Raw genomic sequence first — 139,084 nt, forward strand, 5'->3', positions numbered from 1 at the left:
TGAACCTAATTATTTTATGCCAGACAGAAAGTGCCCATTGCTCTGGAAGGAGCTTTATCTCTATCTTCCAAGATTGCTCACCAGACAATCATTTATAAAAAACTGGAGCAAAAGCAGTGAGTGATTTCTTATAAGACACAGATATATGTGAGAAACTCCCGAAAAATTGTCTCCCAACAGATCCTAAATATAAAAAGCCTTAAAAAAATCTGATATTGCATGAAGAACAGAATTGTTAAATCAAACTCAAATGAATCAAAGATCTCATTCAATATGGGAATAACAATTTCAAGTATACAAGTAATTGTGAGGAATGGGAAGAGGTTTGAGAACACAACTATGGCTTTCCAAGTCCTTTCTTGTCACATCAGCTTCTAAGACTAGTGCATAGTCACATTACTTGCAAAGAAGAGAGTTGTTTCCATCATAAAACATCTCAATGTCATACTCAGATATTTATATAGCATAGGTGATATATTTCAGGGATCTGTTCCCCATAAATATGTTTTGTTTTCTATAATTCTAGGCAGACTGAGTATACCCTGCTAAACGCATTTCATAATAAAGACTTCCCTGCTGATAAACACCATAATTGGGTTTGCAATCAGTTATGGTATTAATATATTTACTAGAAGCTAGGTGAGGTAGGTGTTTTTATTATTCTCAATTTATTTAACTTCTTGGCACCTCAGTTTTCTTACCCACAAAATAAGAAAAATAAAAGCAGATACTTCACATTTATTTGGTAGAATAGGTGAGTCAACGCCTGAGTATGTAAAGCACTTAGAATAGTGTCTCGCATATTCTAAAACCTATTGTTAATGCTACAATTGTAGAATAATAAAGTCCTCCTAGGAAGATGTTTACAATTTTTGATATATTCATACCATAATATATAATACAATCTTTTTTGCTTTAGAAAAATATTTAATGCAATAAGAAAATGCTCATAATATGTGGGTAAATAAAACTAGTTTGACTCAAAACTATATTCCCATATTATACCTATTTTGCAAATATGCACACATGTATATACATCAACACACATTAAATATACAAAGGAAATCTCCAAATATTAATGTTAATTTTGGTTAGGAGTGGATTATTCTTCTTTACATATTTGAATATTTCTCATAATTTCCATAATAAATTTTTAAAGGATTAGATTCTGTAACACTTTTATAGAAAAAGTTAACACTGTTGAATGAGTTTTTTAAATAACTATTTAAATTCTATTTGTAATAGTATGTGAACCTGATAAACCCAGGTGGATTCAACTTCCCTTCAAAATGCTTTTCTACTAGTTCTTTCAAATTACACAAAGCACCTATTTAAGATGAAAAATATTTGCACTGTATTACTATAGTGTTTCCACTTTTTAATTGTTTTTGTACCCCCCAAACCAATGCCTTATCTATCCCATTTATAATGCTTTCAATATATGAGACCCATATTAACGTCTCCTACACATTAGAGAACGTTTCTTCATTCATTCAATAGAAGATGTTTTGATGTAGATTCTCTTTATCCTCCATCAGGAATTTTGAGAGCTATAATACAGGGGTTCCCAACCCCTGGGCCTTGAACCAGTACTGGTCTGTGGCCTGTTAGGAACAGGGCCACACAGCAGGAGGTGAGTAGCTGGCAAGGCAGCATTACTGCCTGAGCTCCGCACTCTATTAGACCAGCAGCAACATTAGATTCTCATAGGAGTGTGAACCCTATTGTAAGCTGTGCATGCAAGAGATCTAGGTTGCAGGCTCCTTGTGAGAATCTAATGCCTGATGACATGAGGTGGAACAGTTTTATCCTGAAACCATTTCCTCCATCCATGGAAAAATTGTCTTCCATGAAACCAGTCCCTGGTGTGAAAAATGTTGGGGACTGCTGCTATAAGGACAGATCTTTGAAGCTAGACATGTGTAAAAAACCAGAGACTCTATAATAACTATTGTATGAATATTATGAAAAGAAGCTTAATTATAAAGTTGGTCTGTTAAATCCAGAGACTATGTGAACTGGTTATTTGACTTCCTTTATGTTTTCTTGACAAAAGTAAGTGAATTATTTATTTACTTGGAACTGAAGGAAACCTCAGGAATGATCTAATCTAAACTAGTACAGATTAGGGCAATCCAGCCATCACACAATTAAATGTAGTTTATCTGACTAGGTAGCATTTCTTTTCTCTTTCATTGTATAATTCATTTCCTTTGTGAATCTGCCTGAAAGAATTAAGGAGGACAATCTTCTCAGATATAACGTGACCATGCTTTCATTCTTTGGCGGGTAGTAACTGAGTAGCTAAAGATCTCTGCTTCTTCCATACCGTCTGAATACTTACCCTTCTCATCTTACAGATGTGAAAACTGAAATCCAGGGTAGCTAGGTGGTTGCTTCAGACAAAAATCATTAATTAGAGATAAAGTTAGGTCAAAGACCATGTTTTTGACATCCAAGTCTATGATATTCTCAGTAAGTTCAACCAACTCTTTTAAAAACGCTATCAAATTAGCTATTTTAATCAATTATAATAGATATGCACACAAGGCATTTTTAAATTTTTTCTAGGAAAGTCATCTGGAATGAGATAGCCAGGTGTAAATATATAAACAAATAGACTAGTTTAATGAGAAATCTAATGCAATAGTCCATCTATAAGGTGAGTCAGTGTGGTGTGTGACCAGGGGTGGGAGATTTTGCATCTTCAATAGCTCAAATGTCCTGGAATTTCATTCACAACACACGGTATTCAGAATCTGCAAGAAGCATAAATTCCAGGTCTGAGTAAATGGTGAAAAAGGGGCAGTGCCTTAGCTAACTCGACCTCAGATTCTAGTAGAGTTTAGAGATGCAGGGTCACCCATGATGCCTAAACTGCAAGACTGGGAAAGGCAGATTATAACTATGCACCTTAAGAAGAAAAGGAAGAAAAAGAAGAAGAAAAATAATTTGTTGACCAAAAATGTACTTTGCATTCAAGGATTTTTTTCATAGATTCTGTTAATGAGTGAGGAATACTTAAATATTTAAATATAATTTTTTGGTAGTTCCTCAATAATACTGATCACTAGGACTTCTTCAGAATATTTCGATAGGCTACTCACATAGCCTGAATAGTGAAATGTATAAAATGTCATTGCCTATGGGCTTGCTTTATACAGAGGAAAATTGAAAACATAGCCAGCTGCCAGATGGAAGATGTGTTTGCAGAGCTCAGAAAACTGCGGCAGAGCAAACACTGCTTAACAATAGCAACTGGGGCCTGCCTTGGCACTTGTTATCTATTTGCAGTCATTCATAAAACTTTAATGTTTGGACATTAAACAAAGCACAGAAGTGATATTGCTATGGACTGCTAAGTGTTAGTGCAGGATGAAGACCTATCGTTAGAGTTATGAAAAACCACAACAGCACAAGCAGCTATAATGATATAAGAGAACATGACTGCTGCTTTTCTTTCATCTAAGAGGATAGAGCTAACTGCTAAATATACAACTTACTTCATACAACTTATTTATGATGTACATGGAATCATATAACAGCATCATGCTATCATGTTTTGCAATAATATATTCTGCCATTGGCTAAGTTTATGGGAGTAGTCTCAGAAGTTATCTTTCCTCAGAGTATCAATATGTAATAATATATGACCCTTGTTTGAGCCTAATTACCATGGATTACTCTATGTTAACACGGGTTATTTCTCAAGTCAATTTATGATGATGCCTTGTATGATATGGGATATATAAAAAGAATGTTTCCAAAACAAAATATGTAAAGAGAAAGACAGAACTGGGAATCAAACAAAGGAAAGTCTTTATTTGCCTCTCCATATCTCATTATTTTTTTCATCTATGAAAATTGATAATAGTTCCCACAGTTGTTGGATAATTTAATAAAACACTACAAATAATGCTCTGATCACAGTCTGATTTATAATGACAACTATATAAAGAATATTTGATTGTTGCTATCAGGTTCCTTCAGACCTGGAATTATAGACTGTAAGGAGGGACTGATGGTCTTTCCACCAGCATATTCTGGGAGGGACGCTGGCCACTGTTTTTCACTCTCTATCTTCTACCTTAGCTCCTCAAAACCTCTCAATATTAGTTATGGCTTATTTAACCCAATTCCAGAAATGATATATGCACACCTGCAGGCTAAACCTCAATCAGTATAGGAACTAGCCAAATACATATTAATAGTTATTTTCCTAGCAAGTGGAATTTGGAAGTAGTTCACAGCTGTCATGACTGATGAACGTGAATCTAAAGCTATTCAAACCCCAGATGCCTGGGACAGCATCCTGCTGAAACTTCTTGACCTACACTAATGCTGTGCAGTGTCTCTGCTAGGCTGTAGACTAAACTCCCTCTTATAGTCTGGGAACACTGAGTTTCTGGCCTCAGCTTTTGGTCATTACTCCTACTCCTTACTAATGTCCCCTCTGTTGCTCTCAAATTTATAATGCCACACAAAATGTCTACCCCATTTAACACAGAAATTTTTGGCAATAGATGTCCTTTTTATATTGGATTTGAGTTAGAACAGTGTCTCTAGGGCTTACTGTAGATTTGTGGACCAGATATATACTTTGCATTCAAGAATTTTTTTTCTCATGTATCCTGTTAATGAGTGAGAAGTATTTAAATATATACATATATATTCACTCTTCCCCAACTTGGGTTGCACCCTCTGTTCCCATTGCACTATGAAACCCACATAAACTGGTTGCACAGTTCACATCCATCTGGTTATTGGCTTTCCATTCTTGGAAGTGCTCCTAGGGTCAATAATACAGCCCAGGCCTACAGTTTAAGACACTCTTGGTTGCTTTATACAGGCTCATTTAGCATAAATTTCATGCATTGGGGGGAGTTAATTGTGGCATTGGCTTATTATGAAGTTGTTAGAGAAAGTTTGCTTACATTAACAAACTGGTGTTCTACTGAGATTAATCTCTTCATTTCTATCATATGCTCCACATAAGACAAATAAAACATTTTAAATGAAAATCACCATAGATTTCTCCATAGGTAGTAAAAGAACTCACCCCAGATTCTGCAGGAGGGAATAGTATACTCTACAATACAATAGTTTGGGAAGAATAAGAAAACACATTCTGAGTCAATGAAGAATGAATATCTGACTGTCCTATACAGAAATGAGATATTGGACTGCATTATGAATACTTACAACAAAAGCTAAATGCTTCTTTAGACAAATTTTATTTTCAAAGACGTCTATACATAAACATGTTATTTAGACTTCTTAACAAAACATTGGCCACACCCCCCTCACCTGCATAAATTTACTTGACAGAAACATCTGAATTATGAATGTTTAGGTAGATTACACTTTTAGAGTTTAATACATTTGAAAACGTTATGTAAGATCAGTAAGTTTTAAGATCACTCCATTATAGAGAAAGATACAGGAAGAACTAAAGAGATTTTTCTGAGTTTCTAAATTTCAGAATTTAGAATTTAGAATTTAGAAATATCTAAAAAGAAATTTCTGTAATGGTGATGTATATATCTCAGTAGTAGGAACCTAACAGATAAATATTTCATAATAAAACCAAAACTAAAAGAACCTCAAATTGGCTAAGAAGGGTCATAAAAATGACTCAATTAATTATCAAGATAACTGATAAATATTAATGACAGCCCATTTTGTGTCAGATTCTATGAGTCACAACTTTGTAAAATCTCAAGTATTGCTCAACAGATTTTGGGTGGGAGGAGCCATTTCTGCAAAGAGAGCACTCTGCTGAATAAGGAGTAAAGTGACTAGTCATACTTTGAATGTATCTTCTATATCTAATTATTCTCATTGTCTTCCTTCTCCTTGCCCATGTTTGTAGCTACTGACTGGGATCAACAAAGAGTTGCAGTAGATTCCCATGATTGAAAAAATGAGAAAGAAAAGGGTCAAATATATTTCTCTCTTTTGCTTATTCCTTTTTATTGCATATTTCCCATAGTATTTCTCTCTCTTTTTTTTTTGTCTCCTTTTGTCTTCTCTGCTTCCTCCTTCACCTACCACCTTCTCCTTTTCCTCATCTTTCTTCTGTCATCTTCATTATCACTTGTTTTTCTTCTTTTTCCTCTTTTTTCACCTCTTCCCAACTGCAAAAGTATATATCAATCATTAACAAACAAGTTTGGAACAAGTATTCAAGATCTTCAAAGGACTCATAGGTCAGGATATAAAAAGATCACCGTCAGGAATATTTTAAAGCCTTTATCACTGACATGATAAACAATGTCAGCTCCATGTAAAGACCACCAGAGAAACCTAGTAATTCAACAAAATTGAATTCATTAAACATTGAAGCAAAGAAGATCACCACCTCAGTAGTCTCAATAGTGTCTCAAAAGGAAGGAATTAAGGAAGGTTTGGGGCTTTGGGGTTTGGGATAAAGTGATTTGAAGATAGGTCTTTCAAGATAAGGAACTAATTAGGATTTGGGAAAGTTTGTCACATATCATTTAGAATTGTTTCTCCAGCAAGTAAAGGATCTTAAAATAAGCCTTAATAATCAAACTATTGCTCTAATAAACAAGCTGTCTGCCCAGGTGCATGAAATGTTGTCCATATCATTCACCTAGATAAATTAGTTTGCAAAAATTTCTTGAAGCAAAAAATAAAATGTATTGGTTTACAGGTTTATCTTCCTGATTAAAAATTTCCTGATCAAACAGTTACATTGTATTGACACAGTTAGTCTCACTTCTAGTCTCAATAGTTATGTGAAAGAAGTAGCCTTAGTTCTTACACAAGCGTGGATTTAGTTTAACACAAAGAAACTGCTTTTTTGGTCAAAATATTGGGTAAATTGCCCCACAACATACTCTAGAAAAACAGTAAAATATAGGCTTTATCAGTTCTCAACCACGGAAGGTCCTATATATCAGGGAGTATTTGGAAATATATCAGGCACACTGTCTGCATTTAGAGAATAGTTTCCAGAGATGCTGTTTTAATCCATTTGTTTTACTATATAGGAAATACCTGAGACTGGGTAATTTATAAAGAAAAGAGATCTAATTGGTTCATGGTTCTTCAGGGTGTACAAGAAATCTGGTGCTGGCACCTGCTTCTGGTGAGGGCCCCACGAAGCTCACAATAATGGTGGAAGGTGAAGCAGGAGCAGGCACATTACTTGACAAGACTACTGCCAGAAAGTGAGGCAGGGAAGGTCCCAGACTTTTAACCACCAGCTTTTACATGAACTAAGTGAGAACTCACTTTTCACTGAGGGGATGGTGCCAAACCATTCAGGAGGAACCTGCCCCCATGAGCAATCACCTCCCAACAGGCCCCACCTCCAACACTGGGAATCACATGTCAAACATGAGATTTGGAGGGTATTAACATCCACACCATATCATATGCTAAATGAATTGCAACATGCAAGGCAGACCCACACAACAAAGAATGTTTCTACCTAAAATGCCAACAGACCCTATTAAAAACAAGGACTGAATGATCATAATCTAAGATAGAGTTTCAGTTTAAAGACCACATTCTAAATACAGTATACAGATTAGCAGCTTGCTATTTTTAACTTTCATTAACATGCCAGGAATTTCTGTTCCATTAACATGCCAGGAAGTTCTGTATGTTCATTTTCAACTTTCCATAAAAAAAAAATGAATGAAGAACTAGGAAGACATAAAATAAAGCTGAAAGGGATAGCCAATATGTAGGATACACAATCAAAATTCAAACTTTTTCTCAAAAACTAAACTAGAATAAAATAAATGGGATATTTTATATCTAATGTATAGAATTTAGTGTACACTTACCCCAAAAAAATTTAAGTTGGCCTCCAAAAGACCATCCTTGGCAGTAGTTTGAGCATGGAACGTTTAGAAATTTTAGCAGTTCACAATTTCATATAGCCTAATAATTGGTGAAAATTGGACCAAATTATTGAAAGAACATTGGAGTTTCAATTTTGAAGCACATTACGTTAATCGTAGGACATTATGTGCATTATATTTTATAAGAGACATTAGCAAATCAAGATTAAGCAGGAGAAAGTAACCAAGATGATGAAGGGTATGAAGATCATAGCACGTCTATACTGATGAGAAATTACTCAAGTCAGTGAGGTCACTCAGCTTAGAGATATAGAGATATAGAAGTTAAGGAGAAATTGTCTTTGACAATATTTTAAGGAGCATCATCTTAAAAGAATTATTTGACATCATTCTAGAGTCTTGCTACTCAAAGTATGGTCCACAGACGTGTAGCTCTGGAAATCACCCAGGAGCTTACTAGAAACACAGAATTACAGGTCCCATCCCCAACCCATTAAGGTAGAATTTGTACTTTAATGAGATCTCCAGATGACTCAGTGCACATTTATGTCTGAGAAGTAGTTATAGATGTGTTTCTCAAACTTTTATAGAAGCAATAGTCACCTGCTGTATGTGATAAAATGAAGACCAGAACTCGCACTTTCTGGTTTAGAATTTCCAAGGGAAAAGATCAGCTAATCTGTAGGTTTAGCAAGTACACCAGGTGACACTAATCATGCAAGTTTAGGGAACTCTACTCCAATTCAAATAGCTAAATGTATACACGCTATTAAAATGAGCTAGATTTTGACAGGAGTTTCTAAAATTTTGTCCCGTTGGAAGAGGGAGCTTTGGGAGGTATTGAGTCCTGGTCATAGACCTATTATAAGTAGAGACTGACCATCTGTCAAAAATGACAAAGCAGGAAAGTTTGTTCTCTGTGGGAGGTAGAACTGGATGATTTTATATTTCCTCCCAAATATAAAAATGTAGATTCTCCTATATCCAGCTGTGGTTTCTCAAGCCAGTTTGTGGAGACACATGTAGCAATAAAAGCCAGAGGCAAATCAAGAATACAAACTTTGACCCCCATTTCTGTGGTCCATTTCCACTGCCGCCTTTCATGAGCATTTGCTGGTAATTGATCTAAACTGTGATCCCAATGGCACCAAGAACTGAAAATAAATCCATGGGTCCAGGAAGTAATTAAGGGTTTCTCTAGTGAGCTCAGCTTGAATTAACTTCAAGGAGTCTTGTAGCTGCCCAGATTTTTCACACCAAGTCCTGTCATGATGCATAATTTAATGCTGTAATTTATTCACAGTAATTCTTGTTAAATGAAGCCCAGTGGCAGTTTTACAATAATAAGAAAAGGAAGCATTGCTTGTTTTATTGCGAGAAACAATGTTCACTGAGGTAAAAAAAAATCCAGACTCACCTATGATCCGTTAATATATATGTAATTGTTATGTGGAGTTCTCAAATTGAGCAGCTACAAGAGTTCTCAAATTGAACTGCTATGAAATTTCACCCTTATTTCTCTTTTATTACTCTGGTTGTTTGAAGATAAGATTCAATTAAAGTTTTGCCATTCTGCCTCAAACTCTAGCACCAAGATACACCACTTACTGAGGAATTTTCAGCAGATACTGTAACAAAATCAGACAGCCATCATTTCATTCAGCCTTGTTCTCTCTCTTTTTCATGTAGTATTAAGCCTGTTATGAAGTAGAAAACAGTGGTTCTGAATAAGGAGGAAGAGGGAAGCAAAGCGGGGAGAATCTGACAGATACGGAAACTGGCTTTGCTAGTTGAAGTATGGGACCTAAAATGTATATACCCATTTCTTGATGACAGTATGTGTCACTTGTGTGAGTATGAGAGTTGCGTTGGTGGTGTTGCTTGACCTGAATAGGAGCATAAAGAACAGAGAGGAAGTATAGCAGACTCTGAGTTGCTGAAAGTCATTTACTAATAACAATTTTTAAAGAAACAGTATTTTCCTCCAAGTTTCAACTTAAGAAATAACACTAAACCTGTCTCTATGGGTGGCTTCCCCACCCACCAGCCATTTATGCTAGAAATCTCCAAGTCGTACTCAGTGCTCCTTATTTCCCAATCCCCACAACCAATTGTTTACCAAGTCCTCTTTATGATGCCTATGAAAATTTCCTTTATATGGCACCTCCACTGCAGCCTAATAAGTTCATAATTTTATAACACAGAAATTTAAATAGCACATCATCCTTTGAAAAGCTCATCCTCCAGCCTAATGAGTTCATAATTCATCCATTCATTTAACATATTTCTATCACTTTTCTACTGGACACTATCTCATGAAGGAATTAGAAAGTAAACCAACCAGTGTCTCTGCTAATCAGCTATCCCCCAAATTACAGAACAAATCTCCCTCTCCTCTCTCTCATTTAAATCTCTTCCCTTTCCTCAACCAATGAATGTGTACCAAGATAATCTTTAAAGCAAATCTTACTCTAATGAACTTTAAATGACTTCCAATGGGCTGAAAAAAAAAAGTTTTCCAATATGAGTACTAATGAAAATCATCTGAATTATTTGAGGAAAAAGAGAAAGAGAGAAAAAAATAGAGAAATAGTAGCATAAAGAAGAAAGGAAGGAAGGAAGGAAAGAGGGAAGAAGAAAGAAGGAAGAAAGGAGGGGAAGAAGGAAGGAAGAAGGGAAGAAAGGAAGGGATGGAGGAAGCAAGGAAGGAAAAGAAAGAGAAGTGGATAAGGAAGGAAGGAAAGAAGGAAGGGAGGAAGCAGGGGAGGGAGAGAAGAGGAAAAAAAGAAGATTAACTCCAGCCCTACCTCCCTATCAATTTGTGTTTTGTAGGTTTGGTGCAGGGCGAAGGAAGTTGGCTTTTTACCAGACTCTCTGGGTGACTCCTATGATCAGGTAAGTCTGGGAAATACCAGGCTAAAGAGCCCAAAGTATATTAATTGTCTTTCAAAATCCTCCACAATCTGCCCTGTATTTTGTATTTTGTCTTCTGCTTTGGTCATTTGCAAATCTTGCTGGCAAACCATAATTAACTGTCAGGCTTTGTAAACAATCCATATCTGTTGGCCTCAACCCTGGATCCTTGGAGATCACGAATCTATAGATCTAGGATATGTACTTTCAAGAGTCTAGTAGGTGATTCTGAGGTGCAATTGAAGTTTAAATCTGTTGCCCTAACCACATTACATTAGACCACTACTTTTCTCCAACAGCCAACCCCTTTCCTCTCACCATCAAATTGTTAATTATTTTTTTCTCTGTGGTATATCCTACTTTTCTTTCTTTTCTAAACCAGGAAAACATTTTTCAAAACCCTCTTTAAATATCACCTCCTCTGAATACTTCTGTTTCCCCCTCAGCCCACAGCCTTTGAGTTTCCATAATCCTCGGCTTACATTGCTAGCCTCTTATTGCCATCTTGTGCCTATTTGAATAAGTTTGCCTCTTCTGTTAGATTATGGTAGCCTGCTTTCCAGAGATGCTGGTTTTTTCCCCTTATATACCTTACATAATCCCAAAGCATTTTAAAAGGGGTGGGAGGTAGAAGGGAGGAAAGGGGTAATTATTGAGAGGGACACAATGGTGGGTATTTGGCATGCTGGTAATTCTATTTCTTAACCTACATGGCAGTTGGATATTACTTTGTTATAATTCATTAAATCGTACATTTATAATTGGTATATTTTGTTGACATATGTGTTATCTCAATAAAAAGAAAAAAGAAGAAATAAAATTATCTACCATAATAAAAGTACACTCATAGTCTAAACTCAGAAAATAGACTACTTGACTTCTTGTCTCTCTTCTACAATATCACTTTGCCCTGAGTCATCTCTTCCAGAGAAGATGAGATCTAAGCTTCTCTGTCATGTAGGCCTACAGGTTGGCCTTTTTATCAAATATAATTGTTGAATTTCTCAAATAGTTCCTGAACGTCTGCTGTGTCTTAAAATAAGGAGTCAGATTACTACTAAAAGATTGGAGAAAATCAAAAAATCTGGTTCAAATCAAATTTTGAGTCAAAAATGCTGATTTCTACTCTTTTATGCCTCCATATTAATTCAGCAGTTGTAGAATTCAAATATGTTATTCCATGATTTTGAGATCCAGGTTCCCACAGAATTGAATAAATTTTTAATTCATTAAATATACTGTATGGTAGACTAGGGGTTCAACACTGGAAATCAGACAGCTTGCTGTCATTAAAATGCTTACCGACTATTGGGAGAAAGGATGATTACAATATAGTGTAAGAAGGACTGTAAAAGGTCCCTGAGGAGAATGCATGTGTATCAGGAAAGATTACTACCTCCTATCCAATCAACCTCAGTCCTGTTACAAAGCTCCATTGAGATACATACTTATTGATCCAACCTGGATGGCAGAGGCAAATTATAAAACGCAAAACTCATCGAAAGAGTTAGCCTTGGCCGGGCGCGGTGGCTCACACCTGTAATCCCAGCACTTTGGGAGGCCAAGGCAGGCAGATCACGAGGTCAGGAGATCGAGACCATCCTGGTTAACACGGTGAAACCCCGTCTCTACTAAAAATAAAAAAAAATAAAAATAATTAAAAAAAGAATTAGCCGGGCGTGGTGGCGGGCGCCTGTAGTCCTAGCTACTCGAGAAGCTGAGGCAGGAGAATGGTGTGAACCCGGCAGGCGGAGCTTGCAGTGAGCCGAGATTGCGCCACTGCACTCCAGCCTGGGCGACAGAGCGAGACTCCGTCTCAAAAAAAAAAAAAAGAATTAAGCATTGGCTAAAGTATGATATTGCTCTTATAATGTTGACTCTTGGTTGACTTTTGACTGGCAGTTGCCTATTCCAGTAAGCATTCATTGATACAACTATTTACTGATTCCCAACAATATAGAAGGCAGTATATTAAAGACTAAAAATAAGGCCAAAAAAAAAAAAAAAAAAAAAAAAAGGCAGGGCATATCTCTGCCTTTGGAAAGTCACAGAAAGAACAAACAATCAGGAAATTAAAAAGATGTGACAAGCGTTGCAATGAGAAAGTAGAGATTATGTTTAGATATTTATGTCTCGGGGGGGGAGAAGTTGAAAACTGACCTTAACTTGGTAAGCTGGGGAAGTCTTTCTGGGCCTGAAAGGTCAGGAGGGAATAACCAACACAAGAGAGGAGTGAGAAGTCCTGGGACAGTGATTTGGCCAGAGGACACAGCACAGGAAAAGCTCCAGAGGAAAAACTGTAATCATGGAATTTCTCAAATAGAAATCCTCAGAGGAAAAGCAGATGACAGGTTCAGGGATCTGAGAAACCTTTATGATGAACATGAAGAAATAGTAAGTGCCGAGACTCAAGAAGTAGACAGAGACCAATGAGTGATAGACCCTCAGAAGCTAGGTAAATTGGGTTTCAGAGTTTCGGCTTATATTGTGGTGGTAAACAGAGAGATATCAGAACCTATTTAAGGTATTTTAAGCAGTGAAGTGTTAGAAGAGTTATATTCAAGGAAAAAAATCGCTGAAATTGCAATTTGAGAAATTCACTCTGGGGAGGACCAGATTAGGGAAGGGAGCTAAACCAGTCTTCTCAGGAGGGTTCACACACCACATGGGGTTGGTGTGCTGAGCCATAAGTGAAGGCTAGGGATATGCATGGTGTAGTTTTAAGAGGTGAACATTTTACTTATGATTTGGGATAAAATAAGTTTTACATTCTATATGCTTCAAAGGTTTCACCCCATACCTGTGCAAACAAAGCCAGCAGAACCTTGCTTTTCTTGGGCAGTGAAGGTCATGGTTTTATCATGAAAGCCAGAAAAGTAAAAATAATTTATTTGTAGCAACAGATTAGAAAATATTACACTTGTGTCTAGTCCCTGAGGCTTTGCACACAAAAAGTTAAAAGCAAAGATGATAGCCCTTCTCAGCCACAATTAGCAACTCAGTACTAAGTAGCAGTCATCAATATAAAAAAAAGTGATATACTTAGATGTTTATTTAAAGTATGGGCTTTTTTATTGGAGAGATGCAAATTAGTCTAAATTTCAGTATCTTTTGTGTGAAAAAAGAAACTGAACAATTACCACATGAAACTCTTTTTTTGACAACATTTAAAAGCCAATCATGCAAATTTTAAGTGAAAATCATCAGGAGTTCTGGAGCTAAAAAAGAAATGACTAAGAGCAAAACAATGAAAAGAACAATCAAACAAGCAAATGAAAAGTTCTTGGATTCTGCCTTCCAGATCTGTTTCAAAACCCTCTTCAAAGAAAATCTCATGTTTAGAAGTACATTTATAAAAGTGCTGTGCCATAGATGTGGCCAAATCTGTTTGAGTCAAGAAAGGGCAGCCAAATAGTTCCCTTAGACATCTCACCAGCCAACATATTTTAAAATACTCTAAACATAAAGACAATTTGTTAAGAGACTGAGGTAAACCTACTTATTTTTACAAGTGGTTGAAAGCATATATCATCATGATTTGACTACACTATTGGCCTGGAAGGCCAAATATATTAAAAGTCTTCAGAAAAAAAACAAAACCAATAAGCGATCTGGGGGAGAAGGAAGAGGGTTGGTATGGGTGTGTATATACAAATACATACACAATTTATAATAAGGAATTGACTCACACAATTGTGGAAGCTGTTAAGTCCCAAGATTACAGAGTGAGTTGACAAGGTAGAAACCCAAGAGAGCCAGCCTGAGTACAAAAGGAGGCTTAAGGAAGAAAGCACAAAAAAGCTCAGTGTTGGCATGGCTCTGAGAACCTCCCTACAGAGTTGAATAGACACATATTTTGAAACAGTTGGGACATGGCATTTCTATTAGTTTCTTTTATTCTCAGTATAGGCCTATTTTCTTCTTTTAAGCTGGTGTGTCAAGGGACTCTTGAACAATTGAATCTCGTTGGCCCGGGTGACTTTTGGTCATTTGTCACATGTCACTCCTTTCTCAACCGTAAAGCAACACTACAGAATTACAGCTAGAAGAATATGGTACCCAGGGATTTGGACAGTTGCATTCCAATAAATGATTTATATAATTAAAAACAATGAGAGGGAAGAGGGAACAAAGCAGTGACATACTGTACAGTTCTGGATCACAAAAGTTTTGAATACTTTCTACTGTGTAATATTTCTGTTAAAGACTAGTGGGAGCCTAACTTTCAGTGCTTCACCTGAGAAAAGAAAAAGCTGTAATTACCTTGCCCGCAGACAAACCCTTTTTTTTATTATATCCTGCTTTACCTAAAACAGAAATAAGTCTTCTTTGTTCACATGTAATATCTGATTATGAACTGCACTACGCTGTCTTTGTAAAGGTATCACTCACAAAAACGTACATTCCTAAATGGCAGAGAGCATTTCCAGCTGCTCAAAATAGATCTGGCACATAGTATAGACTCAAAAAAATATTTATTAATTTCATGTTAAATACTTTCTGTGAAAAGGAGTTTTAGTTCCAGAATTAGCTACATTTACAGGAATTGAAATAGTAGCAAACAGAAACAGAAATCAAGGTATATAGCTCTAATAAATGGCAATGTGGGGCAGATTTGCAGTGTCATTTGTGCTGAACATTCTGCTTGCACCCTTCCTGATCTACTCTCTATCCTAATATATCTTGATATATCTTCCAGGAGGTTGAGTGTCCCCTTTTCCTCTGTTTCTTGTTGGATTCTGCCAATGGGTAAACCAGATGAAGATTAGAAGGCAAAAACAAGAAGCTGACACTTTTGTTTTATTGGCTTTTTACTTTCCAGATTCAATCTCAGCCATTTAACTACCAAAATACTCATCTTCAAGGAGGCTGACTCTCCTACAGCTGAAGTTCTCACCCAATCCAAAGATAGAGCCTAGGACTTTGCCATCACTTGTGAATTTCCTTTTATCCTTCCCACACACATCTTTGTCAGTTGTTTAAAATTGGTCTTCACACTGCCAAGAGAGACTCCCCGCCTTTATGCTGCTCCGCTATCTTCTACTAGCAAAGATGGGAGAGAGACTCTCCTCTTGAACTTATGCATTAATTGCATGCTCGTATTAATGATTAGTGGAATAGTTCGGAATTATAAAATATACTTTGTGCTCTTCAACCCACCCTATTCCTAAAGTAGAAGAATACTCTATAGAGATAATAATGCAGTATTATTTTCTTTAAAATACAGTAGCCACATTTGGATTCAAGGGACCAAAAACAGTGAGTTATCAAGTTTTCTAAATTGAAAGTAGAAGTGCAGAACTTGTGAACTGTTGTATTTGGAAACATAATTGAAAAAGCTGCAAAATCATGAAGCCACTCAAAACACTATAAAGAGGAAGGATAAATGAATGTATTACTATCTTCTGGTTTATCTCTTTTAGTCACATCAGAGAATCTTAATTCTCATGTTCCAGGACTGCTGAGTATGTTTAATTTTGCCAAATTATTTCATAACACAGAAATGGTAACAATAAAACATATATGAATTAGCAGATTTAGAATATGTTAAGTAGGGTATTGAAGGAGTTATAGACTCGATGAACAGTACTAGGAGCACAAGACATGGGAGAAATGGTTATCAAATTCTAAATATTTAATATTTCATTTCTTCAGTGAAATAAACCATTCAGTAAATGAGTGAGAGCCTAATTATTGCTGGAGTTTAATTCTCAGATTTAAAACTCACAAGAGTGTAACACTCAGCAAGTTATTTATCCTTTCTCATTCTCTGTTCCCACATGTGTAGCGATGAAAACAAAAATCTGTTGTAAGACTCAACAGAGTTAATGTCCTTAAGCACTTAGAGGAAGAGTTCAATTGATGTTTGCTCTTTGTATTAGAGCCTGAAAATTACTGTTCCCAAAATTTGGCTTCAAGAGAGCATCTACTAACAACAGGCTAAGGGTTGTGATACTGTGGCTAAGATCAAAGCTGGAAACACTCTGAATAGCATTAATTCTTTCATGACTTTTCTACTAACAAGACTCCTTTACATACCTTCAAACTATGATAATATATTTTGTGTTTATATAACAATTACATGCTTCAAACGCAATTGTATTTATTTTTGCATTTGGTTTGACAACCAACATTTAGCTTCATGGATACTGCACTGTTTCTGTGGCCAGTCCTGCTACTACAATCTTAAGCTTTAAGTCCTTCCAGAAGAGACCAGGAGACCACCCACATTTACCCAAGGCATGAGATTGGAACATTAAGTTTGAATTTGGAGAACACGGTGACATCTGCTTTGTGCCCCTCAACACCTATATAAAATATTTGCAGGATTATGTGTAACTCCCAAGAGGTTCCTAATTGTGTATTTGAAATTAATATTCATATCATTATATAAATTGAAAATAAATTATAGTTATCCCTTGGTTCCTATAAGATATTGTCTCTAGGACTCTTATGAAAACAAAACTCCATGATACTCAAGTTCTTTCTATAAAATGGTGTAGTATTTTCATATAATCCACACACATCCTCCTGTATACTTTAAATCATCTCTAGATTACTTATAGTACCTAATACAATGTAAATGCTAAGTAAATATTTGTTATGTTGTATTTTTTATTTGTATCATATTTTATTGTTGTGTTGCTATTTTTTATTGGGTTTTCTTTTGGAATATTTTTGATCCATGGTTTAGTGAGGGTGTTACTGTGGAGGTTCAGCTTTTCAGTGTTTTAAATTTATATTGTCAACTTGTAGTTTATGTTTTGTGAACTTCCTCTTCACTTTCTTTGATCATTTTTTATGGGACTACTCAACATTTATTTGCCAATTGTGTAATATCTCATTATACAGTTGACTCTTGGACAACACAAGCAATAGAGGTAGGAACCCCTGATCAGTCAAAAATTTGTGTGTAACATTTGACTCCTTTACAACTTAATTACTAATAGCCTACTGTTTGACAGGAAGCCTTACTGATAAACAGGCAATTCACACATATTTTGTATGTTACGTGTATTATGTACTATATTCTTACAGCAAAATAAGCTAGACAAAAGAAAATGTTAAGAAAATCATAAGAAAGAGAAAATATACTTACTGCTTATTAAGTAAAAATGGATCATTATAAAGTGTTCATCTTCATACCTTCATGTTGAGTAGGAGGAGAAGGAAGAGCAAGGGCTGATCTTGCTGTTTCAGAGGTGGCAGAGGTAGAAAAAAATCAGGTGGACCTTTGCAGTTCAAACTCCTGTTGTTCTACTGTCTGTTAAGAATATTCACATAATACTAGTTTCTTAAATCACTTCTTTGTTGGAAATACCAACATAAGAATTATTACAATAAAGAACAAAAGAAAACACTAAAGCATAAAGCTCTTAAAAAATATAAGCCTTTTTATTACTTTTAAAAATTATCTCTAAGATGCTAAGTACAAACCAAATTTAGACTTATAAAACTCATGTGTATTAGTCTTTATATCTTACAGAATTTTTAGTCTATTTGTAAGTATTATCTCATTAGAGAAATGTAAAACTTCAGAGGCATCCATGAAAATTTATATGAAGAAGAGCTTTAAAATTGTAAAATTTTAAAGTTGTCACATTACTTTAAAATAGTCCGCTTTTGCAGTTAGAAGCTTGAGTGAGTTTTCACTGATAAGAGTTTAGAACGTCTTAAAAAATTTAATGAACCAAAACAGTTGTTCTAATATTAAACACCCTCAGTAAATCTTAAAGAAGTTTAGTATTGAACCAGAATATTTTTCTCTAAATTTAAATAGCCATTCATTTTAATACACGTTAAGAGGTTTTGAAACATTTTGGCAAAATAGGGTTCATTCTTTTTTTCCTCAGGGTTACCAACAAAACTCCAAAAACAGAAACAAACAAACAAAAGAAAACCTTAACTTATAAAGAGAACACTTGGCTTTTATATTTTAAAACAAACCACTTAGTAATTGTACTACTACTCTTGAAAGACTTATGTTAATGTACTTTTTGTAGCCTTTAGGTCAGTGCTATTAGTGACAGTCGTATACACCTTTCTTTCTCCATTACCAGAAACACCTGTGTTTATGTGTTTATTATCCCATGGAGTTCCTTAAAGCTTAGGAGAAGTATTCGTCTTTGTATCCCCAGAGCCAGCACAGTGCTTGGTCCATTATAGATGCTAAATAATATTTTATGGAACTAAGTAATGGTGAAAACACACACAAGATCCACAGCATAAATTTCCCACCTTCCCTCTGATTATGGGCAGAAAAAAAATCGAAAATGTTTAGCCTACATTTTACCAATTGGGATTCTGTAGAATAATATTGATGGAGATTTTTATGGATCTTCACACAAGGGAAAAAACCCACCTACTTGGAGAGCGTTGCTTCCTTTTGGAGATACATAATTAACACTATGAAGAGATATTAAGCATAATAAAAGATACTGTTTCATACATGCCTCTTCCAGTTTCTAAAATAAAGAGACAATAAGTTGCCTGCTTTGTTAATTTTAAAAACTGCAAGAAAATCTAGCCTTATGAAAAAGGAACAGAGTTACAAGCTGGAAGTCAATCAAGAGAAGTAGAGGCTGAAAAGCAAAATGAGCTCATTATAATAGTAAAAGTTGAAAATACAAGGAACCCCAAATTCAAGAATGAAATATCAATTTGTGACGGGGTGTAATCAGTAGAAAAATTGAACTGCAGAAAACAAAATCAGTAACATGGTGAGTAGACTTGAGAAACTCCAAGAACATAAAGTAAAAAGAGAGAGAAAAATGAAACAATTTGATAAATATTTTGATTCAATTTATAAATTAAATGTGCTACTCTTAAAACCACAATAAGTTTAATTATAAAAAGCAAATCCAAGATCTAGTACAAATATTTCTGGGAAAAAATGGATAAGAAACTGGAGACTATACATTAAATAACTTACCAACTTATGTAAAATTTACATGGAAAAAATACCACAGTTAGATTTATCCTGGGTTCGGGTATTTTTAACTTTTTATTTTGGAAATGTTCAAACATATAAAAGAAAAAAAGAAAGAATATAATGAACCTCTAAGTATGCATCACCCAGCTTCAGCAATTATAAACATCATGCTAGCACTTGTTTCATTATAGCTCTTTTTTTTTTTTTTTTTGGAGAGGGGGAGGAATTATTCTGTGCTTTATGTCCTTTAAGAATGCTGAGGACACAACTTTAACAAATAAGTACATATTTTTCATATAACCACCATAAAGCTAGCACACCTAACAACTTAATATTAATAGTAAACTCAGATGCAGCTGGAAACCGTCATTCTCAGCAAACTATCGCAAGAACAGAAAACCAAACACCGCATGTTCTCACTCATAGGTGGAAACTGAACAATGAGATCACTTGGGCTCGGGAAGGGGAACATTACACGCTGGGGCCTATTATGGGGGGAGGGGAGATGGTTGGCATTATACCTGATGTAAATGACGAGTTGATGGGTGCTGACGAGTTGATGGGTGCAGCACACCAACATGGCACAGGTATACATATGTAACAAACCTGCACGTTGTGCACATGTACCCTAGAACTTAAAGTATAATAATAATAATAATAATAGTAAACTCAACTTCCCTTTGGTAGGATCATAAAAACACAAAGAGGTTAAGGTTGAAAAAAGACAAGTCTAACTGACTATAGCTCAAATACCTTATCCTTGGAAAAGCAAACAAAACAAAACAAAACAAACAAAAACACACTCTTAAAGCCCATCTCAAAGTTTTGGAAGGGGCCCTGAAAGTGAGGGTCCCTGATTCCCATTTCGTTAGCTTCATGATAAATTCACCTCTGGCTGGAATGCGCCACTCTTAGCATCCTGTTAAGAGGTAACGAGATTCCACAGGCTATAAGACTTCATGACATACCAAGAGAGTCTGGAACCTAAGCAGAGACCACGAAATACATTTGTTTTGTTGCTACTTGTTCCTCAATATCTAGGATGGTGCTTGATATGGAAAGATACTTAATAAATATAAAATGAATGAACAAAGACGGTAGAATCTCCCTAGACTCAACAAAGATGTACATGCCTCAAACATATCAGAAGTACTGAACCTCAAGTATTAACACTAGAGGAAATAAGGGGCTTTTCAGCCAAAACCAATAGGGGCCAAGTCCTAAAAAGCAGGGGGGCTTGCTCCAATTCTTTGGCACAGCATAGGACCTAGAATAAAATCTTAATATAATGCTGGAAGGGTTGAGCCCAAATCATAAATCGGACTGAATTTCTGTGGCAAGACAAGATGAGGATTTAAATTGTAATTATTTAAGTGGAAATGAAATAAATATTTTCCTTGCGCAATTGAAGATTCATATGAAAACTTATAATTGCTACATTTATTTTGCATGTTTAGATATGTATGGCATTGGTTTCAGCATAATTCCAGTTAATCTTATAATGACCATTTGAGTCTGCAGTACATCGGCGTTAGAAGCTAAGATTTTGGTTTCAGACAGACGTAATTTCAAATACTAGCTCTTCCATTTGTTAACACATACCCCGAGCATTCATAACATTCATAACAGCTATAATCTTCAGTTTCCTCACCTGTAAAATATGAATATTGCTTCATAGGCTTATAAAGATAAAAGAAGATAGCACACAGCAAATTTCATTTATTAGCTAAGGTTATCTATATCTACCTAAATAAATATTTATCAGTATGATAGCAAAAGTAACTTACCAAAGAAACAGAGGTAATACATGTTGAGAAAAGAATTTAAGAATAGGTGTTTTTTAGCCTTACAGCTAGGTCTCTAGCCACTAGAAATGACTCAGTCTTAACGGTTGCCCTCTTAAGACATCTAAACACTTGCCATTATTTGATATTTCCACTTCTCTGATATTCTTTTAAGGTCCTATTATTATATAATTTTTTTCAAATACAACCACTGAGGTAAATTTTGTTGCAGTCCAAATTTCCAAAGACATGACTCTTTCTTTTTTTTTTTTTTTTTTTCCTCATCCAAATGTTGAGTATTTCGTCTCAGTTGTTTCTAATTGCTTTAGGAGATAAAATAACATCATTGTGAATAGATTTTCTGGAGATCAAGATTGGAGAATAGAGCTATTCAACCATATTTTTCATGTTCAATATACACTGTCTTGCTTGATTTTTCCATGAAGCAATCACCACATTGGCTTCTGGCTTACCTTATTCTTCTCAGATCAAGTTTCAAAAAAGATTAAACTGAAATGAACTCTTCTGAGTATTTTATTTCAGTACCTGAGGTAGCTTGGCATTTCTTAATAGATTAGGTACAAGTTTTAATGTATCTCCATAAAAGTGCTGCCTTCCAGTCAACTATACCTTCAGAAATACCCCCCAGGCCTTTTAGCAATCCTCATAGTTTATCTGGTAAAGCAACTGGCTGAGAGGACAAAACTATTTTCTAAGAAAATAATCAGACCCACTAAAGTATTTAATAGCAAGCAAATGGTTCCTATAAACCACATTCAAGCATCCTTTGGAGTTCTCAATAATATATTTAAAAGTGCATACTTTTCTGAACGAATTTGATGCCCCTTACACTGTGCCTACACCAAAGAACATATTTGGAAACCTATCAGGTAATACAGAATCAGAGGTCCCAAACGAAACCTAACATATCAGTATTTAAATAAATGAAGCCCAGGCTCTTTGTACTATTTTATGCATAAATTATTAAGTCTTTCTCTAAGCCACAGGGAAATTTTCAAATGTTAACTATACATTTTCTCTTCTATCTTATTTTGCCAATCATAGTGTCTGAGGTTTCTCTCTCATTCTTTACCATATAATCATTCTGGATTTCTTCACTCTCTTTTCACTTTCGTCATGTATCTTGGATCTATTTAATATTTTTCTTATTTTCTGCTTCCCCTTAACTGAAAATTAAGCTCCATGAAAGAGCAGGAATCTGTCTTGTTGCTGCTTTTTAATCTGTGTCTAAGACGTTAACTGATATTTATGTGATACTTAATAAACTTTAAATGAACAAGTAAACATAGGTCCTCTGACTCTAAATTACTGTGAATGAAGGTCAGGTTGTTTCAATAAGACCTTAATAGACAGTGATCATGACCATTTTAACACCAATTTATTTTCCTTTAACTTTTATTTTAGGTTTGGGGGTACATGTGAAGGTTTGTTACATAGGTAAACTGGTGTCATGGAGGTTTGTTGTACAGATTATTTCCTCACCCAGGTATTAAGCCCAGTACAGTAGTTATCTTTCCTGCTTCTCTCCCCTCTCCCATCCTCCATTCTTAAGCAGACACCAGTGTCTGCTGTTCCCTTCTTTGTGTTGATAAGTTCTTATCATTTAGCCCCCACAGACAAGTGAGAACATGCAGTATTTGGTTTTCTGTTCCTGTGTTAGTTTGCTGAGGATAATAGCCTCCAGCTCCATCCATGTTCCCACAAAAGACATGATCTCGTTCTTTTTCATGGACACATAGTATTCCATCATGCATATGTACCACATTTTGTTTTTCCATTCTGTCACTGATGGGCATTTAGGTTGACTCCATGTCTTTACTATTGTGAAAAGTGCTGCAATAAACATTTGTGTGAATATGTCTTCTATAATAGAACAATTTATATTCCTTTGGGTATATACCCAGTAATAGGATTGCTGGGTCGAATGGTAGTTCTGCTTTTCGCTCTTTGAGGAATTATCGTACTGCTTTCCACGTTGGTTGAATTAATTTACACTCCCACCAAGAGTTCATAAGTGTTCCCTTTTCTCTGCAGCCTGACCAGCATCTGTTGTTTTTTGACTTTTCAATAATAGTCATTCTGACTGATGTGACATGGTATCTCATTGTGGCTTTGATTTGCATTTCTCTAATGATCAGTGATATTGAACTTTTTTACATATGCTTGTTGGCCACATGTATGTCTTCTTTTGAAAAGTGTCTGTTCATGCCCTCTGCCCACTTTTTAATGGGGTTGGTTTTTTCTTGCAAATTTAAGTTCCTTATAGTTGCTGGGTATTAGATATTTGTTAGATGCATAGTTGGCAAATATTTTTCCCCATTCTGTAGGTTGTCTGTTTATTCTGTTGATAGTTTCTTTTGCTTTGCAGAAGTTCTTACATTTAGTTAGACCCCATTTATTAAATTTTGCTTTTGTTGTGATTGCTTTTCATGTCTTTTTCATGAAATCTTTGCCTGTTTCTATTTCCAGGATGGTATAGACTAGGTTGTTTCCTAGGGCTTTTATAGTTCAGAGTTTTAGACTTAAGTCTTTAATCTATGTTTAGTTGGTTTTTGTATATGGTGTAAGGGAAGGGTCCAGCTTTAACCTTCTGCATATGGCTAGCCAGTTATCCCAGCATCACTTGTTGAATAGGGAATCTTTTCCTCATTGTTTGTTTTTGTCAACTTTGTCAAATATCAGGTGGTTGTAGGTGTGCAGCGTTATTTCTGGGCTCTTTATTCTGTTTCAATGGTCTATGTGCCTGTTTTTGTACCAGGATCATGCTGTTTTGGTTACTGTAGTCCTGTAGTATAGTTTGAAGTTGGGTAACATGATGTCTCTAGCTTAGTTCTTTTTGCTTAGGATTGTCTTTTTTGGTTGCATATGAATTTTTAAGTAGATTATTCTAGTTCTGTGAAGAATGTCATTGGTAGTTTGATAGGAATAGCATTGAATCTGTAAATTGCTTTGGGCAGTATGGTCATTTTAATGATATTGATGCTTCATATCCATGAGCATGGGATGTTTTTCAACTTGTATGTGTGTTCTCTGATTTCTTTGAGCAGTGTTTTGTAATTCTCATTGTAGAGATCTTTTGCTTCCCAGGTTAGTTGTATTCATAGGCAACTGTGAATGGCATTGCCCTTCTGATTTGGCTCTTGGCTTGGCTGTTGTTGGTGTATAGGAGTGTGAGTGATTTCTGTACATTAACTTTTATCCTGAAACTTTGCTGAAGTTGTTGATTAGCTGAAGAAGCTTTTGGGTTGAGACTGTGGGGTTTTCTAGTTATAGAATTATCTTATCTGCAAACAGAGAATTTGACTTCCTTTCTTCCTACTTCCGTGCCCTTTATTTCTTTCACTTGCTTGATTGCTCTGGCTAGAACTTCCAATGCTATGTTGAATAGGAGTGATGAGAGAGGGCACCCTTGTCTTGTGCAGGTTTTTAAGGAGAATGCTCCCAGCTTTTGCCCATTCAGTATAATGTTGGCTGTCGGTTTGTCATAGATGGGTCTTATTATTATGAGGTATGTTCCTTCAATACGTACTTTATTGAGAGTTTTTAACATGAAGGGGCGTTGAATTTTATTGAAGGCCCTTTCTGCATTTATTGAGATGATCGTGGTTTTTGTCTTTAGTTCCCAGTTGATTTTTATAAGTTGTTCTGCCAAAAATAATCCTGTATTATTAAAAGGAAATTATGAAAACAATGTTTTCTACAAGGAAAGGGGAAATATCAGCTGGATAGTTTCAGAGTGACAACAAAAATATCTTACTGACAGGAATTTTAAAAATCATATTTTTATATCTGAAAGAGTTTTATATCTGAAACTCAGGCATCTCATATTAAATCCTCCCAGGGTAAACGCAGTCATAATATGTGGAGATTTTCAGGCAGTATAAAGAGTTTAGGTTTTCTGCCTGCAATGGCAAATAACTGAAGAGTTTTACATGGCAACAAAACTGTGCAGTTTTGCATTTTTGAAAAAAATACCACTCTGCTTTCATTCTGGGAATGGATTAAGAAGGAGGAGAGAGTATATATGAGCCTAGATTTAAAGTTTACTGAAAATGTGGAAGCGAGAGACGATGATGGGTTTGTTCTGCTTCTGTGCTTACCAAGCATTCCTCAGACTTTGACTTGCCTGCTTGAGGGGCATATTCTAGAAATACCAATATAAAAATGCAAACTTATGCAAAAGTTTTATTTTCCTTTTTAAGTTAATATATTAGCATTCTGGTTTCATACATCAGTTTGGTGAATTTAGTTACTGTGATTCTACTTGTATCAAAAAGAAAATTCAGGTTTCTGAGATTGCAAGGCTGAAGATCATACCCTGGACCTTGACAAATTCACCAAGATAAATAATGCCTTGTGAAGCCTTGTGAAAGACTGTCATCTTTTTTCTGGTGACATCCCAAATTCCACGGTGGATGTGCTTCCCTTCTTTCTGAATTTGGAATGTGATCTTGATCTCGAAGGAGAGTTGAGAGCCATCACTAAGCTTCAGGTGCATCTTTGTTTCACAATTACAGAAAAACTCCTCTTTTTCTCTATATCTATTTTTACTACCATTGTCTGTTTCTTAAAGAGTAATGTCATAGGTCAAACCATGTGAGGGAACTATCTTTACTGGCCCTGCAGGCCACAAATTCCTTCAGTAGCTAAGCAGACATGAAAGACTTAAGCAGCCTAGAGGTAAAATGAAATAGTAAGGAAGGTATAGCTATATGGAATCAAATAGATCTTAGCTCTTTCTTTGGGTTTTCATAATCCTCTTCTGTTTCTCACTTTGATTCCTGACACCATCAGTACTCTTAAGAGTTCACAATAACAGCTACCTATTCATAGAGCACTTACAAATATTACTACTAATAACATTTTATTATAAACAATAATTATTTTATTGGGGCTGTTAGAGTGTTCATTGCATAATGCATGCTCTCTTTATCCTGGCCTGTACTTACATAATAGTTACAATATGCCCTTTGGTTCATTGCAATTAAAGACATGTGAGCTCTAATCTTGTTCTGTTGTATTATAGTAAAGGCCTGTCATAATGATGGTGTTCATTAGAAGCTGATATAACAGTTTCTGAATTTGTGACATTGTTTCAAGTTTTTTTGCATTACTGTTCCTTACTTCTACATTGTTTTTCCCATGAACACATCCTGGAATTAACTTTGCTTTTGTTTTCCACCTTTGTCATTGCTACTATGAAATCTTGAAGGCCTACTTCCAAAATGTGTCCATAACTGTATGGTTGGCTGCAGCATACAGTCCTACTTTAGTCCTGATCTGAAGAACAAGAAGGAGGATGAAATTACATTTAAACATCTAAGCCACAGGGAGAACCATAATGCCATTCAAATACTAGAGCAAAACAAGTTAGGAGCTGAATATAGTCCTCATCAAAATGAATCGACATGGCTAACTAACCCAAGACCATCATTGGGAGAGATGTGTATGGTAGAAACAAGGGTTTTTCTCTACTTAGGTTTTGAATTAACCAAAAAATAAGTTTAGAAATCAGCAGATAAATATCAAATCACTGATGTTATTACTAGCAAAGCAGAAATTTGAGAATGTAGCTTTCTTTATGAGTAAGTAAGCCTCCTTATTTATAACTCCTGAATGAAAGACTCACCCACCCATTTATAGTTAACAGTAGACTGGAGCAAACCTCAGACATGGGTACCTCTATCTAAAAGAGCAAAAATTAATGTATATTCCCTGAAATTAGCTCACTAACTACAGAAAAAAAGAGAGAGTGTCTGACCTATTAATGTCTTCATTTTTCTTCAAAACTCATCAGAAAAGTATGTCATTTTCCTCTCTACCCTTCTAATTGTCCAGGGGAAGAGTAATGGAGAGTACATACTTATTAGGGTTGGCACACTAATGGATGTCCCTCCACATGGAAGAAAACATCAGAAGAATGGAATAAACATTCCCCTTTAAAAATACCAAAACAGTCCCATTCTCAAATTTGACTCTTAAAGTGGTATCATTTCTCACACACACACACACTGATATGGTTGCTGTGTCATGCCCAAATCTCATCTCAAATTCTAATCTGAATTGTATTCCTTACGTGTCGAGGGAAGGACCTGGTGGGAGGGCGACTAGATCATGGGGATGGTCTCCTCCATGCTGTTCTCATGATAGTGAGTGAGTTCTCGGAAGACCTGATGCTTTAAAAGTGTTTGTCAGTCCCCACCACCTGCCCCTCTCTCACCTCCTGCCATGTAATATGTGCCTTGCTTTCCCTTCACATTCTGCCATGACTGTAAGTTTCCTGAGGCCTCCCCAGCCATGTGGAAGTATGAGTCGCTTTAACTTTATTTCTTTATAAATTACCCAGTCTCAGGTAATATCTTTATAGCAGTGTGAAAATGAACTAATACACACACATAATTTCTTCTTTGTTTGAAGATAATCATCTTCTTTACTCCTTCTGTTCCATCTCCCTCTTGTATGTCACTGACATCCAAATGACCTACTATGACCACATAATCTTTTTGCTCTTTTATAGCATATAAAGTACATATAGATGAGTAAACACATGTAGAATAAAAATTATCAAGCATACACCTGTCTAATCACCACCCAAATTAAGAATTATAAAATTACTACCTTCCTAGAACACCTCCATGTGCCCATTCCTGATTATAATCCTCAATCCCTGACTCAAATATTACAGGTAATTTTCATTGTGATTTTGTTGATAGACATAGCCTTGATTTTTCCTTAAAGTTCTACCAACTCTGATTGCAGCTCTAAAAGTGTAAATCTTTTGTCTGTTTTTGAACTAACTACAAATGGATTTGTGCTTTTTTTTTTTTTTTTTTTTTTAAGACAGTCTTGCTCTGTCACACAGGCAGTAATATAGTGACAACGTCATAGTTCATTGCAGCCTCCATCTCCCAGGCTCAAGCAATTCTCCCATCTCAGCTTCCTGAGTAGCTGAGACTACAGGCACACACCACCATGACTGGCTAATATATTTTTCTTTTTAAGTGGAGACAAGTTCTCACTATATTGCCCAGGTTCATCTCAAACTCCTGGACTCAAGCAGTACTCCCACATTGGCCGCCCAAAGTGTTGGGATTACAGGTGTAAGCTACTGTGCATGGCCATGTATTGCTTTTTGCAACCCAAATGTTTGTGAGACTCATCTGTGTTGTTTTACATAGCTGTAGTTGACTCACTTTCCACTGCTTTAAAGTATTCAATGTATGAATATATCACAATATACTTGTCTATTCTGTTATAAAGGACATTTGGATATTATGAAGAATAATGTTGTGGACATCCTTGTACATGCACTATAGCTCAGAGGTTCTCCAGTTTCCTGGAGTAGAATCTCTGGGAGCATGTTCCTCTATAAGATTATGAATATGTTCAATTTGATTAGACAAGTTAAAACTGGGTATTTTTTTTTTGTCTTTATTCTAAAAGAAAAAAAAAAAAAAACAGGTGCAGAATGTGCACACTTGTTACATAGGTATACGTGCGCCATGGTGGTTTGCTGCACCTAGTGTCCCGTCCTCTAAGTTCCCTCCCCTCACCCCCAGTCCCCCAACAGGCCCCGCTGTGTGTTGTTCCCCTCTCTGTGTCCATGTATTCTCAATATTCAACTCCCACTTTTGAGTGAGAACATGCAGTGATTGGTTTTCTGTTCCTGTGTTTGTTGCTGAGGATGATGGTTTCCAGCTTCATCCATGTCCCCGCAAAGGACATGATCTCATTCCTTTTTATGGCTCCATGGTGTATATGTACCACATTTTCTTCATCTAGTCTACCATTGATGGATGCTTGGGTTGGTTCCATGTCTTTGCTATTGTAAATAGTGCTGCAATAAACATACGTGTGCATGTGTAGAATGACTTATATTCCTTTGGGTATATTCCCAATAATAGGATTGCTGGAACAAATGCTATTTCTGGTTCTAGATCCTTGAGGAATCACTATGCTGTTTCCCACAATGGTTGAACTAATTTACATTTCCACCAACAGTGTAAAAGCATTCCTGTGTCTCCACAACCTTGCCAGCATCTATTGTTTCCTGACTTTTTAATAATTGCCATTCTGACTGGTATGAGATGGTATCTCATTGTGGTTTTGATTTGCGTTTCTCTGATGATCAGTGATGTTGAGCTTTTTTCGTATGTTTGTTGACTGCATAAATGTCTTCTTTTGAGAAGTGTCTGTTCATATCCTTTGCCTACTTTTTGATGGGGTTGTTTTTTTCTTGTAAATATGTTTAAGTTCCTTGTAAATTCTGGATATTAGACTTTTATCAGATGAGTAGATTGCAAAAATTTTCTCCCATTCTGTAGGTTGCCTGTTCACTCTGATGACAGTTTCTTTTGCTCTGCAGAGAAGCTCTTTAGTGTAATTAGACCCCATTTGTTAATTTGACCTTTTGTTGCAATTGCTTTTGAAGTCTTTGTCATGAAGTCTTTGCCCATGCCTACGTCCTGAATGGTACTGCCTAGGTTTTCTTCTAGAGTTTTTTTATGATTTGAGGTTTTAAGTTTATATTTATTTATTTATTTATTTATTTATTTATTTTATTTAAGTCTTTAATGCATCGTGAATTAATTTTTGTATAAGGTGTAAGGAAGGGGTCCAGTTTCAGTTTTCTGCATATAACTAGCCAGTTTTCCCAGCACCAGTTACTGAATAGGAGATCCTTCCCTCATTACTTGTTTTTGTCAGGTTTGTCAAAGATCAGATGGTTGTAGATGTGTGGTGTTATGTCTGAGGTTTCTGTTCTGCCCCATTGGTCTGTATGTATGTTTTGGTACCAGTACCATTTTGTTTTGGTTACTGTAGCCTTGTAGTATAGTTTGAAAGGACAAGTTAAAACTGTTTTCAAACAGTTTGTACTAATTTACACACCCACCAGTAGTGAATGAGAGTTCCCAGTGTGTCCTTGCCAACACATAGTATTGTCAATTTATTTTTGCATTTCTGATTAATGTGTGATAGCATCCCAAACTTGGATGTTTGCATTTTCATTTCTTATGTACCTTTTTTATTCTTTTCATGGTGTTCATTAACTTTTGCATTCACAGAGTTCATGAATTCTTCTGCATACTTATGCAAAAATAGAGACAATACACAGCCCCCCTCTTTTATATTAATGCTTTCTCTCAGGGTTAGAAGTACTTTTATAGATATTATACAAATTTCTTTCAGCTTTATTTTTCATGCCTCCTGTGACACTCATCCTTTACAGGATATTGACATAAGCCTTATAGTGTTTAGTCAATATACAAAATGGCAAGATGCCACACTGTAAACTCAGAGTTTACCCTTCCTTTGAATTCCCCTTCACAGTTTCTCTGGATAGTTATATCTTCTTTTAGGAGATGCTCTTTCCCATTGGAAAGAAAGAAAGACCAAGAAACACTCTGCATAAGTGAACACACAAAACATAAGAAACTAGAATATTATCCAGGAAATATCAACAGCTCTGGTCATTCTTTCACATCTGCAATGGCTCAAGTAGCAGCCTGAAAACTTTTCTGCAAGTTTTATGGCCCTTAATGTTTCCTCTTAATATGAAAGTATCCTTCTCACTCCATCCATCCCAAAATTCAATGCATTAAAAATGGAAAATTATTTTAATTTGAATTGTGTACTTTTAACAATGAATCGTCTTTGTCATTGATATTAAATGTATCATACCATCGGCATTTAATCTATTGATAATTATACGCAGTACAGTATTGATAAACTCCTCTTGGAAAAGCTGTCACCTAGCATCCCAAATCTAATCTGGAGTTCTGGGATACAGAGCTAGGAATGAAATTGACTGGTATAAGTATAGACTTATATGTGCCTGGAGGCAAAAAATACCTGAAAGATAGTCTTCAAGGGTAAAGCTTGGGTTAAGAAGTCAAATTGGCCAGACAAAGGATTGGCTTTGTGCTCTCTTGGATCACTTATTTGGGGAAATGCCAACTGCTCTGTTGTAAGAACACTCAAAAAAGTTCCATAGAGCAGTCCATGTGATGAGAAACTTGGGCGTCCTGACAATAGCCACATGAGTGAACCAACTTAGAAGAGGATCCTCCAGCTCCAAACAAGCCTTCAGATGACTGTAGGACTAATCAATATCTTTATTGACATCTCATGAAAGACCCTGAGCCAGAACCACCCAGCTAAGTCATGATTGTATTCCTAACTCACAGAAACTGGGAGATAATAAATATGTTTTATTCTAAGCTACTAAGTTTCAGGATAGTTTCTAAGCAATAATAAATATCTATTTTTCCTGTTTTATTTTTATTTGTATAGGACTTATTACTACCATAATATATAGTTTATTTATTTTGATTATTGTATAACTTCTCATTTCTGAAATATAAATATATGGAGAGATAGAAATATATGAGATAGATTTTATTACTCAGTTTGCAGTAGGAAACCAAGGTCCTTAGCAGCTATGTATTTGCCCTTGGTCACATTACCAAGAAATAATAAAGCTAGATAGAAGTTGATTCCAGATCAGACTAGTATTGTGTTTTACATTTCTGAAAATAGTGTTTAATATCCATCTGTCCTAAAGATATGGCAGTTGTGTTTTTCTTTGTACAATCAGATTCAGTTTTTTTTTTCAGGTTGTATGATACAAGCACACATAGAAAAGTACCAAGGCAGCTTAAGTTATCACTTATAAGCAGAATGTGAAATGTCACATCTCAAGAAATATCAGGCTCTCTCAGAAGGACACTTTGAAAACAGTAGCCACTCGACTTTCTCACTTACCTTGGCATACTCTGTGAATTTACCTACATGCTAGAGTACAACTAAGTAAACATTATACATTTTATTTGGTGAAGGAGAAAGCCCTAGTCATAAGTAATGATTTTATCATGCTAAAAGTGTAGTCAAGTATGATGTCTCTTGGATGACTAGCAATGGAAATTATTAATCATTTAATTGAAGAATTCACTGCAAAGAGACTTGTGAACAAAGATCATGCTACTATTGTTCTGAAGGTTTCAGTTCATTTTCTCTAATAGAAAAAATAAACCATTATTTATCTTCTTAATAAAAAACTCATCATATTCCAAGATGTCAATAACAGTGAGATATAATTTTGCTGTAAAATGCTATGAAATCTTCAACCTAGCAGTTTGCAACCAAGCATATTTCAAGTGCTCATGGAAAAAATGATTTTCAAGTGGGCAACAGAATGATTGTATGTATTAGACATACTTCTGCAGGGTTCCCAAAATCTATACAGCTGTCCCTGTAGCCATTCTTGAGCCCACCAAGATATCCTGATCTAGCTTCCCAAGGAATCAGATATGCCTCTGTTTTGAAAACAACTCCATGTACACACAGTACATATATAACATGGCAAAAAAGGGAGCCTCTGTTTTAAAAAATTTTATATGTGTAATGTATTCTCAAATTCTATTTCTGACCTAAATTATACTGTAAGAGGCTCCTAACTGGTTTCTAGTCACATTATTCTCAAATGTACCAAGGGCACTGCTGCCAAAATTTGTTTTCAAAACCTCAAATATGGCTATGCACAGTATCTGCTGATAACCCTTGAACAGTTCCTTTTGGCTACAGGATAAAATTCAAGCTCCTAATGTGGCATAAACTCTTCATTATAAATCCCCCGCCTTGTGTTCCAACTGCATCTCTCATTACTCCCTACCTTGCACTGCATGCTCCAACAATTCCAAATAACTTACAGTTTATATTCCTACAACCCAATGCATTTTCTCATGCTGCCCCTTCTACCTAGAACAACTTCTAATTATCTCCCCCGACAAGCTAACTCTTGCTTATCCTTTAAGATTCAACTTGAGCATCACACTATTCTGAAATTTTTCCTGAGCTTTCTAGTCCTGATTGTAGCTAAATACAGTTTGCATAGCCATATTACTCTACTTTAGTGATGTGATAACTATTTGTTTAGGCATTTATCTCCCCTACCACAAGTTGATCTTCAAGAGCACATGAGCAATAGATTTTTTCTTTCCTGCCTAGTGTTAGAAGTTTGGGATATGATTTTGGTGCTAGAACATTATTATCATTCTGCCTTCCTTCAGGGTTATTCTGCTGAAAAGGCTAAATATAAAAGCAACTATAGCAGAATAGGTAATGAAGAATAAGCTTATTAACCACTAGGTAATTACTGATTCTTACAAATTCTTAAAAATTCAGGGATTCTTCAGTTAGCTCCGCTAATGGGAAAGGTTTAGGCTTTGAAAAATGTATGGAACTTCCCTTGATCTGTTTCTCTGAATACAAAATGCCCACCACTATGGATGCAGAAGGGACTCACTTTACCTACTTTAATTGCTGTCAGAACACAGAGAGTCAGATGACTGCTGTGCCAGCTGAGGTAAGCCTTGCCAGGTACACTTACCAAATCGATTTAAGGAGTACGAGAAAAGAAGTGGAATTTGAGACTCTATGTTTTACATATAGTAACCCAACACCCCAGTAAAATGAGTCCCAAGGACTATCTCAGGCTTTGGACAGTTTAGCAATTTCATATCTTTTAGGAAGGCTCTAGAAAGATGGTTACACAAAGTGACCATCTCTGTTTCCTGCTGCTTCCTGTCCTATAAATTCCTATATCAATTTATACTGTTGAAAGTTTCACATACATCATATCATATCATCTTCCACAAAACTCAGTTGTTAAACATTAATGTCTCTATTTATAGGTAAGAAACTTGAGAATGATAAATGGGAAATAATTAGCATGGTCATAAAGCTAATGAACAGCACAATCAGGACAAGACCCCAGGTCTTCTAAATGTGAAACTATGGTATTTTCAATGGAGGAATTTGCAACAGAGCATGCTTTAAATGCCCATGCATGAGTGATTCTCCACTGGGGTGACAGAAAGACTAAAGATGTTATAAACACCTCTGTGGTGTTCTAAAAATTTACATGACTGTCCTTGTAACCATTCTTGAACCCACTCAAATATCCTGTTCTGGCCGCCTAAGGAACTCTGTTATGCCTGTATTTTGAAAACCCCATGTGTGTATAACAAATAGATAGCATGAAAGGAAAAGAATGTAAGTGCAAACAAACAGTCCTTCTAGGCTCTTTATTTATGTATGCATTTATGTAAAGAACCCTAGGTATAGCCTAGTTAGTTCAACCTATGATTCAGACAAAATCCTGCCTGCCTGCAGGACTAAAAGATTGAGTCTAAAGTGGTGTTTACATGAGGGACTGTGATTTCCAGAAAAATCTCAGAAGTGGAAAATCTCACTTTCCTAGGGACTGAGATTTCCATAGGGAATCTCATCCGGAGGTAAAAAAGGAAGTTCAAACAAGGCTGTGGTTCAAGCAGAAGAAGGTTTGCTACTTTTGCCAACCTCAGGATTCAACCATAGAAGAAAACAGGAAGTAGGAAGTGAGGTTTCTTTCACGTTGTTTATCCTAGCCCACCAGGGCATGACAGATGCCAGAAATTCAAAGCAAAGGCTTTGCTGGTAAATAATATATATATTTGAGGTGACAGTGCTCCTCTTTGGCAGTAGACACTTGAGTAGAATAAACATAATATACAATAATAAGTCTTTTCCACAGTTGACAACAACCCCCAAGTCATCTTACAAAAATGTTTTAAAATTCAAGTGTGATGGACACAGGGCGGGAAACATTACACACCGGGGCCTGTCAGAGGGGTGGGAGACTGAGGGAGGGATGGCATTGGGAGAAATACCTAATGTAAATGACGAGTTGATGGGTGCAGCAAACCAACATGACACATGTATACCCATGTATCAAACCTGCACATTGTACACATACATGTACCCTGGAACTTAAAGTATAATTTTAAAAAATTCAAGTGTGAACATTTTAGAAAATCTGTGAAATGTAATGTTTTGATATATTTTCACCAAAAATGAGTTACAATTTTTTAACTCTCACTTGAAAGGAATCATCACATTTAATGTAAAATATGTTTTGTAAAACAATTCTGTGATGCACTAGATTAATAGAAAAATAGCAGAAAACTAACTTAATCATCTCCACCTCAGATCTTTGATACTTAGATAAATAAGGTCATCATTCTGACATAAATATATGTTGAAGTACTTCAAAAATGTGTAGACTTGTTAAAAACAATTGTGAACTGACAATCTGCTAACCTAACTATAAGACTTTGCCCCTGGAATCTAGGGCTGTCATCAAATATCCACTCATTTACTTGCCAGGATGTGCTGTTTGCTTTGTCACAACCCACTGATAGAAAAGTTTGTTATGTTACAGCAAAAAAAAAAAATGCTTAAAATCATAAATTGGTATAAAACAAGTGGAAAACTCTACAAACTAGAGCCACAAGTTATATTACATTAGCAAATTAAACTAGGAATTTGGGATTATAGAAGAATCAGCCAAATAAATTGTCACGGTTCTTTTTTCTGTAGGATCAAATAGCACCAACCTGACAGGAAATAATCCAGTGAAAGAAAGTATAAAAACTGGGACAGTCCATGAAGGTAGCGGGTGGGGAGTGAGTTGATGAGTTGCCAGGGTCACAAAAAAAAAGCTTACTTTAAAACTGAGTGTTGTAACTTAGGGCTGTTTCCAGAGCTCCAAAGTTCATTGCTAAAAAGACATGACAGGGTTATACACTGTAGCGTTCATCTTGTAGGCTATTTTTTTCTCTTTTTTCTTAGAAGAACATGGTATCATTTTCTCTTCTCCAACCCACTCTAAAACAGAAATAAAAATTCAAATCTCACAACCTTACTTGAATGGCTATTTTTGTAGCCCCTCTCAGAAACTACTTAAGGTTAGGCCTGAAAGAGAAAAGAGGGGAAGGAAGAGTGGCAACTTATACAAGAGAAGAGGGATTCATAGAAATAATGAGTTAGTCCATGAGATGGAGGATAAAGAAGAAACTTTGACAACAGAGTTTCTCAAGCAGGGTTTTCTGGAAACCTAGGGTTCCACAAGGTGGCACTTACAGTTCCCTGAGAGATTGTTACTGAAAAGGAATTGAAGTTGGTTTGGGGGAACTTTGTGCTCTGTGGAATGCTAGCATTTGTGGAGGTGGACAGTCACCAAGCAGCCTGATTTGTGATGTTGTAGGATGTCTTTTAGCTCTAGATAGCACCATGTAGCATTGTGTTTGCTTGGTTGAGTCCATTCTCAGTTTCTGACCTAAGACAGGGGAAGCCGATGATAGCTAATGAGCGTGTGATTGCATCACGGAGAGACGAACAGGCTGACAACATCAGCCTCTCCCTCCCAAAATACCTTCTTCAGCCTTCCTCAAAACTGTTGGTTAGGTCTGGTGTTGGTTCAGGTGCCAAGACAGAGTTAGTAGTAGAGGAGATTTATTGGGGGAAATGCCTATGGAAGATAAAGGGAAAAAAACAACAGATACAGGCAAGAAAAGCTTTTAGACTGGAATGCTGATTTGACATCTATAATCAGAGAGGGGAAGAGGGAGAATCGAATAGAAAGACTTTAAGATAATAGTGCAGTTTGGTGAAAGTTTCATGCGGTCAAACCAGGAGCACTGTCACAAAAATAGCTCACTGGTTGTAAATTCCCAGACTCTATTACCTGTACTCAGTCATTCATAGGGGCCTGCCTGGGAAGAACATGGCCTTGATTCAAACACTGCAGTGTGGTGTCCTAACAGCAGATCAAGTTTTTTCTTGAAGAGAGATCTGGGCAGGCCACCTCTGTGGCCTCCATATTCCACACCTTTTGCTATACAATGAATCCACTTTTCCATAAACATTTGTTTATGGAAAGGTTAACTAGATCCTTCAGGTTCTAGTTGTCCTCTCCTCCTGAAACTTGGAAGAAGATGATTGTGGGACAAAGTTCAGCAGTTGGGCTCCCTCCTCCACTATCTATTCTAAATAGACATAATCTGCTTGTCTCGGGGACTTAACAGATGGTGTGATCAAACCCATCTTCCGGGAGTAACTGCATCTTTCTAGGGCTAGAGTTGCTGTATTTGTCTACCCACAGTCACAATTAGGCAAGGGAATACTAGAAAAGCACCCACGAAGATCATCTGGATTCTACAGGTATTCCTCCCTGCTCCCACTGTTTAAATAATTTGCACACTTGGTGCTCGTTTCCATACGTCCATCCACACATCTCTTTGCCAGACTTCCTTGCCTCTGATCTTCCTATCCCTCTCCTTTCAGGATCCTGAAAAGTGAGCCACTTCATTGGCTAGTGCTCACATGTCTGTTTATATTCTCATCTAAGGGCACTTCTTCCACAGAGGAGAATAGCTTGAGTCTTCGCCCACCGGGAATATTCTTCCTCCTAACTATATTTCAAGGCCACTCCTGATTGTGGCTGTATTGTAGCTACTGCCCATTTTAAGATGATACCAACAAATCAAGCTGACCTATCTATAAGGCAAATTTGACATTCTGTATGGTCACAGGTATAAGCAGCGGGAAGAGCACTGATGTAGTTGAGTTGGATGGCATGATGGTCTGGACTAACTCATGCAGCTTACTGGTAACCTCTGTTTCCGCCAATGGCACATCCCGAATCTGTGCCATTTTCATCCTACACTGGCCGGCTGCTGGGCCTCCTTGACTTTATTGGCCTTGTAGGTCTTACAGTATCCAACTAATAATGGATAGTTCTGGATGCACAGTCACTTGGTGCTTCATGGTCAAAGGTTCCGTGTCTACAGGGCCCTGCCAGAAGCTATTTCTTAAAAGGTGTATAATTCTCTGTGAAATAGAGCATGTCCTTATTCCAGAACTCCAGGGCCCTGAGTTATGATTTTCCCACTGAAATTTGTCAAAACCCCAACCCACACTGCTGACACCTCCATTACTATAGGTTCTTCTGGATCACATGGCCCAAATGGTAGAGTTGCTTCTACCATAGCCTAGCCATGCTGCAGAGCCCTTTTCTGCTCCAGCTCCATTCAGAGTGAAAAGCCTTTCATGATACTGCATATATGGATTGCTATGGTCTGAATGCTTTCCCAAAAAATTCATTCTGTTGAAATCCTAACCTTAAGGTGATAGTGTAATGAAGTGGGGACTTTGGGGAGGCAACTGAGTCATGAGGATGGAGGCCTTATAAATGGTATTAGTACCTTCATAAAACAGACCCCAGAGAGCTAGCTAGCCAATCTCTACTATGTGATGACACAGTGAGAAGGTGCCATCTGTGAACCAGGGCATGAACCCTCACAAGACACCAAACCTGCAAGTTCCTTGATCTTGGACTACCTTGATTCCAGAGCTGTGAAAAAATAAATTTCTGTAGTTTAAAGCCAACCAGTTTATAATATTTTGTTAGAGCAGCCCAAACGAGCTAAGACATAAACTGAAGCATTATTCCTCAGTGTGGATTGTGTTTCCACCAGAATTCAAAGAGGCCTACTAGGAACTGTGCTTCTTTTTAATAGTAAGGAATGAAAGAGGTAAAAATGTATTTTAACTTTAGAGAGGATGTTCTAGAACAACCCGGACCACTGGATGCAAACATTTCCAAAGTAACAGGTCTCTGAATCATTGTAGGGTGATACTATCTCCCTCTATCTAAAGTATATAAGTCTTACCAAGGCCTCCAGTATACCAGCCACTTCTTGCTAAGCTTGAATGTGGCTATATTGTGTCATGGTCAACATAATGCCATCAATATAATGAATCAATATGATATTTTGCAGTATGTCCAGACAGTCCAAATCTCTTCTATTATGACAGAGAGCAGAAAAGTAAATATAGTTGTGTAGCAAATCTGTGAACGCATTTTCTTATTCGTTGCACGTGAATACAAACTTGTTATGATAGAAAATAATTTATTTGCCAAATGAATTTGGTATGTGGCTGCATACCATGTTCCTGAGGCCATGATAATCTACTCCAGCAAAAATATTGTATATGTCACAGTAGCCACATCAGGACTACTACTTGAATAAGCTTGCAGTAGTATAAAGTCATTCTCTAGAATATATACATTTTCTATAGGGACAAGACTTTTTAATTTAATGGTAATTGTGATGGTTAATACCGTGTGTCAACTTGATTGGACTGAAGGATGCAAAGTATTAATCCTGGGTGTGTCTATGAGGGTGTTACCAAAGGAGATTAACATTTGAGTCAGTGGGCTGGGAAAGGCAAATCTACCCTTAATCTGGGTGGGCACCATCTAATCAGTTGCCAGCTGTGGGGCCGGAATATAAAGCAAGCAGAAAAACCTGAAAAGGCTAGACTGGCTTAGCATCCCAGCCTACATCTTTCTCCCATGCTGAATGCTTCCTGCCCTTGAACATTGGACTCCAAGTTCTTCAACTTTGGAACTTGAACTGGCTTCCTTGCTCCTCAGTTTGCTTGCTCCATATATATATGGAGTTTATTAATGAGTATTAACTCACATGATCACAAAGTCCCACAATAGACCATATATATATACAGGAATATAATAGGGCCCACCACTCCTACATCCTTAAGGTCTTTAAGAGTGGAGCTAATTCCACCCCTGGAATCCCATGTTGTTTTTGATTCTGTATATTTTTGGTGAGGGATGGGAGCAATCTGTTTTTACAGGCCAGGAATCTATGGTGAGGGTTCCTTTAAGAATTCCTAATTCTTAAAGGAAGTGTGTCATTTCTAATTAGGAATTGAAGAAACTGGGAGGTGATTACTGGGTGGACTCACAGAACCAGTCGTCCTTCTATAAGCCCTACTTTGGCCAAGATTTATAACCTTAACCCTATAGGCTTCTCTTCTAACAGGGGCCATGGTAATATTTTGAGACTCCAAGTATCAATGTCAACTCAGGCCCTGCATCCAATAACCTTCGAAGTGTCTGGACATTACTCTGTCCCTGAAACTCAGTCAAGTGAATAAATGGCTACAGGCATAGTTGAAGAAAGACTGAGGAAACCATTACAAACTGTACCTTCCATGGTGTTACATGGTCCTTCCTCCTAGGGATTTGACTATGTCTTTAGTCAAAAGGTTCTGGGTCTGAAACTGACTCAAGTGGAGAATCTTGGCAAAAGAGCATGACTTAAAATAAGGTACCCATCCAGTCTCTTGCACATGCACACTTACCTTCTTTTGATTGTATATATTAAGCAACACTCTTGTTGTCTCCTAATCTATATTACCATTAGGGATATTATATTCTATTAATAGCCTCCTCACTGCCCCTCTGAACTTGTGAATCATTATATTAATTGAAATATCCTTGCTGTGTCACATATGTCATCCTCATTATTATTAATAAGCAAAGGTTGTGATCACCTCTCCCACAATTAGCACTTCCACATGCAGAGGAGAGCTACTGCTGTACTCCTTAGGGATAATCATGCCCATCTCTCTAGTGCATCCTGAAGGCATTGTTGAATGGTGTTTTTCCTGAAGGTTCCCATTAATTCCTAATGAATTTTCTGGCTTCATATAATATATCTGTTTCAACATGTCCATTTCCTCGAGTCTTTTAATTCCTTCCTGCATTCTTGGTTTTGCATGCCTCCTACTGACTTACTGGGGGAGAACTCCCCTGATACAATAGGCAGTAAGACATAATTTTTCATTTTAAAAAAGGGTGTTTCTATGTGCTGTGACTCAGCCGTCCTATTGTTGCTTTGCTGTTGTTATAAATGTTGCAAAACATGGATTGTTGCCTTGCATGGATTGTATGGGTTAGAAGTAAATTGCCTTATGATTATCAAGTTCTACTTTTGCAATATTCTCAGTTAGTTATTTATTATAACCTTTTGTATTATACTTTATTCATGTTTATATTTTACAAGCAACTCTGATGGTCTGATGTGGCAATTTTTGAACTTAAGACATGCTGAGAAAGAGAAAGATTTTAGACTTAGGCTTATGAACAATTCTCATAATGTTAATGATGAAGAATTACAATCTTCTGGGTTATTTCTCTGCACTCGTGTATCAACAGAGCAAAAAAATTATGTGTTTACAAGGAAAGCTACTTATCCTTGGGTTTCACATGGTCAAGTAATCCAAGTTGCTGCGCCCATTCCATGTTGTCTGTGGCAGACAAGTTAAAATGTTGCAATGCCATGAGAAATCTTGAAAAGACACTTAACTGCAAATTACAACCATTTGACAAGGAAGAGTACTGACTATTTTAAACAGCTATTGGAATTTCAAAACAGAGTGAAGATTTTGTCAAGAAAAGTCACATACAGTCAAAAATCTCAAAAATCAAGTTTCTGAATAACAAAACAGATTGCTTAGAAGAAAAAAGTTGTGAAGTTGGTAAGAAACTAAAAATAATGGCATTTAGTGACTAAAACAAGATGCAATTGGAAAAATTCAAAAGATTTTAGTCTTAAAAATAGAGTAAGTTAATTTAGTGATGACATATCACATAATATTTAAGAGGTTTTGTGTAATTAACTGAAAAGCAAAAGCTTGTCTATGCAGACTGATTAGTAAACACATTTTACCAATAAATGTCATGCTATCAGATTTCTGAGATTTATAAAGGATAGAGAAATTCAAGAAAAATTTTGCTACTGCAATAAGTTGCTGAAAGCAACATAAGTCAAGATATATTTAATGTTTTGTCTTCATATTTTGAAAAAAATAAAGGTGTATCTTGAAGAAACTGTATTGGCATCTATCCTAATGGTATCCTATCAATGGCTGGCTCTATGAGAAGGTCTAGCTCTCTAATTATTAAAAAAAAAAAGTCCTCACATTTTTCTCAATATACTACTTTCTTTGCAGGAAGGTGAAGATAAAATGAATTACGTTCTAGCTGATGCCACAAAAGTGGTTAGCTTTCTTAAGCAAACACAAGATCACTTAAAAATGTTGAGAAGACAGTAAAAACCTGGACAAAGATTGTACACTTTTCCCCTCTATGCAGAACTCTGGTGGTTGAGCAAAAGAGAGTTCTTAATATGATGTCTGAGCTAAAAGAGCACTTTCCAAACAGTATTTTCAAAGTATTTTCCCAAAAAATATTGTCAGCAAAATACTTTCACAATAGTACTTTCAAAAAAGTACTTTCTATCTGAAACTACCATTAATACCTATATGCACGCAAACTAGAAAATCTACAGGAAATGGACAAATCCCTGGAAACATGCAACCCCCCACTACCTCCAATCAGGATGAAATAGAAATCCTTAACAGACCGATAAGTGGCATGAGATAGAATCAGTAATAAAAAATCTCCAACAACAACAACAACAAAAAATGCAGGGCCAGATGGATTTACATACACAATTCTAGATATTGAAAGAGGAACTGATACTAATAATACTGAAACTATTCCAAATGATTGAGGAGGGAATCATCCCTATCTCATTCTGTGATGTGAGTAATACCCTGATATGAAAGCCAGGACAGAACACAACCAGAAAAGAAAACAATAGACAAATATCTCTTATGAATATACATGCAAAAATCTTCAACATAATACTAGTAAATCAAATACAACAGAATATCAGAAAGATAATTCTCCATGATTCAGTGGGTTTTATCCTAGGGATGCAAGAATAGTTCCATGTACACAAGTCAATAAATGATTCATCACATAAACAGAATAAAAAACAAAAACCATGGGCTGGGCATGGTGGCTCACACCTGTAATCCCAGCATTTTGGGAAGCCGAGGCAGGTGGACCACCTGAGTTCGAGACCAGCCTGGCCAACGTGGTGAAACCCCGTCTCTACTAAAAATACAAAAAGTTAGCCAGGCATGGTGGCAGGCACCTGTAATCCCAGCTACTCAGGAGGCTGAGGCAGGAGAATAGCTTGAACCTGGGAGGCATAGGTTACAGTGAGCCAAGATTGCGCCACTGCACTCCAGCCTGGGCAATAAGAGCAAAACTCCGTCTCAAAAACAAAAAACAAAAAACTATTTGATCATTTCAATAAATGCAAAAAAAAAAAAAAAAAAAGATTTTGTAAAATCTTGCATCCCTTCCCAATAAAAACCCTCAACAAACTGGGCATAGATAAGAAACATACCTCACAATAATAAAAGTCATATATAACAAACCCACATCCAACATCATACTAAATGGGTAAAAGTTGACAGCATCTCCCTTCAGAACTGGAATAAAACAAGGATACCTGCATTTACCACATCTATTCTACGCAGTAATAGATGTCCTAGCCAGATAAATCAGGCAAGAGAAAGAAATAAAGGGCGTCCAAATTGGAAGAGAAGAAGTCAAACTATCTGTTTGCCACTGATATGATCTTATACCTAGAAAACCCTAAAGACTCCTCCAAAAGACTCCTAGCTTTGACAAAGATTCGAATTCAGTCAAGTCTCAGGCTACAAAGTCAACATATGCCAATCAGTAGCACCAGTACACCAGTAACAGCCAAGCTGCAGATCAAATCAAGAAGCCAATCTTATTTAGCAAAAGAAAAAAAATCCCTCAGAATATATTTGTAGTAGTCCATTCTTGTGTTGCTATAAAGAAATACCTGAGACTGAGAAATGTGTAAAGAAAGGAGGGTTGGTTAGTTCTGCAGGCTGTATAAGCATGGCACCAATTCCTGCTCACCCTCTGATGAGGGTCTCAGGAAGCGTACAATCATGGCAGAAGGCAAAAGGGAAGTAAAGGTATCACATGGTGAGAGTAGGACTGAGAGAGAGTGGGAGGGAATATGCCACACACCTAAACAACCAGATCTCTCAACAACTCATTCATTATCTCCATATCAGCATCAAGCCAAGAGGGATCCACCCCCATGACCCAAACACCTCCCACCAGGCCCCACATCCAGCATGGAGAATTTCAATTCACATGAGATTTGGTGGGGTCATATATTCAAACCATATCAATCCTTAAGCAAGGAGGGGAAAGATCTCTACAAGGAGGACTAGAAAACACTAATGAAATAAGTCATAGATGACACAGATGAATGGAAAAACACCCCCTGCTCATGATTTGGAAGAATCAATATCTAAAATTACCATACTGCCCAAAGCAATCTACAGATTCGGTGGAGTTTCTATCAAAAAATGACAATGTCATTTTTCCCAGATTTAAGAAAAAATAATACAAAATTTATATGGAACCAAAAAGAGCCTAAATAGCCAAAAGAATTATAAGCAGAAAGAACAAATATGAAGGTGTCACTTTACCAGACTTCAAATTATACTACAGGGCTATAACAACCAAAGGAATATGGTGCTGATATACAAGCAGACACATAGACCAATGAAACAGAATAGAGAACCCAGAAATAAAACCACATACCTACAATCAACTGATTTTCAATAAAGGCAGACAAAAACATTAACAGGGAAAAGGACACCTTATTCAATAAATGATGTTGGGAAAATTGGATAGCCACAGGCAGAAGAATGAAACTGGATCCCGAGAATAAAGACTCAAATGTAAGATCACACTGCATAAAAATTCTAGAAGAAAATCTAGGAAAAACGCTTCTGGACATTGGTGTCAGCAAACAATTTATAACTAAGACTCAAAAGCAAATGCAGGAAAACCAAAAATAAATAAATGGGACTTAATTAACTAAAAACTTCTACACAGCAAAAGAAATGATCAACAGAGTAAATAGACAGCATACGGAATGAGAGAAAATATTCACAAACTATACATTTGATGAAAGACAACATCCAGAATCCAAAAAGGAATTCAAACAAACCAGCAAGGAAAAAAAAAAACCTATTAGAAAGTGGACAAATGACACTTTTCAAAAGAAGATATACAAATGGCAAAAAAAAAAAAAAAAAATTTAAAAAAATGCTCAACATCACTAATCATCAGGGAAATGCAAATTAAAATTACAATGAGACACCACCTTACCCCAGACAGAATAGTCATTATTAAAAAGTCAAAAACAGTCTCCAAAAAAAAAAAAGTCAAAAACAATAAATGTTGGCGTGGATATGGTGAGAAGGGAATGCTTATACACTGTTGGTAGGAATGTAAATAAGTAAGACCTCTATGACAAACAGTATGGAGATTTCTCAAAGATCTAAAAAGTAGATCTCCCATTCACTCTGGCAATCCCACTACTGGATATCTACCCAAAAGAAAAGACATGTGCACTTGTATGTCTATCACAGCACAATTCACAACTGCAAAGATGTAAAATTAACCTAAATGCCCGTCAGATGATGAATGGATAAAAAAATATGGTGTGTGTATACACACATAGAATACCATGGAAGTAGTATACCATGGAACACAATTCAGCCATAAAAAAAGAATGAAATAATGTATTTTGCGGCAATCTGAATGAAACTAGAGGCCATTATCCAAGTGAAGTAATTCAGGAATAGAAAACCAAATACTGCATGTTCTCAGTTATAAGTGGAAGCTAAGCTATGGGTTTGCAGGGGCATACAAAATGGTATAATGGACATTGGAGACTCAGAAGTGGGTAGGATGGCAGGGGTTAGGTTTGAAAAATTATATATTGTATACAATGTACACTATTTGGGTGACAGTTACACTAAAAGCTCAGACTTCACCACTATAGAATTCATCCATATAACCAAAACGACTTGTACCCCTACATTTATTGAAAGAAAAATAAATTTTTTTTTAAGAAAAAAGTACTTTCAAAACAAAAGTACTTTGAAAGAAATAGCTGGATTCTGCTGAGTACTTTGAAAAAGAATACTACAGAAACTAGACTACTTAACAATTATTTTTCTTTACATGAAGTAGTTGAACACAACTGAAAGATTCTTAGAGTTAAAAGGAAACACAAGTTTTTGGGAAAATATCATTTTCCCAAAGCCTACTTTTTACGTTCTTGAGTCATGTATGAGATGAAACACAGAGGCAAAGTACAAGAGAGCACTGAGAAGATGTGCAAAGGTAGAATGAGGTGGGAGGGTTCCACAGCTTTCCCTTGCAGTATTCTCCAAGTACTGGCCACACAAGTGGGCTATTTTAATTCTATTGTATCCCTATTTTCTTAAGAAGGAAACAAGAGACCCTGCTCAGTAATTGGGTCTTAAGGTCTTCTCATGGCTGATACCAGGTAGGTCATAGTCCAATGAATACAAATTACAGATACTTATGTTGCAATATTCATTCAGTTGTTTCCAAACCACTCACTCACCAAAGACAATTCATTTGCTTTACAGGCTAACTTTATATTGAGACATATTTGCTTGCTCTATTCCATTTGGGGCTCTGAACAAGTTTCTTTAGAAAAAGAGAAAATAATAGAGAGCAAGAGCTGATAAGTTTTGGAAACAGATCCCAGATTTTTAATGATGCCAAGAAAAAGGGAAGGCATATAATTTGTAAAGTACCCACAGGGCCCTAAAACATGATTAGTCAAACACATAGAAAACATTTTCAGATCTTTTCTTAATTGTAACAGATGGTTGAGCAATAAATTTCTATTTCAGTCTAAAGGATGCTCTGTAAATATATCTGGCTGGAGCCCAGGCTGGCCAGGATAGTATTTCATTGTTCAAAGAAGATCGTTTCTGTATTAATGAACTGTTAGAATTGCTCCCGCTAGCTGCCTGGGCGGAACTATTATTATTGAAATTGAAACCCTTAGTATAACAAAATTTCAAACCTAACAGGAACAAGGCTTCCACAGTCCTCTCATTTTACAGGTAAAATAAACAAAGAAAAAACTAAGGCCTATACAGGTAAAGTGGTTTTCCCCAAACCATCCAGCTAAATCATTACAGAGCTGGAACCCAAACTTGAAACACCTTACCGTTACCATTACATGTGTAATACCACCAGTAGTAATGAGACTCAACAAGATGAGAAAATAACTTGTCCAAAGTCACACACCTAGTTTATAACAAAATTCTGCATACATTCAGACCTTCTCAGTTGAAATTGTACAATTTCTGCACTATCCTCCAAATGACAGCTTGTGAAAGAATTCCCAGAATGGATTAGTTTCTAGAATGGAGATTAGGGGGCAGAGAAATATGCATTGACTCTGGAATTAAATAGACTTTAATTCTAATATCAATACTTTCCATTGCTAGCCATATGCACATTGGTAACACACAAGTCTCATTAAGCATCAGAAGACAGGTTAATCATCTGTAAAACTGAGACATTAACACCAACATCTTAAATTTGATATGAGTTTTAAATTAGAATAGATATAAAACACATAGCACAGTGTCTGGCACATTCCAAGCACTCAACAGATGTTAGTTGGGCTGGTTTTTCTCTATGTCAACATCAAAATGCTCAGATTCTTTAGGATATATATTGTCAGCATGTCATTAATTTGAAATGGGGAGAAGAAATTCTTCTACTCTGTGTAAACCACATTAGTCATCTGCTTACATCTTCAAGTCAGTGGTTGGCGCTGGAATAGGAAGAAGTAGTAAAAAGGAAAGTAAAAAGAGTGTATCAAAAAAAAAGTTGAACCCACCAACAAGTGAATTAAAACACCAGAAAATATTAATATGTAGGCTTTGAATTCTAATGACCTTTGTTTCAACACATCTTAGTTGTCATTTATGACATGACGTGCCCCTAGGAAGTCTTCCAGACATCAACTATATCCAGAGTCTTCTAGCAGAAACTCTCACTTCACTCCCTCACTCTCCTCCCACCCATAAATCCAGAAGAAATAGGGGTCTCATCCTCAAGACAAACATGAAGCCCTGTGGGCAAGGAAAAGAGGAATAAAAAAAAAAAAAAAAAAAAAAAGACGAGTAGACTGAGTCCCCCTGACAGGAAGGGTAGGTGAAGTTGGCCCTTAATACGGGTAACCCCAGGTTGGGGTGCCTTAAACTTGTCACTGCTGTGCATCAAGAAGCCAAATGGCCAAAAATCCTGACCCAGGGAGGTTGGCTTTGTTATTGCCATTTTATGGATGAGAAACGGAGCCTCTGATAAAGAGACGTATGTATGACAAAGTTAACACAGCTTTGTAAGTGACAGAATCAGTATTGATAGGACATTGCAAGAGAAGGGAGTCCAGAATGAATCATCACGGCAAGGGTTACAGAGAAAGGCACAGGAACCAAACGCAGAGCCCAGTGGGCTAAATGACCCAGAAACATTTACCCTCTAAGCTCAAGTGACCCATTGCCAGGAGTAGGGCTTTCACTTTCTCCAAGCTGATAGAGCTGGTGAACCGGCATGATGAAAGTCAGCAGCACTGGCTAAGAGCAAGCTAAGGGAGTTCCAAACAGATGTTCCCTGTTGGGCATTTAGATTGTGGGCTTCTGCAGAAGCTATTCACTCCACCTGGAACACTCCCATCTCTTCTTAAAGTTATCTGACATATAAATAAAAATAGTTACCATATGGAGAGTTTTATCTTTGTTCCACTCAGGAAAAAACACTGATATTCTCCCAGTTAACACGCACAGAGATCATCTGAGGATAACAGGTTGTATTACCAGAAACTCAGTACCTTAAAATAACCCAAATGTATTACCTTACAACTCTGGAAATTCAGAAGTTCAAAATGGTTCTTATGGGCTAAAATCAACATAGCTGCCGAGCTGCATCCCTGCATCCCTGGCTCTGGGGAAAAGAAATCTATTTCCTTAACCTTTTCTAGTTTCTAGGGGCTGCCTGTATTCCTTGCCTCCATCTTCAAGGCACATCACTCTAACCCTGTTTTTGTCATTACATCTCTTTCTGCCTTTGACTCTCTTGCCTCTCTATTACAAGGACCTTTGTGATTACAATGAACCCAGCTGGGTAATTCAGGGTGATCTCTCCATCTCAAATTCCTTAATTTAACAACAATTGCAAGAACTTTTCTACCATGTAAAGAAACATAGATTCACAGGTTCTAGGGCGTATGACATGGACATATTTGAGGGAACATTATTCTACCTACAAAACAGGTACATTGTTTATTTGAAGTTTTAAAAACTGAGTAAAACCTATCCCTCTGTATTGATCTATCATAGGCTCTTTCACCTAATATCCTATGTTGGAAATGTTAAAAACCACAGTGATTCCTCTCTCAATCCTTTCCACACTCAAACTCTAAAACATCTCCAAATTTTCTCTATCCCATTTACATTCTTAATTCAGGCCCTTCTTACCTATTGCCTGGATTATTTCAAAGGCATCCAAACTCATCCTCATGCCAATGTTTTCTCCCTCTTCCAACGCATTTTGCAAAATGCTCCCAGAGTTATATCTTAACACACAATTGTTGAAAGAAGAACTTTAGACAAAAGAAATTTAACAAAGTTTACTTGAACAATCCACGAATCAGAAAGCACCAACATGAAAGGATGTTATAGGCTCTGCTCCAGTAGTAACATGAGCAGCAAGCTTTATAGGCTGATCACAGCCATAAAGAAATTACCTGATTGGAACCAGCTAGGCATTTCCTTTATTTTGGTATGATTCTATGGAAGGTCCCTAGTTATAGGATCAGTTATAGAATCAGTCAGCTAGTTGGCTGTTTATGATTGTCAGAAGTTCAGTTGTTTTTGTTTGGTTTGCTTTTGTTTTTAAGTCAATTACAAGAAATGTCTTCAAGTTAAGTTTCAGCTTGCTTACTTAAGAGCTCCCAGTACAGAGATAACCTCAGGCCAATGGCCTGGCCTCCTCATTTGCTTTGACACAATTATGTGTCAGATTCTTGTTTAAAGCCTCTAATGGCTGCTCATCACCTAACAGGATAAAGTCCACATAGCTCAGTTTGACAATCAAAATCCCTTCATAATCTTACCCTCAAACTACTCTTAAAATTCTCTTTCATGTATGTAACATCTCGGCCACCTAGAACTTCTATTTTCAGAGGTCTGTGAGCATTTGAGAATGTCTTGACTTTACTCATTGTAAAGCAATACTCATTGTATTGCTGGATGCCCTTAATCTCTTTCTCTGCCTCCCGAGATTCAAGTCAGCCTTTTCATACCCCTCCCAAAATACCAACAAAATTTTACCTGCCACTTCCTCCAAAAATATTTTCTCAAAATGCTGTACCCAGCCAAATTAGTAATCCCCATGTATGTTTACAACAATTTCTCATTCTTTTTATTATAACATTTACATTTTTAAGTTACTAGTTATTTTTGTCATTGAATGCCTTTTCTCAAACCAAGAGTTTATTGAAGGCAGGGGCTGAGACATTTTTTTAAAAAATTTCTGATCCAGCACTCAATATAAGCCTAGTTCATAGTAGCTATTCAATAACTCTTTTTGTTCTGAGCAAAACTGAGACTCAGATTGGTTCTTTACAGAATAGTAGATCAGTGACAGCCTGGGGAATCAGTTTATTAATAAACATTTTTAATTTTACTTTGGATGGAAAAAAGAAAGAAAGAACAGTTTCTTTTACCGTTTTTTTTTTTCTTTCTTTCTTTCTTTTTTTTTATTTTTTTATTTATTATTATTTTTTTTTTTGCACTGATATCTGGAAAGATAAGACAGAGAAATGGAAGATAAGATTTTCCTGCCCTGACCCAGTCTAAAAAGTAGAAGTAACATAGACAGAAAGAGCAACAACAGGGGGAAGCTAAAGGGATCATCATAAAAATCTTGTAAGACTTAGGGAAAGAAGTGCTAATTCAGAGGTCCTCATGGTAGAATTATACAGAGGTAAGTACAAAGTAACCATCCTATGCTACCATAGTCTCAGAGGGTTGAGAGTGATGACCCATCGAGAATCTCTGTTCTCATCAAGTTCAGGGGAGATAAAGGCACCCAGCAGTCTCCTTCTTACAGAAAGTCTGGTAGTCATAGCAGGTGCAGAGTTTCTCCCCAAAGCATATTTTGGGCATCAAATACACTTTAGCAAAGTGTTGCTAGCACTTTAGCAAAATATTAGAGCAGAGAAACATAACTGAATTTGTGCAAACTCATATAAACCTTCTCTTGGGGATTCCCAGAAATAATTGTGGAAACTCCAGAAGCATTAAGCAAGCTGAGATTTTGCAATCATGCAAATTAGAAGTAAGAGTCATGGGAAGCTGAGTGTTAAAGTTCATGTAACCTCATATTTATTCAAAGCTGGTGAGGCCTGAGATCATTCAGGTTAAATAAAAGATTGAATAAATGAATGAATGATATGTATGATGGAATGGAGATGGGAAATTTTACCAAAATCCAGGTTTTATTTTCAGTGTTCAGGTCTGTGCTTAGTAGGAAACTGTAAATTCATTTTATTGAAGGTGTGTTTCCGATAGGAGTTAATTATTTTAAAAGCTTAATTAAGTGGTTGGCACATGTCCTAGTTTCACTCTTGAGACTATCATCCTGAAACTATAATGAACTGCAGGCTTTTTAACACTATACAGTTGTCCCTACTCAGATCTGCAGTTTTTCTCCTCTGCTTCAGTTTCCTGTGGTCAGCCAAGATCCAAAAATAGGTGCACGCAGTATAATATTTTGAGAGAAAAAGACAGTATACATTCATATAGCCTTTATTACAGTATTATAATGGAGTTCTATTTTATTATTAGTTGTTACTTTATTACCATGTATAATTTATAAATTAAGCTTCATCATAGGTATGCATGTAGAAGGAAAAACAGAGTCCACATAGACATACCTTGGAGATATTCTGTGTTTTGTTCCAGACTACCACAATAAAGTGAATATTACAGTAAGGCAAGTCACACAAATTTTTTGGTGTCCTAGTGTATAAAAAAGTAATGTTTACACTATACTATAGTCAATCAAGTGAAATGCAAATCAAAACCACAACGTGATACCACCTGCAAGAATGGCCATACTCCTGCAAGAATGGCCATAACAAAAAAATAATAGATGTTGGCATGGATGTGGTGTAAGGGAACACTTTTACAAAACAGGTGGGCATGTAAACTAGTACAACCACTATGGAGAACAGTATGGTGATTCCTTAAAGAACTAAAAGTAGATCTAGCATTTGATCCAGCAATCCCACTACTGGGTATCTATCCAGAGGAAAATAAGTCATTATATGAAAAAGACACTTGCACATGCTTTCTCATAGTGGCACAATTCACAACTGCAAAAATATGGAACCAGTCCAAATGCCCATCGATCAACAAGTGGATAAAGGAAAAAAAATATACACACACACACACACACACACACACAAACATACATTTTGGAATAACACCCACAGAAAGGAACAAAATAATGACATTTGCAGCAACCTGGACGGAATTGGAGACCATTATTCAAAGAGATAATTCAGGAATGGAAAATCAAACATCATATATTCTCACTTATAAGTGGAAGCTAAGCTATGAAGATGCAGAGGCATAAGAATGACACAATGGACTTTAGCGACTCAGGGAAAAGGGTGTAGGGTGGGTGAGGGATAAAAACCTACACATTGGGTGCAGTGTACACTGCTTGGGTGATAGGTGCACCAAAATCTCAGAAGTCACCACTAAATAACTTATCCATGTAACCAAACATCACCTGTACCCCCAAAATTATTGAAATAAAAATACTTTTTTTAAAGTGTACAATAGCATTATGTCTAAATACAATGTACATATCTTAATATTAAAATACTACATGGCTAGAAAATGCTGATGATCATCTGAGTCTTCAGTGAATCCTAATCTTCTGCTAGTGGAGAGTCTTGCCCCAACATTAATGATTTCTGATTGATCAGGTCAGAAATTGCAGAAGATTGGGGTGGCTGTAGCAATTTCTCTTTCTTTCTTTCTTTCTTTCTTTCTTTCTTTCTTTCTTTCTTTCTTTTCTTTCTTTCTTTCTTTCTTTCTTTCTTTCTTTTTCTTTCTCTTTCTTTCCTTCCTTCCTTCCTTCCTTCCTTCCTTCCTTCCTTCCTTCCTCCCTCCCTCCTTCCCTCCTTCCCTCCCTCCTTCCTTCCTTTCATCCTTCCTTCCTTCCTTTCTTCCTTTCCAGAAGTCATTACAAATTGTATCTCTTTTTTGTTTTGTTTGGGGGCTGTGGCAATTTCTTACAATAAGACCACAATGAAGTTTGCTACATTGATTGACTTTTCCTTTCACAAAAGAGTTCTCTGTCACATATGATGCTCTGATAATATTTTACCCAACAGTAGAACTTCTTTCAAAATTGGAGTCGATCCTCTTAATGTCTGCTGCTGCTTTATCAACTAAGTTTATAAAATATTCTAAATTCTTTGTTGTCATTTTGACAATATTCACAGCATCTTCACCAAGAGTAGATCCCATCTCAAGGAACCACTTTCTTTGCTCATCCATAAGGAACAAGTCCCCATCCATTCAAGTTGTATTATAAGATTGCAGCAATTCAGTCACATCTTCAGACTCCACTTCCAGCTCTAGTTCTTTTGTTATTTATTTCTACCATATCTGTAGTTACTTCCTCCACTGAAGTCTTGAACTGCTCAAAGCAGTTCAAGGTTGGAATTAACTTCTTCAAAACTCCTGTTAGTGTTGATATTTTGACCTCTTTCCATGAATCACAGATGTTCTTAATGACATCTAGAATGCTATAATTCTTTCCAGAAGGTTTTCAGCTTACTTTGCCCAGATCCATCAGAAGAATCATAACCTGTGGCAGGTATTGCCTTACCAAATGTACTTCTTATGTAAGATTTGAAAGTGAGAATTAATCCTTGATCTATAGGCTACAGAATGAATGTTGTTAGCAGGCATAAAAACAACATTAATCTCCATGTACATCTCCATCAGAGCTCTTGGGTGACCAGATGCATTACCAATGAACAGTAATATTTGGAAAGGAATTTTTTGAGCAGTAGGTCTCAACAGTGGGTTTAAAATATCCATGCTGTAAACAGATGTGCTGTCATTCATTCTTTGTTGTTCTATTTATACAGCACAGGCAGAGTAGATTTAGCATAATTCTTGAGTCCGTTGATTTTCAGAATGGTCAGTGAACATTAGCTTCAACTTAAAATCACCATCTTCATTAACCCTAACAAGAAAATCAGTCTGCCCTTTGTCCTTTGAAGACAGGCATTGGCTTCTTTCTAGGCTAGATGGCATCGTCTTCCAATATAAGGCTGTTTCATGTACATTGAAAATCTATTGTTTAGCACAACCACCTTTACCAATTATATTAGCTAGAGCTTCTGGATAGCTTGCTGCAGCTTTTGCATTAGCACTTGTTTCTTCACCTTGCACTCTAATGTTATGAGACAGCTTCTTTCTTCAAACCTCATAAACCAACCTCTGTTAGCATCAGACTTTTTTATGCAGCTTTCTCACTTCTTCCAGTCTTCATAGAATTGAAGAGAGTTAGGGTCTTTCTCTAGATTAGGCTTTGATTTAAGGGAATGTTGTGGCTGGTTTGATCCTCTATCTAAACCATTAAAACTCTGTATCAGCAATATGTCTGTTTCCCTTTCATTTCAGCAGCTAATGCAGCTGGTGACTTTTAGTGCAACTGGAGTAGCACTTTTAAGTTCCTTCAAGAAGTTTTCCATTGCATTCACAACTTGGCTAACTGTTTGGTTCAAGAGGCTTAGCTTTTGGCCAATCTCAGCTTTCAACATGCCATCCTCACTAAGCTTAATCGTTTCTAGCTTTTGATTTAAAGTGAGAGATATACACCTCTTCCTTCCATTTGAACACTTAGAGGTCATTATAGGGTTATTAATTGTCCTCATTTCAATATTGTTGTATCTCATGAAAGAGATGCCTAAGGAGAGGGAGGAAGACAGGACAATAGGTGGTTGGTGAAGTAGTCAGAACACACACAACATTTATGGATTAAGTTTGCCATGTTATATGCATGTGGTTTGTGGTACACCAAATAATTACAACAGTAACATCAACAAATTAGCAAATATCACCGTAACAGATATAATAATGAAAAAGTTTGAAATGCTGTGAGAATTACCAAAATGTGACACAGACATGAAGTAAGCACATGCTGTTGGAAAAATAACCCTGATAGACTTGGTTGATGCAGGATTGCCACAAATCTTTTTATTGTTAAAAATAAATTGCAAAATCTATGAAGTGTTATAAAATGAGGTATGCCTGTATAAAGTTTGGTACTATCTGTGATTGTAGGCATCCACTATGGGTCTTGGAACAAGTCCCCTGCGATAAGGGCGGACTACTGTAGTTTCTTTGTCCATGGAACAGAACTCCAATTTATCCACTACACAGTATAAAGGAAAGCTAGATATGTAAAATATTGTTTCTAAGGAATGAAACACGCTGAATCAAATAAAGCATAATGATCTATTTAACCTTGCTCTTAACTGAGGGGAAAAAACAAAACAGTATACAGAGTTAAAAAAAAATAAATGGAACATTAATATAGTTTATCTTGTCTGTTGTTTAACTGCCTATGAGATGCTAAGTTGAAATATTGTCTAACATTTTGCCAGTAGGGGAAAAAAAAAGTAACAGCAGATGGGCCAAGCAGAAGGCAGTGCCAAATCATTTTGAATTCTTTTCTGTGTAGTTTTTCCCCAGTTTCATTACAGATATGACCGTGATTGATAATCCTACATCAGAAAACATATATCAGATATTCTTATAATTGTATTACACATGTGTTTCTTTTAGGGCCATTTCTATAAGCAAGCTACTATAATTAAAGTCGTTTCTAGACGGCATCCTTGAGGAGTGAAAGAATTATCTAAGAATAGTAAAAATGAAGAGACTACTAACAGGAAGCTGCATACACGATTGCCACTGGCCTGTTTTTGATGTTAACTGATTTTACCCATGAAGATGCTTATTAGTTATCATGCACTCACTCTGATCTTGTTCAGTTTGTCATCAGGAGCTAAGTGGTATAACGGCAAAGGCAACAGATGTTGAGAATGACAAGCCAAATTACTCGAAACTCCGCCAACAATTTCCCCTCAAAAGTAAATGGTATGACTTTCTAATCTCCTGAATTCATTTCTTTCATAAGCAGTCTATGGGTTTCCATCTGTTTCCTGGACACAGATAACCTTACTTCCTGCCACACATGATAAGTCTACTCATCAGAGTTCAACCAGTACTCTTTTGTCATTGCAAATCACTTCTTCCAACTGCAACATTCTCAATCAGGACTGCAATTGAAAGACTGATAATGGTCCCACAGGAAATGTCCATCGTTTGGCAGGCCCACTTTGAATCCAAAGCTTTTGAATTGTGCACTGTCCAGCGTATTTTAAAAGTGTTTTCATAATTATATAAAAGTATGCTTATAAAATGTCTTCCTTCAACTTTTATATTGAGATACACTAGTTTATTAGTAATGAAAATTGGTTTATTCAAATAATAACATACTGGATTACTATTTCTAAAATATATATATTAACTCATATTGATTGCAATAACACTGTGATTATTATTCACTATTTACAGAGGAGGAAATCCAGATCTGGAGAGTTTATTTTTAAAATCTTATTGAGAATTTTCTGGGTGTTAGACAAGAAAGGCATGAAAGATACAGCTATGATAAAATCAACAAGGATTCTGTGCTCATGGGTCTTAAATCCAGTAAAGGAAACAGGATTTAAATATGTTATACTACTAACTATAACAAATGCTATGAAGAAAAGGGTGCAATCATAAATTATAACAGTATGGTATAATTTAGATTGTAAGGTGAGGAAAGCCTTCTCTGAGGAAGGGATTTTGAAGCTGAAATCACAAGGATGTTTGGGAGTTAACTGGGCAAAAAGTGAAAGAAAGAAGGCTAGGCATCATTTAGAAAGGTTTCAGGTGGGAGAGAGGCTAACCCATTCCAACAATGGATGAAGAGGGGAAAGTGACATTAGGCAAACCTAGGCAGGAAAACAGGGAATATATATAAGGTCATGTAAAGTACTACCCGACTTGCCCAATGTCACACAAATAGAAAGTGGCCTTGCTGAGACTATAAGTTTCTTAATTTCTATTCTTCTGGTTTTACCACTCTGTTACTACATTGTCTTTTTACAAATGAGTGAACAAAGATAATCCCCTATTTTGAATTCATATTTTCAGATGATGACCTTTAAAAAACAACAATACAGTAGTGATTTATCAAAATTGATTGTTGGCTAAATCAATATCTTAATAGTGGGTTGTTTATATTCATTACAGTAATTAGAATTTTAGCTATACTAAGATTTATTGGAGAGACACGGAGCGTGGCCCGCTCCCCTAGGGCCTGGGGCCTTCGGCCGCGGGCTGGCAGGTGAGCTGGGTGGCACTCAGACACCTGAGGCCTCCGCTGTGGCTGCCCACTGGCCCGACCCAGGCCTTGAAGCCACGGTGAACCTCTCTTCCCCACCCCACCTCGATGACTGATCGGGGCCTCCCAGTCCAAGCCTGCCGGGCCTGCCAAGCCGCCGGGACGCAGCGCTTTTGGGTGGCGGCGGGAGTGGCGGGTCCAGAAGCACTGCGGCCGCCCAAACGCCGGGCGGTGGAAGCAGTTAGTGCGTGGAAGAACCGGAAGGCGGCCAAGGCAGCCTGGGGACGCAGGCAGGCTCGGCTGCCTCATCAGGCCACGGAGCCGCGTAGATTCGGATCCCGGGCTACTGCTCTGTCCCCATTGGGTGAGACCTCCCTAGACAAAGGCCTGAACTATGGACAAAGGCCTTAAAGGGCCTGGGAGGTGAGCGAAGTCCGGAACAACGGGTGGAAGGTTGGGGGCCACGGGGCAGCTGGTCTTTCCTCTGCCAGATCTTGCAGTTGGAAGGGAGGAATGGTAGAATGACAGGTCACGTTTGGACTGTTGGAAATGCCCACCATCATTTGGGAAGATTTACTGGCCATTTATGGAAGACCTGTGTATATAATATGAAAAACCTGCTCTCAACTCCACTCCAACCTTTTAATAGAAAACATTTGTCACATCTAGCCCTTCTAGATGGAAAGAGGTTCCTGACGTATGATAAAGTAGAGTTAGAAAATCACACATCTTGTAAATTCTCATTTGTTTAAAGGAAGTCGTAGAAAATAAATGTCTTCTGGTGATGACTTTTGGAAATGGAGTTGTTAGGCGGCCTCTGGAAATGGCACATCCATGTTCGTTCAGTGGGTTAGATGACATGGAGCCGGAGGACCCGAGAAGGAAGAGAAGGTTCTGTGCCAGCCTGTTCATATTTAGAAGACATTTTCATATTCTATCCATTGTTTTGTATGCATTTTATTCCTCACTACTGTATATATAGTTGACAATGCTAAGCGTTTTTGAAATGTCTGTTTTTTTAAGATGTTCTGAAGTGCCTGATATATGTTAAAATTAGAGGTAATAAAATCACATTTTGTAAATATCTTTTTGTTACAATTCATGGAAAATGTTTTTATTGGTGGGGAATGGCCAAATCGCCTGTTGAGTAATACTCATTGTGTTTGTGCACTGGTACAGGGGGGGAGGGAAGAGGGGGAACTGCAGAGAGCTCTATGCCACGCTGCTTACAGCGAGGCAGGATGAATCATCTCTTTCTGTGCATTTTGTTTTATCTGTGTATATAGTATACATAATGTACAAATGAGTCCTAATTTACAACATCTAGTCTTTCTAGATGTTAAAGAGGTTGCCAGTGTATGACAAAAGTGTAGTTAGTAAACTCATATATTTTGTACATTTTGTTTTACAAGTCGTAGGAAAGATTGTCTCTGAAGATTTGAGCATTCTTGCCCACTGGGTTGATGGAGATAGGAAGGGTTCTACGCCAGAATGTTCATATCTGGAAGCTTCTTTCAAATTATAACTGTTGTTACATGTTTGCAGTTTGTTCAAGACTGCTTTGTACATAGTGGACAAATAAACTCCTTACTTGAAACATCTAGTCTATCTAGATGTTTAGAAGTGCCCGATGTATGTTAAATGTAGAAGTAGTAAAATACCATTTTGTAAGTATCTTTTTGCTAAAATTAATAGGAAATACTGTCTTTTGAAAATTGAATCGTGAAGCCACCTTTGTGAGAAGTATAGTGCTGCCTATCCTTGTTCAATGGTTTAGAGGAGGTAGGAGGGAAGAAATTGCAAAACGTAATATGCTAGTATGTTCATACTTGGACGTTTTCAGACACCATTTTTCTGTATGTTTTGGCATTTTGTTTTCCTCTGTATATAGTGTATATAAAGGACAAGTGAGTCCTAATTTTGCAGCATCTAGTCTAGTCTCTAGATTTAAAGAGGTTGCCAGTGTATGACGAAGTATTTAGTAAAATTGGCATATTTTGTATGCTTTGTGTTGAAATTCATAGGAAAGCTTGTCTTCTGTGAATGACTTTTGCATAGAAATTTGTTCAACCGTCTCTAAGCATTACAAGTGCCTGCACTTGTCCACTGTATTAAAGTCAGAGAGAGAAGGAAGTGAGGAGGGAATGATTCAAGGCCAAAATGTTCACATTGAGAAGATACCTCAGATGCTAACCATTGTTACATGTGTGCGATTTTATTTAACAGTGCTGTGTACATGGTGAACAAGTTATATGAAATATCTAGTTTTTCTAGATATTTAGAAGTGCTTGATGTATTTAAAAGCGTAGTAGAATAACACTTTTTGTAAACAGCTTTTAAAACTGATTGGAAATGCTGTTTGGAAGTGGAATTGTTGAACTACCTGGGAGATGAGAGGGAAGAAATTGCAAAAGGTGTTTTGCGATTGTTTATTAGAAAATTTCAGCTTAATCCATTGCCCATATGTTACATGCATTTCATTTAACTTTGCTATACTGTATATATTGTGTATATACTGGACAAATGAGTCCTGATTTTATAATATCTAGTCTCTAGATATTGAAGAGGTTGCCAATGTATGATAGAAATAGCGTTAGTAAACTAACACATTTTGTACACTTCGTTAAAATTCATAGAAAGGCTGTCTTCTGAAAAGGGCTTTTGGAAGTAAAATGATAACATCAGCTCTAAGTGACACATGTGCCTATATCCACCAGGTTGGTGGTGGAGATGAGTTAGAAGGAATGAAGGATTCTAGACCAGAATGTTCCTATTTAGAAGACACTTTCAGGTGTAACCACTGTTACAGGTGTGTAGTTTGTTCAACACTACTGTGTACATGGTGGACAAACTTAAGTTCTTATTTGAAACATAAGTCTAGATGTTTAGAAGTGCCCAAAGTATGTTAAAAGCAGAGGTAGTAAATATAGTAGAGGTGGAAACATAGTCTTTCTAGATATTTAGAAGTGCACAAAGTATGTTAAAAGTAGAGGTAGTAAATAACACATTTTTTAGCTATCCTTTTTATATGAAATATTGTCTTTTGGAAATGGATTAGTTCTCTGAGCAGTACACATTACTATATTTGTGCTGGTTCATGGGGAAGGAGGAGCACAAAGTGCAAAGGGCTTTCTACCAGTGTGTTTATGATGATGCCCATTGACCATTTTCCCTTATGTCTGCATTTTCATTTACTGTGCTGTGTATATAGTGTATATAAGCGGACAAAGGAGTCCTAACTTACATCTAGTGGATGTTAAAGTGTTGCCAGTGTATGACAAAAGTAGAGTTAGTAAACTAATACATTGAGTACACTTTGTGTTAAAATTCATAGGGAAGACGTCTTAGAAACACAGAAGTGAAATTGTTGAAATCCCCCCTAAGCATTACAGATGGCTTATAGCTGTCTACGGGATTGGTAGAGGTTGGAAAGGGAAGGGTTCTGGGCCAGAATGTTCCTATTTAGAAGATATGCAAATTAGAGTCTGTGTTATGTATATATACCATTTATTCAATGCTACTGTGTATATAATGGAAAACTATAGTCCAATTTGAAACATCTAGTCTTTTTAGGTGTTTAAAAGTGCACAACACAGGTTAAAAGTAAGGGGCTAAAAGTAACACCCCTCTCAGCATTTGTTTTCATTACTGCCTAGGAGTGGTTGCATTTGGGAATGGAATTGTTAAACTTGATGCTTAGGAGCATATGCTGACTATTCATTGGGCGGCGATGGGTTGGGGAGGAGGAGTTATGCAGGGAGAAGGGTTCTGTGCCCATGAGTTAGATTAGTTCAGATGGTCTGACCATTGTTCCATATGTGTAGTTTAATTAATATTGTGTATTAAAGGATAAACAAGTCCTAATGCTCAAAGTATGTTAAAAATAGATGTAGTAAAACAATCCCTTTATAAACGTCTTTTGTTAGTTTTTAAGAAGGTCCGTCTTCTGGGAGTGACATTTATTAGTCCACCTTCTGGAGCTAGACGTCCTATACTTAGCCACTGGGGATGGTGGAAGAGGGAGAAGGGGAAGGGTGAAGGGAAGGGCTCTGTGCTAGTATCTCCATATCTAGAAGATGGTTTTAGATGATAACCACAAGTCTATATGAGCATTTTTAGTAAAGTGTTTATTGTGGACAAAGTTCATTATTTTGCAACATCTACACTTTATGGATGTCTGGAGTGACAATGTATGATAAAAACTACAGCTAGTGAATTAGCCAATTTGTAAATACCTTTGTTATAATTGATAGAAAAGATGCATCTTGGACATGGAATTATTAAACCACTTCTAAGCAGTATATGTCAGGACTTGTTCATTAGGTTTGCAGCTGAGGGGCAGAAGGAAGTATATAGGGAGAGATGTATGCAGATGTGTCCATATTTACATTTTGATGATAGCCATTGATGTATGTGCATCTCTTTTGGCTGTACTATAGGAATACATTAAGTAATTCAATGGAAAACATACCTTACTAATATTTCAGTGGTATAGATCTGCTAATGAATTATCTTAGAAACATTATACTTGGTGTATTCTGTTGCTCTGTTTCATTTTAAGTTGAGCATTAAGGGAATGCAGTATTTAAAACGGAACTCTGCCAGTGCTTTTATCTAGAGGCGTGTTGCCATTTTTGTCTTCTATGAAATTTTTGTCCCAAGAAAGGCAGGATTACATTTTTTTTAACAGATTGAGTTGGTGTAGTGTATTCTTAGTTATCAAAATACTCATATAGCTTTGGGATTTCGAATTGGTAAATATTCATGATGTGTGAAAAAGCAGGATACATACTGTACGATCTCAGTCCCATAAAATTGGATGTTGTGCCTACACACCCACAGGACCTAGAAGAACGTGTCAAACTATAAACTGCTTGTGATTGTGAATGACTTTGTTCTTTGCTTTGTGTTTTTCAGTTTCCTATGTTGCACATATTAACTTTTTAAAAATAAAGATTATTTTAAAAACCCATAAAAATTTATTGAATGTCTCCAATGTCCCAAGCTTTCAGCTGTTTTATTTCCTATGTATTAATTGCATCTAATCATATTTCCCACCAATTTCTACTTTTAAATCAAGAAATTGAAGTTCTGAAAGCTTCAGTACCTTTCCCAAAAATCAAAGAAATAGAAAATACTGGAGTCACAATTTGAAAACAGTCAATTCCAAAGTCAATTAGTCAATCTAACTCCAAAGTCAATTCTTACTGTATTTTATCACACCATCTTTTCAGCAACATAAACAATTAAATCAGCCTTAGTTTAGTAATACTTCTTTATACTACTTTCTTCATCGGAGAGAAAAATGAGGTGCCAACAGATAATTATACATGTGTGGAGATGAGTAGATGTTGCTATGAAATCAAATGAAACAAACAACAAAGAGGCTTATTACACCTTTATCATATGTGTGCACTGAAAACATGTTTGTTGTTTCTGTATTGGTTTGGTTTGGTTTGGTTTGGGGGAGGACTTAGGTAGACAGGGATGATGCATTGGCAACTAAGCTTATTTTTACTGTCGAATTAATCATCCTGGGTAGAATGGTTACTTGAAGAGCTTGTGTCATTATTACTCTAAAGAAAAGTTGCCACTGGGCTATAATGGCTCATAAATTTACTGTATCAACTGGTGTGAAATATTGAGGCATTAATTTAAATATGGCTAAAGTAATAACTGTAATTTTAGGTGAGTTGATATAAAGTTTCGCAACTTAAAACTGGTTCAAACAGGCCCAATAATATTGATATCAGTTAAAATATTTTCTTATAATTTTTGTGCAATTTATAAAGAACTTATTTTATACCAGATTATTAAAATGCCATCATAAACCATTTTTACACACCACAAATTGGATTAATGAACAGCACTGGTTGCATCTACTAAAATGTAATCCCTACAAGGGTAAGAAGTTTTGTCTATTTAATTTCACCATACCATCCCCAGTACTAAGAACGATACATTACACATATTAGCATTTATAAATATTTTTAAATTAATGAATTAATGTGTCTCTGAACTAAAGAGTTAATTTCTTTGGGGACTAGTTCCTTTACTTGTTAAAAGGGAAGGCTGAGAGAGGTTCTAAGAGGTCTTTATCAACTGCTTCTGGCAATTATCTGACAACCACATGGGGAATCAGTCTTAAAATGCAGATGCTGTACAGATTACAGAGTGGAGAGAAGAAAGAACACAAACCCATGATGAAATAATTAAGTCTTTCTACCAGTCAGTTGCAAAACTTTTTATATCTCTCTGCTTTTCATAATGGAAATTTAAAAATAATAGTAAAAGCACTTATGATTAGTTTGATTTGAGATAAAATTCCTCTACTTACTGTTAAAAACATTCAGATTACCATCTTTTCTATTTTAGCACAGATTTGAGGCTATATTGCACTTGTTCTAGTATTGCACTTGTTAGCACTATTGCTGTACTACATTTGTTAATAAAAATTTCAAAGACATAGCTTTTGAGCACTTGAAGAATACAAAAATTTTTAAGGGGCGAAGATGAATGAGGCATCGTCTTTTCCCTAGAGGAGCACACAAGCATGAGATGAAACAAAATAAATATCTAAATACAAATTATCTAAAATGGAATACATACTTACTATGAACATATATATAGATGTGATGCCTAGTAATTCCACTTATGTTCTATTCCCCCTCTTTTGTTTCTTTTACTGTTGTTGACAATATTTAAGAAGTCAAATCCACATCTTAATTGAGCCTGTAGATATTTTAGAGAGAAAAATATTTTATTAGCATCATACATAACAATATGCATTTGGACTCTGGATGCTGTTTAGTTTTTTCCCCCCTTTCTTCTATCCATCATAATTTTCTTCCGCTCATACCAATTATGGTGGGTTGAATAGTGTCTTCCAAAACTTGATGTCTACCCAGAATCTCAGAACATAACCTTGTTTGGAAATAGGGTCTTTCCAGGTGTGATCAAGGTGAGGATCTGGATGAGCGCATACTACATTCAGGTGGGCCGTATATCTAACTGGAGTATTCTTATTTGAGACAAAAAGGGATACACAGAGAAGAAAAGGCAGAGGAAATCTCTGGAGGCAGAGATTGGAGCAGTGCATCTACAAGCAAAGGAATGCCAAATGCTGGTAGAGGCAAGAAAAAGTTCTCCCTCCCCTAGATCCTTTGGAGAGAGTGTGACCCTGATGGCACCTTGATTTCGTACTTTTGGCCTCCAGAACTATAGAGAATATATTTCTGTGGTTTTAAGTCACCAAGTTTGCAGTAATTTGTTACAGTAGCCCTAGAAAAATTAATACAACCACGAGTCTGTTTTGTTATATGTTACAATTTGGTTTTAGCTGTGCTTTGGAAGAGGGGCTGTGTAAAATAGCAACTACTAGTGAGAAATGATGATCTATAAAAAGTGTAACAGTTGTCAGAAACAAGGGGATTGGCTAAGGTGACCAAGCAACAACAGGTTGGACTGTGGTATATCTAAACCTGGAGACATACCTTCATTCTTTCCCTCCCATCATCAATGTCTGAAAATAACCCCTCAAAAGATGCAAATCTCTGCTCATCAAGTGGAGGGGATTCAAACTATCATAGACTGTTTTTTAAGTGACGGTCCCTAAAAACCAGGGAAGTTAAAGGCCTAAGAGTTACCTAAGAGCATAGAGAAAAATAATATGATGAAGTTGACTCAGAGGAAGAATAGTGAACACGCTACCCTTGAAAAGAGAATATACTTCACTAGATACCTTATATCTTATTGCCAAACTTCCACAGAAAATTTAGAATAATTGCTATATATTCTCTACTAAAATTTTAATAAATAATATAAATTAAATAGACCACACTTTGTGATCATAATTAAATAAAAATAGTAATAGCTTTTTAAATCAATTTTTAAATAAATAATGAGAATTAATGAAAAAATAAAATTGGAATCAGAGGAATAATAAAAATTAGAATACTACAAAGCAAAAATTCAGTATTCCTGAAGTCCTAAATGTTTTCAGTGTTAAAAAAGAAAACATGAACATAAAATATCTAAACTAAAAATGTAAAAAAGAAAAACAAATCAAATTGTTTTAAAAAGCAGAATATAGTTCTTTAAAAGATAATAGTAGTCATTAAAATGTTTGAATAAAAATGAAACCATAGATCAAGACCTCGTTTGGGGAAAAAATTAAAATAACTTCTAGCTTGCCTAATCAACAACAGCAACACAACAGTATAAAATGCAGATACCTAAATTTAGAAAACAGAGCAACCTAAAACCACAAAGATATATATACATCAAAGCTCTTAAATATTTTTTCTAATTTTTTACCTAACAAAGTTATTCTTAATATTTTGTCTAATGAAAATTATCATCAGTGAGCCTTTCAATTCATGTGCCTCTGCAGTCTCTAATAAGCCATAGTGTTCAACCGAAGTAGACACTAGTGAGGAGAGAGGAGAAGAGTGGGGAGGGGAGAGGTGAGAAGAGAGAAGGCAGCAACTGTCTGATTGCTCAGTACCTGGATGCTAGGGCAGAATTGTACCTCTGCCTTCAGACATCTTCCCTTGGAATGAATGTGGTTGGGGTTGCACATCAGAATAGACAAGATGCCACTGGACAAACCCATGTGCCAGAATTCAGGCCTCAGAGCATTTACAGCATTCCCTCACCCTGGTCTATCACTGTCATCAATTATAGCACGGCCTACTTCTCCCTGTCCCTTCTGTTCCAAGGTTGTAGCATCAGAAGTTGGAGTATGGGAAATGGGACAAATTTGAAGTGACATTTTAGGAGGTATCTATCTGTCATTGGCTTCTTTTCACTTATGGTTTATTCAGAAAAATGTAGACCTAATTAAGACAGATTCAACTTTTTAACTTACTTAAGTATGCCAGATTTAACTAAAATATACCAAGAAAAAATTTTCATTTGGTTAAATGATACTATCAGTTGTGAACCAATGTTTATTCACACATATGCTTCCTGTATCCCTAACTCTCCACATTTAGGCTTTTGGTGTAACAGGTGACTTCCTATTGTACATTGAATATTTTTTCTATTATGTTAGGAGATTCTGGGTTCTCTTTAGGTCTTTTGTTTTATCAGCAGTCATACTATTTAAATTGAGCTCACAGGTCTTGGCCTACATTTTGGGGCTGTGGCTTCAATGGCAATGTAATTTTCAGTGTCTTTGCAGTGCGATTGTGGTTGGCTCAGTTGATTTGGTGCCTCTTGGGCTTCCACTGGTCCCTTCTGGTACTGTCCAATGAGGAGGAGATTCTCGTGTTGCCCCAGATTTGAGGAAGAGAATCTCTAGGCCACAGGAATAAGGAGTATCCCAGAGGCCAACCTTTATTGTGGCAGAGTCTCTATGGCTAGTGCCCTATGGCTTCCCCCATCTCTCTCAGTGGGGGAGGGAGTCTTGGCCCTGGGATGAAGAAACTAAAAGATAAGTCTGCTTTCCTGTCTGCTTATTGTGGAAAAACTCCCTGACCAGTGCCACTAGGCTGCTGGGTGTCTTTGGGTGGCAGAAGGGTCTTAGGCCCAGCAGGGAAGAAGAGAACTTCCCCTGGACAATTATTTTCAACAGAGCTTCCAATGGATTTACCTTGAAGGCACTGCCTGTTCTACTGGTGTTGTCTGCAGCATGCAGTCAGTCTAGGTGAGGAATGAGCCAGCTAGACCATCTTCTGTTGCTAGGTTGAGGGCTGGAAACACCAGACCTGAGTTGTCTTATTTTGTTGGGTGGGAGTTGCCCTGTGGCTATGTTGTCCCTCCAATCCTGGGTTCCCTAACAAGTTTGCCTTCCTCTATGTGCCTTTCAGAGTTCTCTTTCAGTCGCCTCTTGCATAATTTCCAGGTTTGTAGCTATACTCAGAGGGAAAGAGCAGGAAGGAATTCTCTGGCCATTTAAGCTTTTGAAACCGATACCTCCTGATCCCTCAAGAGAAAAGATCCAGAAAGGGTATTATATTCCTAGTTTAATTTAAAAAACAAACTAAGGATCAAATTATAAACGCAGAAAAATATGAGAGGATAGTTGTTGAGCTATTGGTTTTTTTACCTAAGAAGTTTTTAACAATGGGAATCTTTCTGGGTTGTGAGTGGAAGACAAGGAGATGGCACTGCTGGAAGTCTCTAAGGCGGAGTCTTAAACCTGCTGCAAGTTAGCATCTAAGGTGGTTGATATGGTTTGGCTGTGTTCCCACTCAAATCTCAGTGCAAATTGTAATCCCCATGTGTCAAGAGAGGAACCTGGTGGGAGATGATTTGATCATGGGGGCAGTTTCTCCTTGCTCTTCTCTTGATAGCGAGTAAGTTCTCATGAGATCTGATGGTTTTATAAGTGGCAGTTTCCCCTGGTTTCTCTCTCTCTCTCCTGGCACCATGTAAGATATGCCTTGCTTCCCCTTGGCCTTATGCCATAATCGTAGTTGCTGAGGCCTCTCTGGCCATGTGGAATTGGGAGTCAATTAGACCTCTTTTGTTTATAAATTACCCAACCTCAAGTAGTATTTTTATAGCAGTGTGAAAACAGACTAATACAGTGGTGGGGTTAGAATTCTCTAAGACAGAGTCCTGAGCCTGCCCCAACTTAGCATTAAGAAGGAAGGTGGCAGGAGACTCACAAGATGCTAGACCCAATAATAGAAGAGATCTATTAAATCCCTCTTAAAAATAGCAGTAAGGATGATACATGTGGGGCCCCCAGAAGCCATAACAGGAGTTTCAGATGCCACCATATTATAGGCACAGTGAAGATGATTGCCTGAGACTTCACATGCCTGAAGTGACTAAAGCAACACTACTAATTTCCCATGACCCCAGGGAAGGCCCACACCTTCCCTAGGTCTCTAAAAGAGATGAAGAAGTTAACTGGGCATAGAGAGCCATAGGCTCTAAAGTGGTTCCCCAGATGCAGAGTGGACAACCCCACTGCAGGCAGATGTAAAGATGGACACCACCAAATGCTATATGAAGGGATGGTAATGGCCAAAGGTCAGTTACGATACTTTTCAGTGGATGCCGACATATGTTCATTATTACCGTCTCTTGATATCCTAATGCCATGTGTATCCACCTCTCCCTTCCTCTGACAGTCCCTCAATATTAAGATACAATTATAAGAAGGAAAGAGGAGGAAATATCAATTTGCTTAAATAACACTAAAGAGACTAAAAACAAACTCAGATTTACTAATTTTACCTAGAATTGTCCAAATTAAGTTTATCTACCATCAGGTGAAATATTAGATTAAAATACAGACTACATTTAAATTTAGTTATAGGCATGACATCTAATCCTCTTCTTTTGATATCTAAAGTCTATGAGCTTCCTAGCTGAGGGTGGTGGCTCACATCCGTATCAGGAGACTGAGGCAAGAGCAGTGATTAATATGGATTAATATGTTACTGAATGTGAAAGAAATAATGTGCTCCTGAACGGATACTGTTCAGTCTGAGGATATTTATACCTTGATCATCTGGGTCCAGTACATTTGTTTTTCATCTGCAGGTAAGTTATCTGTTCTCTGAAGGCTTCCCTGAAATTATCAATCAGAATGAATCAAACCATCTCCCTTCATGCTTCATCTATATTCTGCACTTAAAGTTCATTAGCACGTATGGCATTGTCTTATTTCTAATTGTGCCGTGTCTTATATTTGTGTTACTAACCACTAGCATGGAGATGATCACACATTAGTACTCAGTCCATGTTTTTGGAATACATAAAAAAGGGACAGAGCCCTGACTTTAGATGACATACTCAAAACAAGTTCCTTGGTTAATTGAAAAGCTTACACCTTAACTGGGAATTGTCAAGATTGATAAACACTAAAAAAGAAGAGACTAAGGAAAAGGAAAACCAACATTGATTTTATAAATCACACACAAGTTTGCTGAACATTCATATAATGAAAGCTTCAGAAAATGACACAGAAGCTCTGAACACAAATTTGAAGGAGGATATCTTTCCTTCTTGGATCCTGTCAAGAGGTCAATTGATCAATTAAAGAGCTATCACTCCAGCAATGTGTCATAAAAATAGATTGTTCTTATCAGCAAGTTGTTTGATTAGCATAAAAGTCACAAGACTACATTTCATGTGAATATTTTTTTCTGTGTTAATTTTCTGGAGGGGAGGAAATTAGCCAAAAGGAAGAAAAAATGATGTGACAGATTACCAATGAATTATTATAATTTAAAATGTTGTGTATCCTGTTACTGATCAAGAATACAAATATACAAATATCAATCCAACTTTCATTAATATTTTACCTCAAAAATATAATTGTAAGCTATACCCTGACTAATATGTTAAAGCCAATCTGGGAATTGGTTCTGATTTTCAATATGACGAAATTTTAGCTGTTTTAAACTCTTTTCATGGTAGTTGTTAGTTTAAATTTCTGCTAATAATATAACTCCACTATGTTTGCAAAATCTTGGTTGGGTCTTTCTGTATCTGTCATGGGTCTGACTAAAGAACTCTCTGAAGTTCATGTATTAGGTGAGACTGAGGAACATTGACAAAGCAATAAGGGTTGACATCCTCCGCCCTACAAATCTATCATGCAAATTAATGATCTGCTTCATTTTAACTAACCAGTGGTGTAAACCAGCCATCTTCTAGGGCTTTCAGGAAGAATCTTGAAATCTGAAGCGATAACCTGAGACATTTAAAGCTACAATTTATTTCAGCTTTATTTTATACCCTTCCATTCTGCCTGCTAAGTTATACTTTCAAATAACCTCAGAAGAATGAGACTCAGCAATGTCTGTAGTTGAACACAAGTCTAACCTCCGGACAAATGTCCTATGGGAATCTCACTAAATGTTTGGAGTTTTCAACTTATCAAGTCTAAATTCCATTGACTCTTAACTTCCTGCTGCCTACATAAATGTTACTGGCCATTTTCTAATCCAATGTTTCTCAGTAGGAGGAATAGCACCTTCTAGAGAGAATTTTAGGAGTTTGTGAGTGCATTCTTTTTTGGTTGTTGCAGTTACTGAAAATGTGACTAGTATTTAGAGAGTGGGAATCAGAGATGCTAGATGTCCTGTAATGTGTAGGACAGCTACCCCAAATGAAGACATCTGTCACATCCTATGGGACTTGAAAGTACTCCTGGAAGATCAGTGGTTCTCAAACTTTAACCTATGTCAGAATCACCTGGAGGTCTTGTTCAGTACAGATTTCTGGTCCTCACCCCCAGTTTCAGATTCAGTGGGCTCAGGAAAGAGCCAGATAATATGCATGTCTAACCTGTTCCCACATGATGCTGATGCTGCAGATCCAGGGGACCACACTTTGAAAATTGTAGCCCTAGATAGATAGTTATATGTAGGTCAACAATCTGTTTATAGTTATCTATAGAATCAGATAAACTAGTTTCATTTTATTTGTAAAGAAATATTTTGCATGATTTTAATATAACTAAATATCCTGGTACCACAACTACCATATATCTTAAGAGACTTGAACTTTGTTGGGTTCAGACTTTAGCAAGTTATTTAACATTTCAGAAAAATCATAGTACCAATAAAAAGCCATCACTAGTGATCATGCCAGCACCAATACCACACATTTCTGCCTGCATTTATAGCATTTACATGTAAGTATGTAACAAAGGAGATTGCAACTCCTTTTAAGAAACTTGGAACCAAGTATTATTAATTTAGTAGAGATGTGAAAATCAGAGATCTCTCTGTATTTTACTAATGTTAGTTATTTCATAATATTCTATTATTATCCTACTACAGCACAGGTATAAAAACTATTTATTTATTTTGCATGTACCAGTGGGTTTTTTATATTTTTCTGGTGTTTTCAGAGATTGATCATGCAACTTTGTTGTATTCTCTTTGTTACTGTTTACTTCTTTAATCCACCCTCTGTTTCCCATGGCATGTCAAAAAATATGGTTTTTAAGACCCTTATAAGTATTAGAGACCCGTAGGAGAGCATATTGTTTCTATCACTACCCTTTCCCATGTAATAGAAAATAATTATTTGATGCTACATCTAAAAATAGGGCTCACTTTATTTCCAATTATTTTGTAGTTCCTTGTTGTATCTACTTCCCCATCTCTTGGCATATTGGCATGCTTTCATTAAGGTTATTTCTCTTTGCCCTACCATATACAAGTGATTCTGACCTATGTTTAATTGACTCATCACTATTTTTCTTATTTTAATGTATACTTTTATGTCTCTTCTATTTTCCTGTCCTCCTATAAAATGATTTCTGATCATTTCATGTCTAATAAATCAAAACATCCATTTTAAGAAAGTACAATTATCTGACCACTTCAATATGTTCTTTTATGGAAACAACACTGAATATGTGCCTATTGAAATACACACATATGTGCTATTTTACTTTCTTGAGCATTAGAAATATTTGTTATAAAAGGGGATATTGTCCTTGATAAAACTGAGAACCACTGATCTAGTTCAATTCCTCAGCTATTTTCTTGTAGAAATGGAGGCTTAGAGTGAAAAAGTTATTTGCCTGAGAACACATAGCTATTTAGAGAAATTGACTTCTAAAATCTCAGTTTACCAATTTCAAACCCAGTGATCCTACAATTAGAATAAAAATAATGTATATAGTTCTTTTTGTCCTTTCCTTATTTCAGCATAGAAAGCAAGAAGTCAAGTAGAGAGATTTATGTAATTTCTGATCATGAATTATAAAAGCAAGTGAGTTTTTCAGGGCTCCAGATATAATTTTATATAGAAAATTTCATTTGCTGGTTTTCTTCAAGTAAAATCTATAAATTCACAGGTTCTTATTTGAGCAAAAAAAAAAAAATTGTGTTGTAGATGATCCCTTTTTCATTATAGCATACCTTTGCTCTGCCTTCACATGCTAAGAAATTGGTTCAGGCAGCATTTTGAAAGGGATACATTTCCCGGGAAATGGCACAGAATTGGAGGCAGTCATCTTCAACCGACAGAAAAGAGTGGTGAGCTCAGAAAAGCTGAGAACTTAATCAATACTGAATCAGACTAAGCACAATGAAGTAGCAGATTATTAGATAGCAGCCTTCAACAGTGCAATACTTACAATCCAGGTGGAGCATGGGTACTTTGAAAGCTTGGCTCAGCATTTATTAAGCACTTCAATTGCACACATTGTATATTGCTGAGAATTGGTCAAAAGTTTACTACCACAAGACACATTAATTGAATGTCTTTGTGTGTGACCTGAAAAAAATGAATCATTTTAAGCAACATATATATTTTAAATGTATAACCTTAGCCCTTCACAGAATCAATGCCACTACATTGATTTTATTGCTGTCATTTCTGTTGTTATTGTTTTGTGGTTGTAGTTTTTTTTTTTTTTTTTGGTTGTTTGTTGTTTTATGTTGCTCTCAGCAATAAGGTCATTATAAGGAAGAGCAGTATGAAATTACTGCAGGAAAAGGCTTTAATTATTTTAAGGAATCACAGAATTTTGTTTTTTCTCTCTGATCACAAGAAGTGTGTAACATATCTAATCTCTGCTTTCATCTTTTCTGCCAGAAAACTCAGAGCCCAATTTGGAATACAACTATAGAAAATACCTGGGTCATTGTTTATTTTATTATAATTTTATCAAATTAATTATTTGCATAAACTACCTCAAACCCTTCATGGAATGATGTGAAGCATAAACAAATAGATTTGAATAAACTGTATCATGTTTCACCCACATCCAACCAATTTGATCTCAAATATATGACACTTTAGTTTCCCTTTTAAGCGTTTGAGTTTCCTTGAACCTGAGAAACAGATGTGTTCTTAGAAAGAGCAAATACCTGAGAGCCTTTACTAGAAGAGTTTTTAAAAGATAAGTAGGGAAGAAATATTAAGTAAAAGAGATTTTTATATCTGATGAAAGAACAATCTAGAACAAAATTATAATCAGTTAACAAAGATATCTTAGCACTTATGTTGTCACTGGAAAAGGAATTATAAGATGAGCCAGTTGAGGGTACAACCTATCTGTATCCAAGCAAGGAAAAGGAGGGGTAAAGATATAAGGATATCCTGGAATTAGCAAGCTTAGAAGTGAGCTAGCTAATTAATGCACTTAGTTCTCATGATCTTGGCTCTGAAACTATATATCTTTCAAGGAAAGTAATGTGTTCCTTGAGAGAAAGTAAGAGGACAGTTAGCAAAAGAATTTCTGTAGAAACAATACGTTAACCGAGATTCAAAGGATAAAAAGAGCCACTCAGATGAAGAGGTGGAATGAGAACATTACAGAGAAAACCGTAATAACAGAGATCTCAAGGTAGAGAAGAACTTGATGTATTTGAATAACAGAAGAGGGTGGCAGAAGTATAATGAGCAAGACTACAAGAAGTAGATTAAGTTGAAGACCTGGACACAGGGAAGGTTTAAATAGGGCAGTGGTATAATCTAGTTTGCATATTTAAAATAATACTTTGGTTTCCATGTATAAAGTGTGTGTCGTTCATATGGCGAAGGTGGGCAAGAGAAGGCAGAGACAGGAGACTGGTGCAGCAAGTCCAAGAAAGGGAGGATGATGGCTTGATCTAAGGTGGTATTTGAAAAGGTGACGATGTGGTATAGATGCTGGATACATTCTGAAGATAGAATTGACATGCAATTAGGGCAGAATTTATATAGGTTAAAGTAAAATCTACAAATGATTCTTAGATTTTTAGTGTTAATATAGGGGTGGATTGGGTTAACTTGATAGACAGATTGAGACAATTGTGGGAATAGGATAGAAAAGGTGATAGGTTTTATTTGCTGCATACTAATTTTGACATTCCTTTAAGACATCTAACAGACGTCAAATCGTAGAATAAATAAGGCAGAGGCTTGGATCTGAAGGAAAGGTATGAAGTCTAGAGCCATGGCATATATGTAATTTTTAAGTCATGGGAAGAAGAAAATTCAGGACAGACTTTCTTACTTCTCTGTGTCTTCTCTTTCTATCCCTTCATTCCCAGGAGCAAGCCAAAGAAAAAAAAAATTAATAAAGAAAACTGTGCCCTATCAGTACCTGAGGCTATGATCGAGTGGATGATAATTCCACATCACTCAGCTGTCAATTATGCTAATTTTGTTGATTCAGTGGAAGATTTGTTTGATACCTAGGTTGTAACCTTATAACAACTTTATATCATCGGGCGGTTTTTTTTTTTTTTTGGTTATATTATGTTTTTGTTTTTGTATTTCATTTTCTATTCATTTAAGCAGGGAAAATACCAAGAACCCATAATTCGAATTTTCCCATCACTGGCACCATTGTCTTTGGGCCACCAAAATCCATGTGTCAGGAGTCAGGGGAAAGTAGTCAAAATAATATAATGGAAATCCATAGAAAACAGATGTATATACAGATTTTAATATTTACTATGTTTGTTCTCCCAAGCTTTTCCTACAGCAAATATTGGGGTAGGGGTAGCTAACATGTCTCAATATCCCAGGCGTCATATAGACTGGAAAGAGGGATAAGTCTTTAAAGAGCTTACTCTGTATTGTAAGCGTACTCTGTATTGTGCAATGTACTCTGTATTGTAAGTGTATTGTGTAGTGTACTTGTGTCATGTACTCTGTATTGTAAGTGTACTCTGTATTGTGTAGTGTACTCTATTGTAAGTGTACTCTGTTTTGTGTAGTGTACTCTGTATTATAAGTGTACTCTGTATTGTGTAGTGTACTCTCTATTGTACAGTGTACTTGGTATTATAAGTGTACTCTGTATTGTAAGTGTACTCTGTATTGTAAGTGTACTCTGTATTGTGTAGTGTACTCTGTATTGTAAGTATACTCTGTATTGTGCAGTATACTCTGTATTGTAAGTGTACTCTGTGTTCTGTAGTGTACTCAGTATTGTATGTATACTCGGTATTGTGTAGTATACTCTGTATTGTGTAGTGTAGTCTGTATTGTGTAGTGTACTCTGTATTGTAAGTGTACTCTATATTGTGTAGTGCACTCTGTATTGTAAGTATACTCGATATTATAAGTGTACTCTGTGTTGTAAGTATACTCTATATTGTGTAGTATACTCTATTGCAAGTATTCTCTATATTGTGTAGTGTACTCTGTATTTTAAATGTACTCCATATTGTAAGTGTAGTCTGTATTGTGTAGTGTACTCTGTATTGTGTAGTATACTCTGTATTGTAAGTGTACTCTGTATAGTGTAGTGTACTGTAAGTGTATTTTGTATTATAAGTGTAATTGTATTGTACTCTGTATTGTATGGTGTATGGTGCTTTAACTTTTAGAACAACGTATGTTGTGGTTTTTCATATATGTGTGCATATACTTATATATGTTTTAGTAATACATTTTGTGTATTTATATATGTGTGTATATATATATGAGGCATAATCTGCAGTCTTTTTACAAAATAAAATATTTTATACAATTAAACAGACTTCTCAATTATAACCAGAGGCATTAGAAACTAAAATCCATAACCATTTTACAGCAACCTTAGAAGGATAGAGCACAAAGTGCTTTTAATCTTTTCCCAAGAGAACAAGAGTTTCATTCATGTCTTCAAAAAATATTAAGTAATAATTTACATGAAATTAATTATTGAGGAAAAAATAGAAGAATTTTTAGAAAATTGAGAGAGATCATAAAATCTGATCTATAAATGGGTCCCTGTGCAATTATGTTTAGTACATCACCTGACTATGTGGTTAAAGTGGTCTTTTAATAAAGATGCAACACAGGAATCCAGGCTAGTTCTAGGATAATGACTAAGTGTTCAGTGGGGAGGGATGTTAAGTACTCTGGTTTATTGCATTCTGTTTATTGCATTTTGAATACCTTAAAATGACAATTTAATGTAGCTGAAATTATAAGAAATGTATTTTCTGCCAGCTACTTTTTAGTGAAAACCTATGAGATATGACTAGAGATCAGAGGCTAAGTCTTTATTACATTTATGGAAGTAAGAATGAATTTCTAAAACTGAAAGGGCAGCTCCCAGCTGTGGAGAGTTTTATGTTTGTTTTTAACAGACTTTCTACTTCTAAGCCATTACTCCCATGAAAGAGTTCCCTACTGTAGAGCAGACCCTCGAGGCAGATAATTTTAATCATAAACCTAAAAAAACATTGATTTGTTGACATTTTTGAAGGCATAAATATAGTCTTCATATGACCTTAACCAGGATGAGGAAACCTTGGCCAGTCATGAAATTCTGACTGACTGGAGGGTAAAATCCTTCAGTGGAGTATCAGTCAAAAAAAAAAAAAAAAAATTCATAGGATGAGGTGATTTTACATTTGTTTTTTAGAAATATAAATCTAAAATATTGTATTTTCTGGCTTTAAAAAGTAAGAACAAGAAACATAAAATCTATTAACTCTCATTGCTATTGGATGATTCAACCAAAATAATAGTTTATTACTGTTACTGATATTTATGGGAAGACAGAGAAAGAAACAAAGGTAATAAGAGAAAGAAACAGCTGTAATATAAGAAAGATAAATAAAATAAGAGGGTGAATGTAAAGATAGAGAGGACCAACCAAGAAGCAGGGAAGAGAGAAAGAAGGAACCACATGCTTAAAAACACAAAACACGGTTGGGCATGGTGGCTCACACCTGTAATCCAAGCACTTTGGGAGGCTGAGGCAGGCGTATCACGAGGTCAGGAGTTCAAGACCAGCCTGGCCAACATAATGAAACCCTGTCTTTACGAAAAATACAGAAAAAAAAAAAGTAGCAGGGCATGGTGGCAGGCACCTGTAATCCTAGCTACTCAGGAGGAAGTAAGAGCCCAGGGCTCGGCAGACCCACCTGGGAAGTGAGGAGGTTTGCAGTGGAGTGAGATCGCACCACTGCACTCCAGCCCGGAAGACAGTGTGAGACTCTGTCTCAAACACACACACACACACACACACACACACACACACACACACACAAAACAGTTAGGCGTAGGTTTTTCTGAAGATAACAGAAAAAGCCAAAATAACAGTGGCTTAAACAAAATAAATCTTTATCCTCCATATAAAATTTCAAGCAACGAGGACACTGCCAGCATCATGGCCCCACAACAAATGGCAAAGCTGGCTCATTCTGTCCTGTTGCCCAGCCCAAGGTAATACGATGCTGAATTATCAAAGATGGCTGCTCATTTGCTCATCAATCAAGTCCATGTTCTAACCAATCTTTGGGAGTAAAGGATAAAGAAAAGCATGCCTGGTTCCAATAGTCAAATTTCCCTGAAGTTGCACACTTAGTCACATGTCCGAACCTAGATGTAAAAGATGCCAATAAATGTTAACATTATGTCAAGTTAAAATTTGGAGTTTCTGTTACTAAGTAAAAATTAAAACACAGACATTTCTGTATATAATTTGTTCTCCTTGTCACCGAAACCCATCATTTATTCCTTTTTTCTGGAAACATAAAAATTAGTTATTTGTTATGGTTATAACGAAGTAGTATCTCCCAATTCCTCTAAACAGTCAGAATTTTTCTATTTGTATGTTTAATCATTAGATAACATTTTAATAGTCAAATTTAATTTTCCCATGGAAGTTTGAAAGTTTTCCTTAGATACAGAAAAGAATTTCTGGAGATCCTAAAATTTACTTTGAGAGTACAATAGGATTTCAGTCAATTAACTATGTCTGCTCATATTCTTAGTATTGTCTTCCACAATTCAAATTTACAGCTGTAATCTATTGGTGTGATTAGCTAAAGCATCCAAATTTCATGTAATCTTTCAGTAAAGACAAATTGTTTAATGTAATTAAGTTGTCATTCCTTTGTAGGACACTGCATATTTAAAAAAAAAGAAAAGTCTCATTTTTATTCTATATGCCCCTATGTAGAATTGAGAAAATAAGGCTATTTCTCTGTGTTGGGAATAACTTCTAAAAATTGTATCAATGAAAAAAATAGTGTAACTTAGAATTAAACTTATGTAATATTTACCAATATTGAAATGCATGATCAAATTCTAATGAATAGAATGTTGGATGATTTCCAAGGCTAGGTCATAACAGGGAATATTGTCTAGTAGGCTTTCCCTCTCTCCCAGGCATGAACCTTTGGAGCCCTGAGCTGCCATGTAAGAAGTCTAAATAGCAATGCCATCATGCTGGAGAGATGATGAGCGAAAACTACATACAGAGTGAGACATTCAAGAAGCCCTAGTTGTGGAGTACAGCAGTTCTATGGGGGCTTGACATAACCATCTACTATCCAGAAAACCACATTGTCTAGGATGAGATAGTATGTGCCAAAGTTTATTGAATTCGTTGATTCACTACCTATTTCTGCTAATTCACTTGATTAACATCTATTCAATAATGATCTGTAATCCATCCCTGGGAAATTTGAAATGTGAGGTGAAAAACTAAAGACCTGAATGGCACAGGCAGTATATTTATTTTTCTTTAAAAATAAAAGTATTTCATTCAATCGGCTGGGCGCGGTGGCTCACACCTGTAATCCCAGCACTTTGGGAGGCTGAGATGGGAGGATGGCTTAAGGCCAGGAGTTCGAGACCAGCCTGGTCAACATAGTGAGACTCCATCTGAATTTAAAAGACATTAAAAATAAAAAAAGAGAAGTATTTCATTCAATGATCAATACTTTGTGGCTTTGTGACTTGTACTTACAACAAAGTCCTACTCTCATCTGAAAGAGAAGGAAATATGACATCTAGAGGAGGCAGAAATCCAGTGGAAATAACATAGTTTCAAAACCCTTTCATGTATACAGTCATGTGTTACTTAATAATGGGGATACATTCTGGGAAATGAGTCATTAGGCAGCTTTGTCATTGTGTGAACATCATAGAGTGTACTCATGCAAACCTGGATGGTACAGCCTAATACCAACCTACACTATAAGGTATAGCCTATTGCTCCCAGGCTTTAAATTTATACAGCATGTTACTGTATTGAGTACTGTAGGCAACTATGGCACAATGGTATTTGTGTATCTAAACATAGAAAATTACAATAAAAATATAGTATTATAATTGTATGGAACCGCCGTCCTATAGGTAGTCTGTCATTGACCAAAACATTCTTATGCAGCACGTGGCTGTATTATTTTATCCAAACTCCACAGCAGTCCTCTAAGGATTAAAAGAAGGTTTTCTTTACACTCCAGAGATGAAAAACCTGAGATTCAAAAAGGCTAAGTGGGTCCTTGTTCAAATACCATTTCCTTTAAGACCATCATAACTAGGTTAAATCTCTCTTTCATGAGTATTTATAACACCATGTGTCTTTTCATTGCAGTGCTTAAAATATTTATAATTTACATTGTGTGACTTAAACATTAAACTTGTCTTTTCCACAAGATCATACACTTTACTGGAGCAGGGGCTGAGTCTTCTTTTGCTCACTCTTGTATGTCTAGTTTGTTGTAGGTATTAAGTAATATTTTATGAATTAAGTCATGCTCTCCAATTATTTTATCAAATACCCTAAAAGTGCCACACCATTGATGTGAGTCTGAACCTCCAAATCTCTAGCTCTTCAAAAGGTTTGAAAGGACCTTATTTCAGGGCTGTTTGTGGTAAAAGGTCACGGAATCTCACAAGACTTTTTAAAATGCCTTCCTGCTGAACTAGAATTCAGATTTTTAAATTCAGTCACCAGATGGAGCAAGATAATCACAAACAAATCATAAATGTGGTGACGTGTTTCAAAGAAAGTGTTTTCATTTATTCGTTTACTCAATTATTTATGCATTTTTAACAAATACATTTCAGCACCTCCTAAAATGACATTAGGTGCTATAGAGAATAAAATGAAATTCATGTACTCAGGATCTTTATAATCAGTTTTAAGTGACCATAGAATTATATGTCATTTTTTGAAATGAAAGATGACAACAGATGATTAAGTTCCAAAAGCATTGTGCAGGGAATTCATCTATTAGGCATTCATTGAAAACCGAAGTGGTTAGATACAGTTTCATGGAAAAAGACATGCAAAAGCAGGAAAAGTCACACACTTACTATGGAAACTGCAGGCATGATTGGGGCAACTAATTAGTGTGTGGTAATGCAGTTAGGAGAGGGAATGTGATGACAATAATGAATAAGCAAGCAAAAGCAAGATTGTGAAGGCCCTTATGTTCTCATCATCCTGAAGTCTATTGGAAGCTATGGCATAATTTTCCTGTTGGCAAGTCATATGGAAATAATGCAGATTGTCTAGTAGACATCTGTAGATGTCTAGTTCATTGTATGAAGTAATATTTTATGAATGAATTAATTCATACTCTTCATTTGATGAAATAATACCCTAGAATGGGATAGGGCAGGGTGAAAATGGCTTACAGAAGACAAGGAGATGAGCTATGAGTGTTATAGACAATACAGATACAAGATATCAGAACATAGAAGCTACAGTTCTTTATTTAGTGAATACTGTGAGGTGAAGAAGAATGAGTAAGACACAGAAATATAATGTGAGTCCTAGAATTCTTATTCAGAGGTTAGGAAGAAGATGGTGCCATTTACTAAGGAAGAAAAAAAGAACTGTAGATTATACAAATTTGTGGGAGAGAATAAATCATTCAGCTCAAGTACATATAAGTTAAGGTGTTAGTGAAAGATGCAATCATAGATATTCATCAGACAGTTGAAATTTAAAAATAAAATAGAGAACGTATAAATAGAAGGCACAAAAAAGGATTGATATCAAATGGGACAAAAAGGGAAAAGATACATCATTGAAAGTCAACAGCACATCAGAGATATTTTGTGACAAAAATTTAAATTAAGTTGCACAGGATCAATACATAGTATGAGAACAGAAAAATGAGGAGGGAATCATGGAGAAAACTAAGAGGGCTTGAACAGAACTAGAGGAGACTGAGAAGAATTGGCCCAGATACATGACAATAAACTAATGAGGGTAATGACCCCAAAACGAAGGGAGGACAGAATGTGAAAGAGGAAATAATCAACAGCATCAGGTACTGATGCTGAACATTCAAATAATGTAAGGACTGAAAGAAAAACGTTGAATGTGGCAGCTAGGATATTACTGGTGACCATCATGAGGTCAGTTTCAGTTAGGTGGCAGAGGAAGAAGGTGGATTTCAGTAAGTTGAAGTGGAACTGGCAGGTGAGGAAACCAGTTCTTCAGTGAGAAGAGATTCTTTTTCAAAAAGCTTGACTATAGAGACACTGAGATCTAGGCTAGTGAGAACTGTGTGGCAAAGGAAGGGTCTTTTATTTTAATGTGGAAGAACATAGAACGTATTTTGGGGGGGAATAAAAACTGGTAGAAAGAAAATTATTGATTTCACAAGATTCCTAAAGAATTAGGAAGAGATGGGATCCAAATTTCAGGAAGAGCTACGTATTTCAAATAGAAGACTATAAAATTGAAGCAAAGTTGTTAAATGTGACTCCTAATATCATAAATATCATAAATTTGTAGGCAGTAACAGAGGAAATACCTGCCTGATAATCTCAATATCATCAATAAAATTGAAGGCACAACAGAAAGGATTTGTCAGTAAGTTAAGCAAGAATGGGAGAAATGGGTCTGTAGAAAAGAAGTACAGCACAGTGGGGAGGGGGAGGAGGTATGAGCAGTGAGAGGGTAGATAGAATGAGGATCTTCTATTTTTGGTGTTGGTAGAGTTGATTCTGTCAATCAGAATGGATGACACACAAGCATTAAATCTTGGAAGCTCTCTCTGGGCTAGATTTCAACACTTGCTTATAGCTTGGGGAGAACCAGAGTAGCCGCAAGGGAAAGGCTTGGTTACCTAAGCTGTGGGCATAAGGAAGCCTTAAGATAGCAAATGACAATTTGTCAAATTGCATGGAATTCCTTCATTACTTAAATAATTGATATGGTCATACCTGTATGTACTGACGGAATATCAGCTGTTAATGTTGGCCAAGGATAACCAAGGGAATCAGGCCTGCAGATTTTGGTTATAAGTTGTTTTCTATGCCACTGGGCAAAGAGATACTGGACACAGTGGTGGACAGGGTGGGCCTAGAAAATAAATGTTAGTTTGCAGTACAGTGATTAATTTGAAATCTTTTCTCGAGATTCCCAAAGGACAGTGAAGAAGTTGTTTTATGACTCATCAAAGTTTATCTCTGGATGGAAGGATGTATTAGTCCATTCTCGCACTGCTCTAAAGAAATGTCTGAGACTGGGTTATTTATGAAGAAAAGACATTTAATTGGTTCATAGTTCTGCAGGATGTATGGGAAGCATTGCAGCTTCTGCTTGTGGGGAGGCATCAGGAAGCTTCCAACCATGGCAGAAAGCAAAAGGGGAATGAGGAGCTTCACATGGTCGGAGCAGGAGGAAGCGGGGAAGGTGCCACACACTTTTAAATGACCAGATCTCAAGAGAATTCACTCACTATCCCGAGAACAGCGCCAGAGGGGAATCCACCCCCATGATCCAGTTACCTCCCACCAGGCCCCACCTCTAACACTGGGGATTACAACTCAACATGAGATTCAGGCAGGGACGCAGATCCAAACCATATCAAAGGGCTAGGTCAATAAAGTCATAGTTGTAATAATAACTATGCCTAATAATGGTCCTCATAGTCAAGAGAAATAAACATTGCTTATCTACCCATCCTCACACCTTAAAGCTTGTCATTACCAATTACAGCATCAGCTCCAATTATTTTTTATGTCTAGCATCCCATTCTAGGAAAAATACTTCTTTTTAGCAAATTCCTTCTTATACTCCCATTCACAGATTATATTCAACACACTGACCTTACCATTTCTTCAGTGTGTACTCCCTCAATCTGTGTCTACCTTTCTTCTTACTCAGCTTAGATTTCATTCTATGGCCCTGCATTAAAATAACCCCCATGCAAATACGTTCATTTCTTTTTACCCTCCTCTGCTCTGAAAGAACTTACATGGTAAAACCTATTAATTACAACCCTCTCCCTACTTCCTCTTTTACTTAAGTAGCTAAACCTACTGGGAGGGAAAAAAACCACAATCTTGCTAATTTGTCATACTTTAAATTCACAGTAGCAAATGCATAGCATATTTTTACAATTGCCAGATAAAGCTACACTTCTCTAATTCATTTACCCCCAACTCTACCATACTACTAACCATTTCACACATTCCCCTCTCTGCTCAATCATTTAAAGCCTCCTTCCCCTTCTCAATTTAAGCTTATGTCATTACTTTTTCCTTCATTGGCAACTCAACATGTTTAGAGCAAACTATAGAGTCAAATTAGTCTTGAAAATTTATTGAAAGTTAACACATTGGAGACTGACATACCATCTCTTACATTTAATACAACTAGGCTTTCTTCTAGCATTGAAACTGTTTCTTTAGTTACAGATACAGCCTGCATTCACAGTCCATGTTGTACCAAAAATATCTGTCTTTAAACATTATATGTTCCACAGCAAGCGGTATATGGGAAGTGACTTCACCCGGGGAAAGAGTAGATTCACCTTTCCCATCTCACTCTCACTCTAGGGCATAAACTCATTGAACAAAATGGTAGGATAAATATTTACCCTATATAAATTTATATTTCTATATATTTTTAGTCTCTTAGTTTGTTTTTTGTTGTTGTTTTTTTGTTTTTTTTGTTTTTTGTTTGAGACAGGGTCTCACTCTGTCGCCCAGGCTGGAGTGCAGTGGCGCAATCTTGGCTCACTGCAAGCTCCGCCTCCCGGGTTCACGACATTGTCCTGCCTCAGCCTCCCGAGTAGCTGGGACTACAGGCGCCCGCCACCGCACCCGGCTAATTTTTTGTGTTTTTAGTAGAGACAGGGTTTCACCGTGGTCTCGATCTCCTGACCCCATGATCCGCCCGCCTCGGCCTCCCAAAGTTCTGGGATTACAGGCGTAAGCCACCGTACCCGGCCCAGTCTCTTAGTTTTCTGATATGTGACAGTCTGAGCTGCTGAGTGTGAAATTATTCTTTATTTTTTAATTTATTTATTTGTTTTTTACGACAGAGTCTCACTCTATCACCCTGGCTGGAGTGCAGTGGTGCAATCTCAGCTCGCTGGCTCACTGCAACCTCTGCCTCCCGGGTTCTAGTGATTCTCCTGCCTCAGTCCCCCTAGTAGCTAGGATTACAGGTGTGTGCCACCACGCCCAGCTAATTTTTGTATTTTTAGTAGTGACAGGGTTTCACCACGTTGGCCATGCTGGTCTCAAACTCCTGACCTCAGGTGATCAGCCCGCCTCGGCCTCCCAAAGTGCTGGTATTACAGGCGTGAGCCACCGTGCCTGGCCAAGTGTGAAATGTTAATACATATTATATAATAGATGTATTATGTGATCCCACTGTAAAACACGATGTGTTTCCTGCTTCTTATTAAATTTAATAGTCCATTTAAAATGCTAGTACAGTGCCTGGCATACAGTAAACCATAAATGTTAGCTATTAGTAGCAGTCATTTTAGTACAAGTGTTAATATTCAAGAGTCGATGTTACAGCCAAGGAGAGAGGATATAGGCAATGAAGATAAATGGTGGCATAGCATAAGTACTAAATAACTATTATAGGTGCTTAGAGCAGAGAGAGATCACCATTAGCTGCAACATCAATGATTAGACTTGAAATGTTATGCATGAAAATACGTGAGATTACAAGAAAAAGAAAGCCAGCAGCTGTGAACCAACAGTTCAGATAAAATACGAGACAAAATTGGAGATAATTTCTAGACTAATTCCAGAAAGATAAACCACAAAATGAAAGGTTATATGCATATACGTTATGGTTTACAAGAAATGTTCACCTTCATTATATAATTTAATTTTCATGAGACTCAGTTGATAGAAGGGTAGGTGTTTCTATTTTAATTTTACAATGAAGAAACTGTCCCTTAGAGACTTGCTTACTTTCTTAGACTCCTTCTGCTCAGCAATAGAACCTGAAGAAGAGCTAAATAGTGGTTCTCTGACTCTAAGCCCAGCATTCTAGCCATTGTATTCTTCCTGTTTTGCCTGAAACAATAATTCAAGGAGAATACATGTGCTGTGATAGTAAGTGCCAGGCTTAATATATTGCTTAAAGTACTTTGTTGTGTTGACAAAGTCCATTTAAAAAGAATGAGGAAATCTTTAAAAGTTGTACAACCATCAATACTGTTTTTCCATTAACTAGACACGCTGGTATCATCTTAATTCAAATATTTGTAAGCAGAAAAGAGATGCTCATTTTCATTCACAATGCTTTCCGTACCCCATCTGGCACAAGCAATTTCCTTTTGTTTGCCTTTAAACTGTGTTATAAAGAAATTAATTTTACCCGGAGGGCTTTCACTATAAATCTCACAACTTTCATTGTGGTTAATTTCTCAATTTCATCATCGGTAACAAATTATTCTTGTGGGGGGAGTTGTGCTTGTCAGTTTCTCTAGTTTAGCCCATCGGATTTTTTATTAGATCTTGCCATTAACAAAATTCTTTGTTTTCTTTCCAAAGTTGTCAACAGCTATTTTAATTATTTTATCATAAGGACACATTTTACATTGGTGTATATTTATTAATTGGAAAATTACCTTTTCAAATTAGTTTATAATGAGAATGATTATGTTTATTGTCACTTAGACAAGTGGTTGAATGAAAAAAGAATCAATTTAACTTAATGTTTGTGATTAATAACTAAAAATGTAAATGTGTACCTCATAATTATTTAACCATACTTCTTGTGGAGTTTTCTCTATGATTTTAATAAGTAATTAGAAAAGTCTACTGATGCATAACCTCAGATTCCTAAAGGTCGCTGGTCTTTGGGAGACAAAAGACAAAAAAAATAGAACAATGCTATCACTATTATTAATTCTTTCTTGATTCACTACTCTAAGTTGGGCTAGACTTGTCATCAGTAATATAAAGGTTGACAAGATATAATTCCTGGCTTCAAAGAAGTCATGGTCTAAAAATGTCACCCTTTCAACAGCTACCACTTTTTCACCATTTTTTGCATTATGCCGACTTCCAGGCTTTTTCACCAGAAATACAAATCCTATCAACTTTGGAAGAAAAATGCATAGTAAGAACAGTGAAATTCACAGAAGTTACTTACTACAGGTTATAGAGCTACTAAGTAGTAGACTGAGGAATTGAAACTCTCTCTCTCTCTCTCTTTCTCTGTCTCTCTACCCCCCACCCGCCCGCCTCCCTCTCCCTCCCCTGCTGACATCCCCCCTTCACTCCTACTCCTCACCTTTCTTTCACTACCTTGGCATAAGAGCTATATAGTTAGCAGTGGCCGGACAACCATGCTATAAAAGCAGGAGAGAGTCACTGCCTCACTTTTCTTGGTCTCTGCCACTCAGAAAGACCTGACCTTGAATATTAGTCAAAGAAAACCCCATACTCACTGAGATCACTATTCCTCTCACATACATGGTCTTTCAAACATCCTGGAGGTGATGCTGTTCACAAATCATGAGGCATTGCTGAGGCATTTGGTCAGCACTTCCAGATAGCATCATGATCTAAGTCTAAAGCCAAGGCTGGTCAAACTCCTATGGCAGTGCCTTCTGAGAAACCACACAGGATATCATGTCCAATCTTTAGTTCAGATAAACAGGCATTTTTGACCTCTAACTCTGCTAAAACCTGAACCCAAAAAGCAGGAATAAATGGAAGATTAAAACAATGTCTTCCCTCAGAAATTCTAAGGAGAAACACATCATAAGCTCATTTTGATGAGGATTAAGAGCAAAATAGAAAGTTATTCAGAGATAACATGTAAAAATTATTTTTCTTATTGGAAATGTCCAAAAAGTCAATATCGTCAGATGTACAAGAATGCTCTGTCTGGGTTGATGTGGGATGATGGTGGTAGTATCACAGGAAAGATTGTAATTTAAAAAATGTTTTTTTAAAAACAATTTATAAAAAGATTTGTCAAAATAAAATTAGAGAGGTGTCTTTTAAAAGTACATACTGAGGGAGATTAGATTTAAATCCTGCTTTAGTTTAATCAGCTGCAAACTGTGATCCCCAGCAATTTACCTACTTCTCTTAGACTCAATTTCTTCATCTAAAAAGAAGTAGTAGTAATGATATCTGCTTTTCATGTGTGTCTGTTGTTTGAATGAGGTAATGAGGGTTACGTGCTTAGCACATATTACTGAGAGGCAGAATGTACACATGTAAACAGAATTAGTATTTAAATTTGCAAAAACACATACAATTTACTTTTGGAGAGTCTGATATTCTGTAGGATACAGAATATCAGGCTGCTTTGACAATTATTGTAGATGAATATTTCAGTATTTATCTGTAGGAAAGGGAACAGAACATCAGAAGTGTCTGAAGTTTTATAATCCTATGATTGATGGAGTATCAGGTATTGATACTTTTTGGTTTTTTATCATAAAGTTGTTCTGAATTCTTCAAGCTGGAATACCTCACATATGCAAGATAAAACTATGTTTACATAACCTAGACCAGCATGCTCTTCTATCCTGAGTGGATTATAGTTACTCTGAAATTGCTTGTGTCACTGTGTTAATGTGGGTTTCACAGCAGGGACCATAACTTCTATTTGTGAATTTGTAGCGCCTGACACAGAGCAGGTGCTCAATAAGTGCCTGTTGAAGGGAAATTGATAACTTCCATTCATTTAAACATTATACATTTTACTTTTTCAATATATACATTTAGGACCTCATTTTGATTTCTTATCACAACAAAATAAAAATTACTGAGGAAATCACACAGCTGGAGAAACTGATGTAATTAGTGTCACTTTAAATTCATAAACACCATGATCACCGGCCTGTAGTAGGTATTCACTAGCACCCTGTAATCCTACTGTATTTCTCCAAGTAGCTTATTTTTCTGTTTTCTACTTAGCTGCTTTTTACTGCATTTTGAACACTGCCCCCCGACACCACCACCACCACTGTATTGAGATGATGTTGCCTCACAGTTCACAGATAAAGCAGAAGCCATTGTTTTGGAGTTCTTCTTCCCATCACCAAATCAACAAACCTATCTGACTCTGCACTCATCTCCTTCTGCCCTTTAAATTCAATGGAGAAGGCATCTCCCTCCCAACATTCAGCAAAGGTGATTCCTTTCCACATCCATGTCCTTTTGCCATTCACCTTTTGAAGGGCTTTGCTGCCTGATTATTTTACCTCTCTTGTGCATCACCAATCTCTCCATCTACACTAAGTTATTCCCACTAGCATGCAACTGCTGTTTACCATATCCATCTGGGAGCAATGTTTCCTGCCTTCCTCTTTCTCTGTTCCCTTTCTGGACCAAACTTCTTACAAGAGTTGCCACATCATGCTGTTTACACTCCTCCTAGCTGTTCACCCTTCAAATTCATTGCAGTTTCTCTTCCACCCTCACCATCTCTAAGTAACTGTTCTAGTTAAAGTCTCCAATGACCCCCATGTTTTCTGCTCTCACTGAACCCTCAACAGTTCACCATTCCTTCATGAAATACTCTTCTTTCTTGCCATCTACAATACCACTTTATTATAACCTTCCTCCTATCTGCATACTCCTTTAAAATAAATTCTGAATATAAGCACTTATTACCATCCCCACTGCTGCTTCCCTACTTCAAAGCATAATCATTTCTTTTCAAAATTTTTGCAATTGGCTTCTAACTAGTATTACTACTCTACTCATTATCCTTACCTGTTAATAGCCTTTTCCCTACTCATCAGTATTAAAAATCCTCATAGCTCTCTGCCTTACTCAATTAAAAATCCAGAGTGATTACCAGGACCCATAAGGCTATATCCAACCTGGCCTCTGGTTACCTGTCTGACGTTGTTACCTTTTACCATCTTCCCCATTCCTTGGGCTCCAGACTTAACTAGTCTCGTTGCTGTTCCTGCAGGTTCCAGGAACCTTCCCATAAGGGCATTTATATCTCCTGTTTCTCAGACTAGAACATTCTTTGCCTGGATATCGGTAGGCTTATTTCCTTCAGTTCTTTGTTCAAATATCACCTTATCACAAAAGACTTTTCTCCTTACCCCAAAATATTTTTCTTTCACAGCTTTTATAAAAATATGCCATGATATACATGCATTGTTTATTGTCATTCCCTATACTAGCATATAAGCTCCAGGAGAGTGGAGACTTGGTCTATTTTTTTACTGCTGATTCCTCAGCTCTTGGAACAGTCTGATACTTAGTAATTATTTATTAAGTAAATGGTAAATTGAATTTTTTGTTTACTTGCATACTTTTACTGGGTTATAAACCCCACGACAGCCTATCAAAAAACTATATAGCTAATTAAATTATCACAGAGGCTACTGAAAATTCTCAATATACTTACTTGGTACTTCCGCTCAATTTTCTTAACAGAACTAAATTCAATATGTTAAAACTAAACTCGTTATTCTGCCCATCAGACTATGTCTTCCTGACATTACTATTTCCATTAATGCAGTGTGATCCTCTCAGTCATACAAATTTAGATATTTAAGCCTCTTTTTACCTTTTATGCTTCTCCTTTATTGCTGTATTTGCATCAACAGATGCCAAATTTTTAATTATTACTTCTGTAAGGATACTTTGCCTCTTTGTTTCCATTCCCACTGCCACACGGTAGTTTAGACTTTTTAGCTTGAATCTGTCTTAATCATTTCCAATTCTTCTCCTGGTCTTCACTTCTGCATGTTTTTGATCATGTTATTAACTAATTAATCACTCTAAATCATAACTCTCATACTCAAATCCTTAATTGTCTATCCATTACCCAGTTCAGCTGCAGGGAGCATATAATTTATTATCCAAATGAGTACATTTTTCAGAGTTAAAAGGACACTATTATTCATTACATTGGGACGACACATATGAACTGGAATTGTCCAAGCAAACCAAAAAGCATGGTCATTTTAACTTCCACAAGGACTGTTGATTGCTTACTCAACAATCATTCCTCCCTTCTTTCTGAAAAAAAGGAGGAGGATTTACTCCTCCTAAAAATGATTCAGTGATATAAATTGAATTTTCTTAGCCAACATGGACATTGCATTCCTTTGTCAGCAACTGATTTAGGAAGGAGCACATAATCTAATTCTAGCCTCTGAAAAGTGAGAGGTAGTTTGTTTCAGGAAAAGAGATTCCTGAAAAAAGATTATGGATACATTTCTTATCCTTATTCTGGTTGACATCTTGTCTGCATGTAATCCCTGAAGCTTCAGTAACCAGTTCATGATCATGAGGTGAACTAGCGGAAGACAAAGCTGACATCCTAGCCTATCTGAGAGAAAAATGAAGATAACTTGGTTCTTTAATTATATTATTGAAATACTGAATTAACCAAAACTGTGGGTAACTTGCCTCTAAATGCAGGATACTCTTCTGCTAGTGTGAGATAATATATTTTCCCTTATTGTTTAAATGAATTAAAGTGGAGTTTTCATTACTTGCTGCTGAAAGCATTCCATTTGATGCAAGCTAAACATATGTCTGCCTCTTTCTTACTCTCGCTCTCTCTCTTTCTGGCTTTCAGTATTCTTTACCTACAGCTTCTTCTTCCTTCTTATCTAAAACCTGTTTCAGTACACTCTACTTTTTAGAGGAAAACCAGAATCTATTTTTAATATACTTTAATTTTTATAGTGTGTTTATTACAGGTTGCCCCTCATTTCAGAAATACTTTCTGTTCATTTTCTGAAAGCTAAAACCCTCCAGACCTACCCATCTCAGATATTATCTCCTCATGAAAGTTTACTGATTCTTGAAATGAATCTTATCCTTGTGTCTTTTAAACCTATATTGCAATAAATTCACATTTCTCTCATTACACTGATTTAACCACATCCTACAGTTTTATGCACAATGCTAAATCTTCTGCCTATTTATACTCTTCTCAGTATGCTTTAAATATCTGACACAGAATTTTGCTTATTGAGTAAATAGCTATTAAAATTGATATTTTGAAAACATTTCACAATGTACAGTTATTAGTGAGTTAAGTAGTAATACTGTTTGCTATAATTTGCAAGGTGCCACAGTAAGAAAAGTATGTCCTTGTCCTCAACTTAGTATTTTAAAACATAGAAGAGGGAAAAAATAAGTATCTAATAATTAACATATTTTTGGTTGGCAAACAGATGCTACAAATAATACATCTTTTACATGCATCTGCCCTAGGTAACTAGTTTGCCAAAGTAATTTTATTGTCAGTGCATTTCTACAATATATATTGAACACTTTGAAGAGATAAATGGAAGCTTGCCATATAGGATGCCAAATTCAAAACTTCATTCTTTACTGAATTAAAAAGAATAGAGGGGAAAGACAGAAATATGATCAGTTTATGGTTATACTTCTTACTCAGATGAAATGCCTCTGCACTAGCATGTTAATATTTCAATCAGACTTGAAAGTCTGTTCCTGTTCCAGTTCCTTTATTTTAAATAACTGAATTTACCAAGAGAGACAAAGGCAGGGAGAGTCAGGAAAGGACTTATATTGATGGAATGGTTAATATATGTCCAGGCACCATACTAAGAACTTTACATATGTCATCTTATTTTATCCTTAGTATAATCCCCCAATGTAGATATTTTTATCTCCAATTTACTAACAAGAAATCAGATGCACGGAATAGTGTCCACCAATATAGTTAGCAAACGACAGAGCCAAGATGTGAACCCACATAATCGATTAACTAAACCCAGGTCACCTTCACCATATATGCAAATATCTTAATATTTTTGCTTAAAGGTCAAAAGCTATGTTTAGTAATAGATAATTTTCAGGATGTAAATTAAGGAATTCACAACTTAGTAGATGAGGCAAATGCTTGTGAATAATAAAATATAAAGAAAAATTCAGTAAAACCATAAAGAGTTCAGAAATGAAATACTACAATGTCTGAATTTAGATTTGGGCTATGTATAGGTTATGTACAAAGTGAGTGCAGAAAGCACAAGCACGAGAGTGCAGAGAGGGAGACAGGGAAAGGCAAGATACCAATAAATAGTGCATTAATAAATAGAAACGTCCAGGGGCAACTGCTGCTTAATTCTGCTAGGAGCCTCTGAGGAGTTATGTGGAATGCACTTTAAAATTGCTCCACCTGGGGATTGAGAAGCTGAGATATTTATCTATTCACTTACATCTTTCATTGTTTGAGGGTTATCTCTGGGGTCTGTTATATCCTCAGCACATCAGGGCTTCCCTGCACTACAAGCACTGCACTGGGGAAAGTCCTCAGGCAGAGGAGCAGAGACAAAAGCCCTTGCGCTGAAAAATTGTCCGACCACACATGCACATGCATGACACCTGTCCACGGCTCAGAAGGGAAACAGGATGAGCAACAACACAGTCAGCTATGCATGGGAACGTAAGGGAGTTTAAGGAGCGTTGAGGCAATCAGGGCAGGAATCACAGAGGAGATAACATTTGGGTGGGTAGAAGTGAACTCAACAAAGTTTGGCAACAGGTAAGGAATAAGAGGCAGGAAGTGGAATTGAGTTTTACTCAATTTCAGCCCACCCTGACCACCCAATTTAAAATGGCAACATTTTCTTCCCACCATCCCTCACCACAATTCTTTTTTTTTTTTTTTTTTGGAGACAGAGGCTCGCTCTGTCGCTCGGGCTGGAGTGCAGTGGTGCAATTTTGGCTCACTGAAACCTCCATCTCCCGGGTTCTAGCGATTCTCGTACCTCAGCCTCTGGAGTAGCTAGGACTGCTAGCTATCTATCATGCCCAGATAATTTTTGTACTTTTAGTAGAGACGGGGTTTTTCCACGTTGGCCAGGCTGGTCTCAAACTCCTGACCTCAAGTGATCTGCCTGCCTCAGCCTCCCAAAGTGCTGGGATTACAGGCATGAGCCACCAAGCCCAACCCCTCACCACAATTTGATCCCCCTACTTACATCATGTACTTGTTTTCCGTAGCAAATTTTGTTCACTGATATATCCTAAGTACCTAGAAGAGTGTCAGACACTTCAAAGTTGTTTGATAAACATTTGTTGAACAAAATAATGAACTTGAGCATTAAGCTCTTCAGTTAGTAGATGGCTGTCTATAAGTATAATGAAGATGATGAATCTAAAAAGAGAAGGAAGCATGAGAAAGAAAATGAATGAATGCAGTTTGGTGCCCAGCTGAATCCACTGGATCCCTATTGAGACATCAGTCATGTTTCTGCACACTGGAAAAGAAAGAAGGGCAAGGAATCTATGTTTTGTTGTCACTTTGTTTTTGCTGTTTAACTTTATATTCAGCATCATGCATTTGGTACATTTTCAAGGATCTTTTTTCTCAGTAAATCATCTATATTTATAGTATTAATATACCCTGGTGGACATAATAATCTCACATTTTTCTGGCATCATCTATCCTCAAGGGCCTCTAAGCTTTTGTGCTGAAAAGTTATTTTTCTTATGGTTTTGCATTTACTTCTTTAAACTGAGAGCATCTGTCATAGGAGCTGATTCTGCTTGGCAGCTCCCACTCACTCAATAGTGCCCTTAACATCACTACCAGACTCAGAAATCTGCTTTCTTTGTGTCTTATTTTTCTGAGCTAAACTGTCACATGATTCTCCTCTGATCATATATGCTGGGTGGAACTATGAGATACAAAGTCTTCAAAAGTGGACTCTGTGCTTTGACTTTGTGTCATAGGCAGTCTTAAAAGCAATATTATCCTGTAGCTAGTACTGGAACTTATGCTAGTTCTTGGAAGATCAGACATACATTAGAAACACTCATGTGATAGCCAATGACTGTTTCTGATATTTAGGTTTACATCTGCTTCTACCCAATGAGATGAAATTCGCTCATATAGATTACAATAATTTGGAAATTTTCTTGATTATGTTGATGTTTACCTTTGTACTAATGATAAAGAAATGGTTTGTTAGGCAAATTAATAGAGTAAAACCATTGTGAACAGTATGCTTAAAGTTTGTAACTAATTCAAAGAAGAAATTACTTTCAGGCAATCTCAAGTAATTTAAAAAGCATCATTTGCATATAAATACACAGGATGATAGGTTAATTACAATTGTTTTTATATATTCATTGAACCTATTTCCCAAAAGCATTCTCTTAAACCACATTTTCATATTATCTAGTTTCCTTGAAAGTAAAACAAGGAGGGGCTTTTTAACTTTAAAGTTGAGTGGTACATGTGCAGGCTTGTTACATAGGTAAACTTGTGTCATGGGAGTTTGTGGTATAGATTATTTTGCTATCCAGGTGTTAAACCTGGTAGATTTGTCACTAATTCTGCTTCCACCCAATGAATGAGGTTTGCCAGCAGTGTGTTCATCAGTCATGAAGCGACGTCATCAGATCACAAAGTCAAAAGCCCAATTAAAAGTCTCAACATTTAAAAATTCCAGATTTTATAGAGTTGTTTAAAGAAAAAAAAAAAAAAAGAGTGAGCACTGAAGGAATATTATCTTAGCCAGGCATTGCGGTCCTTTCGTGGGCTACAGTGCATTGAGAGGGAGCCATCTCCACGTTCTGGCCTTGGGCAAAGCAAGGCTTTGAAGGGACCCCATGCCCTTAGGTGGTACAGGGCCAAGCATATAAAAAATTGGCACTTTTTGATGAATTTCTCCAAGTGTCTCATTTTCTGATCACTGATGTTTACATTGCTTATTTCACATTGCAAACACTAGCATCTTTTTATCCTAATAATAAATGTTAAAATGTACCTGTTTTGAATACTCAGTGACTCTGTTCCTTCTCCAATTATGATTCTGCCTCTACTTCAGCCAGGAGTCCTCCATATTGTTTGAAGGAAGAACTTGAAAAACATCTTTAGTGTTTTCCCTAGTAATCAATGTGTTGCTCTTAGTTTTTGTTAACTTTATGGCTAAAACTACATATAACACAACCCTTTGGTACACAGATTCCGTGAATGAGCTTGCTACTAAGAACAATTATTTATATCAATTTTTCTTTCCTTACAAACCCAATACTGATGGAAAATTGCAAGACATAGTGAAAACAATTATTGACTGGTACATTGGGATAGAATTAGAGAAATGGGAATTGGTTAGGCTTGCATAGGGCTGATCAGCATGTGCTATACAATGAGCAAAGCAATTCAGCTGTTTATGCTTGGCATAACCCAATTTTGTGTTGTTACCCCCACCTTTCAACAGCCCAGACACTTTCTGGTTCTGTTTCTCCAGAAACATTTCTTGTCTTCTGCAGGGATGTGGGTGGAGATTGGGTACCTGAAAGATGGGAGTTTGGTTGACAACCTGGAGTAATAACTTCTCTTCATATAGATTTTCAAACCACTTGATTTTTCACTTACCTCATTGACTTTATCCTGTTCAATCTTTTGTGGTATCTGATGTTTCTAATTCTTCGGGCCTTTCCAAGATGCTATGGAGGGGAAAAAAAAAAAAAAGCTGCTTGCATTTTACACTATCTCTCTCTACAAGCCCTTAGATTTAAATTTCTTCATTCTGATAAATCAGATACTATTGTGCCACCCATTTCCATGCCCTAATATTTTAGTTTAAAGCTGTGGACATCTAGAGTATGTGTTTAGAGTATGTATCTTGTTCTTCTTGTTTGTGTGTGATTCTCCCTAGAAAAGGGAATTGAAACCTGAAGCTGAGCTTTGTTTTTTAATAATAGCTGAGGTTAACGAAAATAAGAATGAGGAGAATGCCATTCCAGGAAGGAAGAGCAATATGGTTTTAATAGTTTGTAAAATTATATGTGTGATAGACAGAATAACATCTCACCCAAAGATACCAATATTCCTAATCCCCAGAACCTGTAAATATATTACTTTATGTGGCAAAAGGGACTTTACAGATATGATCAAACTGAGGATCTTCAGATAGTAAAATTGTCCTGCATTAGCCAGGTAGGCACAATGTAATCTCAAGGGTCATTTTAATGGGAAAAGGGAGGCAGGAGGGGTATTAGAGAAAGAAAGGACCAGAGGCAGAGGGCAGAGAGGAGCAAGACTCCTTGCCACACTGCTGGCTTTAAAGATGAAGGAATGGCCCACAAGTCAAGGAATACAGGGGGCTTCTAGAAACTGGAAAAGTCAAGGAACTGAATTCTCCTGTACAGCTTCCAGAAGCAATGCAACCCTGACAAACCATTAATAACTTCTGACCACCAGAATTGTACAAGAATAAGTATTTGTTGTTTTGAGCTCCTAAGTTTGTGGTAATTCTTCACAGAAATAATAGGAAATTAAGGTACTATATAGAGAGAATATAGGGGGAAAGGGTGAATAAATAATGAAGTGAAAGACAGTGAAGGGTCTGGTATGCCAAGTTAAGGAATGTAAATTTTATCCTGAGTGACAGTAATGACCATTTCAAGATTTTAAGCAGAAGGATTTTACAGTTAGTTGTTTTTTTCATTTGTTCATTTTTACTTTATAACAACCACTCTCACAATAATTTGGATGGCAGATAAATTGGAAGGGCCAAAACCAGAAGTTGGTAAATCAGTTGGGAGACTATCTATAATCTAGTCAAGAAATGCTATGTTCACAGGAAGATACAGAAGACCCGAACAGAATGATAACAAGTAATGATATTGAATCCGTAATAAAAAGTCTGCCAACAAAATCTAGGATTCCATGGCTTTACTGGTGAATTCTACCAAACTTTTTTTTTTTTTTTTTTTTTTTTTTCAGACGGAGTCTCGCTCTGTCGCCCAGGCTAGAGTGCAGTGGCCGGATCTCGGCTCACTGCCAGCTCCGCCTCCCAGGTTCATGCCATTCTCCTGCCTCAGCCTCCCGAGTAACTGGGACTACAGGCGCCTGCCACCTCGCCCGGCTAGTTTTTTGTATTTTTTTAGTAGAGACGGGGTTTCACCGTGTCAGCCAGGATGGTCTCGATCTCCTGACCTCGTGATCCGCCCGTCTCGGCCTCCCAAAGTGCTGAGATTACAGGCTTGAGCCACCGCGCCCGGCCTCTACCAAACTTTTAAAGAAGAACTAACATCAGTTCTTCTCAACATATTCCAAGCAATTAAAGAGAATGGAATTTTTCACAATTCATTTTACAAGGCCAGCATTACTCTGATACCAAAACCAGAGAATGACACAACAGCAATAACGACAACAATTACAGGTCAATATGTCTGATGAACATAGTTGCAAAACTCTTCAATAAAATACTAGGAAACTGAATCCAACAACACACCGAAAAGATTACATAACATGATAAAGTAGGACTTATCCCAGGAATGAAAAAATGGTTCAACATATTCAAATCAATAAATGTGATATACCACATCTCACAGAATGGAAAAAAAAAAAAACATAAGCTCACTCAATAGATACAGTAAAAGCATTTGATAAAACTTAACATATCTTCATGATTAAAAACTCCCAGCAATTAAATATAGAAGGAACATACCTCCACACAATAAAGGTCATATATGACAGACCCATAGCAAACATCCTGCTAAATGGGGAAAAGATAAAAGCCTTTCCTCTAAAAACTGGAATGAGACAAGTATGCTCACTTTCACTACTCTTACTCAACATATACTATAAGTTCTAGCCAGAGCGATTAGGCAAGAGAAAGCAATGAAGGGTATCCAAGCTGGAAAAGAGGAAGTCAAACCGTCCCTCTTCACAGATGACACAATTTTATATATAGAAAAACCTAAAGATTTTACCAGAAAACTCTTAGAACTGATGAAGAAATTTAGTAAAATTTCAGGATACAAAATTAACTTACAAAAACCAATAGTAGTCCTGTGCACCAATAATTAACTAACTGAAAAAGAAATTTAAAAAACAATCTCATTTACCATAGCTACAAAAAATACCTAATCAAGGAGGTAAAAACATCTCTACAAAGAAAACTATAAAACACTGATTTAAAAATTGAAGAGAACACAAAAAAAATGAAAAGATATCTCATGTTCATGGAGTGAATTAATTTTTTTTTTTTTTTGAAATGGAGTCTTGCTCTGTTGCCAGGCTGGAGTGCAGCAGCGCAATCTCGGCTCATTGAAACCTCTGCCTCCCGGGTTCAAGTGATTCCCCTGCCTCAGCCTCCCGAGTAGCTGGGACTACAGGTGCCTGTCACCACTCCCAGCTAATTTTTTGTATTTTAGTATAGAGGGGGTTTCACCGTGTTGGCCAGGATGGTCTCAATCTCCTGACCTCGTGATCTGCCCGCCTTGGCATCCCAAAGTGCTGGGATTACAGGCGTGAGCCACCGCACCTGGATGTGAATTAATATTTTTTAAATGACCATACTACCCAAAGCAATCTAAATATTCAGTGCAATCACTGTGAAAATACCAGTGACATTCTTCACAGAAGTAGAAACAAAAATCCTAAAATTTGCATGTAACCACAAAGACCATGAAGAGTCAAAGAAATTATGAGCAAAAAATACAAAGGTGGAGGCATCACAGTATCTGATTCCAAAATTATTATATATAATAATAATATATAACTTTATTACATAATGTTATCATAACTTTAAAAAAACTCATAGGCCAATTCAACAGAATAGAGAGCCCAGAAATAAATTTATGTGTTTAAATCTAACTCATTTTAGACAAAGGTGCCAAGTGCAAACATTGGGGAAAAGACACCCTCTTTAATAAATGGTGCTGGGAAAACTGAATATCCATATGGAGAAGAATGTTTCTAGACCCTTATGTCTCAGCATAATTAAAAATGAACTCAAACTGGATTAAAGATTTAAGCATAATACCCAAAATTATAAAATTAATAAAAGAAACCATAGAGGAAATCCTTCTGGATATTGATCTAGGAAAAAATTTTATCGCTAAGACTTAAAAAGAAAAAACAATAAAAACAAAAAGACAAATAGGACTATACTAAATGTAAAAGCTTCTTTACAGCAAAGGAAACAACCAACAGAGTGAAGAGACAACTGGTAAATGGAAGAAAATATTTGCAAACTATTCATATGACAAGGGACTAATATCTAGAATATACAGGAAACTTGAACAACTTAACAGAAAAAAAACCTGCACAATTTTTTATTACAAAATGGGCAAAGTATCTGAATAGACATTTCTCAAAAGAAGACATATAAATGGCTAACGAGTGTATGAAAAAATGCTCAGCATCACTGATCATCAGGGAAATGCAAATCAAAATGACGATGAGATATAATCTCACCCCAGCTAAAATTTTTATTATCCAAAAGACAAAACAAAACAAAAATGCCGGAGAAGCTCCAGAGAAAAGGGAACTCTTATACATTGTTGGTGGAAATGTAAACTAGTACATCCATTATGGAAAACAGTATGAAGGTTTCTCATAAAACTAAAAATAGAACTACCATATGACCCAGCAATTCCACTATGTATTCATCCAAAGGAAAGGAGATCAGTGTATCAAAGAGGCACCTACATCCTCATGTTTATTGCAGCACTATTCACAGTAGCCAAGATTTGGAGTCAACCTAAATGTCTATCTAAACAGATGGCAATGTGGTATGTATACACAATTAAATACTATCCAACCATTAAAAAGAATGAAATCTTGTCATTTGTGGCAACATGAGTGAGCCTGGAGGGCATTATCTTAAATGAAATGCCAGACACAGAAAAATAAATACCACATGTTCTCACTCATATGTGGGAGCTAAAAACAAAACAAAACAAAACAAAAACTTGAGGTCTTAGAAGTAGAGAACAGAATTGTGGTTATTAGAGGCGGGGAAGGGGGAGGGGAGGGGAGGATAGGGAGAGGTTGGTTAACAGATACAAAGCTACAGCTAGATGGAAGGAATAAGTTTTAGTGTTCTGTAAGACAGTATAGTAAACATTGTTAACAATTTAGTGTATATTTTCAAAAAGCTAGAAGAGATTTTTTAATGTTTCCAACACAAAATATAATTAATGTCCAAGGTAATGAATGTGCTTATTACCCTGATTTGATCATTGCTCATTGTATACACTCATCAAAATATCACTCTGTATCCCATAAATATGTACAATTATTTTATGTCAAATAAAAATAAAAGGAAAAAAATAAACGCTATGTTCACATGGAGAAAAGGTTATAAAGGTACACTAAGGAAGTAAAATAACAGAGTAGATATGGAATCCTGAAAAAATGAAGGATTCTAAATGACTAAAATTCTGCCATTGAAAGGATACTTTTTATTTTTCTTGAAAGTAAAGAACAGAATAGAAGGATTGGATTTGTTAGAAGTAGGAGTTCACTTTTATATATTCTGTTTTTGAGGTGCCTATAAAGGCTTCCAGTTAGAAAGATATTCAATAGAGTTGGATGTGTGGGAAATGAATTAGGCTTTACAAAAACCAAAGACATAAAATGACAATGAAGAAAGAGAAAGATTAATTTATAGAAATGTCCCACATATATTTTAACCTCATTTATACCCATGAATTTAACTAATATTAATAAACTTAAGATTCCAGATACAAAGCTCTAGTCCTTATAATTTACCTGAGCTGAGATCCCTACTCAACTATTTTCTGGAAAGCACTGCTCTGACATTTAGAAGTATATGAAATCTTATCTCTTACCTGTCCTGGTTAACAGCACACCACCACTTCAGTGTCAGAAAAGTCAATGTCATCTTCAACTCCTGCTCTCATTCTATTATCAAATTCATCATGATTTCCTGTCAGTTTTACTTCTCAAATATCTCTGAAATGTAACCCATCTACTCTATCTCCACTGCCATTTCTTTGGTTCAGATCCATATAACTTCCTCTTACCCCTTAATGAACATTTTTTCTTTCCAATCGATTTGCTGCACTTGCAGGTAAAGTACTTGATGATATCATGGCCCCAACATGGTGTTGAGCATCATGTCTCCACAGAAGATTTCTGAGGTAGGAAAGGGCCACCTGGTCTTCTCATCTCTAATTGGAGAGCAGATGCCTTCACAGAAGCCCTACACCTCCGAACACCTTCTTGGCCAGAAACAAGTCACCTACTTACTCCTTCACCAACCACTGAAATGGAGAAGTGTTTAGACTAGTAATAATTAATGTTGTTAATTTAGCATGCTGCCTACTAAACAAAATCACGCTTCTTGAAATGAAAGGAGAAAGGGGACAATGGATAAGAAAATAGTTATTAGGCAACCAAAATCTGCTGTATCTAGAAATCATGAAATAGCAAGATGGTAGCATTAGTCCAGACTTCAGAGAGAGAGGGAAGGAGAGAGGGAGAGAGAAATCCTTAAATACAATAGTTAAACAGTGACATGCATCTATTTTTAAGAATGTTTTTTCAATACTCACTCTGAAAGACATTTTTATATTGCTGAAAAATATGTTTACTGAGTTCCTAACAATTATACTTGCATAAAAACAGAGGAATGAATCAAGATAGTAATACTCTTTTTTATGTTTAAACATGAGAAAGGACACACGCACGTGCACACACACACACACACACACACGGTTTTAATCTAAGCTCACCTAAATATAGACACCACCATTCTTCTCATGGCATACATCCAAAGGATAGGCATAGTGCATACAAATAATTACTTGATCTCCATATGACTAGTCGTGCATTTTGTATTTGTTTTAGAAACATAACCTAGCACATCCTGATTTGTGTTTATGTACACTGCTACCATCTGCCCATTTAATGGCAACACAGCAATTATAAAACAATGACCAATGGTATCCAAATAAAGGATAGATGGAGCACAGTGAAAATGGGAGAAAATTTCATGGCTTTTAAAAACTCAGGTTTCAAATGTATCACCACTATGGCACATTCTGAATGTCATTAGCCTCTATATATAATGGTTTCTTTACTTGGTTCTAAGCTGGAACTCAATTTATCTTTCTCAGCAATATGCTATCTTGTTAATTATTTTACTTTTATATAAAACATTGAATATGTTGACATTTTATATGTCAATTGTAAATAATAAACAACTATTATACCAAAAGGTTAAGTTTTTTATTGCAAGTTAACAGTACAATCCACCAAATGTGTATTGCCCATGATCATTTTTCTTCATAAACATTTCTCTCAGGTTTGTCTATTCTAGAATTTATGCCGATAATGGGCTTTTGAATCCTGATTTTATATGACACAGGGTCATATTTAAAAGCTTTTTATCAAAATAACGGGCGATGTAATTTTAAATACATCTCATCAATACAGCTGTCTTTAATGTCTGGGGATGAATAATGACAAATGAGGCTGAGTTTTTGACTTGTTTAGCTGCTGCTGAAACAGACTGGGTGTTTTCATGGAGCTTTTAAGTGGATAATAGGTATGCAGTGAGCATTCTGAGGTGTGATAATGAGATCTATGTATGGATGCAGCCCTGTAGTTTTCACTGTGTTTCTGCACAAGAAAGTATTTGCAATTTATAAAAGAATCAGAAGTCTATTTACATGGCTACTGGGATGTGTGCTAAATTTCCTTATGCATTTAAATATCCCTATTTTCACACCCACTACAACCATTATTTAGTTTGCAGATTCATTAAACTGTATAATGCATACTTATTAATTGCCAAAGAAATCATGTCAAATTAGGTGTGGATTTTTATCGCTTAAAAAAAAAAAAGGACACAATAATGCAACATACTTAAAAAAGGCTTGAATCACAAAATGGTTATGATGACAAAGTTTGTATAAATATCTTTCATTCAAGCCTCCAAATTCATATATTGAAGATTAATGTACTCCAATTACAGGAAACACTAACTGTGATTTCAGCATTGGTTTGATGAAACCAAAACTGGATTCTCTAATTGCTGAAAAGTGACAGATCACATAAATGACTATAGCCAGAATACAGGAGTCCTGGAATTCTAGCCAATAAGCAGAAATTCTTACTCTTGCAAATCTCAGTGTGGTTAGTGCAAAAGAAAAGAGTGGAAGCAGAGATAAAAGTTAAAGGGTAGGTGCTGTATTAATAAAGCATCTAGTTTCTTAATGAAATCAACAACTGATTTCCTGCAAATAAGCTAATGTGAAAGCATATATAAGAGTGAGGGACTTTATAATGCCTTATATTATATTTCCTGGTACATGTACCCTGTAGATTACAGGAATGTGGTTTTAGGGAAACAGCATGGACTTTGGTGAAGACAACTCTGGACCTATCCTATATCTGGCACTTCCTAGCCATACAATTGTGGCCAGACTACATATCATCTTTATTCTCAGTTGTCTCATTATTAAAATGTGCTGGGGGGTGCACTTCCAATTCAAATGATGAGGTGACTTCAGAGTCCTGTGAAGTCAAGATATTCTGAAGGACCCTCTAAACAACTAGATCCTGTATGTATTTATACACTTTCTAAGGCATTGCTGGACTTATAACAATGAAATAAAAAATTAGTAACCACTCCTAAGTTTTTTTTAATAGTGCTAAAATCAAAAAGTTTGGTTGGCCCTGGACAAATTCCAGTAAAAGTGTTGCTATCACAAGACGACACTTTAGATCAGCTATGAAGTGGGAAGGCTGAAACTATGAATCTTGTATTAGGTTAAGAATTTTCCAAGAAGGCTGCAATAGCCACACATTGGGTAGTGGCATGAGGCTTCTGGCAAGAGCAAGTGTAGCTCCTTTCTGAAGGAAGGCACATCAGATATAGGTCTTTCTGATTTCTATAAACAAAGATAAAATAATTATGAGCTCACACACAAAGATAACAAAATAGAAAGCTGCTTCTGCAATTATAAGAGCAATAGGAAAAGAAAGCCTCATGGGGGTTGATTAGTAAAGAAAACAATTTCAAACTCATTTTGAGGCCAGCATTATATTTATAATAAAACCAGAAAAAGACATTGCAAGAAAAGAAAACTAGAAACTGATATCCCTGAACATTGACTAAAAAATCCTTAACAAAACATTAGCAAATTAAATTCAACAATATATTATATATATTATATATACATATATATATATATATATAAAGGATAATACATCATGTACAAATGGGTGGCCATATTAACAGACTGAGTGAGAAAATTCTTATGATTATCTCCACAGACATAGACAAAGCATTTGCCAAAATTCAGCATTTATTTATGATTCAAACACAACAAATTAGAAATAGGAAGACGTTTTCTTAACAGGATAGAGGATGTCTCTTTTTAAAAAAGACACCTATAGCTAACACCATACTTAATGGTAAGAGGCTGAACATTTTCCCCTAGGATTGAGCAGGAGGCAAAGATGTACTCTTATCACCCATGATCAATACAGTACTGTGAATATTGGCTAGTGCAATAAAACAAGAACGTAAAAGCCTTACAGATTAGATAGGAAAACTGTCTGTATTCACAGAAGACATGCTTACCTATGTAGAAAGTTTCAGACAATCTACAAAAATACCTCCAAAAACATGAGTGAGTTTAGCAAGGTTGCACAATACAACACTGATAAATGAAAATGTTACATTTTCATTATATATGTATCATTGGATAAAGTCAATCATCTTTCCAAATACTAGCAATGAAAGCTCAGAATTTGAGACTAAAAAAATCACTTAAAACAGTATTGAAGGAAAAAAAAACATGAAATAAAAATCTAAGAAGGTATGTCCAGAATTTATATATTGAAAAATATAAAATCCTGTTGGAATAAGTAATACAGATATAAATGATGGACATAACATATTTATGAATTGGAAGACTCAATATAGTTAGCATGTCACTTCATCTCAATTTTATCTCTTGATTCAATACAGTTCCAAACAAAATTTTAAAAAACTAATCCCCCCCGCAAATTTTAACATCCAAAAATATGTATAAGTCTTTTTGGAGGTCTCTAAGAACTTGCTATGTGAATCTGGGTGCTCCTGTATTGGGTGCATATATATTTATGAGAGTTAGCTCTTCTTGTTACATTGATCCCTTTGCCATGATGTACTGTCTTGGTCTTTTTTATCTTTGTTGGTTTAAAGTCTGTTTTATCAGAGACTAGGATTGCAACCCCTGCTTTTTTTTTTTTTTTTTTTTTTTTTTTTTTTTTTTTTTTTTTTTTTTGCTTTCCATTTGCTTGGTAAATATTCCTCCATCCCTTTATTTTGAGCCATGTGCACCTTTGCATGTGAGATGGGTCTCCTGAATACAGCACACCAATGGGTCTTAACTCTTTATCCAATTTGCCAGTCTGTGTCTTTTAATTGGGGCATTTAGCCCATTTACATTTAAGGTTAATATTGTTATGTTTGAATTATATCCTGTTATTTGGATGTTGGCTGATTATTTTGCCCATTAGTTGATGCAGTTTCTTCATAGTGTTGATGGTTGTAACAATTTGGTATGTTTTTGTAGTTGCTGGTACCAGTTGTTCCTTTCCATGTTTAGTGCTTCCTTCAGGAGCTCTTGTAAGGTAAGCCTGGTGGTGACAGAATCTCTCAGCATTTGCTTGCCTGTAAAGGATTTTATTTCTCCTTCACTTTTGAAGCTTAGTTTGGCTGGATATGAAATTCTGGGTTGAAAATTATTTAAGAATGTTGAATATTGGCCCCGTCTCTCTTCAGTGAATCCAGGAGCTGAGTTTTGAAAAGATTACCAAAATAGATAGACTGCTAGCCAGACAAATAAGGAAGAAAAAAGAGAAGAATCAAATAGACACAATAAAAAATGATAAAGGGGATATCACCACTGATCCCACAAAAATACAAACTACCATCAGAGAATACTATAAACACCTCTATGCAAATAAACTAGAAAATCTACAAGAAATGGATAAATTCCTGGACACATACACCCTCCCAAGACTAAACGAGGAAGAAGTCGAATCCCTGAATAGACCAATAACAAGTTCTGAAACTGAGGCAGTAATAAATAGCCTACCAATCAAAAATGTCCAGGACCAGGCAGATTCACATCCAAATTGTACCAGAGGTACAAAGAGGAGGGGGTACCATTCCTTCTGAAACTATTCCAAACAGTAGAAAAAGAGGGACTCCTCCCTAACTCATTTTATGAGGCCAGCATCATCCTGATACCAAAACCTGGCAGAGACACAACAAAAAAAGAAAATTTCAGGCCAATGTCCCTGATGAGCATCGATGTGAAAATCTTCAATAAAATTCTGGCAAACTGAATCCAACAGAACATCAAAAACTTTATCCACCATGATCAAGTCGGATTCATCCCTGGTATGCAAGGCTGGTTTAATATACACAAATTAATAAACGTAATCCATCACATAAATAGAACCAGTGACAAAAACCACATGATTATCTCAATAGATGCAGAAAAGGCCTTTGATAAAATTCAGCACTGCTTCATGCTAAAAACTCTCGATAAACTAAGTGTTGTTGGAACGTATCTCAAAATAATAAGAACTATTTATGATAACCCCACAGCCAATATCATACTGAATGTGTGAAAGCTGGAAGTATTCCCTTTGAAAACCGGTACAAGACAAGGATGCCCTCTCTCACCACTCCTACTGCACATAGTATTGGAAGTTCTGGCCAGGGCAATCAGGCAAGAGAAGGAAATAAAGCGTATTCATATAAGAAGATAGGAAGTCAAATTGTCTGTTTGTAGACGACATGATTGTATATTTAGAAAACCCCTTTGTCTCATCCCAAAATCTCCTTAAGCTGATAAGCAATTTCAGCAAAGTCTCAGGATACAAAATCAATGTGCAAAAATTACAAGCATTCCTATTAACCAATAATAGACAAACAGAAGGCCAAATCATGAGTGAACTCCCATTCACAATTGCTACAAAGAGAATAAAATACCTAAGAATACAACTTACAAGGGATGTTAAGGACCTCTTCAAAGAGAACTACAAAGCACTTCTCAAGGAAATAAGAGAGGACACAAACAAATGGAAAACCATTCCATGCTCATGGATAGGAAGAATCAATATTGTGAAAATGCCCAAACTGCCAAAAATAACTTATAGATTCAGTGCTATCCCCATCAAGCTACCATTGACTTTCTTCACAGAATTAGAAAACAACTACTTTAAATTTCATATGGAACCAAAAAAGAGCATGTGTAGCCAAGACAATCCTAACCAAAAAGAACAAAGCTGGAGGCATCATGCTACCTGACTTCAAACTATACTACAAGGCTAAAGTAACCTAAACAGCATGGTACTGATAACAGAACGGATATTTAGACCAATGGAGCAGAACGAAGGCCTCAGAAATAATGTCACACATGTACAACCATCTGATCTTTAACAAATCTGACAAAAACAAGCATTAGGAAAAGGATTTCCTATTTAATAAATGGTGTGGGGAAAATTGGCTAGCCATAAGCAGAAAACTGAAACTAGATCCCTTCCTTACACCTTTACAAAAATTAACTCAAGATGGATTAAAGACTTAAATATAAGACCTAAAACCATAAAAACCCTAGAAGAAAATCTAGACAATACCATTCAGGACATAGGCATGGGCAAGGATTCATGACTAAAACACCAAAAGCAATGGCAACAAAAGCCAAAATTGACAAATGGACTCTAATTAAACTAAAGAGCTTCTGCACAGCAAAAGAAACTACCGTCAGAGTGAACAGGCAACCTACAGAATGGGAGAAAATTTTTGCAATCTGTCCATCTGACAAAGGGCTAATATCCAGAATCTACGAAGAACTTAACCAAATATATAAGATAAAGACAACCCCATCAAAAAGTGGGTGAAGGATATGAACAGACAGTTCTCAAAAGAAGACATTTATGTGGCCAACAAACATATGAAAAAAAGCTCATCATCACTGCTCATTAGAGAAATGCAAATCAAAACAACAATGAGATACCATCTCATGCCAGTTAGAATGGCAATCATTAAAAAGTCAGGAAACAACAGATGTTAGAGAGGATGTGGAGAAACAGGAATGCTTTTACGCTGTTGGTGGGAGTGTAAATTAGTTAAACCTTTGTGGAAGACAGTGTGGCGATTCCTCAAGGATCTAGAACCAGAAATACTATTTACCCAGCCATCCCATTACTGGGTATATACACAAAGGATTATAAATCATTCTACTATAAAGACACATGCACACGTATGTTTATTGTGGCACTGTTCACGATAGCAAAGACTTGGAACCAACTCAAGTGTCCATCAATGATAGACTGGATAAAGAAAATGTGGGACATACATACCATGGAATACTATGCAGCCATAAAAAAGGATGAGTTCATACCCTTTGCAGGGACATGGATGAAGCTGGAAACTATCATTCTCAGCATAGTAACACAGGAACAGAAAACCAAACACTGCATGTTCTCACTCATAAGTGGGAGTTGAACAATGAGAACACATGGACACAGTGGAGGTCAGGGAGCATCACACACTGGAGCCTCTTGCGGGGTTGGGGGCTGGGGGAGGGATAGCATTGGGAGAAATACCTAATGTAGATGATGGGTTGATGGGTGCAGCAAATCACCATGACACGAGTATACCTATGTAAGGAACCTGCATGTTCTACAAATGTATCCCAGAACTTAAAGTATAATTTAAAAAAAAAAGAAGGATAAGAAAAAAAAGCAGCTGGGGATAAAAGGTCACACAAAGAACAATTTGTGTAACATAAAACCTCTTGACTGTGACAATGGAAGCAAAAAAAAAAAGTAGAACAATTTATTCGAAGTGAGAATTGTACTTCTGAAAGGAAGGAAAGTAATTATAGAAAGAAGGTCTAAAATGCAAAAATGAATAGTGAACAAATACATTTAGATATGTGACAAAATCTAACACTATAAAAAACAATACAAAGTCTAAATTGTAGTATGAAAACAAAACAATAGAATTTGGGTGTGTGTGTGTGTGTGTGTGTGCACAAATCCAGAAAAGATCATTCTTTGCTAACTTCTGTGAATGCCCATCTCTTCTGTCTTCTCTGAGTACATACCTCAAACCCCTAGCTTCACTAGCTAACTCCTAGTCTACTAATTATTTTAGGATTTTTTTCTAATTTCTAATCTAATTTTTAAAAACCATCTATGATTAACCCCATTCAAAGTCTAGCCTGGATTGTTTTACTGTTTGTCTAGCACTCTGCCATAGTACCCTATTATAAAAACTTATCAAACTGGGCTGTTATTGTCGTTCATTATTCCGTCTCTCACACTAAAGTGAGGATCAAGATCTTTGGCATTTTTATGATGTATTTCATGCATTTAGCACAATGATTGTAGACCCCCAAATAAATATTTATTGAATGACAGAAGGAACTGAATGTAGGATAAAAAGACATAGTTCTTTTCCTTTTGGAATTGAATGTTTTTAACATTTCTTAATATCTCTCTAAAGGGGAGTAAATGCCATTTATTGTTTTATACACTTCCAGTGAATTCAGTTATGTTCACTAATTTATAGTTGTCATAACTTTTCCTGAGACGCAGAGAAAAGAGGGAAATTACTATCAGTTTATAGATAAGCTCACTGAAGCTCAAAGCAGGTAATATCTCTTTCACAAGGTAGTGCCACCATTCAGATCCAAATCTCTTTTTAAAAAATCAACATTCAGTACATAAAGATGATTGTTTCAAAGGCTCAAAACTATAGTTCCTTATGTGGCATGGATAGAAAAAATAGCTCTATCATTATTATAAAGAATAATACAACTTAATGTGAAATGCAGATGCCCTCATTAGGTAAAATCCATAAAGCTGATATTATTTAAAAAACAAGTGTTTTCATTTTTCATAAAAACAACTCACAGACTGAAAACATCATTTCCAGAATTGGTTTTTTCTTCTTTCTCTGTCCAAATGTATTGAAGTGTTGAGAAACTGGTGGGTAATTGTTTTATCATTCATTCTAAACTCTACCCAGTGCAGACTGCATACATTCAAGCCAAGTATCCTCATGAAATTAATTTCAGGCTGGGCGCAGTGGCTCACGCCTATAATCCCAGCACTTTGGGAGACCGAAGCAGGCAGATCATGAGGTCAGGAGTTCAAGACCAGCCTGGCCAATATGGCAAAATCCTGTCTCTACTAAAAAAGACAAAAATTAACTGGGCGTGGTGGCACATGCCTGTAATCCCAGCTACTCAGGAGGCTGAGGCAGGAGAATCACTGGAACCTGGGAAGCAGAGGTTTCAGTGAGCCGAGATTGTGCCATTGCCCTCCAGCCTGGACGACAAAGCAAGACTCCATCTCAAAAAAAAAAAAAATTAATTTTAGATTGATGTTGGTTTACTGTTTCAAGAACATTTAATTGAATATTTTAAATAAGACAAAGCATTTTTATAAATAGGTAATAACACTGATACTAGTAAACCATAAAAAATCAACCTGCATAGGTGCCCCTAGAGTCTGACATCAGAGTAATAGTTCCATTTTATGAATTTACCATTTTGTTTTCTATTTGTAGAACAAGAAACATTATACCAAGAATGAAAGAAATAAATAAAAAAGAAAAATATCTCACAATCCCAACTCACTAACAAATACTTTGTTTTCATTTTTTATGTTTCATAAAACATGTTTCATAAGGAAACATGTTTTATGTGTTTGAAAGTATACTGTTCGTTTTAATTTTTTTTTACTTGACATTATGTTATAAACATTTTTTACATTGTTATTTTTCAAAATAAGTTTTTTAAATTAATGGTTTATAGTCTACAAATTTATATTCGGTGGTTTACTGAACCATTTCTTAGTTTTCAAACATAAAGCTGCTTTCCATTTTTTTACTATTATAAATGAGTTAGTAATGAGTATTTTTACATGTGTTTTTCCTTTTTCCCTAAAAATAATATTAAGTCTGAACAATAGCAACAACATATCAAAAAAGGAACAATTTCAAGTTTTTGCTATTTTGTTTTTAAAAGATGACTACAGCTTACACTCTCAGTAGCTTATTTGAAAGCACTAATTTCAACACAAGCTCACTTGTACATATATGCTAATTTAATAATTGTAAAAAAATACACCATTTGATTTTACATCTTTAATAAATAATCACATTGGCCGGGCGTGGTGGCTCACGCCTGTAATCCCAGCACTTTGGGAGGCTGAGGCGGGCAGATCACCTGAGGTCGGGAGTTTGAGACCAGCCTAACCAATATGGAGAAACCCTGTCCCTACTAAAAATACAAAATTAGTTGGGCATGGTGGCACATGCCTGTAATTCCAGCTACTCAGGAGGCTGAGGCAGAAGAATCGCTTGAACCCGGGAGGCGGAGGTTGCCGTATGGCGAGATCGTATCATTGCACTCCAGCCTGGGCAACAAGAGTGAAACTCCATCTAAAACAAATAAATAAATAAATAATCACATTAAATTTTGTGCCCTAAGTGGCTGTTTGTACGTGAATTCGTTGTCGCCCTGATATAAGGACTCAACACAATGATGAGGTCACAAAAGAAACTAGTAAACCTCTGGGGGAGAAATGATCCTACCCTCTTTTAGCCACTTTGCAATTGCTGTTTCATTCTTCAACTATGTCTGAAAGGGAGTTATATTATGCTTTATTCCTACCACAAAATCACTCATTCAATATTTTCTGATGTTGGAATATGATGTGTATCATTTTGCATCTCACCTTATAGAGAAAGTATGGATACCAATTCAGATAGGGAAGGGGTAGCTGTAGTCTCCATAATTGTATGCTTACATCGTTATTTCTATTTGACAAATAATCGAAGAAATCATATAAGTAAAATATGAAAAATATTGCACTTAAGAGTACCACTGAATTTATTCATAATTGTGTCCATCTTTAAGGCCAGGATTAACATATTGATTCTCAGGGGACTTTTTAAATGTGTTTTGTAAAAATTGCTACTATGTGTTTAGTTCCTGCTACATGCCAGACACTTCTACATATGGTATAGCTAATTATCCCAGCAATCCTATAAAATAAATATGCATCATCTCCATTTTACAGGTAGGGAAATTGAGACTCAGAGGTTAAGTATCTTGCCCAGGTCCATTCAGTACACTCCTAGGCTGAATTTCACGTTTAATGTTTTCTCTCTTTAACATCTGTGATCTTTCACTTGTTTAATTATTTAATTCAAAGGTTAAGTATATTTTCTTCTCTAAATTCTCAATTTTCTATTGTAAATTTACATTGATAGGAATATAATTTAACCCAGAACATTAATAAACTATAATCTAAGTAATTAAAATGCTAAACCAATAAATGTTTCTGATCTCAAACTAAGAAAGCTTTCTCTTTATATAAATTTTCACCTGGGTGAAAGAAATCCCGAGGTAAATGAAATCCACTTTCTGAACCCAATGCTGTGTTATACCAACTGTGCTTTTCTGGACAATAGGCTCATTTGCCATTCTTTGAACATAATTTTTACCTTCTTCCTTCTGCACCTAAGCTCATTTTCAACTGCAAATCTCCTTCTCCAGTCATTAAGGGGCCAATCCAAAGGGCATCTTCTTTATGATAGCTTTCTTAGTCACTTCAAAGTAACTCCTCTCTCTCTAGAACAGCCATATGACTTTGTTCTATATTCTTCTACATCATTATTTCTATTCTGTGCAGTAAATGGAAAGAACATGGGCTTTAAAGGTGTCTAGGTGACTCAATATTCCGCTCTAAATTATCATTTTCTTAAAGATCAATGTGTCAGCTATTTCTGTGTAACAAATCACCCCAAAACTTAGTGACTTAAAACAATAAGCATTCCTTATTGCTCTTAAATCTATGAGTAAGCTAGGTGGTTGGCTGGCAATAAGATGGTCCAATCTAGGATGGTCTCAGCAAGGACAGCTGGGCTCGTTTCCATGTAATTTATCAGTTTCCAACAAGATGGCCTTAGTTTCTTCCACATGGAAGTGACAGAGTTTCAAGAGAAAACAAGTGGAAGACCTCTTAGGGCCTAAGCAAAGAGAGAGAGAGAGAGACAGAGACTGACTCACTTCTTCCTTCACATTCTCTAATCACGAGGGCAGCTCAAATTCAAGTGGTAGGAGAATAGACTCCACCTCTTGATGGGAGAAGCTTTCAAAATCAGCATAATGGAGTATCTACATTTCAGGGTTATAAAATCAACAGGAAATTTTATTACAAAATCCTTAGCAAATGTTTTGAATATAATCTATACTCAATATATGCTAAATTTTATATCCCTTATATATCTTTGTCCCTCATGTCTTACATATAGTAGGTCTATAAGCAATGCCAAAATAATGGATTATAGAAATATATCTTTTGGAATACTCTTGGAAAACAGATTTTGAAAAACATTTTAATACAAATATGCAATCAAACAGGTACATTACTTCCTGAAAATTATAATTAATTAATTCAAGTACTAGAAAATATATAGAAAATAAATACCAATGCTAAAAGCCAAGACAAATTTAACCATTTTTCTTCAAAGTCCTCAGTTCCTCAATTTATATTTTTGTGTCATATGAAAAGTGGAAATTTTAAAAGGAGGTATCTGATCATACCGAATATATAATTTGTGCAGGGCCTATTATTTTTGGCAATGGATTTTATTTTGTGGGAGTAAAATGAAGTACATAAATTCTGCATCACGTGCTGGAAAAAAATCAGTATAGCTACATAGTTCTCATGCTTCAAGGATTTTTACTGTAATAGAAATCTATAGGAACATAACACCTTTGAACTTCACAGCCTCGGTGTGTCTTAGACAGACATGGTGAGAATGCATTCAGCAAGTAATGCTGAAGTAAAACTCGTATAGTGTTTAGTAGCCAAACAAATGTGCTGATTTTATTTACAGTTTTAGAAGCCACCTTTTCTTCTCAAAGAGCCTTTAAATAATAATCTGCCTAAACCAAATGTCCATTTTAGAAATGGATAAATTAGAGCAAATTGAATATACCTGTGTTTTATATGCAGTAAAACTCAGAGTTTGGATTTGAGTCATATAAAAATGGATACAATTTCTCTCATTCAGTTCATTCAATGAGGGAATATAATTGCCTATGATAATGTAACACAGAACTTCTCTAACTAACCTAGTACAAATTCATATGTTTCTGTAGAACCCCGAGGTTGTGCTTTAGTGTTTTCAACATTTGGTTGGTATTTTATCTTTTACTCATGGCAATTTTTATATATATTTTTTAAAAACACTCAAGCTTGAATATGCTATATACAACATTAAACTTTTTTAAATCAATGTTTTAAAATTATAAAGTAGTTCAAAAAACTCAGATAACAATATAGAGTACTATAATGAAAATTATGTGCCTAGCCCCTATGTTTATCATATTGTCATATTATTCCACACTTGCCATAGTTATAGTTACAATACTCTATAAAATCCTTTATTTCCATTATCTTTGCTCCCACTCAGTGGTAATCTATTCTCACTAATTCCAAATTTATCATTTACAGTTAAGTTTTCTAATATTTCTATGTTTTTATTCATGTGTAAAAAAATCTATATTATGATTTTGCAGAATTTTTAACGATTTAAATGCTATCTTAATACAGGTATTATTTTCAAATTGCTTTGTTTTATTCAACATTATAAATCTGCGCTTCATTCCTACTAAGATATGTGTTGCTCTAGTTTATTTTTACTGTATGATTTTTACAGCATTTTATGACTATATCAACACAATTTATTTATTCTTCTGTTGATGGGCACTTCAAATATTTTCAATTATTCTCTTTTTCAAATAATTCTGCCATAAACAGCCTTGAACATAGTATCCTTTTGTGCACATAGAAGAGTTTCTCTGCTAGAAAAGGAACTGCTGAGTTGTAGGGAATATTTATCTTCGAGTTTAACAGATATTACCAATGTTAACTATGTATGAAGGTTACATATTTTTCTTTCTAAAAGAGGTTATGTATTTTCTTGTGATAATATAATGACACCTATAACCCACTGTGATTCTTTTTTCCTCTGGATTCAGACCTCAGTATAGTACTCATCCATGGTAACTGCTAGACTGTCTCCTCATCAGCACTATGGGTCATGATTATACAATAGTGAAGAAATCACATCATTTCTTTCTGCGTGGTTTGCAGCAAAGGAGGCATTTGTTTTGTGGAAAGTAGAAATCAGGAATGTTAGACTGGGTACCTCTCTCTGTTGCTGTATCAGGGGAATGTTTGATTAGGTAAAGACTGACTGTATCCAAGTAAGTCCTCTGTAAATAGGCATACAGATCTCACAGGGCAAGGCTCTCAATATTTTGTAGCCTGGGAATCAACAGTTAAACATTTTTACCCCTCCACCCCTGAATTCTCCTGGAAAGCCTATACATCGAGAAGCTCATCTTGTCTTTGGAACAAGACATCTTTGGTTTTCGATGTGTTATAGCTCAGGATCTAGCAGTTTTTGTCCCCCTTTCCCAATCCTACCAAAAATGATAAGCTTATTGGTGCCTACTGCCCTGATTCCGATCTTCCATATAGCCTCAAGTTCTCATGATATGTTAGCAAGACAATAACCTCTCCAATTCTCAGATGCTTCATTTATTTACAAGAGAGGTAACTGGGAATCAGGGAGGAAATGTATTTTCTCAACACAGCCAGAAAGTAGCAAAACAGAATGCAACCTGCTCTTGCTTCTTAGCAAAATGTTCTTTGTACTATACAATTTATCCAAGATGACTCCCTTTAGTTTCTCTAGTTTTTCCTCTGAGACTTTTTCAGTATTTGCTAGACAAAATTGGATTTTGTAATGTATTCCTAGAAACAAGGTTATATAAACATGAACTTTAGTCTCAACATTATGTAGGTCTTCTGCATGCAATATTCTCTCCAGGGAAATACTATGTTTCGCCTGTCGAGACTTACAGCCACAGAAATTCAAAGTAGGAATGGACTCTCAAAAAGTTGCTCAATACTGTCAATTCCCAAATGAAACAAAAGTGAAAAATAAAATATAAAGAGGTTAAGTTACTTGCCCAGAGCCATGCTTCTAATAAGTGGCAGAACCACTATCATATTTTTTTCTGATTATAACAGTAAAGAATAAAATAGGCCGGGCACGGTGGCTCAAGCCTGTAATCCCAGCACTTTGGGAGGCTGAGACGGGCAGATCACGAGGTCAGGAGATCCAGACTATCCTGGCTAATACGGTGAAACCCCGTCTCTACTAAAAAATACAAAAAAACTAGCCGGGCGAGGTGGCGGGCGCCTGTAGTCCCAGCTACTTGGGAGGCTGAGGCAGGAGAATGGCATAAACCCGGGAGGCGGAGCTTGCAGTGAGCTGAGATCCGGCCACTGCGCTCCAGCCTGGGTGACAGAGCGAGACTCCGTCTCAAAAAATAAAAAATAAAAACTAAAAATAAAATAAAAATCCACTGTAAATTCCTACCACACAGAGATAGCTACTATTAAAATATAATTGCCTATTTTTCCAATTGTGTCCATTAAGAGGAGAATCAATAAATAAATTAATTGCAGTATTTATTTGATACCATAATAATTACTACAGTTATTTTGGGTTTAAATTCAATTTGAGTATTTATTAGATGTGTGCCCTTGGGCAGGTTAATTAATTTACCTGGGCATCATTTTCCCCATAAATAGGAGAAAATAGTAGCGCTGTTTTTAAGATTAGATGTCGTAATACATGATAACATTGTCTTCCAGTAATCAATATTTAGTGAAGCATAGCTAAATTATTTGGTTCAAATAAGTGAAAACATAGTTTGTGCTTCATTATAACAGGAAACATGTATTTTTACATTTTATAGTCATTCTGTTGTACCATATACATACATATATGCACACATGTATATACACTCTAATTTATATTTTAAAATGTGAATTGTATAGGAATAATTTTGTGTTTCTCTCCCCTTTTAAAGAAAGTGGATCTATCAGGTCAATCAGAAACTTAAGTTATGTTAACCATAATTTTATGCCAGGAATTGGCATCCTACTGGGCATAAACATGCAAAAATTGTCATGTTCTGGAACAGAGAATCAGCTTAGTGGAAGCATTTATATCACAAACTCAACCACACCTTGGTCTTCAGCAATTAGATTCACATATGCATTATAAATTAGAAAAAAATGACAAAGTATAGAAATATAACATTAACTATATATTTTAAATTGTGTATAAATATTAGGAATACATATTATATGCAAGCGTATATTTGAATTAGGAGTAAATATGCTGGATTGTTATCACTGCCTCTCTCTGGAAGTTTTTTTAAAATATACTTTTCTATATTTTATTAATTCCCAATATGAATTGTAAAACTCTTATAATTAGAAAGTTGCTAAAAGAGAAGTCAATCAAGGGATGTTTTCTCCCCTTTATGAATTATTTAGTATATCTGAAACTAAATACCCTTTATATTTGGATACAAAGATGAATCTTTGGGTGTCCAACTTAGACTGATTTAACAAATTACATTGTGCCATGAATTAGGCCACAAATCTGTTTTTGCCTATACTGCTCCAGTGACCTGGTATCCAGTTTTCTCTTTTTATCTCCACTACTTCGTTATCACCCCAAGAAAAAAATTTAACCATCCGTACAGACACAATTAGTTTCTGTTTCTGAACTAAGACTTTTAAAATTATCTACTGAAAATTGAGCACTTCTATCTTTTTGGCCCACTGTAGTTTGAACATACATTTGTCATAAACCTGAAACAATTAGTTTGTACTTTTCCAAGTATATGTCTGTATCCTGAGATCAGAGGCTCTGTCCAGTTGTCTTTGTTTTCCCAGTACTTGGCAGAATAAGTGAATATTTGTTGAAGATAGGGTTGGAGGGAGAGAGGAGGATGGAAGGAATAAAAGAAATAAGGGAGGGAGGAAATGACAAAAAGAGGGAGGTAGGAAACAATCAGATAAATATTTAGTGATGTGCAAAGAACAGATACCTCTCATGGAGATTTGAAGCATCCCTGGGAATTCATTTGAGGTGAGTCTACTATTCATATTTTTTCCATGCATAGACATACTTGTCCAAAAGGCTGAAAAAAATTAAAATTAATGTCATGAGAGAAAACTAGGTGAATGTAAAAATTAAAAAATGAATTGTACATATTGATATACATGCTAGCCTCTGTAAAGAATTTTAGAATTTTTATAACACCTTTCAAATATAGTTTTCTTAAAATCTCAGAGAAACCCAATGACCTAAATATTTATTGCCAGTTTAAAATTAGGAAACTGAGGTTCCAAAAGGTAACATGATCTGTCCCAGTTTACACAGCTAAAAAATGGCAGTTTATATTTTAGTAACACTTATCCAAAGTCTTAGGGGGCTTAACATAAACAAGGTTTATTTCTCATTTGTGTTTTTCTACCATGTATCAGCAGGGAGCAACCACATATTGTAAACTCTCGGTGACCCAGGCTGATGCAGAAGGCACCATCTCAAACATTACTAGTTATTGCCTCAGAGGGATGGAGAACTGACCATTTCACATCAGCAATTAAATGTTCCACTTCGAAGTGACACATGCCACTTTTACTAACAAACTTATTAGTCACATGGACTGACCCAACCACAACAGGGCCAAGAAATACAATGTTAGTATGTGACTGGAAGTGAAGAGAACTGAAAACTATTTGGCAATATTTTTACCTAGTATCTAATACTCCCAAGTGAGAATTCAAGTACTTTTTTGGTACAAACATAGAAATAACATGCTCTTAAAATTTTAGAATTCTTAAAACTCATGTACATTAAAATAAAAGTATTCTTATAATTGAATAATTTCTTATTCAGAAATAAGTTGGTCCTGAAGCAGTCTATTCTGAACCAGATAACTGCATGCAGTTTAGTTCTATCTGTACCTGCTTAGTCCAACTCTATTTATATTTTTATTTAGAGTTAAGACATATAAACATAATCTCATAAACTGGAGACAGATTATAAAAAGGGACAATAGGATTTCTTCGAGAGAATTTTATTCAGGGATGAAGGAATTGGTATGAACAGAAACTGACCTCTTTCAACATTAAGCTTTTATGTGTATCCATCCTAGCCCCCAGCTATAATTGTGTATAAGACCAGGGAGGATAAAGGGGCTTTGTGTCAATTCCAAGGTCTGTTTCACTAGATAAGTCATGTTTTGAGACTCAAATAAGTCTGCTGTAAAGTAAGTATTTTTACAACTTAACATATCCTTTACAAGTGCAGGCATGCTTGTATCTTGGCAACAGTATTGCTGGTTCATGCCATCTTAGGCTACTGGAAGTGGTGCCATTGTAAAGCCAAAACCTTTAAGTAGGTTTGGAGTCCAGCAGCTAGGAAAGCTTCATCAGACTAGCAAAAAGGTTGTGACAAAAGAAAATCACGAAGAGCCTGTATTCAGTAAATAGTGCCGGTAGAAATCGAACCAATGCCAAAGGCACGGAGATGTAGCTTCTTGGAGCAGAATCTGTATAGAACAGTTGAGGTTAGTGCCTGTAGAATCCTGAATTGGTTAATAACAATTAGTTAATTTCCACAAAGATTCATTCACTATATGTCTACTAAACACCTATTCTTTGCAAATTATGGTCCTAAATTTTTCTAGGTGTTGGACAACACTAGGTAAGCAAATAAATTTTCTACTCTCATGGAGCTAAAATTTAGGAGGAGGAGAGAAAATATAAGTACATGAGGAAATAAAGTAATTTTAGATATTCACCTCCAGGATGTGAAAGAAAGGAATCAAGGATGACTTCTAGGGTTTGGTGAATGGTTATGCCATTTAATGTAAAAGCATAAGAGTTTCATAAGAGTTCCAAAATCAAGTGTTCAGTTTGGGACAAGTAGATTTTGAGATGCTGACAAGATATTAGTGGAAATGTTGACTGGGCAGTGGCATTCAGGAGCTTGATGGACAGTCATGTGTCTGCACTGCAACAAGCACTGAATTACAGGTAGGAGCATTGGTAGTGCAGCCTGGAGTAAAAATAAAGCTGGCATCCAGTGGCTGCCTGGACTGATTCATAGTTCATATAACCCATCTCTTGTGTACTCCCACAGACATGTCCAATATTGGCATATAAGTGATGCATCCCAATAACGTGTCCCCATGTTATTTTCACTGTACAATTTATTTCACAATTAATATTTAGTCAATGTCTACAGATAAGTGATGTTTTCTTAGGGGAGACAGTGTGGTATAATGAGAGGTTACTAGGTGTGAAGCCAAAGTGTGATAATTCTCCTTCAATGAATAACTTGTTGCTTCAACTGCTGGAAGTCCTATTGGCAGACAATCTTCAGCTGTCAGCACCTTCAGAGATTGCTTCAGCCACAGAGAGCCACTTCTCTCAAGGTCATGCTCCTTTCCAGGGTGGCCCACATTCAATTACTGATCTATTGGTCTATGTGGGAATATTTATGCTGCGGCATCTAAGCCCAACTTGGGACCACTCTGCAGGAAACTGCAGTCTAGCCTAGTGGGGCTGGCAGTCATTAGGCCTTTCTCACAACTCAGCTTCTGCTCAGTCCTGCTGCTAGCCTCCCATTCACAAGTGTTGGTGCCAAGGGCACTCTTTTATAAATTCCCACTCACTACACACTATCCTGGCACCTGCTCTCTGGGGAACCCAGCTTGCAGCACAGAGACTATTTCTATTTTATTATTTACCGTGTAAATATACTTGTGGTTGTTTGACAGGTTGGCAACATTTTTGACACTCTTCCCAGAAAACTCGAAATCTCCATTCCCCACTTTTGAAACTAGGTGGATCTTTGCTACTGCTTCAACAAACAGAGGAATATGGTGGGAAAGGGGGCTGTGTGATGTGTAACTTATGAAGCTAGGGAGCAAAGGACATGAGATTTCTGCTGGTCCCTCTTGGGACATTCATTCTGGGAGGCTTTGGTTCACATGCACAAAGCCCAGCTACCCTGAAGTTGCTCTGCAGAGATACCATGGAGAGAAAACAGAGGGTGTTATGTCTGAGGATCCCCAACTATTCTAGATCCCAGATGTTTGTGTTGTTTCAGACCAGGCACCAAACATGTGAATAAAGCCTTTGAGGAGCCCTCAGCCCCAGCCATCAATGACCACAACTGCATGAGAGACTCCAAACAAGGATTGACTAGCTAAGCCCAGGGAACCCTCAGGTGAGGAAAAAAAAAAAATTAGTTATTGTTTTAAGTCATTGTTTTAGGGTGGTTTGTTCACACCTATAAATAGTTATAACAATAATTAAATTATTTTAATTCTCTCAGCCTCAATTTCTCTGTGATATGGGAATAATTTTATTAAGACCTTCTGAACCTATTGCACTAGCAAGTTTTGGAAATAACAGTAACAGCATATGGAAACTTGCTTTATAAGCTGTAAGATGCATTAATTAGAGGTACAGTTTATTATAATTATCACGATAAATCCTCATTAACGTGGAATGGAATATACAGAATACCAAAAAATAATGATTCCTTATCTCAAGGAGTAGCAATATTGGCTCTCAGTTTATAATCATTTATTCTAACCACAAAAAAAAAAGTAAACAGAAGGGTCTGGAATGGCAAAGGGAAAATGGAAATCAAAAATGGATTTAAAAGCAATAATGTAATATTTATTTTTCCTTATCTACCCCTTCTGTACAGCTCAGATCAAAAGAGTATTTTTAGGTATATTTGCAGAAGACAAAACTTTGTCCTCTCTGCAAGCTTCAAGCATGGAAATTTGGCACTTAACAATTCTCTCTTTTACATTCACTAAATGTTGCTCCTACTGCCCTCCTCTATTTGTTCTCTGCCCTACATATTTTGAATGCCTTTATCTCTAAGTAGATATAAACACCTTTAAAGAAATAGTCCAGGGATTCTTCATAGTTGTGCCCTAGGAATAACTGTCAGAGTACTTTGTAAACCGAAGGCACCTAACACATGTTTACAAAATAAACTCCAAAGATTGCAAATACAATTTTAAAGATACTAAAGGATCAACGATTACTTATTACTAATCTACTTTTTACTTATTTGAAAATTAGGAATTCAACTACCAGTTTAAATGGATTTTTCTTTTTTTATTTCATTTTATAGGTTCCAAGATTTCCGCCAAGTCTTTACTAGGGTAACCTGCCAAATATTCCAATTCTCCTAACTCCTGCTCCACCAGGCACATTTTGAGATTGCATTTTCTGAGCCCTTTGTGATGAATAGTTGTAGCAAATTCTGAGTATAAATGATGTATATCACTTTGGGTGTAACATTTAAGTCATAGATCTAAACCCTCCCAAACTTTTTATTTCCTCTGGCAATGATTTGCAAGATTCTAGGTGGTAGCTGCCCCACTGACTAGCTTCCATAGTGACTATGAGCAGAAATACCTTCTCTTCTGACTTGATATGAACAAGGAGCATCAACAAAAAATAAGTCATTGTTACTTTTTAAACCCTTGAGGTTTGTTTTCTGTTACTGTTGTTCATTTGTTTTCTGTTTTTTTTTTTTTTTTTTTTTTTCCACAGCATAATTTCCTGATATAGTCTTAAGTATAGATAGACTATACACTTGGTGACTGAAACTGATTGATGGGTTTGGCAAAGCCTGACAGCAGAAGAATCACAGCCGTGGTACAATTTCTCTCCTTTCCAGTTATTTGTCAGTGGCATCTAAATTGGTTTAGTAAATCAGCACTAATCTTGAAATTCCACATTGTTACCATAGAGACCACAAGTCAGTACTTCTAATGACTGAGTCATATGCACTTTTATGCTTCCCAAAGTCTATGTTATTTCTGTTAAAATAGCCTATTGTATCTCAAATTATTCCTGGAGTTGTCTTAGATGAGTTCCCCAGAAACGACTCTGAGACAAAGATTTGTATTCAGAAAGTTTGGCTGGGAGTGCTATCCAGAACACACATGACCAAGTGAAGAAAACATACTTGTCCAGAGGGAGACGCTGAACTGCAGTGCAATCAGAACAAAGACCTTAGCTGATGGCATGGGGAGCGTTTAGATGGCCCTTTATAGTTGTCCTGGTTGAAACAAAAGGTATGGACTCTTGTGTCTCTGCATCAACCAGTCATTGGATACAGGTGACCACAGGGGAGGAAATGTAACTTTCAGCTAGGCAAAGCCTGGGAAGGAACTCAATGATGAGCTGTCACCAGCCAACACTCTTGCCAAATGAAGGAATTTATGCCTCTGTCCTGAAGAGAATTCTGCAGGTTGCAACACAGTAACCACTGTAAAAGCAATATAAGTTTCTAATGAAATCTTTGGCAACCTGCCACCAGGTTATCTCTTGTTAAAACCATTACTACAGTTTCTGTCCACCATGATCTGTCCACTGAATTGCTGTTTCCCTGTCTCCAAGCATCAAATGCATACCTAACCTGAAGAATTCAGCTCAAACATCATCTAGTAAAATCCTCCAAAAAAAATCTCTCCTGATGATGTTACCAACCATGATTTTTTTTTTTCTTCTTGTGGACTTTCTTGGCATTCTATGCCAAAACTGTTTCATAAGTTTGCTTCATGTAAGAAAAAAGCCCTCTAAAGTGGATGACTATGGAGCTGATGCTCAAACCTGAGGTATAAAGAAACCAAGATGGAGGTTGATAGAGGTGGGAGAAATAACTTGACATATTCAGTAGGGGATTCTTTAGGTCTCATTTATTACTCTAGGGTCCCACACAGATAACACTAGCGCTGAGTCCCAAAGTGTCCTGTAGTCCGGGGCTATGTTTTGTAAGCCAGATTCTTCTCTTTTCACCATACTGTATGAATTGCTTCCCCATTAATATTCCCAAAGGTTTAGTAAAGGATTTTTCTAAAGTTCCTTTCTTGACTTGCCCTTGCTTCAGAACCTTAAAAGGAGAGATCATTTCGATTCCTTCTTAGGGCTTTTGTGCCCCTTCCCCACTCACGACTCCATCCCCATCTGTTACCAGAAAGGGGTCCTGATCCAGACCCCAAGAGAGGTCTGTACAGGGACTGCGTAGACAAGCTATGAGGCCAGTTTTCCCAAAGGGCTTTTACTGGCTCTACAAGTTAAACATGCCATTCCAGTCAAAGTCTTAGTAAAATAATCAGTTTCTCCAATTGTGTCCTGTTACAAAAGAAAACAGATTCTTATTGCACTTATGCAAATAACTATATTATCATAAGTTAAGAATACTCACAGATGGTTTCCAAATTCTGGAGAAATCAGGCAGCAAGAAACAAATATGCTCCCAACTTTGTTCACAGGAGTATACTTGTATTAGTTCATTTTCATACTGCTATGAAGAAATACCTAAGATTGAGTAATTTATAAAGAAAAAGAGGTTGAGTGGACTTACAGTCCCCTTCCCTGGGGAGGCCTCACAATCATGGTAGAAGGTGAAGGAGGAGCAAAGGCATGTCTTACATGGTGGCAGGCAAGAGAGCGTGTGCAGGGGAACTGCCCTTTATAAAACCATCAGGTCTCCTGAGACTCACTATCACGAGAACAGCATGGGAAAAACCCACCCCATGATTCAATTGCCTCCCAATGGGTCCCTGCCATGACACATGGGGATTGTGGGAGCTACATTTCAAGATGAGATTTGGGTGGGGACACAGCCAAACCATATCAATAATTTACTCAATTGTTAAAAGCTGTAAATAGCCCAAAAGAAAAGTTTTCTTGGCTCTGAGAAACAAAGGATCAGCAATGTTTTAAGCCAAAAGCCAAAAAAAGATTACTTCAGGCTTCTATTAGTTCAGTCCATGCAATTAACTCCTGTTCTGCTTGATATTCATGAACAGTTCAGCCCTCCATGAGAGTTCTGAAAGTTTTTCCTCTATTATAATGTCACAATCTCCAGAGTTACCAGAAACCTGCATTCAAGAGCACCTGTCAAAGTCTTATAGCTGATTATAAACCACCTTTTGAAGAGGATCAAAATAAGACAACAATTGTCCATGAATAACAAAAAGTCTTAGGACAGCCACTATTAAAGCCACAATTGACAAGAGAATTTTGGGTACTTCTGTGGCATACAAAAATTTTACATAATAATTATGACTATTAATACATGCACTAAATCATATCAGAATTATAGGAGTTTCCCATAATTTTGGAACACATACCTAAAACTTATTTACACAAATAAATCTTTTGCTCCTTAATAGAGGGAAGACTTAGCTTTCCAAACAATCTGACTCTTTCCTTCCCCAGGAAAACAAAACTATTTTAATATTTTTTAATATAACATGAAAATCTTGTTCAACAGAGAAAGCCAAATTTCACCTTTACATTAACGCAGTATTGATGCCAAACCTAATTCTTAATAAAACCTTATAGACAAATCTATCCAGTCTTAATCAGTTAGATCATCAGGTAAGATTCTCATAAACCTTTTATAACCCTTTACAATTTTTTGTTAAAGAGCAGATCAGTGTTGTAAGAAAACCCTGTTGTGCTTTTATTCCAATGTTCAATTTATGAAAAAACCTGAATACCCCCTTTAATTGTAGCTAATATGTTCACACACAGAATTTCTTTTATAAGATTAATTGTTCACAAAACTTCCACAACTTGTTTAAACCTTTATCTTTTTTCTATATAGCTTGAAAAAAAGATTTAAGCCTCTAAACTAGGCCAAAAAAAAAATCCATATTCCCATGCCTTCTTATAATTTTTTTACCAAAAACACATCACTGTTCTTACACACATTGCACGTAAAACTGTTTATTCAGTAGACTCAATTAAATGTTACAATGCTAACTGAGCAACTTTTATTTTTGGTGAAAAATCTGGTAAGTAAGGATTTTAATTATCTATCAAGTGTGGAGCCTAAGACACTAGAGAGAAGTCCAGAAAAGGTCTTTTTTCAGCATAGCCAGGGGGGCATGGCTAACTCCACATGTTCACATGCCTTACCTGGAATCTAATGGCTCCAAAGCAGGTAAGTTATCAAGTTAAAGAAGCAGTTTATGATATTAAAGCATTTGGCAAACCTAAATCTGACTGGGCTAATTTAGACCAAATGTCTTTATTTTACCAATAATCTTTAAAACTGTCTGTAATTCCTAAATATTACTAAAGTTACATGAATTACAAGGCATTTGTTTTTATTTTTCTGACAAATATTTGCTTTAATTACCTATTATCTTTAAACCAATTAATCAGAGCTCTTATGTATAAACATCACACACACAACACATGTAAATATGCAGACAGACAGAAAATTCAGTACTTTTAAGATTTTCCATTTGCAAGTTTCTTAATTGGATTGCTGGCTTTAGGGTGGAGCCCTTGGAGGAATAGGACTGGGAAAGCATGCAGTTTCCAGGGCCTAATAAGCAGGCACAGCTGGAAGGCAAAACAGAGCCCCAAAATTAAGGGTCTCATTTTTATATTAGATCCTGGATCTCCGAAGAAAAGAGGGAATTAGGCATGAGATCATGTCATTTGCAGGGACATGGATGAAGCTGGAAGCCATCATTCTCAGCAAACTAACATAGGAACAGAATACCAAACTCCACATGTTCTCACTTATAAGTGGGAGCTGAACAATGAGAACACATGAATACAGGGAGAGGAACAACACACACTGGGGCCTGTTGGGGAGAGCACCAGGATAAATAGCTAATGCATGTGGGGCTTAATACCTAGGTGATGGGTTGATAGGTGCAGCAAACCACCATGGCATATGCTTACCAATGTAACAAACCTGCACATCCTGCACATGTATCCCAGAGCTTAAAGTTAAATTTTTAAAAAGAGGGAATCAACCCATCTCCCATGGGAGTGTTATCTCTCAGTGGGGAATGGGGACAGTTTCAAACTTTCTAGGTGGCCAAGAACATGATTCTCTAATCCAAACATGCAAAGTGCCAAGTATCCCCCTATAACTGCCATTAGCCTCCCCAAAAGTATATTTCCTACCTAGTTATTACATACCAAAACTCTCTCATAATGCAAAGTAATTTCTGATACCCCAAAAGTCAATAATGTCAGACATCACAGTGCAAAACAGAGGAGAGCCTTAGATTTTGAGAGGGATCTATCTGATTTCAGTTTCTGGGTTTTCATGAAGAAAGCAGAGGTTTTTCCCCAAACAGCATCTGTGGTGCTTCCTGTTTTTCCCAAGGAGTCTCAGACTGTTAGAGCTTGAATATACACTTTTAATGAAGCTGATTTTTAACCATAGCATTCTTAAAATAAAAAAAAAATCTCATTATCAGACTCTAGCCAGGCAAACAGCAAATACTTCTAGCTTTTGAACTTTACCAAAGGTAACCTCCCAGGTACTCAGAAAAAGGAAAATTCAAGAAAGGAAGTCAGAAGTGGTTCTACAGCACTGGGCAGTCTCCATTGCTTTTCCCAGAAGGAGTCTAGAGCAGCCAATTTTGAGCTTGCAAAGCCTTTTAACTGCTCAATATAATTTTTAGGGGTATGATATGAACCCCAAAGTTCCTGTCCTCTGGATGACAGAGACAAAGAGGAAGTACTGCCACATGGTTATAAGGTCAAACTCCCAAGAACATAAAACAAGACAAGAGGGAAACTTCAGTTTTGCTTTTGTTTTGTTTTGTATTGTTTTGTTTTGTTTTGTTTCAGGGACCTGAAGCAAAGTTTGTAAGTGACCAGTTTGATGGGCTGTCTTGAACAGCAGCCTTATAGGGTGTATTAGTCAGGGTTCTCTGAAGGTACAGTACTAACAGGATAGATGAATAGATGAATGGAGAATTTTTAGGAGAATTGTCTCACATGATTACAAGGTGAAGTCTCACAACAGGCCATCAGCAAGCTGAGGGGCCAGGAAACCAGTCCCAGTCCCAAAACCTGAAAAGTAGGGAAGCTAATAGTGCAGCCTTCAGTCTGTAGCTGAAGACCCAAGAGCTGCTGATGAATCACTGGTGTAAGTCCAAGAGTCCAAAAGCTAAAGAACTTGGAGTCTGATGTTCAAGGCCAGGAAGCATACAGCATGGGAGAAACATGGAGGCCAGAAGACTCAGCCAGTTTAGTCTTTCCACATTCCTCTGCCTGCTTTTATCCTGGCCAAGCTGGCAGCTGAATAGATGGTACCCATCCAGAATAGGGTGAGTCTGCCTCTCCCAGTCCACCAACTCAAATGTTAATCTCCTTTGGCAGCACCCTCACAGACACACCCAAGAACAATACTTTGCATCCTTCAATACAATCAATTTAACACTCAGTATTAACCACCACATGGGGGCTTAAGCCTGTATTCTATCCTAAGGTACACCTTCTTCTGACAGAACAATATGGAAAGACAAATTTATAGGACAAAGTACCCCAAATTCACTACAGCTTAAGACGAACTTAATGGAAAAATTCTTTTTCCTATTAATTAAAACTTCACAAGAAATAAACAGTGATATTTACTATTCCTATAACTTGTTTGCACAGACAGGCCAGCAGTCTGAATGGTAAGAACCTTACCGTTTTGCTGGCATGCCAGGCTTCTGAGTTCCCTTTCCCTGAGCAGCCCTAGTGACCTGTCTTGTGGCATCATAGCCCAAGGGGTCAAACCACAACACAAAGGAAAATCACCTTTTTCCATTTCATGAAACCATAGGCAAAAGCCTCTCAATTTTGTAAGATGTCACCCAAGAGATTGCATGGGGTAACCAAATTAACATTTTCCAAAACAGCCAGAGCAAAATACATGTGACAAAACATAGATATTAGCCACTCTGCTTAGCACCCAGTATCAAACTGGCAAGGCTCAAACATGACCCTGGTTGGGCCTTGTCATCTTTGATCCACTCAAAGTGGTGTGGAATGATCTTCTGACCAGGAGTTTCAACATGTGGTCTCTGAGCAAACTGAAACCACAGACAGTTGCCCTGAGTAACAGAAAAGATAGAAAAGGAGAACAGCATTGCCTGCAGCAGGGTGGGCAAAATGAGGAGCTCAGGGAGGTCAGAGAAAGACCCATCCATTGCAGAATCTAAAGTTCGGGTGGCCAATTGTCTCATCAGCTTTCAAATTTTCCCCATATCCAGTGATCCTATATACACCTAATCCTGTCACCCACAGCCATCAGCAAAGAGTGCAAGGCAGATTAATCCAAAGAGCGTAACAGTTAATATCCTATAATGTCAAATCCATTTTTAATCAAGAGGGACTTCTAATCCCCTTAGTCCTAGGAAGGACTCTAACCTTCCTAATTTGGGCCTTGAATCTAAGTTCCATCAAGTGTCCTTGCCTTTTATTAAGAGAGGCCTTTAAGCTGTCTTAGGAGAGACTCTAACTCTCCTAAGTTGGGCGTCTAACCCAATTCCATCCTTTAACCAGGTAAAATGGTTCCTACCACTTACCCAAAGTCATCCAATTGGTGCTCTAATCTATTTCCTTTGGATAGGGAGTCTCCTTAGTTTAATCACTTTGTGGTCACCAGGAAGATGTTACCAGAAAAGGGTCCTGATCAAGACTTTAAGCGAGGGTTCTTGGACCTCATGCAGGAAAGAATTTGGGGTGAGTCCATAGAGTAAAGTGAAAGCAAGTTTATTAGGAAAGTCAAGGAATAAAAGAATTGCTACTCCATAGACAGAGAGCAGTGGCATAGGCTGCTTGACTAATTATACTTATAGTTATTTCTTGATTATATGCTAAACAAGGCGTGTATTATTCCCTAGTTTTCCAGGAAAGAGGTGGGCAATTCCCAGAACTGAGAGTTCCTCCCCTTTTTAGACCATAAAGTGTAACTTCCTGACATTGCTATGGCATTTGTGAACTGTCATGGCACTTGTAGGAGTGTCTTTTGGCATGCTAATGCATTATAATTAGCACATAATGAGCAGTGAGGACTACCAGAGGTTACTTTTGTCCCCATCTTGGTTTTGGTGGGTTTTAGCCAGCTTCTGTACCACATTATTTTATCAGTAAGGTCTTCGTGGCCTGTATGTTGTGCCAACCTCCTATCTCATCCTGTAACTAAGAATGCCTAACCTCCTGGGAATGCAGCCCAGCGGGTCTCACCCTCACTTTGCCCAGCCTGTATTCAAGATGGAGTTGCTCTGGTTCAAATGCCTCTGACACATCCGTGGCTGAAGTGGTTGTCCTGGTGTTAATTATTGAAGGATTCTGCCAAGGGGTAGGGAAATGTTAGAGAGTAAGTGTCTGGGCTGTCAGGTTTAACTGTCCTTTTCCCAGTAGAAATCCTCCCTACAGAATCAATCTTTTGTTATCTGTTTTAAATTTTATTTTTCAGGGAAGCAATGTTTTTATACTTTCAATTAAAATTATTTGTACATACATTTTATTTCCTCATGAGACCTTAAAAGTACTTGAGATAAAAAAATTTAGGAAAATCAGTAGAAGCCTTAATTTTCCTATTTGCAAAATGAGTGGCAATAACTTTTCAAGGGCCCTTTTACCCATATTACTTGCTAATTTTATACAACTCAGCCTAAAATTATAGGAAGTCACAATTCTAGACAGGTCGAGTGTCCTTAATCTCTGGTTTCCATATTAGTTTGCTGGCTGATATGCTGCCTATATCTTTTTGTTATTTTCAGGTAAAATAACTGCTCTGGAAAAGAAGGCAAGAAAGTAAAACAAGGCAGTTTCACCACACCTATCATCAGGAACTCAGGGGCAATTTGACTTAAAGCAGCTTGAAGAAAAACAGAAAATGCAATCTGTTTTCTCATTTGTTCGGTTTCCTCTTTAAACAAGCACACTCTATCTCGCTAAAGATTTCCCCCTAAAAAGAAAACACATTGCACAACTTGACCTATAATTTAAATCACAATTAAGCTTCCAGTTAGAATGTATCTTCATCATTAATCTACTGTAAATCCCCCAGTGTTCTGTTAAATTCCCTGAGCCTCTCAAACAGCAGGACCCCAGTTTTATTTTCCCTAGTTATAAAATGCTGGATTATAGCTTATTTATGAGTTTCATGAATAAGAAAAATTTGATTGCCATTCACAGAGAAATTCTCACCAGGTTATTATATTCCTGGATCCTATTAATAAAAATACACAAACTAAAAATTACTCCAAATTAGTCATTCAAGTAGAAATGCTTGCAAGACTTCCTTGTATAAAAAGAAGATGCCACCAAACAGCACTATTAAGAACATTTCCTCCTACTGCTCCTGGTCATCACTGCTACCTCTGCTAAATCCAATCTGCTTTTTATAAACATTTATAAATCTACCTTTTAGCCTGCTATAGCAATCATTCTTGAGGGACATTGCTTTTTCACTAGGAATTTACTCCTTATGAGCAGTGCCTAAGCGGTTCAGATTTTATGTTCTTGGCCTAAATCTGGGTACCCATTATAAATCCAAACTCGACAGAGAACGTCCAAGCATCTGGTGAAATGGGTCATCTAGGGTTTCAAAGATTTGAGGGCTTCCATAGTCACATGGAAAGGACAATTACTTCAGGCATGAAGACTGATAGGTACTCCCAGGGTAGTGTAAAATTGTTGCAGAAAGTTCTGCTTTATAATCAATAAAATAAGAATTGATATTTACTACAATATAAGCTCCATACAGCAGAAATTTTTGTAAGCACTCAATTATTTGTTGAATGAGTGGATGGAGTTTCATCTCACCTCTGCTCTGTGATCAAAGCCTAGTTCCAAGATCCACCTTCTTCATCTATGAAAAGGAAATTACATGTATTACATGAAGTAACTTAGGAAATGTGTATGGAACTAAGTATAGCACAAGTATAAATCAATATTTTAAGCAATAAAATTACTTTCTAATAATCATAAATAATTCAAACTAAGTCTAAAATAAAAGATTATTTAAATCATTGAAAGGCAACAATGGGGAAAACTGTTGTCTAAAAATTGCAAGCATTTTCTTTCTCTTAAAATGTGAAGGATTAAATTTTCAGGCACAAAAAGCTTTTGATTTTGTAAAGTCATCTGAATGGATATTTATTTACACAAATGTAGAACGATGGTTCCCAGTTGCAATATACATATTTTAGACATGTAGCAGCAAATAAATGAACTGCTTTGCTTTATATTTTAACATAGTGACATTAATGTAAACAGGTTTATTTTTAAAATATCTTTCTTTTCTTAGCATAAGGACAGAAAGATGTTTTTATTACGTATGTACCTAGACTATTCCATGCCTTACATTATTGCTTGTCCTTATGAAATTGCATGAGTGTTTTCCCAAAGAAGTTGCCCACAGGAGACTGGGAGAGGATACTGGCAACGGTAGAAAAGACTTGGAGACATGATCTTCATCATCTGTTGACAAAGGACATAAAGAGAACATGATTTGGACTGCTGAAGCCTCACCTGAACTCCACTGTGGATTTCCTACAATTGCTGTTATTTAAAAACACATCATCTAATTCTCAGAAATGTATTGATGCCACACATTATCATGGTCTGAAGACCCTCAGGAACCAAAGCACAAAACCACACTCTTACAGTGGGGTGGAGTTTGGGGAGAATGGACTATGGGGAGTGGGGAGACCAAAATCGAATGCACAGAAGTCTGTGAATTCCCCATTTCCCACCTACTTATAATGGGATAGAAGTGGGAGTGGAAGTCACTGTGTGGAGATGAGGCCAGCATGGGAAAGGGAAGAGAGAGTGATCAAGGTAATTCCTGAGTTTCTATGCACATTAATGTTTGATGGAGTATGCAGGTAATTACCTAGGAACTTAAATATGGGTAAAAATAACAACAAAACAACAAACTTTCATCTGAAAAAATCTGGAAAACAGTAGTTTCTGGTTTGGAGAGAATGACCATTTTTATAATCTTTGTATGTTCATGTAGTTGCTCATCCCTTCAACTAGCACTTATGGAGCACAACTCTGTATCCAGAATTGGACCGGATGCTGGGTTTATAGGCACCTACAAGGCAAGACCACTGACATCAAGGTGCTCACAGTGGGAGACAAACATATAAATAAATGCATGTAACAGGAGTCTGTGTAATTAATAAGATAATACAAAGGAGGGTTAGTAATTATACCTCGACAGCAACTAAGAAAGTGGTAGCTGAATTAGATTCTTTCAACCCAAAACTGCAGCTGTTCATAAAGCATGGAAGATTGTTTTTACTTTACTGGCAAAAAAAAATTGCAACCAGAGGAAAATAATATGGTGCTGAGAGCCCTCTGAAGCATACAGCTGGCATAAATATTTTGTGGTACATTCCTTAGCCTACTATCACAGTGGTCACTGATAATCTTATACAAATAGAATATGTTGATAACAGGTTTTTTCTTAAGTTTTCAATATTAGATTATTGAGAAATGATCACTACAATGAACTCACTGAACCTTAAAATACTATTTTGTGAAATATATTGTATATTTTCAAGTATTTTTTCTTTTTTAAACTATTCTTTTCTTGTACCTTAATGAGCAAGCAGAAAATGAAACCCCTGAACTTATTCATATTCAATATTTGTTAAGTATCTACTATGTGACAAGCACCAATATGTATCACAAAGGTACATCACAATGGAAATGGAGGTCAGAAGAAAAGTGTGGATAAAGGGTTAAGGGATTATGGAAGAGGTTGTAAGTAACTTAAGAAATGGATCAGATTTGGGGTTTAAATACATGTAGAAATACACAAGGGGGAGAAGTGAAGAGTCAAAGGATATTTCAAGTTCAGCATGTGCAAAGAAAGAGATGGAGAAGTGAACACCGATGCTTCAGGAATGATGAAAAGTTAAGATGGTGCATAAAATGCTCCATAACCTGCCTTCTGTGGATCTCTTACACTAAATCTTGATAATTCTTGCATCATATGTTATGTTTATCTTCTGTGCCATTGCCTGTGCAATCTACTCTATTTAGATGATTGCCTTTCACTCTTCATTTCTCCTGGGTAATGTCTTTATATAAGCCTTCTCCACTCAACTATGGATTCCTTGGAGACAGGCACACATCTTATTCATCTTTGATTCCCAGCACATAACACAATTCTTGGCACAATGCAGGCATTCTATAAATGCCTGTTGAATCCATTGATTCATCTATCCACCAACGAAGTTAGTGAGCACCTTCTTTTGTCATTGGTTGGTGCATAAGTTCACAACAGTTAAAAAAAAAAAGGACATGGTAATCCAAAGAAGAGAGGTTAGAATTAACTTTGTGTGTAATTTTCACCAAAGGTTTATACAGAGGGAAGAGGTACCATTTTTATATAGAAACATACACACACACACACACACACACACACACACACACACACATATATATATAAAAACTTTAGAGAGGGCAGAGTCTTGTTGAAGTAGAAGATTAAGTTAAGATATATTTGTTGACTGTAGAGGACTGCAGAGTGGTATAAGAGGTAGTGGAGATGTTAACTGCAGAAGCAGTTTTTGTTCTGTAAACCAAAAATTCTGAGAGTAAAGACTCTCTTTGAATCTAGTAAGAATTGAGTTTGGTAATAAAAAGGAACCAGTTGGAGGAGGATCAGGCAGATGTGTGTGGATTTCAAATAAAAAGTAACAATGGACCACCATGACAAGGAGAACTATGAAATGAGAATAACATTTGAGGAACAGAAGCCAATAATTATCCCCATAAAAGAAGGGGTATGACAAAGCAGAAGAGAGGTGAGATAGGTAGCTCTGGCTATTAACCAGCATGCAAGTGATAAAAGCCAAGGATAGCTGGAAAAACAGAAAGAAACAAATATGAAACAAGTAAAAATAGAACTTACTTTATAAGTAGTACATGAAAATTTTTTTTTTTAAAAAAAACCTCTGTCACCAGGCTGGAGTGCAGTGGCACGATCTTGGATCACTGCAACTTCCACCTCCTGGGTTCAAGCGATTCTAGGGCCTCAGCCTCCCAAGTAGCTGGGATTACAGGCACGCATCACCACACCCAGCTAATTTTTGTATTTTAGTAGAGATGGGGTTTCCATGTTGGGGCCAGGATACTCTTGATCTCCTGACCTCCTGATCTGCCCACCTTGGCCTCCCAAAGTGCTGGGATTACAGGCATGAGCCACTGTGCCTTGTCGAAAATACTTTCTTAAGACCTAGTACCAGACTTCATTAGAGAAGTAATTACTGGTTTTTAGGAAAAGTGACTTTGAATATGGAATGTGAGCTCTGGAAGGAAGACTCTGGAGGAGCAAAACAAAGATCACTAATGTTCTTCACGAAAAGTAAATGAGAAGGCCTCCTCCAACATGGTTGACTGAGCTTTCCTTTATAAACTCATAGAAATAATGGATAAAATATAATTATTGTTATATAAATCATATACAACCTTAAAAACAAAAAACAACAAAAAGGAAATTCTCAGTGCCCGAAATAAATTTTAAAAATTGAATAGCAGAAAGCAGAAATGATACTTTGGTAGCCCTCCAAAATTTTATACTTGGCCATATGCCTCAGGAACCAGTAGTTGGGTTTTGATGTCCAAGCACAAGGCTGAGCTTTAATGAGGCAGGTGAGCTGGAACTAAGCCCTTATGTAAAACCTAGAGCCTTAGGAATAGCCAGCCACTAGAACTGGAAAAAGGTAATCTACTAGTCTGGGGAAGCGATGAAGAAGTTTGTTCTTTGGGGCTTTGGATAGGGAGAAAAAAAGAAAAAACATAAGGTACCTATGAGAAATCAAAACCGCAGCCCTGCAAGAGATATAAATTTATAATATTTGCATAAGTCAGGAGCCACAGACTGAGAAATTATCATTTGAAAATGCTTCGGATCTTTAAGAGCTACAGTATGCTGGCAGAAGGAAATGCATAATTGCTCTAAAGGGACTCTTTTGCAACTAAGGGCATAAGAGAGTCCCATAAACAAAACCACCCACCGAAGAAGAGACCACATGAGGAAATAAATCACTGAGTAAGAGTCAGTGGAGGTTGTCAACGAGAGTTAGGAACTGAAAAGCTAAAAATAACAGAACTAACAGAAAATAAAATAAAATAAAGACATATAACTTGACTAAAAGGGCAAAATAATAGAAATCATAGTGAAAGAATAGGCAGAATTCACAAAAAAACAAACATGTATTTTGGAAAACAATATTGTCATTGAAACAAAAATGAATGGGTCTAACCAGATCCCACTGGTGAATGAATATAATAACTTTCTTTTCTATTCCTCATTTTAAATTATACTTAGCTGGGTTTCTTTGCAAGTTTGTCAAACAGTTTATATTTGGTGAACCCACAGTTCAAATAATATGGCGTTAGAAATAAGAGTCATGCGTTGCCTAATGACGAGATACGTTCTGAGAAATGCCTCATTAGGCAATTTCATTGTTGTGCAAACATCATAAAGTATACTTATACAAACCTAGATAGTATAGCCTTATGATCCTAGACTATAAACTTTTCTAGCATATTACTGTACTGAATAATGTAGGTAACTGTAACTCAATGTTGTGTTTGTGTTTCTAAACAGAAAGGGTAGTATGCTGCACTATCATGTTACAACATCACTAAGCAATAGGAATTTTTCAGCTCCATTATAATCTTAAGGGACCATAGTCATACAATGTAGTCGGACATTGAAATATTATGTGGTGCATGACTGTATTCAAAAAGTGTTGCTAGACCCCTGCCCTCCAGCCTGAGACAGAGTGAGGCTCCCTCTCTAAAAAAATAAAAGTGCTGCTAGTCAATACAATGTAAAAATATAAACTGTCATTATCAATTCATTCCCTTGAACCTAAAAATAGTGTCTCAACAAAATGAGTCTTCCTTACTTCTGCGGGAAAGTCCTTTTTTTCTTGTCCTTTGTTCCAAGGAGAAAGGATTCACTCAGGTCCTTGTGCGAAGAGCTTCTTTAGCACTCTAAAATTAGAAAAGTATACCCTGGACAGAGCCGGTTCCTTCTAGTTCCCTAGGAGAGTAGAGCACCAAATTTTTCTCCTAGGTCTTGCTTTAGGGCTGTATGTGTGTCCTTGCTAGTACTGATGCCTTCCATATAAGGATTCAGACTCCACTAGCTGCCAGATTTCCGCTTGAAACACTGCCTGCTAGCGTTGAAGCTTTCAAACGATTTTAATCCATGGTGATGAAGCAAAAACAGTGTTTTCTTTAACTGCATCTACCCTATACTCTATCTCTGTTTCTACCCCTCACATCTCCAAATGAGGGGGCTTTACTGGCTTTGCGCCTTGTTTCCACTCACCTGTGGTGATCTCAGGAGGCAGAGTTTGAAGTTAGTCATCAGTGATTTCCTCAAGTCCATTTGTCCTATATTTAGCAGCAATTCCTTAGTGGTTCTGGCATGCAATAAGACTAAAACTGATAGAGCTCTCCACCTTCATAAGCATTTTTCATTTTGATCAATGGTCTTAATGGGAGTAGTTAGATCTGCACATTCTTCTAACCACCCAGAAGTCCTTATCTAACAACAGTGCATTTGTATGTTTTCATCCATTTGACGTAAGTGCATCAGCTAGATGTTAAAGTGCAAAGACTAACAGTCTGTCTTCACACATATTTCCATACCAAGAATCACTTTATTTCACAACTTGACTACGTCCACATTAGCATTTGTTGGCAAATTAAAATTATTTACTCACAAAATGATAAAAGGAAGGAGGCACAGCTGAAAGTAAATGTGTAAGAATTAACAGAATCAATACAATTGAATAGCTGTGGAGCCTAGGGGATGCAGGAATCAAGGCAGACAAAGATATCTGCTGAAGTAAATTAATGTTAGGTCACTACCCATGGTTGACATCACAGAAGTGGGTAAGCATATCAGAGTAAATAAATGAATCCTTTCTTAAACAAAAAACCCATAAAACTTATTTTACTCCCTTAACGAGAAATATTTTCAAAATTTAGGCCCATTCCTGGTAGATTAAGACCAGTTCAGATGACTGCATTGCCATTCCAGGGCCAAGAAAGCAACTTCAAAAACACGCCCTATGCTATGGTCTAAATATGTTCCTCAAACTTCACATTTTGAAATCCTAAACCCCAAACTGATGGTTTTGGCAAGTGGCCTCTTGGGAACTGAGGAATGGGAAGAAAGGAAAGGCCCTTATAAGATAGGCCCAAGGGAGGGCCTCTGCCTCTCCACCATGTGAGGACAGGGTCAGAAGGTGCTATCCACTGAACAGAAAGCACTCCTTCCTAGACACACCTTGTTCTGTGACATTCCAGCCTTCAGAAATGTGAAGAATAAACCCCTGGGTTCATAAGCTACCCAGTCTATGATATTTTGTTATGGAAGCCCAAAAGGATCAAGCCATCCCAAAATGGCATTGTCCACACCATGTTTTTGTACCTCACCTAGAATAACACCATACCCATTCGGAGTTAAATCCTTCCTAACTCTTTAGTATCAACGTGCTTGGAAACGTAAGTAATGCTGACACCTTTTTTCTTTCTAAAGAACAATACATACCAATTAACAGGATCGGTGAATAGTACTAGATTCTATGCATGGAGCCTAGTATGTATTTAAAAGCATGCAATCTGGAACTAGACTGGGAACAAATCCCAGCTTACTAGACAAACTGCTTAACCTTTTACTTGGACTCATTCAACTCATTTGTAAAACGAGGGCAATTTCTGATTTCACAGGGTTGCTACGAGGATTTTAAAAAGCCCCTTGGAACATAGCCTAACACTCAGAACTCAATAAATATGAACTGTCTTAAAAGGTTTCCAGAAAAAATCCCTGACAGGTTAGGTAGGCTTATCATTACAACGCTTTCCAGTGTAAGGGAGGTGAACAGCTATTTAGCACCACACAACTCCTCTGGGCTCAGAACAGCTCTCAGTAGACTACGATCCCTTCCCGACGTGAATATTTCAGATAAAAAGGCTCGGCGAGGTCCGAAGGCAGCACGGGACGGAGCCAGGACGCGGGCCAGAGTCCTCCGAAGGACTGTGCCTCTCCGGCCCCAACGAAATACAGCTTTTACTTTGCAGCAATCTGAGCCAACCCGAGGATTCTGAGGCTTCCAAAACAGAACCGACAAGAACACTCAAAGAATGCCTCTACACCTCCTG

At 36.5% G+C, this 139,084-nt stretch overlaps 1 long non-coding RNA gene across 1 annotated transcript; it reads right to left on the reverse strand.

Moving 5' to 3' along the window:
* Nucleotides 1-17,370: 17,370 nt before the first annotated feature.
* On the reverse strand, nt 17,371-84,037 carry LOC103878182. Its single transcript, XR_002517481.2, has 5 exons — nt 83,206-84,037; nt 82,318-82,456; nt 72,545-72,684; nt 64,097-64,215; nt 17,371-18,015 (listed from the first exon to the last, which is right to left on the reverse strand). It is a non-coding gene; the product is annotated as an uncharacterized LOC103878182 (long non-coding RNA).
* Nucleotides 84,038-139,084: the final 55,047 nt, after the last annotated feature.

The sequence above is a fragment of the Papio anubis genome, chromosome 13, assembly GCF_008728515.1.
Source record: "Papio anubis isolate 15944 chromosome 13, Panubis1.0, whole genome shotgun sequence".
Taxonomy (NCBI): domain Eukaryota; kingdom Metazoa; phylum Chordata; class Mammalia; order Primates; family Cercopithecidae; genus Papio; species Papio anubis.